The sequence below is a fragment of the Hydra viridissima genome, unplaced genomic scaffold (assembly GCF_058129835.1).
Source record: "Hydra viridissima isolate aposymbiotic clone 2 unplaced genomic scaffold, HvirCarnegie_v1 scaffold_5, whole genome shotgun sequence".
In the NCBI taxonomy this organism is placed as follows: domain Eukaryota; kingdom Metazoa; phylum Cnidaria; class Hydrozoa; order Anthoathecata; family Hydridae; genus Hydra; species Hydra viridissima.
In genome coordinates, this window is record NW_028324304.1 from 17,310,944 (window position 1) to 17,450,716 (window position 139,773).

At 29.8% G+C, this 139,773-nt stretch overlaps 9 protein-coding genes, 3 long non-coding RNA genes and 4 pseudogenes across 24 annotated transcripts; 9 read left to right on the forward strand and 7 right to left on the reverse strand.

The window, feature by feature from the left end:
* Positions 1–23: 23 nt before the first annotated feature.
* On the reverse strand, positions 24–5,183 carry LOC149889064 (uncharacterized; annotated as a pseudogene).
* A 2,159-nt stretch (positions 5,184–7,342) lies between these two features.
* Positions 7,343–13,616, reverse strand: LOC149889065 (uncharacterized; annotated as a pseudogene).
* Positions 13,617–25,518: 11,902 nt separating this feature from the next.
* LOC149889066 (uncharacterized) lies at positions 25,519–30,263 on the reverse strand (annotated as a pseudogene). Its single transcript, XR_016452980.1, has 4 exons — positions 28,015–30,263; positions 27,368–27,841; positions 25,819–25,884; positions 25,519–25,687 (listed from the first exon to the last, which is right to left on the reverse strand). The product of XR_016452980.1 is annotated as an uncharacterized LOC149889066 (transcript).
* Positions 30,264–31,780: 1,517 nt separating this feature from the next.
* LOC145189416 (uncharacterized) lies at positions 31,781–38,045 on the forward strand. 4 transcript variants are annotated; one of them, XM_090087498.1, is made up of 5 exons: positions 31,781–31,964; positions 32,613–32,723; positions 33,234–33,264; positions 34,341–36,514; positions 37,533–38,045. In XM_090087498.1, exons 1-4 carry the CDS (start codon positions 31,851–31,853, stop codon positions 36,485–36,487), a joined length of 2,403 nt encoding a protein of 800 aa, XP_089943624.1. In that variant the 5' UTR covers positions 31,781–31,850; the 3' UTR covers positions 36,488–36,514; positions 37,533–38,045. The 4 variants fall into 4 exon arrangements, with proteins under 4 accessions (XP_089943624.1, XP_089943623.1, XP_089943625.1 ...); XM_090087497.1 differs by lacking the exon at positions 37,533–38,045 and having other exon boundaries at positions 34,341–36,534; XM_090087499.1 differs by lacking the exon at positions 37,533–38,045 and having other exon boundaries at positions 33,237–33,264; positions 34,341–36,534.
* Positions 38,046–48,611: 10,566 nt separating this feature from the next.
* On the forward strand, positions 48,612–50,528 carry LOC149889067 (zinc finger BED domain-containing protein 4-like). Its single transcript, XM_090089177.1, has one exon. It carries the CDS (start codon positions 48,612–48,614, stop codon positions 50,526–50,528), a length of 1,917 nt encoding a protein of 638 aa, XP_089945303.1.
* A 5,531-nt stretch (positions 50,529–56,059) lies between these two features.
* Positions 56,060–72,303, reverse strand: LOC145189140 (D-glutamate cyclase, mitochondrial-like). 2 transcript variants are annotated; one of them, XM_090087504.1, is made up of 6 exons: positions 72,280–72,303; positions 59,007–59,285; positions 58,374–58,831; positions 57,594–58,262; positions 56,757–57,052; positions 56,060–56,578 (listed from the first exon to the last, which is right to left on the reverse strand). In XM_090087504.1, exons 2-6 carry the CDS (start codon positions 59,255–59,257, stop codon positions 56,432–56,434), a joined length of 1,821 nt encoding a protein of 606 aa, XP_089943630.1. In that variant the 5' UTR covers positions 59,258–59,285; positions 72,280–72,303; the 3' UTR covers positions 56,060–56,431. The 2 variants fall into 2 exon arrangements, with proteins under 2 accessions (XP_089943630.1, XP_089943629.1); XM_090087503.1 differs by lacking the exon at positions 72,280–72,303 and adding an exon at positions 59,646–59,769.
* On the forward strand, positions 61,710–64,550 carry LOC149889068 (uncharacterized). Its single transcript, XM_090087511.1, has 2 exons — positions 61,710–62,839; positions 63,165–64,550. Exons 1-2 carry the CDS (start codon positions 62,821–62,823, stop codon positions 64,121–64,123), a joined length of 978 nt encoding a protein of 325 aa, XP_089943637.1. The 5' UTR covers positions 61,710–62,820; the 3' UTR covers positions 64,124–64,550.
* A 2,413-nt stretch (positions 72,304–74,716) lies between the features above and the next one.
* Positions 74,717–77,706, reverse strand: LOC149889069 (uncharacterized). 3 transcript variants are annotated; one of them, XR_016452526.1, is made up of 4 exons: positions 77,473–77,706; positions 77,070–77,307; positions 76,424–76,778; positions 74,717–76,317 (listed from the first exon to the last, which is right to left on the reverse strand). It is a non-coding gene; the product is annotated as an uncharacterized LOC149889069 (long non-coding RNA). The 3 variants fall into 3 exon arrangements; XR_016452527.1 differs by having other exon boundaries at positions 76,673–76,778; positions 77,473–77,700; XR_016452525.1 differs by lacking the exon at positions 76,424–76,778 and having other exon boundaries at positions 77,473–77,689.
* A 449-nt stretch (positions 77,707–78,155) lies between these two features.
* Positions 78,156–85,113, forward strand: LOC149889070 (uncharacterized). 2 transcript variants are annotated; one of them, XR_016452523.1, is made up of 4 exons: positions 78,156–78,497; positions 78,651–78,696; positions 83,601–83,688; positions 83,844–85,113. It is a non-coding gene; the product is annotated as an uncharacterized LOC149889070 (long non-coding RNA). The 2 variants fall into 2 exon arrangements; XR_016452524.1 differs by lacking the exon at positions 83,601–83,688.
* Positions 85,114–85,686: 573 nt separating this feature from the next.
* On the forward strand, positions 85,687–88,111 carry LOC145189548 (uncharacterized). Its single transcript, XM_080066211.2, has 2 exons — positions 85,687–85,968; positions 86,623–88,111. The coding sequence occupies exon 2, from the start codon at positions 86,631–86,633 to the stop codon at positions 87,744–87,746; it is 1,116 nt and encodes a 371-aa protein (XP_079922337.2). The 5' UTR covers positions 85,687–85,968; positions 86,623–86,630; the 3' UTR covers positions 87,747–88,111.
* Positions 88,112–90,804: 2,693 nt separating this feature from the next.
* LOC145189418 (serine/threonine-protein kinase 4-like) lies at positions 90,805–102,228 on the forward strand. Its single transcript, XM_090087510.1, has 15 exons — positions 90,805–90,958; positions 91,464–91,541; positions 92,603–92,731; positions 96,612–96,663; positions 96,935–96,997; positions 97,600–97,682; positions 97,784–97,836; positions 99,427–99,455; positions 99,648–99,713; positions 99,855–99,956; positions 100,169–100,306; positions 100,620–100,748; positions 100,894–101,116; positions 101,204–101,385; positions 101,501–102,228. The coding sequence occupies exons 1-15, from the start codon at positions 90,948–90,950 to the stop codon at positions 101,657–101,659; spliced, it is 1,497 nt and encodes a 498-aa protein (XP_089943636.1). The 5' UTR covers positions 90,805–90,947; the 3' UTR covers positions 101,660–102,228.
* Positions 102,229–103,101: 873 nt separating this feature from the next.
* Positions 103,102–106,525, reverse strand: LOC149889071 (uncharacterized). The gene is made up of 2 exons (XR_016452528.1): positions 105,858–106,525; positions 103,102–104,856 (listed from the first exon to the last, which is right to left on the reverse strand). It is a non-coding gene; the product is annotated as an uncharacterized LOC149889071 (long non-coding RNA).
* Positions 106,526–106,901: 376 nt separating this feature from the next.
* LOC145189425 (transmembrane and coiled-coil domains protein 1-like) lies at positions 106,902–119,695 on the forward strand. 4 transcript variants are annotated; one of them, XM_090087505.1, is made up of 20 exons: positions 106,902–107,027; positions 107,163–107,270; positions 107,385–107,446; positions 110,273–110,325; positions 110,538–110,652; positions 110,965–111,036; positions 111,788–111,872; positions 112,047–112,113; positions 112,711–112,804; positions 115,509–115,552; positions 115,920–115,964; positions 116,116–116,198; positions 116,727–116,772; positions 116,950–116,985; positions 117,267–117,387; positions 117,872–117,925; positions 118,093–118,161; positions 118,286–118,402; positions 118,527–118,717; positions 119,060–119,695. In XM_090087505.1, the coding sequence occupies exons 1-20, from the start codon at positions 106,994–106,996 to the stop codon at positions 119,121–119,123; spliced, it is 1,560 nt and encodes a 519-aa protein (XP_089943631.1). In that variant the 5' UTR covers positions 106,902–106,993; the 3' UTR covers positions 119,124–119,695. The 4 variants fall into 4 exon arrangements, with proteins under 4 accessions (XP_089943631.1, XP_089943633.1, XP_089943632.1 ...); XM_090087507.1 differs by lacking the exons at positions 106,902–107,027; positions 107,163–107,270; positions 107,385–107,446 and adding an exon at positions 107,978–108,115; XM_090087506.1 differs by lacking the exons at positions 106,902–107,027; positions 107,163–107,270; positions 107,385–107,446 and adding an exon at positions 110,010–110,162.
* A 201-nt stretch (positions 119,696–119,896) lies between these two features.
* On the forward strand, positions 119,897–121,583 carry LOC149889072 (uncharacterized). Its single transcript, XM_090087512.1, has 3 exons — positions 119,897–120,379; positions 120,476–120,517; positions 120,661–121,583. The coding sequence occupies exons 1-3, from the start codon at positions 120,085–120,087 to the stop codon at positions 120,915–120,917; spliced, it is 594 nt and encodes a 197-aa protein (XP_089943638.1). The 5' UTR covers positions 119,897–120,084; the 3' UTR covers positions 120,918–121,583.
* A 3,572-nt stretch (positions 121,584–125,155) lies between these two features.
* Positions 125,156–135,814, forward strand: LOC145189421 (phospholipase ABHD3-like; annotated as a pseudogene). Its single transcript, XR_016452374.1, has 9 exons — positions 125,156–125,500; positions 131,413–131,534; positions 133,039–133,099; positions 133,288–133,333; positions 133,435–133,547; positions 133,735–134,096; positions 134,193–134,256; positions 134,399–134,567; positions 135,098–135,814. The product of XR_016452374.1 is annotated as a phospholipase ABHD3-like (transcript).
* Positions 135,644–138,348, reverse strand: LOC145189424 (uncharacterized). Its single transcript, XM_080066053.2, has one exon. It carries the CDS (start codon positions 137,519–137,521, stop codon positions 136,379–136,381), a length of 1,143 nt encoding a protein of 380 aa, XP_079922179.2. The 5' UTR covers positions 137,522–138,348; the 3' UTR covers positions 135,644–136,378.
* Positions 138,349–139,773: the final 1,425 nt, after the last annotated feature.

Consider the following 139,773-nt stretch of genomic DNA (forward strand, 5'->3'; position numbering starts at 1 on the left):
TTAACTACTTAAGTTTTAAAAAATTAATATGAACAAAAATCACAAAAAAAACCCCGGGATGTGCTTTCACCAATTGTGCACTGCTCGTATAACCATGCCTGAAATTTATGACACTTGAGGCAGTCTTCTGTTGGCGGATCTTGATCTTCGCAAATTAAAAAACAAATTTCTTTATCACCTCTGGCTCTCTTTTTTTCATTACATGATAGTACATGATCAGCCTCTAGATGATTAAAGTTCTTCTTTCCCTTCTAACTCTCACCAGCAGTATTTTTTACTTCTTGTTCCTTCCTACTTTTCTTTCGCTGCTTGTTCTCTAAAATATTTCTCATTGGAGAACTAGTAATAATGGTGGAATCTTTCTCTGGTTTTCTTTTTTGGCAAATTAAGTACAGAGATATTACTTGAAAATGATGGAAAATGATTTGATTGAATTGGTGCCAGTTCGTGGGCTACAGACCCATCAGGTGACAGAACAACACCAGAAGGATGCAACGACAGATAAACTAATGCTTCAGATGTTTTGGCTCTGTGCAAATCTTCATGTCAAATATCAATTTTATTTTGTGGCAAACAAGCTTGAGTAACAGTATCTGATTGATTGTTTGCATTTTTCTGGGTTTCTGACCTCACAATATTATCTAGTAATGACTTTTCAGGTGCAACTTGAATTGGAGGTGCAACTATTAATTGGAAATAAATCATTGAGTTTTTTGGGATCTAACGAATAAATACCAGCAACTCGAAATCCGTTGGCTTCTTTTTCAATATTGCTGAGATAATTAAATGCTTTTGTAAACAGTTCAACAGCTTCGTATTAAGTAATTCTTCTTCGTGTGTTTGCAGCTAAAAAAATGTCAAATTTCCTGTTGTATGCAGATTTAAGTGGACCAAAGTATGTTAAACCTAATGGTTGCATCCGAAGTGTGTGGTGGAAGGATAACAATAAAATTCCACTTCAACGACAGAGCTGATAGCAATCAATGCTGATATAGCTTTCATGGTTATCTAGGAGTAATACTATTGGTTGGTTTAGTAAATGAGATAAAGTGAATAAACTACTCTACAAATAAATTTTCCTTCCTCTAACCTGAATTACTGAGAGTGGCGCTCATATCAGCATTGCTTCACCGTAACCGTTGATCATGTAAAACAAATGTTTCAAACTTTTTTTACCTTATTTCAAACAAATCCTATTAAAGTTACGTACCTAACAATTTATCTGTTAAAATTAAATGTGAAAAAAGTAAGAAACATTAAATTTCTGGTCGCCTGACATCTGCATGTTCTCAATAACGCTTTTGACGTTCGAAATTACTCCTCTAAAAACGTTCGTTATTTCCCCGCGAATGCAAACAAATGAAATACGATTAATCTATTGAGGTTCTATTAACATACCCAAAATATAATACGTGTAAAAAACTTCTTGATTATGATACTATGCAACAACAACAATAAAAGGAGTGGCTTTATATCCATATTAGCTTCAACATGAATGTTTCTTAAGCAAAAAGTTACATGAACTAATCAAAAAAAGGTAGGATAAATTTATTGTGAACAAAGTGCGTAGCTTCACTACACAGCTGCACGTCTGGAACTTAGCAGGGGCTACTCCTCAGCAGGCAAAAAGAAATTGTCAACTATCGTTTTTTATCTTGCTGTTTTAGACATGTTTTAAACTTTTTCAAGATTTGAGTGATTATCCGTTTCGCCCACATATGGCGGCTAAATTGAATACGTGAATCTGGCAAAACGAATAATGATATTTAATCAAAGCAATTGTTGCAAAAACATTATCCTCGCCCGGAATATGAAGATTAAGTTTCATGGGTCCACTTTCTGCAAATATTACACTGAATCCAATCCTCGGAGGGTCTTTATGTTTTTCGTTACAGACAGTGCAAAAGAAATCTTGTTTTTCTTTTTCTTTGTTTGTAACTGGTCCTCATATGGCACTTGTTTTTCTAATTCTAACATTTGATGGACCCAGAAATTCAAACAACACTTTTTTTTTCTTGTTGCAGAGAGAATCCTTTCTTTCTGCGCCATTTTTATTGGAGTGCTTCATAAAGTTTCTGCTTTTTGTTGTGTGTTTTAGGACCGAATTTTTTTTGCTTTATATGAACCGGTATTGGCACGGTTTTTTATAAAGTTCTTGAATCTGGTTTTCAATCATCTTGATTTTCTTTATTGGCGATATTTGTATGACAATAGTTGGCGACAGAGCTCGATGGTAGGCCTTGAGGAGATAATGTGTCCGGTGGCAAACAGCAATTGGCTGATATCTATATATGTGGCTCAGCCACTGTTTGATTTTGCTTTACTTTTCTAGTGCCACTGACGTTAGTTTCTTGTACGTTGTTTGCAGTTCTTCCTTGATAAACCTCAAAATGTAAATTACTTGTCCCCAATTATGTGGCTATATGTCGCTTACACGGAATCCGCTGATTGGGTTAGCTCCTGTAGCTCCTTTCATATACGCTCCCGTAAACAGTTTTGTAATCTCATACTGATTGATGATTTTGCTTAGATGTTGTTTTCGGAAAGTATTAACTTCGATCTCAAAGAGCTTTTTATTGACCCGTAAACTGCAATATCTAACGGTTGCAATTTGCGTGACTTGTGGGACGTAGTGACGACAATATGACTTTGTTTTTCGTTTCAAAATTAAGTGCTTCTTAACTTTTGTGCGATTCTTGATTGTCTAGTATTTAAAGTGTTTTATGTTTTTTAGTGGAACGCACTTTTTTCATAAACATTTGCAGCCAGTCTAAAAACTTGGTAGAGTTAATCCAACCAATGACGGTGGTTCTAGCTTCTGCAACAGGGGGACCATAAATATTTGGTGGGATAAGTTTTCCCGAGGTACAACAACAGTAAATTATAGTCATCAGGACTTCTTTCTTATTACTTGAAACAATTTCAACTTTTTTTTCATAGGTCGACAATACTTTTGGTGGTTTGCTAATGAAATCCTTACTCCAGTTTCATCCATGTTAAAGATTATATCTGCTGAAATATTGTGTTTTCCTATAATTTCTCCAAACAAACTATAAAATCAAGTAACAGCTTCGCGATTGAATTCTTTGATACGAATTGTAGATGTTGATTCAAGAGATCTCAGTGCCAGTGTCGGGTGGCGGAGCTTGAAATTCTTAAACCACCCATTGCTAGGTATATTTCCTGAAAAAACACCATGTCATTTTTTCTTTTTCGCAAATTTTTGAACTATTTGCAGAAATTCAGTCCGCCTAATACCATAAAACAAAGAATCTAATATTGAACATACAACAAGAGCTCTTCTTCTTTCTCGAGAGTTAAAACAGATACAAAGCGACCTAATTTCCACTCTTAATCTGTCTATGCAAAGTTGCATGAGGAATGCCATACCTTTTACTTGCTTTTAACGTTGAAGTTTTCTTAGCTTCTTCTATTGCTTTAACTAAGTTTTCTTCAGACCAACTAGCTCGACTATTCTTACGCTTATAATTATACACAATCTGTAATAGATCATTTTTAATTATACAATATATGATAACACATCATGTAAATAAGAAAACGTTATAAACGGAGCTGGGTAAAATGGACTCCATCCTTTTTACCCGGTTCCGTTATGCTTGTCGGGCACGTTTTGAAACCTCAAAATTAAATAAGTACGGTTTTTAAAACACAAGATATGTTATACTTGTTGCACGTCTTATAACATTTAATTTTGATAACAATATTTAAAGACGAATAGCAATTAACATAATAAAACTAACACATGGTAGTTAAAACTAATGGTAATTACGGCTTTATGACTTATTTCAAAACAAATTCACTTGCGAGAACGTATACACTTGAATATCAATCGGCACTGTCGTTTATGCACTTTCCGGCCACCCATTGAGTGTGGCGCACCCATTAAAACTACATTTGTAATTTTAACCGTTTCTGTGGTGAACTGGACTAAGTGAATTATTCTTTATGCCCGACCTATCCTTTTTGCCCGTCCGTTCCCTAGGACTTTTCTTTATAATAGGCTTCTTCAATAAAAACCTGATGAATCTGATCTAGAAGTTTCTAGTTTTGATTTAAAGCTAACACGTTAGCTGCCGACTACTAGCTAACTCGTATGCCGAACTTTGTTGTTAGACGTTAATTACGAAGTAAGTCATAGAACGTTCTTTGGTGATCTACACAACTACAATTAAACACGTAGCAAATTAATGTTATTTTTCTGTATCTGGTGTTAGGGATTAGAAATAACATTAGCATTTTGGCGCAATTTTATAGATTTTTTATAATTTATCTGAATAATTAAAAAATCGGTAATAACAACTTATGTAAAAGGTAATAATGAAGCTGTTTTTTTATTATAACTGAATACATTAAATTATATCTTTTAAAAAGATTAAATGTTAAAACAATTTTCGGCGTACAAGTTTTCTCAGAATAGTATGGGCCATAATATCTTGTTTTTCTTCGTACTTTTTTCTCTTACGGTAGGTAAGTAACTGTTTTGATACAAAAAACCAGCTACGAAATATCTTGCATACGAAGATAATCGTAGTTGGCGCTTCTAGATTTTCTCTTTCTTGTTATCAAAGTCCAGTCAGTGTCCAAAGTGGATGGACGTTTTGAGGACCTTCAGTCAAAGTAGAATTTAAATTTGAAGTGGAGTTAATATAAGGTCTTGATTGATCAACGTTATCTGGATTAGGTGTTATTATCTCCGGAAGTTGAGACTCAGTTCAAGTGCTTGTCTTTGATTGCAACTGCAAAACCTGCTTCAACGAAGGTATCTACATATTGCATTGAGTTGGCTGCAAGCTTTTAAAGAGAATTCACAAAATATTTCACTAATCTGAAATACTGTAACTTCTCTACCTGAGATATTATTCGTCCTCTAAAGATTGGTTATAGTAGGTTTCAAGAGAAAACATCAGACTCACGGAGGTTGAATTTAAATGTAGATGTGTGGGGTATACATAATATTTTAAAAATATATAAAAATCTAGTCGGACGTTATTAATCACTTTTTTTTTATAGGCAATATTTTTGTTTAAAGCGACAGCTGGAATATGTATCGAATGTAGTGAACGTTTTTTTCCTGACCTAAGTACTGACTCTTCTGCATCAATAGATACATTATTTCTAAAAATTTTACTAGGTCTACTAATCTTCTTTAGTATGAGAGCCATTGTCGTGGTTTAATATAAGACTGAAGCTTGTTATATAAGCGCTGTTATTGACTATACGTTTAGTTACGTTTGTGGTGATCAAGATTTAGATACTTTGCAAGATTAAAATGATACAGAATAAGGTTCATTTAAAGCGTTGTAAATTAAACTTATTGTGAGGAGGGAAGATGAAGAAAATTGTAAACATCATCTTTAAGTTTTACCCGACTCAAACACGCTACATTCGAACGAGGAAAAGAGCGAATCAACCAAAAACACCAGATGGAAACACATGTCTAATGACATGAAAAATGAATGAGTCCCACCATTAATGAATAAAACTGTTTTCGCAAACACGGACTGAAACACAATGATATGATTTTAATTAGTAAAGTTCTAGAAAGTTCTGTAGCCATTCTGATGTAAAGACTAATAAAAAGAAAACTAGTAAAACTTGTTTTAAAGAATACCATGACTCAGCAGTTGAAATAAAAAGTACTGAACGAACTTGAAGAAAAAGAAATCTATTGTCTGGACGAGAATTCAAAATAACACCTGCGGACAGATAGAAAAGGAACGGTTGAGAAAATCTTTTGGGAGATTTTTTTTAGATTTTTTTTGAGAGAGATTTTAGTAGGTTTTCTTGAGCCCTTTCTTTAGAGAGATGTTTTCGGGAAAATTTTGATGAAGTGTTTTAAAGAGAGTTTTTGAAGATGTGTTAAGATAGAGTTATGAAAGATTTTAAAAAAGGATTTTAAAATAGAAAGAAAAAGTTTTAAGAGATTTTAAGAGATTATATGAAAAAAGAATTTAAGAGAATTTTAAGAGATTTTAAAAGAGGATTTTACGAGAAAAGGATTTTTGAAGATTTAAAGAGAATTTAATGAAAAGAATTTATGAACAATTTAAAGAGGAACTTATGAGAAGGATTTGGTAAGGAAATGTATTTGAGTAACTTTCAATTTGCGTTGTAAATATTAATGTATTGTTATTTGTATGAGTTAATATTAAGAAAATATATATATTGATGGGAAATAATTGAGAATATTTATTAAGAAAAATCAGTCGCAAACATTTATATTTTTGTTTGCATTTTGAGTAAGGCAATATTGTTAATATTATTAGTATTTTTGGGTAATTCCATGTAAAAGTGGGACAGTCATTTCGGTCACCTCTTGGATTTTCTTTAAATTTTAACCAGTGGTACCTATTACTGAAACATGAAAAAATGCAAAATTTGAACTCCCAAATCCAAACGGTTCAAAAGTTATGACATTTTGAAATTCAGCCTAAAACGTTCATTTTTTTACGAAGTCTGCCATTATGGATTTTGTAGTTGTACTTTTAATTGAATAATTTAAGATCTAGTGGAAGAATGTGGCTAAAAATTGGTACCTGACCATTTTTGAGGGTGCTGAATTCAAAAATATAGATAAAATAGACAAGCTTAAATTTTTTGATTTTTTATTTTACTTTAAAATGACCAGTCAAATTTTTTGTTTTGTTACCATGGGTTGCGCTTTCATTAATTCCCGGAGTTGCCCAAGTCTCATGGATTCGATTTTTTTTTCAAATGAATTAGTTGATCCTAGGCTATCTTTATAAAAAAGATGGTTTTGGTTTCTTAAAGTATAATAAAGATATGTCATTTTGAAATTTAGACAAAAAAATTCTTTATTTGGCCGCTATTCTCTATTATAGATTTTATAGCGATACTTTTTGTGTGAATAATTTAAGTTCTAGTACAGAAATATTACTGAAAATTGGTACCTGACCATTTTTAAAGACGTTGAATACAAAGATGAAGAGAAATTAATCCAATTCCTAATATTTTAGAACAATTTTTGAATTTTAAAATGTCAACAGTCCTTTTTTTTTTCTTGTGACCATAATTTGCATTTCGTTTATTTCTGGATTTGCCTTACTCTCATTGTGAAATAAGATGTTTTTGAAAAGTTTAGGTCTCTGACAGAAAATAAAAAATTCTATTGCTTGGCATAACTTGCATATTTATGATCAATATTTTCAAAAGTATACATGAAAATACTATGCAACAAATTGAAAAAAAATTTTTTTTTTTTTATTATTTTAATAATTAGGTATTATTTCAAAATATTTGTTGCATGCTAAAATTTTAGGTTACATGTTCAAATGTTGTGTTAAAAAATAAGAAACTAAAATGCAAACTTTTTTGAAAAATATTAAAAACCTGCTTTATTGAAAAAAGCTCAAAAATAAAAATGAAAAGGAATAACCAAATATTACTAAAATTGAAGTTTATATCATTTAAATAATGAAAGTAAAATATTAATCAACTTTCACTGAAAAGATAAAACTTGTTCAAATAGAGTTTCATCTTCTTTTGAGATATGGTACTGACGCCCAGAAGATGCTGAAGGTGTTTTAACAAGAGAAATTACATTCATTCTTGGCACCCAGCAATTATCATCCCGCTTTGGCCAGTAGTACGACCGACTTGGATAATGTGGATGCATAAACTTTACCATAAAATCATCATTCTCTTTATCAACTTCAGAAACCATAACAAACCAGTAAAAATCGTCGTATTTGCAAAATAGGTATTGTGACATCATAACATTGTCAATTTTAATAATTTCATATTTTTGTTTTTTGAGGAAGTCAAATGTAAGAGCAAAATCATCATCATCGGATACCCTTTTCATTTTTATTATTGAATGAGAAGATGGTATAAATTGATGGAAACTTCTTGTCCCAGGAATAGTGGTTGCTATTAAAAGTCTCTGAGTAAGTTTGTTTCTTACTAGCTCCATTTTTTCATCAGTGAAGTACACAAACGTAATCCCACTGATTGACTTTTGACAGTAGGGTAGGGTGGGGCAAGATGCCCCCCTTAACAAACTTTAGCGTATATAACAAATGCTTTTACATTTTCTAGTAGTTTTTCTTTTTAATATCAAAGTTTACTTATAAGAGAAGACATTGGTGAGATAAAATAACTACTTTATTACTGGTGATAAACTTTAAATTTAAAAAAAACTAATAATTGTGCAAGGAGACATCTTGCCCCAGCCGTGGGGCAAGATGCTCCGAGGAGTGCATATTGCCCCAAACCTTTAAAACAGTTGTTAAAAATAACTATCAGTTAGAATAAAAGCTATTAATAGTTCTTTATAAAAGCTCTTTACATTTTGTTAAAATAACTGAAATGTAAACACTGCAATTATTCTATGCAATTGTCTTGAAGATAAATAACTTCTTTTTAATTTATATCACTAACATAAATGTTCAAATAGCATATACATGATTATGATTCACAGTAGTAGCATAAGTCTGAATCTTCTGGACCACATGAAAAGTGGTACCAAGATGTACATTTAGTACATTGTGTCCAATCATCAAATGGTGGCATATTGTATGGACAAGAGCAAATGGTGCATAGAGTTGTATCAATGATAAAACTTTCAGAGGCAGAAACCATATCTGTCTTCCTTTTCATTTGTTTCTTTATTTCATTAGGTCTTTCTGCTTTCTGATTTTCAGGCTTCTTCACCTTTTTTGTCTTCAAATTTATTGATTTCATTTTTTGCTTGATCACCTTATTAAGTGCAGCTTTTTCTTTACGCAATATGACTGCTTGTTGCTTTTCTTTTACATTGTTTTCATGCTCTTCTAGTCGTTTCTTGAAAGGTGAAAAAGTAAGATTTTCAGCTGACTCTGTTTCTCTTTCGTTGTCTTAATACAGGAATTTTGGGACGTGGAGGAATCTTTTCCAAAATTTTTAAGGGAGACTTAAGGCCAAGACACTCATCAACAATTGGCAAAACTGCATTAACAGTTGTCATGAGCACAACATTTACTGCTGCAAGTTTTGCAGCAGTAAATGTTGTGCTCATGACATTTGGCAACTGTATAGGTGCAACAAGAGGCAAATTAGACAATTCACTTGATTGCTGACAGATTTCCAATGGCTCAGCTTCATTAGTGAGCAAAGCTGCGTCAAAGGCTTCATCGTTAAAAATAAGGTCATTTATTGGGTATAAACCAGAGCATCTAAACCCATTGATTGCTTTGTCAATGTTTGCAGTAAAGTTGTAGACAGTTGCAAAAATACCTGCCATGTCAAAAAATGAAATTCTACGCCCCTGATGTGATAACATCCAGTTGCTTGCTGCTGTATTGTAACCAACTTTCAATGGTTTAAAAAATGTACGATCTAAAGGTTGCATCTTGTGTGTACAATGAGGTGGAAGAGTTATGAGATGGATCCAATTGTCACGACAAAAGTTAATGGCCTCAAGTGTTTTGTGACTGTGATGACCATCAAGTACAATGAATTGCTCATTAGTTTTAGATGCATGAGTCACAGCAACAAAATGTGTTAACCATTCAATGAATAAAGATGAATCAGTCCATCCACTGGAGCTAACTCTAATAATTGAGCCTGAAGGTGCACCAACAGCCAGCCTATCAGTCATTCGCTTACGGGGAAATACAAATAATGGTGGGACATAAGCGCCACTTGCACTCATTGCACACACAACTGTCACAGTAGCACCTCTTTCTCCACTAGTCATTTTTGAAACTTGTTGTTTGCCTTTCGTTGCAATTATTTTTCCTGGCTTATGGACATTTGTGATTCCAGTTTCATCCATATTCCAGAGCTGATTGGCTGAAAACTTATGTTCCTCAAATAATGACTTGTATACTGAAAAAAACTGATTTACTTTTGGTTTATTAAAGCCAATGGCTCTGCTTATACTGGTGGCTTGTGGAGTTCGAATAGAAAGTTGTGGATTGCGAGACATGAATCCTCGCAGCCAATCCACTCCTACCATTTTTGACTCTTTATTAAAAGGATTATCAATTCCCATTTGTTTAGCAAAATCATATGCTAGGCGACGCACATCTATTGTTGTCAAGCCAAATAATGCTCTTTCCATAATCTGAACTTGTGTAACAATCTTTAATTCAAATTCTTTACTAAAAACAGGAGATTTTCCACCCAGAGATAAACCACCAACTACTTTTACTTTTCCATCTCAATGACGCTGTAATGTTTTTTTGTTAATACTAAATTCTGATGCAACATTCTTTAGACTGCAGCCCATCTTGATTGCATCTAATGCTGACTTTATTCTATTATTTGTTGCACCTCTCTGTGTTTTTCGCACATAATTTCTCACCATTATTTTTAATATTTAAATATGTATCTAAAGAAATATTAAAACCTTAAAATTTTAATTATATGAACATACAAACACATACACAGTATTATACAATTATTTAATACATTATTACTTTATACATTACATAAAATCCATAAATTAACTCTCTTTGAGTTAAATTTGGATTGAGTTAAAAACTTACTAAAGTTACATGTACATACAAAATTACTCAAGATTATTAATAATAACACGATGTTGCAATTATTAACAATATGTTGCAAGCTAAACACAGCTCTTTTTAGTAAAAATTGTATTACACGCATGTAATAATAAATGAAGTTGTACTACATTCAATTGCTGATAAGTAATTGAATGTAATACAACTTCATTCAGCTGAATGCAAATGCATATTTGTAAAAGTTTTACAAATATGCATTGAATTGCATGTGATACAGCTTCATTTTACTTAGTATACACATTATAACATTTAATTAATATATAAAGTTATTTTAAAAAGCTATTTATAAATATGTTTAATAGTTATCAACATATAAACCAACATATAAACATTGTCAATAGCTAAATTAGTAAACGCTTTAATGTTCTAAACACATTATAAAAATGGTAGAAATTCCGTAAAACCACGACGCAAGAAGCCCTTTGAGGGCATCTTACCCCACGTAACCAAGGACATCTTGCCTCATCTGTAGTGAGTGCAAGTTTAATACAAATAAAATTAATTTTATTGCTCAGTTATAAACTTTCTTTACTATATATTATTGTGGGATGAATTCTCTATAAAATAACACATTCCTTACCTTAATCGCATCAGTATTGCCAATCCAATAAACATTCGAAATTAGAAGCAACTTACTAACAAAATACTCCAAAAAGTTATAAACCGATTTAAACCTCAACTAACAGCAATATTAAAAACATTTTTTACTCCACAATACTGTCTTAACTTTATCAATAGTATAATAGAGGAATAAAAAATTGCTATTCTATGATACTCTCACAAAAGCAAAAAGACTTCTTGCCCCACGGGTCATCTTGCCCCACCCTACCCTATTCAAACATTGCTTGAGAAGACAGTATATGACCTGTGGTTGGACTCTGCAAGCTAGCTGTTCCAACAAGCCTTTTAACAGTGCCACCTATTCCATCGCATGGAGATTTGCCATGGCTTGTTGCAAAGAAATTCCAGATGCAACGAACAGAAAAATCTTGAGCGTGGTGACATAAATTGTAAAAATGTTTGGAGTTCTTATACTGCCCTGCACAGCCATCAGAAAAATAATGAATTTTTGTAATTGTGGGACAAATATCAGTTTTTATATGATTAATGGTTTTATGCATAACTTCAGTGATAAATCCAACATAATGGTTCAAATCATCTGAAATTACACAAAAAGAAGATATTTCCAAGTTCACTTTCTTGTAATAGATGACAACTGGATGAAGGGAACATTGACTCTTGCTCCAATGGTAACTCTGTATCTCGTCTTGTACTACAAAAGTGTAATTCTCTGCAAAATCTGCCAGTACATTAGCCTCATCAATACTAATTGTTTCTTTGAGATGCTTTAGATAGCTAGATTGTGATTTTGCTTTAAATGAATGAGAAGTAATATTATCAAGTTTTTCACACAGGAGCTCTATGAATTCATTTAATGAAAGTTTTATTGTTAATTGTTCAGTTCTATCTGTTGTTGTCCACTGTTTGAAATCCACTGACTGTTCATTTTCATCACTGTCTTATTGCTCTTTTGGATCATCATTTTGTGTGAGATACTGCTGGAAATAATTTTGGGCAACTTGTATGCCAGGACAACTATTGCATCGGTGAACCATGCAAACTTTAGATTTTCTGCTGCAGACAATCTTTTCAATGATTTCATGGTAAGATGTTTCAAGGCCTATAGCACTCAACATCAATTTAACATTTTGGTGTATTGTACACAAACAGAATGTGTACCTTTTGGACCAGCAAGGATGCACCATTAAGGCCGAAGACTGCAAAATTTAGAAAAACCAATTTTATGGCCTGCGTACTTTGTCATATATGCCACATAGAGCTCCTTAAGTTACACAAAATCAATTTTTTTGACATGTATTTTCTTTCCCCAACACTTACAGTCTTATTTACCTGGCATTTGCCTTGAATACTCATCGTCACAATAAAAAAGCTTTACAAGTTCTATAACATCTTTACTGTTCGATGCCGTTCAACCACATCAGGGTATGCTATGATGCCTTTTTGGTCGCGTAAAAACATTGCATTTTGAATTTTGTGTTTTGAAACTGAAAACTCTTTTGCTGCTTTTCTGATAGACCAAGATTTTGGGGTTAATGTCAAAATTTGAAGTTGCTGCCTTCTGTTAGAAACCTTAAGTTTTCTTTCATGCATTCTACAAGGAAGTCTAGATCGCCAGCTTTGGTTTGAATTTCCTTTAGAACTTCATTTTTTGGTGCAACAAGATCGGATTCGGTTACATCAAGAGCAGTTGCAAGCTTCTTAATAACTGCTTCTTCAAATTGCTTTATCTTTCTCTTTCCAATTGAAGGTTGTTAGAGGTTTTGGGAAAATGAACTTTTAGAGGAGACACTTCAAGTTCGCATAAAGTACTGTTGAGTAATGATCTTGTTGATTCCATTATAATTTCTTTTTCCATATTATTTTCAGTTAATTTTATCTCCAACTTGTTCTCTTCTGATTCTTCACTTGATGCTAACTTATGTCTGCATTGTGGACAAAGTTTTTCACCTGGAACTACGAATTTGCCTTTACTGCATAGGTACTTTGCTGTATCCAAGTTGATTTCACGAAGACTACCTAAAAAAAGGGAAGAGCTCTTTTAATATGTATAAAAATTTTAATAAAACCTTAAAAACTTTAAAGTTGCAAAGAATTTAATAGTGCACTTTCAGAAGTCAGCTAAAAGGTTAAATATAGCTAAAATAGAATTTGGCTGCCAATAATTTCATTATTGTAACTCACAACATTTTCAGAAAACTGAAAGTTATGATTACTGTAAATACCTTTTATAACTTTGTTATGCGTATTAAATGGATTGCACCATCGTGTTAATTTAGTTGTATAACGGTTCAAATAAATATGTTTATGATGGAGACAAGTTGTTGGTTTGACATTTATCATTGAGAGCCCAGTCCTCCACATTAATATTTCTCTTTCATATTTAGGAATATCTTCAAAAGGTTCAATACCCAGCAACGATGTATATGTTGTGAGATGACATTAACTTTCTAGGTTGATTCCAATGGAGCACTGTTGGCTGTTTGCCATGACTAAGAAACTGAATTACCAAACAAGATTTAATAATTATTCAAACTAAAATTAAAATAATTTTTTTTATTGAAATTTGTTATTGCTAACTGTTGTTTCAAAACTATATTTAGACGACATAACTGACGTCCCAAAACTATATTTAAATATCACAGAAGGCGTTGCAAAACTATATTTTTCATTATAATTCACATCACAAAACTTTATTTATATATCAAAACCAACCTTAATAAACTGTTTTTACACACCACAATTGAACAATTGAGTCAGGCAGTTTGTGACAATATTACCCCGTTTTATGGTTAAGTAATATTATACCATTTTAAAATTCAAAAGTTATTCTAAGATATTAAGAATTGAATTAATTTCTCTTCATCTTTGTATTCAACGTCTTTAAAAATGGTCAGGTACCAATTTTCAGTTATATTTCTGTACTAGAACTTAAATTATTCACACAAAAAGTATCGCTATAAAATCTATAATAGAGAATAGCGGCCAAATAAAGAATTTTTTTGTCTAAATTTCAAAATGACATATCTTTATTATACTTTAAGAAACCAAAACCATCTTTTTTATAAAGATAGCCTAGGATCAACTAATTCATTTGAAAAAAAAATCGAATCCATGAGACTTGGGCAACTCCGGGAATTAATGAAAGCGCAACCCATGGTAACAAAACAAAAAATTTGACTGGTCATTTTAAAGTAAAATAAAAAATCAAAAAATTTAAGCTTGTCTATTTTATCTATATTTTTGAATTCAGCACCCTCAAAAATGGTCAGGTACCAATTTTTAGCCACATTCTTCCACTAGATCTTAAATTATTCAATTAAAAGTACAACTACAAAATCCATAATGGCAGACTTCGTAAAAAAATGAACGTTTTAGGCTGAATTTCAAAATGTCATAACTTTTGAACCGTTTGGATTTGGGAGTTCAAATTTTGCATTTTTTCATGTTTCAGTAATAGGTAGGGTAAAGTGAGGTTAACTGGGTACAGTTTTTTTTTGGGTGATGTAATTGTAACAAATTACTGCTTTTCAATATTTTTTCTGTTCATAACTATGAGAATATTAATATTCCATCTAATAAATTCAAATGAATTAGTTAATATATGCTGTGGCCTTGTAAATATTGCATTTTTTAGACATGTGTCCCGTGGCCCAGTTAACCACAGTGACGGGTTTAACTGGGCCACCCTATGGGGTTGACTGGGTACATACTAGTGAAACTACAATAATATTAGTTTTTATTTTGATAATATATATTTAGTTAAGAAAGATAGAATTAATAAACAAAATAAACGTGATAACAATAAAATTATACAATAAAAAAAACACAAATTAGTGAAAAAATGCACCTTCGATGTGAAAAAATTGTATGAATATTTCAACTATTAAACATTAATAAAACACTATGTTTACATAACAATGGAATAATTGGAAAAATCGAATTGAAAGGAATATAAATTGGCGAATCGTCCCGTTTCTCCGTGAAATAGAGGAGTTGGCAATTTTCGAACAATATCGGATGCAGGAACGAAGGTCAGCTCCTCATCTGTAATATAAAATTTTGTTGTCCTATTTTGATTTTTCAGCCACTTAACGCTAAAACCATCTTGCGTTTTCGAAATTATTTTGGCAATATAGTGCCTGCTAGACTTTTTCTTAGCTCCGTGCACCATAGCAAGCACGAAATCATCGACGGTTATGGGCTGGTTAAAATCATCCGTATCTTCTCCAGAAGATAATTCTGAAATATCCGATGAAGAATCGGCATACTCTACTTCTGATGATCCTTCATCACTGGACTCTATTAATATTTTACGCTTTTCTTTTCTTGGGGCAATGGACTTAGGCTTAGATTTATTTGCACGCATTTGTGCAGCTTCTTCCAATTGCCGTTTGACTGGAGTATCCGTTAAAACAGCAGACTTTCCTTTCTGCTTTGGTTTTCTGTTATTTTTACGCATTCCGGCTTTAGGGAATGGTCGTATTTGTTCCGGAGAAATAATTTGACAGTCAGTTAGTGAGGTTGGTATTTCTATAGTGGTTGATACTAATGTTGAGGGTAATGTTGTCGATTCAATGGTTGTATCTGAAACAGTTGGATCTGGTCTATCTGTAACTGTTGCAGCTAAAAAATCTTCCTCTGTAAATATTTGGGAATCAAATGGATAGATTCCTGCTGCTTTGAACCCTTGGGAAATATTCCTTGGCGTAAATGCTAACGGAAAAGCAGTCCCCAGTAATTCTCCTATGTCATAAATTGTGATTGGAGTCGCAGGATGGTTTGTCATACAATCATTGCAGGCTCTGTTGTAGTGTTTTTTTAAGGGACCGAATACGCTCACATCCAGAGGCTGCAACTTATGGCTGCAGTGCGGAGGGAAGGTCAGCAACATTATGCCATTAGTCTTTGCATAATTCAACGCAGCAATACTTAAGTGGCTCTCGTGGTTGTCTAATAATATCAACTTTGGACTGTCTGTTGTAGGTCTTACGTGATCGACAAAATGTTTGAGGACATCAATAAAAATATCTGAAATCATCCATCCAGATTTTGTTGCTGCACCTTTTGTTCCAACAGGTGCGCCTTTAATCATGTGTTCCTTAAAAAACACTCTGGGAAACAGCAAATATGGAGGTATTGCAGTTCCTGTAGCTCCAACAATACAACATGCTGTAACCAAGACACCTCGTTCAGCTGATGTTGCCTGGCCAACTTGCTTTTGCCCCTTTAAAGCCAAAACTTTTACTGGTTTATGTACACTTGTGAGACCAGTCTCATCTAAGTTAAAAATGTCTTGTGCTTGTAGATTAAATCGGTTAATAACACCTTCTAAATTTGAAAAAAATGCTCCAACATTAGTTTTATTGAAACTAGTGCAACGGCTAAGACTAGTTTGTTCGGGGGTTCTTAGCGCCAAACTCTGTCGTCTTATAAATGAATGCAGCCATTCTATTCCAGCCATTTTTTCTTCTGTCCAATTACATTTCACGTTTTTGTTATTTGCTATGGCAAACTCAAAAGCTAAGCGACGAACTTGGGTAAATGAAAGTCCATGGTGCATGTTGACTGCATCTTGAATATATTTTTTCAATAGCAATTCTTCACTTGAGTTGAAAACGAGTAAATGTTCATTTGATGGTCGAAAATTAACCTTAACTCCATCAGGTGTATTTTTAACTTTGAGCACATACCTGGCTAATGTATTTTTTGGTATCTGATGACTGGCCGCTGCTTTTCTTATCGATAGTTCTCCTTTTATAATTTTTTCAGTTGCTGTTTTTAAAGCATCAATGGAATACGATCTGTGCGTTGTGGTACGTTGACGTTGACGGGGCATTTTAATTTAATTTATTTATAAACTGGAATAAAAAAAATATATAATTAGTTGATATAAATGTTAATTAAATGATTATATTAAATTTATTTTTCATTGGTGGGGTTAAGTGGGCCGTCCCATATAACCACATGAATAGCCGGCCCACTTAACCCCACTATATCAAAATTCATAGTTAATGACTGGGTAATTCCACATCAAATCACCCAGTCCATTGAACCATGTGTCTTCCTTTTGTGTTATATTTTGACACATTATTCCTTATTATAAAAAAATATTACATGCAAAATTTCAGCTAAAAATGTTGAGCGGTTGACAAGATACTGCAATTTTAATATTGACCTGGTTTCCCAAAATGACCCGGTTTTCATAACATTCTGAAAAAACATTTTTCTTAAAAAAATAAGAAATAAAAATGGCAAAAATACGAAAATAAACATATATAATGTTTTTTTGATGCTGAATTCAATAAAAGTACTTAAAATGCTCAAATATAAAAGGAACATGCTTAAAAGTTAATAAAACAACTAGTTTCTATAAACCAACTTTGGGGCCCAATATCTCAAAACACCCCTGTCAAATTTTTTTTTTTTTTGCTGTTAATATTTTCAACTGCTTATAATCTTACTAGGCACAAAAAATCTAACTGGAAAAACAACTGAAACATATGGAACTTTAATTTCAATGATCTATTACTTTTTCAAGAAATTCCCAAAAAATATTTGTAAATAAAATAAAAATAAGTTAATCGTAATTTAAACAGTCACTTAAATATACAAGATTTTTAAAGGTATTGAAGATGTCAGTTATTTTGACTGTGTTTGTAATAGTTTACAATATTGTTCCCATTTTACTTGTACTTCCTCTATTTCAGTATTTTCAAACACATAGTTTCTACCGGAACTGGAGCAAGCTTGTGGAACAGATAGTTTTTTCAATATGTTGGTGTTGGGAATAAAACAGTAGTCGTCTCTTTCAGGCCAGTTAAAACAGATTGATGGACCATTTGGGTGAAGAAATTTAACTTTAGCATCAACTTTTTCTAGGTTGGATTTAGTTACAATGCCGATCCATTACTACACAGACTACAGCTACATAACAACCTAAAGCAACAGTATCAAGTTGAAATATATCTTGTTTCTTTTTAAGATTGTGGATTATTGAATAATTAATGTCCGTACTACACCTCTTTGCCCCAACCCTGTTATCTCTAAGATCATAAATTGATGAAAGCTACCAGTACCAGGTAAAGTTGTTACACCAGTGTACCTTTCTTTTTGCTCTTCATGTTGCAATTGTAAGTCCAATCCCTTTATGTAAATGAAGTTAACAACCTTGATTTTCTCAATACAAAATTCATACATAGCTTCTGATGTGAGAATTTGGTTTCTGTATGGTCGTTTTAAACTTTTTTGTGCTGTTAACCTTTTTACAGTACCACCAATCCCATTGCATTGTGACTTTCCATGGGACGTGGCAAAAAAGTTCCATTCAACTTTAAGGTCAAATTCACTTTCTAGTTGGCATAGATTGTAAAAGATTTTACAACTTTTGTACTGTCCTGCGCAACCATCAATTAATATATGTAATTTAGACAGATTGAAAAATTTTTTGATAAAGAAATAATTCAAACCTTTTCAGAATCCCTCTGTTGTATATTTTTTTACACTGATAGATATTGGTTATTTTCTTTATAGATATATTTATATATATATACAATCTACATATATATATATGAAATATATATATATATGAAATTGTTAATTTGTTAAAATTTAAATAAAATTTACCAATAAATATTGTTTTATAACTGAACTTTTTATAAACTAGTTATTATAAACTTTTACCAAATGTAGTTACCAAAATTTTAAAAACAAATGCACATCAATATCACACTTATTCAGTTTTTATATAAAAACAAAACAGGATGTTTTTTTCAGTTGTTAAGATCAAATAACTAAGTTATCATATAATTAAGACTTCCTTAAATATAACAAAATTCTTTTTTTTTTTTTTTTAAGGAGTCTATAAACTAAATATAATATTTTACAGAATTCTATTTGCATGTTTTTTAAAATAATTTCTTTAAAAAGTAATAGATCATTGAAATTAAAGTTCCGTATGTTTCAGTTGTTTTTCCAGTTAGATTTTTTGTGCCTAGTAAGATTATAAGCAGTTGAAAATATTAACAGCAAAAAAAAAAAAAATTTGACAGGGGTGTTTTGAGATATTGGGCCCCAAAGTTGGTTTATAGAAACTAGTTGTTTTATTAACTTTTAAGCATGTTCCTTTTATATTTTAGCATTTTAAGTACTTTTATTGAATTCAGCATCAAAAAAACATTATATATGTTTATTTTCATATTTTTGCCATTTTTATTTCTTATTTTTTTAAGAAAAATGTTTTTTCAGAATGTTATGAAAACCGGGTCATTTTGGGAAACCAGGTCGATATTAAAATTGCAGTATCTTGTCAACCGCTCAACATTTTTAGCTGAAATTTTATGTGTTAACTTTTCTTTTTAAGATGCAACAGCCAAAGAAATTTTTAAAAAATTTGAGGACCCATGGTTCAAAATTTTCTAAATTTTGGGTGATTTGATGCGGAATTACCCGACTTCCTTAAATGCAATTTCACAATATTAAACTCATAATGGAACGAAAGTACCGATATCGTAATGTTTGAAATTTATTTGGAATAAGAGTAACTAAACCGAATTATGTTACGCAATATCTGTGGTGTTTTAAAACAAATCTCTTGTGGGATAAGTACAATAAGTAGTAAATTAATAAATTTTTGTAGATTTATTCCTTAGTGATTGTCAAATAAATTGTGTGAACCCCATTAAGAAAAAACAACAGTTTGTTAGTAAAAACTTTGCGCAACACTTGCGCAATCCATTAATTGAACTTCCAATGTCTTGTGGGGGATGTAAAATTCGTTCTAAATTCGAAGTTTTTGGTATTTAGCGTTTTTAGATAAAATGTCATCACTGGTAAAAACCCCGGTTAAAATTTAAAAAAAAAAGTTTAAAATGGACAACCCTAATGTACCACCTTAAGTACATTCTAATTACATTACTTTTTTTATAAGTTGTTGCTATTAATAACTGAAACTGACGTGGTCTCGAAGTTTTGTCGGAAAGTGCATATATAGTACAATACAGTTTATACACATTTGTGTCCTTAGATACTGACACATATGAACGTATAACACATAATGAATACACATCACACACATAAAAAAAGTTTCCAAATTCAGGCGCTTATCCAGGAGTTTACAACTGTGTTGCCAAATTTTATTTTCGCGGTTGAAATTTCGATAAAAGATTGGTATTTTAATATTTTTTCACAGCATTTATTGATTGAATAAAACTTTGGTAACGTATAATAAGAACCATTACGGACATGGCAGGAATCTCTATTGCCAAATCCGTAAATTACGGCAGACAAATTTAAATTTTTAGGGATATTCCTTATGCGAAAAAACCCAAAACTAACTTGACTGCCATTAAATTTAAACTATGTGGCCATTGCCACAATGGCAACCCCATAGATCCGCGCCTGAAATCACACCCAAACGCAGAGATATATATAAATTATATCCAATTTACACCCACATACACAGATATATATCTGTGCATAATATTAAAGCAATATTGAAAGTTATGAATATTTTATGTTTTAGCAAATCATAAACATCTATTTTCAAATCATAAACATCTATTGGAATTTCAGTTGAAAGATATATTACAATTTCACATATAGAAATTCACAAATAAATAGAATGAACATTATTCAAAAATTGCATTAATACATTTACAGTTTTAACAACATTATATTCTAATATTATTTTCAACCTGCTGAAATACTCAGTGCAATACGCCGGGTTTTCCAGCTATTAGATATAAAATTTTACTCTGTTAATCAGAAATGTAATTGTAGCTATGTTGTCATGTTTTTGGAAACTAAGCCACATTGTGGTAATGTAGCATCAAACATATTGATAAATCACAATAATTTTCACGGTGCATAGGAAAAATAGCTCTAAGACCTTGCAACACAACCCCCCAGAACTTTTTTTTTTTTGTTTTTTTTTTTGCTTATCATTAGAAAACATTTCCTCATTCCAAAAATGTAAACGACAACTTTTTCTAGTGAGGGGCCTAAGAAGAAGTCATATATTTTAGAGGAGTGCCCAGGAATTTTATTGTTCAAGATAGGTAACTAAGAGACATGGGGGCAAACTAGGGTAATTGGAGCTAAACCAACCCCGCCCCGACCCCTAACTGCCCCCTTCCTAGAACTACGTCTCCTTTAATGTAAAAAAAATTTTTTTTTTTATTCTATCATAAACTAGATCAAAATTCATCGACAGATTTCAAATTTCATCAAAAAAACTCTTATCGTTTAAGATTTATAACCATGCAAAGCTTAAAATTACCCCCCCCCCCCCTGAAATAACATTAAATGGTCTCAACTTTTAAACGAAAATTTTTTTTTTATGTAATTTGAAATGTGTGGATGAATTTTGATCTGATTTAATATAAAACAAGCAAAAAATTGAAAAGTGTTTTTAGGAACCATACCCTGGGGAGGGCTATTAGGGGTCGAGAAGGGTTTGTTACAATTATTTATTACGGTAAAAAAAAAAAAAAATTCTGGTCTTTATGGTTAGATTATGACTGATATTTTACATTTCAAAATCAATTTAAAAGTTTGTTCATAGGAGGTTTAATATTTTACTTTTTACAAGCTACATTCCTGCAAATAGAAAGCTACTTTATAAGTTCTTGTAGTTGTAAGCAACAACCGCGTTTTTTAGCGCCTCTATATAGTTTGGGCTGTGCTCTCCAACTTTTCTCATTCGCCAAAACTGATAAAAATCCTGATGAATGGATTCGAGACCTTGTTAGGTCCAGTAACCTAAGCCTATAGAATAGTAGAAGTTCAAAAGAAATGCAAGTTTATTTAATAAATATTCGTAAATTATGCAAATTTTATGATTCAACTGTAGAAGTATTTAGAACTATAGAGTATTTAGTTACTAAAATTATAAATTATTTTTTAATCAAATTTAAAAGTTATTATTCTTATTCTACCTTTCATGTTGATGTATTCGATAATATGTTGCTCAACTATGTGTACCTTCAAAGGAATTGTAGCCCTTAGATTTCTATAGCTCGTAGAGAACTCCTCTAAATTTTTAAGATATGTGGAGCTTAACTATTTTCCAAAACAAACATGGACTACTTTTTCAAAATCTCTTTGTGGATATATTTGTACCTTAATATATTTGGCAGCGGAAACTCCAAGACCAGACTCTTGAAAAAACAGTTCAAAGCTGTCTATGCTTTTAAGCAATTTATTACCAGCATTGCCTTCCAAACGATGCTGCCCTTGGTAGGACACTCTGCAGATGTGATTCTTAGACAGATATTGGTTAACAAACTGTAACCCACACTCCTTGTCTTCAAATAAATTTTTTTCCATCTCTTTTCAAATTTTGTCAACAATACCTAGCAGTATATCGCGAGGTTAGAATTATTTTGTTCTATCTCCAATTTTAAAAGTTGGGAGAAAATGAGTTACTAACTTTAGTTAGTAATAATAACTTTTAAAATACGCATTATTTTATAAATTCTTTACTAAATAATTTGCTTAAACATAAGTTATTTAAAGTATAAGTAACTATTTCTTAAAAAATAAAAGATAAAACTTTAAAGAATATTTACTTTTAGAAAAAATCAAAAATTTTCTCCCAACGTTTAAACTTAGAGATTTAACAAATTAATTCTAACCTCGCGATATGTAGACCAGGAATATTTACGAATTCTAGTTTTTTTTTGTTTTCGCCTGTTAATAAAGGGGGATTAACAACATTTGTGTACTTTTTTGCTTTTTTCAAATTTGCACCATTAGCCATCCGTTGGTCGTACAATCTACACAAAGACTCTAGAACTAGAAGAGTATAATGATCAGCTTTTTGAAAGTCAGGAGATGACGTCATGCAATACGGATAAGGGTGCTTTGATGTTGCAGTTTGTTTTCAAACCATTTGCAGCAAAACCTTTAGATCTTTAGATACTGTGTAATCTAAGGATGAAATGTTTAACTTATTCAAAATTAATCGCATGTTTTGGTACTTTTTGTTCAATGAAAGCAAAATGGCCAATATAATAGTTTTGTGGACGCTTGAATCTTTAAAATCTTTAAAATCTTTGCACGCATATCCGTCACACTTAATCAATTTCTCCGGAATTTTATTATTTTTTAACTCCAGTTTTAGGGTTATTGACAGTGAAACTTTAGGGAATCCCTGCCCTCCGTCTACACCTAACTTCAACAACTTTGTTAATAGTTTACTTACCTCTTCGCTTTCATTTAATTCTTAAAGCAATGGAAGTTTATCACAATTGAATAATTTTCCAACCGTTTCGTTGTCCTCAATCAGTTTAATATTGAAACCAGATTCCACACTTTTCCGTCCTGCCTCACTTCTCAGAAATCGTGCAACTTCAATCATGTTGCGATTACTTAGAAATCATAATAAAGTTATTACAAAAATCGGCTTTAAACTTATAACAAATTTATTTTTAAAAGTATTTTTAAGCAACAAAAACTTACCTGGGATGTATTTTTAATTGAAGTTTGTTTAATTTATCTAAAGAAAAGAAAGGTTTCTTAACCTCAGTTTTTCCGAAAGAGATAGTGATTTGTTAGGACCAAAAGTTTTCAAAGCTAAGATGTTCCGAGTCATTTGTGCTGAAATCTTTGATAGATCTGGACAGAACTTTTCCTTGCGTTGTTGGGGATGTTGATTTTACAATGGCAGTCAAATTCTTTTTTCTTTCTAATTTCGTACAGAGATGTGGAATTCCTAGTCCCACTTAAGCATAGCAATCTTGAAAAATTAGTCTTTCTGCAGGTTTATTTGAAACATCTTCAGCGCCTTGATAAACAAGTTTTCCCGACACACATTCAACCATAGGGGCCAATATTTTTTCCGCTTTTGATTTGCGCCCATTTTCACAAATAAAACATTCACATTTTCTCTCTCTAATAACTCTGGTATTCAGTTCTAAATTTTATAGCATATCTATAGCAACTGTAGTAACTGAAATAGCGAAACTAAATTTTAACTGAAGTAAATTAAAGATCAATATAGTTATAATTACCTTCATAACACGGCCGCATAGTAAGGATCAGTCCCTGCAAGCCTTTTTTTACATTTTGAGTAAAGCATGGTAGGAACGTCAGGATTATCCGCTGAATAACCTTTTCAGAATATAGTTTTGATAAGGTTTGAGTAGTCATTTTTCTTTTTATTTAGATTTAGATAGGTTGTTTCAGCATTATTTATATTTCTAAGATCCTTGCCTTTCCTGAAGTAGCAAATGCAAAAATTTTCAACAAAATCACTATGTTCTTTTGTATGTTTAGGCATTTTAAATGAATGCTTCAAATAAAAACTTCTGATTTGGATTGATAATATTGGCATGATATATCGGTCATATCAATCAAATGTCAATATACTGGCTATAAACATGCTTTCAGTTCGTATATCAACGCGTACAAGGAGTCATTATGTAACTGTTAACAATTAGCAACTGCTAGCTTATACTAATTGTTAATAATTAAAGGTTGCTTTGCTTTGTTTTTGTTTCAACAAAAATGCAAATATAAAGTAGTGAAAACTACTTAATAAATAAAAATTATTTATCCGTCTGTAAATTTCAATGTTAAACAAAGATTTTTAAAAACTTAAAAAAAAAAAAATTGATAAATCTATCACAAACATTTCTGAAAATCTAAATACAGGGGCATGGACATGATTTTGTGGTGTTCGAAACGATCCCCCGAATCCCTCCTAGGGTATGGTTCCTAAAAACACTTTTTAGTTTTTTGCTTGTTTTATATTAAACTAGATCAAAATTCTGGATTTAAAATTACATCAAAAAAATATTATTTTTTCGGACCGCAATCCAATTCGATACTTTCAGATCGGATTGCAATTCGAAAATTTTTTTTCGAAATGAAATCCGAACCGCTATTACTTTTACTCATTTATACGGATTCAGAACAAAAAATGCTTTTGAAATAAGTTTCATTTTTATTTATTTAAAATATTCATGTATACAATGAAACGAAATGATTTGCATGTTAAGAAATCAAAAAAGTCAAAATCAAACTTAAAGTTAATTATTTTCCAAATTCATTTTCTGCCCACACAGTATTTTGAGTTTTTCTGAGTTTCTTAGTGTTTTTTTTTCTTATATACCAACATCTCAACCTTTGAAATTGAAAGACTGGTTCTTCTAGAGCTGTGTATATTCCCTGCTGTTGAGATGTGGCAGGTATACAGAAGTTTTTTCTGGCCAGCCTTGACATCATTGGGTAAATATACTGGTTTTGTTTCAAGAATTTCAGTACATTTGTACTTGCTGGAACTGGTTTTTTCATTTAAATATCCCTCAATTTCAACCGAAATGGCTTTACTGGTGCTTGTTTCACCTCCAGGATTAATATAACCTGCATCAAACACTTTCTTCCTCAGTTATACAGTGAAATCAAAGTTGTCATCATCTTCATCATCCAACATTGAAGGGGAAGAAGTGCTTTGACTAGCTAAAATTTCATTTTTTGACCGTTCTTCCATAGCTTTCTTTATTGCAGTTTTGTTTATTTCAAATTTTTCCCCCTCATCCACAAAGCACATGCCCTTGCTGTTAGGATTTAAAAAATGAGCAGTAGAGAATTCAATATTTATCAGCTCCTCTTTGAATCTTTTGTTTAGATCTTCATAGAATTAGTGAGCAAGCTCTGATGACACCTCGGTTTTTGGCTTGACACATGCCTTACATTTTGCCTTGTTTTTCTCCACCTAGTTGAAGAATTCTCAAGTATTAGATAGCCAAGGCATCTGAAAAGAAAAAAAAAAAAAAAAGAAATAACATAAAAATGGAATAAACTGGATTATTTGAATTTTTCCTTAATTTTTGTCTTAACAAAAAATGATATTTTTGAGGCATCCATAAAGTTTTCAATAAAAGAACAAATTATTTGCCTTAGTTGTTGAAATGAACGTAAGAATTTTTCAAACTAGTTTTTATGTCTATTTCTATTTTTGTTTCTATTTCTATATAAGTAGAAGAAATATAACAATATAAATATCGGACCAATCCACTAATTGAAGCAAAACGTAAAGCGAATTAATTTGCAAAGGAATTCAATCCACAAAAAATAAAAATCCGCAAAAATTCAGTTCCAAAAATTCTTAACTTTTAAATCAAAGTAATATAATAATGGCTTACCGTAATAGATGTAAGTGAAGAATAATAGACTTGTTGATTTGTTGAACGAATTGTTGTAGGTTAAGATTTCCAAATCCACTGTTTATATGACGTGCACATAGTAAAAATGTAAATTTTTGGACCGCACTATTTATTGGTGTCTCGAACGGAAAGTGATTTGTATAATTCGCTAAGCGAATTAAAGTTAAATTGATTCGTAAAAACTTTTCAGATTAAAAATCCGAACAGCAAAGAGAACCCGCAAAAAAAAATTTCGCTAGTAGTTCGTAAATTAGTTTTCGGATTATGGTTTGTAAAATTTTTAACGATCGGACTGTTTTAATCCGCCAAATAAGTCGGATTGACTTTTTGCGGATTTTATGAACCGAATCTCCGGTGCCTAATAATTTTCATAATATATTTCTCAAAAATCGTCATAAATAATTGCTAATTCATATTTACAAATTTTTGGTTTTCACTGATAAAAACTATTAAAATTATTAGCACCGTAATCATTTTCTCGCGGGGGCAAGGAGTTGTTGAAGGGGTTTGACTTGGTTTCACCCATAAGCACCCTGAATATGGAGTCTGGGTGGTCCAAAATTGGCTTAAAACCTTCCCAAGTAAAAATTAGATCTCTGTGCAAAGTTTGGTGATGATCGAATCGAAACTGTGGATTTGTATGAAGAACACACCCACATACAAACTTTGGGCTTTACATATAAGATACAAGTACGGCGTACTTTTTAACAGGCCAATTCACCGTGCCGAGGACGTCATAAACTGGAGGTGAGTGTTTTTAAATAAAAAAAGTAAACACCTTGTTCCTTTTTTTTTTTATGAACTATGTACAATAAAACACAATATATATTTTTTATCAACAATTTGCAGTAAAATATATATATATATATATATATATATATATATATATATATATATATATATATATATATATATATATATATATATATATATATATATATATATATATATATATGTATATATATATATATATTTTACTTCACTGCATAATGTTAGTGCAATTATCAATTTATATATTTCAGGCATCAGAAAAAAAGATTTTTTTCTTTTTTAGCCTGTGTTATTAAATACTTGAGTTTCAAAATTTTTTGTTTTGGTTCTTTTTCAGATCTTGGAGAATATAAATTACAATAGTTTTTAAAGAATATATTTGAAAGTATAACCCCATGGTTTTTTTCATATTAGTTGGTATGATTCAGAAATACACGTATTATCAGCTACTTCACAAAACATTATATAGCAGTATATTACCCATTGACATACCAAATCACCAGGCACTGTTAATCTCCCACAATTGATTTCCTCAGTAAAATCTCTGAATTTCTTATAATAAAAATATGAGTCATCTGAATCTTTATCATTTCTGAGAATATATCCGGCTATGTAAATCAGAGTCATTTTGACATCTATAAATAATATTTTTTCTAATTCTGGTAAGTTATCAAATATCAAACATTTTTCTTCATTTAAGTAAAAACCATATCTTTCACAAGATGCCCTGATGTAGTAAAATCAAGACCAACACCATTATTGTCTAAAGGTGAGCTTCCACTCATCCGTTTTTCCTACAGGAAAGGGAAAGGGATGGGAAAATTAATCACTTGAGCATGCGCAGTGATCAATTTTCAAAATTAAATTACAAACTGCGCACGCTCACGTGATTAATTTTCCCTTCCCTTTCCCTTTCCCGGAGCAAAAACGGATGAGTGGAAACTCACCTTAACTGCAAAAGTAATTTAGTTTTTATAAAACCAACTTTCTCAAGTATTTGTTGAACAGTAATAAAATATGTACCACCTGATCCTTGTCTGAGTTTTCCAAACAGCTTCTCTAAAGTATCAGTTGTAAATGTTCCAAGCAAAACGTATTTATGACTTGTAGACAAGAGGAACTTTGACAACTCCACAAGACCATTACAATTATGATAAAGACAATCAGAAGTATCTTTTGAGAAACATTTAAAACAAACATTTTGAGAAGAGCACATTTGTTTAGCCATGTTTCCAAATTCTAACAGTTTTTGAAGATAAAAATCACCAGAAGAGAAAATAGCAGCTCAATTTCGATCATACATACACATATCTGCATAAGGGCTATGAACATTAACGATCCTCCAAAATTCAATAATCATTGAAAGAAAATAAATAGTATCATCAACATCTTTTAATTCTGTGTGACATTTTAAGGCACACAGTTTCTTCACAAAATACTTTCAGACAAGTTGAAACCATTTGCCTTTCAATTGGTATGGGAAACACAGCAATGTCAGTAAGTTTAGACATTTTACTCATTTGATTTGATTCTAATTTATGTAATGCTAAAATGTGAAACCATTTAGCAACTTTTTTTTCTTTGTTAACAATAAAACTAAAGTTTTTGAGTTTTTTCAGTAATCCAACTATTGCGAATATTTTTTAAAAGGTGTACATAATCATATAAAAGATATATATTATCTTTTGTTCGCCAAGGTACACCATCTGTCTCAAATTTCTTGAAAAATACCTGATTTTCCCTGTTACCATCACAAATTATAGATACAACATGACCACCTGCTGTTTTTATGGCATATAAAAGAAAGCTAGTTTGCTCAAAAAGAAAATTTGAATCGACTTCACACACGGAGAGCATCTCGCATAAAAATTTGGGTCCACCAAACAAACTTACTTTCATAAAACATAAAAGAGTATTAGCAGGAACACTTGGATTGTTAACTGCTTTTCCAAAAACTGTTCCCCCATGGTACTGCAACATAGTCTTAACATAAACTTCATCTAATAAAAGAATGCAATTTTTATCTCTAATATCTGTTAAATTTAAAAAAACCTTTTGTAGATAAATATCCTCATGAATAGATTTCACTTTTGATGTTAGTCTTGTTAATGTCTTAATGCTATGAAGTTCAAAGTCTTCTATGAGACAATTATATGTAGCACATGACATTGCAAAGTTCTCAAATGCTCTAACGATTGTTTCAACAGAATGCTTTTTATCGGTACCAAGTTTATCACCCATTGAAAAAAGTTGCTGTTGAATAATATATTTTTTTACTACTTGTCTCATAAGTATTTAAAAATCGAACAGCTTCTGTAATATGGGACCATCTACTTAACATGGTAATTCTGTTTTTTGAGAGAGTTTTTATTATACAATCAACTCCACAATGAAATAATTCATAATGAAAATTATTATCTACTTTCAGAACAAACAATGGCACATCTGCGTTATGGAAGAACTCTAATAATTGAATCAATACTATATTCTGTTTTAGTATTAAATAGTATATCAACTCCATTTAAGTTGTAGTTTTCTATGTTTGTTTTCAGACCATTAAACAATTTTATAACATCTTTAAAATTGAACTCAGACAACTTATCAGGTTGAAAATTTCTAGTTTCTGAATGAGTTCTTGAAGTAGTTCTGGGACAAGTTGATGGCTTCGAAATTTAACTTGGTTTTACACACGTAAACACAGATGAAGGATCACGAGGTCTTTCTTCGCCATAACCTTTTGTTGAAACATATCCAACAGGCCAGTGTCTTTCACAAACAACGGTGTCTTTCCTATCTGGTATATTGTCTTGGTATAACAGCCAACCACTTTTTTCTTTCTTCTGGTGTTGGAGGAAGGCGAAAAGTTTTTTTCTTTGGAGTTTTTATCATAATTTCGTTGCAATTTGTAACACAGCATTAACGACTCATGTTTATCATAAATATTATTGAAAACGTAAAAATTTTGACTAAATAATTTAGTAAGACCTTCAGAACTTCTCATTTATCAAAATTTGGAAATCCAAATTGTTCGCCTCCAGTTTTTGACGTCATCCGCACGGTTAACAGGCCTGTTATAAAGTACGCCATGGATACAAGCGATTTACAAACGCAGTGTTTGAAAGTCATTATGAAAACTTTGAAAATATCAAAAGATTAATCTACTATTTTCAGTATGTTCTCAAAACATTTGCAAATAGAAATTAAATTACATAAAATTCTGACGGATTCGTCGAAATTTTTTGGTCTCGTCTAACCAGTCACATCAACTTCCTTTTAGTTAATAAAGCTAACAGTAATAGAACCAAGTTTTAAGCTTAATTTTATATAGCTAGACATTCTTAATACTTTAAGAAATTACGCGGGCGATGAAAAGAAATTGAGATCATTTACTTGACTACTTTAGTTTATGTATAATTTGAGATATAGTAAATAATACAAAATATCAACTAGTTTTGTAGCTACTTAGAGCACTATGGTTTCATATCCAGTAAACTACTCCATCTTTTATATTGCTGTAGATATCCAGTTTATGAATATTATAGAATTTTCTATTTTCATGTTTAACAACAGAAACATATACAGTTTAGGATAAATAACTTATACTTAAAATGATTAAAAATACAATAGCGAAAAAAATAACTTGTCACAGTTTTAAAGAATTTAGCAAAGCCAATTTATGGCAAACCGCAAGAATAACTAAGTATTTATTATAATATTAACATAGTATTAGCATAGTATTTATTATATTAACATAGTATTTATTACAATATTAATATAATATTAACATAGTATGACTTACCAGCTATATATAAACTAATTTTTATTTGACAAAAACAAATGGGTTATAATGTGCTTTTTATGAAAAATGAAATAATATATGAAGAGCGAAAACATGAATTATCTGGCCGCATTTTGCATGTTAATTATAAATTTGATTAACTTTTTAAAAGGTTTTGCTTTATCAAATGAATTATAAAAAAGCCATTTAGGAAATACACCTACTTAAAGAATAATGCATAAAGGAATATATATATTATGGAGCTTATAGAGTGGTCGAGGCAAAAGATGACGACATGTCGCAAAAAATACAAAAAAAAAATACACAAAGTTAAGGCTGGTGAATGAAGGACCAAGGAGTTGAATGAAACCAGATCTTGACAAAAAATTTTATTTAAGTTTTTTTATATTTCGCTATACTTTTTTTAGTCATTTTCAAACTATCCTCCCAGGTCAATTTTATGATTGGCAGACTTTATTTACCCTAAAAAAGTTCCCAAATTTACAAACTTTCATCTTGAAAATTTGATGAAAATCTGTTCGTGCCGACAACTAATTTCCTTTACCTTGGTATAATTTGTTTAGTAATTTGTCAACGCGTGAAGTAGTTACTTATTCTTGAATAGTCTTATAAAACAAATGCTATAAAAGTTTAAACTAATACCACGTGATCAGAGTTTCTGTTTTAAAACTGTGGGTAGCCATTTTAATAGATTTTTTTCTTGACGGGTGAAAATTTAGAGTTTGTCGGAAAATCGCATGGCTGGCTGATTTCTACGGCCTCTTTGATGTAAAACAATCAGTTGTACGTCCATCTCCTATACGTCCATGGTCAGATAAAGGACAGTTTACCCTATAAGCGGAGATGAACTGAGTTATATTATGGATTAAAAATTTAAAAAGAGAAGCGTTATAAATTCGGACGTAAGGAGACAATTTTTTTTGATAAATGTAAAATAATGACGGAATTCGGCCAGGAGATTTTCCGAAAAACTTAAACATAAAAATGGCTGTAAATGACAGATTTGCGCTAGCAGTGAAGAACGAATTAAAATCTGATCTATTAAGACATAACTTTTCACTAAAAGCACGGCAGGTGCTAGATGAATGTAATAGTGAGGTATGAATCAATTTTTTTATTGGTAGCTTTAGGTCATTCACAATTATCCTAGAAATAAGCTGTACATGGCTTTGGTATATAAATCCCTTACAGCGAGCAACTTTTAGCTCGCTAAATGTCATAAGTTTATATTATTCTTTTTTAAACAATTTTTCTATTGTTTTAAAGTTATCTACTATCAATTATTTGTTGTGTTTCTTTTTTTTTTCTTTTTTTTTTCTTTTTTGATTTTGTTTTTGATTTTGTTTTTTGTTTTGTTTGTTTGTTTTTTTTTTTAAATTTCTTTTTTTATTCTTTATATTTTTAAAAATTAGAGCTATCTTAAACACGAGTATGTAAAACATTTACAAAGTCTATAAAAGTTCTTAAACCAACTCCTATAATTTCTATTAAAACTTAAGAGCTCAGTCCAGACATTATTCTTGAACTTTGGCAACAAAACCAGTATTGTGCGCTCATTTAACTCCTCCATGCCCACTCAAGAACCTTGGTAATAAATAAAAAAAAAGATAAATTTACTTGCTTACTTTTTAGAGAGTATACTATTGTTAGAGTAATTTAAAAAGATTATAATCATATTTAAAATTTTTGATATATTTATGCCATCTCATTATTATTTTGAACTAGGACTAGTTCCTTTCTTTATAGTTTTTTGGCAGTTATTATAAAATTGTATGGGAAGCCTCTTGGGTTCCTGCTGGAGTGTTATCTTTAATTCCTGACATAATTGAAAGTTATCATAAGACTAATGGAAACGAGGTATCAAATTGTTGTTCTTATTGTTTTTATAAAAACTTCCGTTATGCAAAATTTTACCCTTGTTAATTAGCATAAAAGTTTATTTTAAAATATTTTCCTATAGTGTTTTGCAGCATTAAAAAAATTAAGTTTTGACACATGCATTAATCTTCATGTTTTGAATACCTTTGCACTGTATCACTTGCTATTCTTATAAATAATTCGTTTTAAGGATATTAAGCCAATCAGTTGTTTAAATTTACTTGAAGATAAAATATCATTTTGTGATTATATCTTCAAGAAAATTGATATATAATCTGGCAGAATGTTATTATACTTTAAATAAATTCTTTTAGCACTTTGCATGTAATGTAATGCAGGAGTATTCAAAACATGGGTCAAACAGTTTATGCAAAACTTAACTTTTTAAGTATTAATGCCACATAATTCTGCAAGTCACTGTTGTAAGTATAACCTTTTGTTTATTAATGGAAAGGGCTAACAAATTTGAATATTATAACCTTTATTTAGCAGAGTGCAACTTTGGTTCCTCAGAATAATAGTAAGTTATAATTAGATTTTACATATATGACCTGCATTTTTTTATCCAGTGGTGTGAAATATTTAAGAAATTTAAATATGTTATTAAGTTGCCCATACTGAATAGGCTGTCTGTATGTTTTGGCATGAACAATTTTTAAAAACTTACAATTGTTTTCTGTGTTTTGTCAGCAAAATAAAACATTTTTAAATTTTTAAAAATTGGATATATATTTTTAAAAACTAAGTAAGCTTTATACAATTGAATCACATTCACATGCAATATACAATACACATTCTTGTATTTGGTTTAATAGTTGAAGTTTTAGAAAGTTAGTTATTATTCTTAGTAAGATTTCATTTTTAAATTGATTCCTTTTTTTTTGAAGTCTCTTTAGAAAGTTGCAGTGAGTTGATTGAAAAGAGGTAAAAGAAGGCAGATTGCAACAGGTTGATTTTTTTTACAGACTAATGTGTTACCTGAGACCAGAACATAAATGCATATATTTCTCAGTTGTTATTTTGATGCAAAATTCTTAGCGGTTATCAGTGGGTAGAAACCAGTTAAATAGTAGTGAACATTTCCTTTTGGAGGACTCCCTTTGGGTTTTTTATGGGAAACATGTGCATGTTAAATTATAAGTATTGAAACAATAAAGTGAGAAGGAAAAAGAGAGGCTGAGAGGAAAAAGAGAGGCTGAGAAGAAAAAGAGAGGCTGAGAAGAAAAAAGAGGACGAATAAAGTTTGTAATAAGTAGAGTGTAGAATAGTAATTTCTTTCATTTGAAACAAGAAAACAAAGTGTTATGAAAAAAACAAAACAATAAAGAGCTCTCAAGCTGTTATTAAGCTATATGATATTATTTTGATAAAATTGATTTTGGTTTCATTATAAAATTTGTTTCAAATTGGGTTGTTGAAGTAACAAGAAAACAAAAAAAATACTTTTTGTTATGCAAGTTCAAATATTTTTTACACTTTTCAATACTTTTTGTAGTTTTAGTTCTTTGTGCCTTTGCTTACTTAAGCTAATTTTTTGAATAATTATACTATGATATTTCTAAACTGTTATAAACCAAACATTTTTTTATATTTTAGACATTAAAGAAAATCAAAATGGCTGCACTGAAAGCAACAGTGGTAAATGCTCATTTTGTAAGGAGATGTTCCCTAATCATTTCTTGCCATTCCACGAAAAGGAGCATCTAACATTTAGTAAATATTCAAATGGTACCTTGAATAAAACTTCACATGTTCTATTAGTTACTGTTGCTGATCAGTTTAATGTAAAGAAAACCATTGATCCATGCAAAAATGTTTCATTAATAAATAACAATGTTTCTCAGGAGTGTGGCATCAATTTACCACAAGTAGGATGTGAAAGTCAATTTGATGTAGCAAAATTGTCTAATGCTCAATTTCAAGAACGTGTCCCTCAATATGATTGTGTAACTTGTCATAGGAAGTTCTTTTCTAAAGACTTGTTTAATAAGCATGTTGAACTCCATGCAGAGTCAATGAAGCTTCATAGAAGTTTACGGTCAAATCACAGTATGAAAAAGGATTTTCGAAATAAGTTACTCTTAGGTGAAGGACCTACGTTGTGTCCTGTTAATTCTCCACAAAAAGAAAGCACTACTGGTACTGTTGAGCCAGTTGAGAGAGAAAATTTATTGAAGAACAACCTTGAAGAAAATGGTAGTTCGATCTCACAAAAAAAACGTAAAGTTTGCGATGACATCCCACCAAGAGCTCTTCAGGCAGCTAAAAGATATATTAAGACTGTTATGTTGAGGAAGAAACAAGAGCAGTATTTATCTGGTGCAGACGATTCAATCAATTCAGATGAGCAGGCATCACCGATTATGTCTATGGTAAATGGGCGGCAATCATACGGTTGTAAGGTGTGCAAAAAGGTATTTTATAACAAGTTTCACCACAGAGAACATTATAATGTTCATAGTGGTGAAATGCCTTACCACTGTGAGTTTTGTTCAAAGCGTTTCAGGCAGCGATCTGGATGGAACCGACATATAAAGTTGCATCACAAATACGAAGTATTTTGTGGGCCAATACCTAATCCAACTTTGGGTGTAAATCAAGGTGGGTCTCCTGAACCTCAAATTATTCATGAAAGTATTAATATAGAAGCTGGTCTTAATTTGATTCAAGGTTTGAATGATGATTCTACTATTCTTCCCGAAAGTAATGTAAGAAGTAATGAAGAAAAAAACAGTGCAGCCTTATTACCTACAAACAATCCGCTAAGCCGTAACGTATTAAGCGATTTCAATAAAAATAATAAAAAGTCAAAAGCTGACGTCGATTATCGTATTGGTGAAACTTTAGATTTTAAACTAGACGAACAAACCTCAAAAAATCGTTTGCAAAATCCTCAATCTGTACCTGCTTTACCTGTAAGCCTAAAGAATTTAAAAAGTTCGGTATCCAAAATGTTAGCATCAGACTTTCCTTCCTATCCTAAAAGTGAAACAAAAAATACAAAACTAAAGAGTCCCCTTGATTGTGCTTCAGCCATCGAAGAGTCTTCTAAGTCGCTGCCTGTAACAAACGGCGACCATTTCTCACGTGACATTACTCCGGTGGAACTTCAAAAGAAAGGTCGTAAATTCCGTTCCGGACGTGAGAAAAGGTTTGAATGTGGAGTTTGCTTTCGAAAATTTCTTGCTAAGTCGCATCTTAATGATCATAAGATGATACATACGGGTGAACTTCCTTATAAATGCATGTTCTGCAGTCGACCATTCCGCCACAAATCCGGAATGAACAGTCATCATAGAAGGCACATTGAAAAGGGTATTTACAATCGACCTATCCGTTCAAGTGATAAAGACTTGCCACCAGGGGCTTCTTGTCTACCATTGAGATTAGACGATTTAGAAAACGAGCTGGAAACCATCAAAGAAATATCAAAACAGAAAAGAAAAGCACGAGTTCCTAAGCAAGTCAAACAACAAGTAGCCGAAGAGAATGCTCCGTTCTATTCTATCCCAAACGAATCAGTTTTACAAGCCAATGCAAATCAACGGTTCTCTTGTAACTTTTGCAGTCTTGTATTTCCAATACGTACGGCGTACTTGAAACACATGAACAATGTCCATAAAAGCGCCACAATTTATCCTCCACAAGCATATATTCCAGAAGCAACAGCCTGCGCTGCAATCGATACAGACTTCTTTAGTGATAAACTAGAGATAAAGCAGGAACTGGAAACTGATCTTTAGTTTGGAAGCCTTAATTTAGAAATGATAGTAAGTGTTACTCAGTTACAGTTACTTAGTTTTCATTACTTAAGAATCGATAACAAATTACACATAACACCACATAATAGTTAACATAAAGGAATTGCGTGGTATATGATCGAGGTTTTGTTTTTGGTTTTATTCTATTTTTACCTAATGTAAAAGGACCTAAATAAGTGTTGGGTAAAATGGAAAAATTGTTCCAATTGATGGAAAAACAGAGATTCTTTAGGCTTATAACATGAGCTGAGACCTATTTGTAAGTTTTCATTCTTTGCTTTTTCATGTTATTTTAAAGAACTCTCATGTTTCTTCTTTAGAAGTAATCAAATACTAGCTTTCAATAACATTTTCAAGTAGTTCAGATAACTAGAATATGATATTGAAAGGTTTATGAATAAGCAATCGGTAGAACCATGTGATTGCTATGGAGTTTGATGTTACAGCAAAAGTAGCTGTGTAAATTGATGTTACAGCAAAAGTAGCCAAGTGTAAAAAGGTCGTCTGCCCGTTGAATTAATCCGAACTTCTTTGTTTCTCTTAACTTATTAAATATTCACAGATTGTCAAAAAGCTATTCCCGGATTGCTGAGTCCTCAAAAGTTTCAGTTTTGCTTAAAATGTTTTAACGTCATTTTTCAGGATGTCCAAAAGCGATGTCTTGCAAAAAAATCTTGGTGAGAAAGCGTACTCTATTTGTTCACCTTAAGAAAAAACACTACCTATATGAACAATAGAGTCAAAAATAAAACTGATAACACTGGTCAGCATAACTTTTTGCTGATTTACGTTTAATTATGAACAAACTTTTTTAAAGAATTTTAAAAAATTTTTTTAATTTTCCTCTTCTAATAAGGCAAAATCCACTTTTTTATTGGATTATTTGTCAGGTTATTAGGCAATTTCGCAGCATTGTTAGTGAACAGGAATTAGAATTTAATGAGCAATCACCAGAATGAAAAGTTTTTTAAACCTGCATTAGGAAATTAAGCAGTATATCCAACCCATATTTGGTTGCTTTTTACAGGTGATTGACTAGTACTTACTTGATCAAAAAGGCGGAAAATACTCACAAAGCCGGCGCCGTTTTGGTAGAAGCACACAGCTACCTCACACACACATGCACGGTCAACTCAGAATGACCATTGACCACAACCACAAAACAGTGATAGGTCTCTGAAACATGTAGCAACACATTGGGCAAAGTTGGGTCAATGTTAAAATGCACAAATGAAAAACTTGATGATAGAAAAAATCTGTTTGACATATTTGAACTCAGAGACTCCTAATTCAACTGTTAAACTAAAATAAAAGAAAAAGTTCTCTTTTTGTTGACCAGTGTAATTTTGGATTTCTAAATTTAGTATAATGTCCAAAAAGATTTAGCATAATTTATTGAGATGCCGTAGTGGAAATATTTTGGATTCCGCACATTCATCTAAATTTTGAACGTAAATATGTGTGCAAAATTTCCACCGATCAAAACACCAATCTAAAGATATCTTTGTTAGAAGGTAGAAAATCCTTAAGTGGAGAAAAATATTAAAATAATTAAAATAAGCTTTAAAAAAACAGTAGTGAAAGTAAAGAACCAAACGCATAAAGTTTACTATCGTTTTTTCTTGCTTTATCAATTATAGCCTTTCTTATTACCTCCATTATGTGCACCATGTTACCCGACAGGTCCCAAAAGAGAGGATTGCAGCCGGTGCATCGCAATAGTTGAGTTTAGGGGATCGATCTTAAACTTCCCTTTTGTTTTTTTTTTGTTTTGTTTTTTGTTTCTATGACGGATGTAACTTAAAACAAACAGGATGCAAATTTGAATGAAAGGGAAAAGGAAGTAGTTGGTCACAAACAAGATATATGGAAATAAGTTTGAGACTGCTAAAGAAATAAAAATAACATATACTAGATGAACGGGTTCAAAGTGGGAAAAAATGTGCGCAGGATATACCATACCTTTTTAAAACCTTTCTGACCTCTAAAGTAAGAAAATTTTATCTAGAAAGTAAATTATTGAGATCCAAGAAGAAAAAGAATGAATTTTTTTAGAAAAGAAAAAGTTGGTTTTCTATAACCCCCTCGGGTACCACTTTTTAGTTCAATCATGAACTTCTCCTTGACTTAAGATTATTTTTTAACTATTCACAAACCTAACATGTATTCACACTGAAAAGATAATATGTATTTACTGAAAAGATAATATGTATTCACTGAAAAGATAACATGTATTCACTGAAAAGACATGTATTTTATTTAATGGGATTAATGTTCTCCAAGGTCTTATCAACGCAATAAAATTTTTTATCAAACGTAACAAAAAAGTTATAACTATTTTATCATAGATCTTATGCTGCAACTTGAAAAGACTTTTTGAAACATTTGCGACTTAAATAATCGCGCAGAGAGAGAAAGAGAGAGAGAAAATTTAATATGACTTTGAGCTAGAAGCAAAGCCTTCGCTTTGACGTGGACGGGTTCAACGAGGCTCTAAATTTTTGCTTGCAACGCATCTAACGGTGAACAAAGTGGAAAAGCCCGTTTCACTTAGGGTGCCTTAAGTTTATAACCTTGTTTGCCGAGCTGTTGCTCTCACAGCAGGTTTCATTTTTATCTTTCTTTTGTTTTTTTTTTCTTTTTTTTGCTTTTTTCTCCCATCTACCGAACAATCCGAAAAACGATCACTTTGAATCTTCGCAAAATGTGCAACATCGATTTAGTCGCGCAACACTAATAAACAAACGAACACTGCTCAAAACATTCTAACATCACTACATTTTTGAAAAGAAAAAAAAACTACAATCAGTATAGTTTCGGTGGGCATTCATCATATTTTCCGAGACATTGTCCAAGACCACGGTAACCAGCTTTAGCGCAAAAGACTAATCCGTACGGACATGGCATGCATATCGCTCTCTTGTTGACACATGCTACGTAGCCAGATCGAGGCTCGCTGTCAATAGCGTAGTTGCCGTCAGCACGATAGATGCAGTCCTTTGTAACGTCGACACCTAAAGTTCGAAGACAAGATTAAACGGTGAGCTTCTTCGCTCAAAAACAAATAGCAAGTTTACCGCGCTCTAGTTAAACACGCAACTGAGTTAGAAAACAAAAGCGCAACATTCTTAGGTAAGCTTAGCTGAAGCAAATTGTCAAGAAATCTCTTACCGACACAATAAACGCGCGTTGGTTTGTAGTCTGTATTCTTGGGTTCGTAGTCTGTATTCTTGGGCTCGTAGTCGGTTTTCTTTGGTTCGTAGTCGATTTTCTTGGGTTCGTAGTCGGTGTTCTTGGGTTCGTAGTCAGTTTTCTTGGGTTCGTAGTCGGTTTTCTTAAGTTCGTAGTCGGTGTTCTGGTGTTCGTAGTCGTCGAATTGCGCTGCACGCCATACGTTTGCTGTGACAGCCAGAACATAAGCCGCGATGAAAACTATTTTGGTTGTCATCATTGTCAAGCCGTTTGAAGGTTTTTTGAATTCGCTTATGCTTTGCGTTTGAACTTGCTTGCATTTGCTAAGCGAGTTTTTAAAGGCGTTCTCAATAGACAGTTGTGGAAATAACAACTGCACTAATTTGCGAGTAATGTGCTACATGAGCGCTAAAAAAGTAATAACGAACTAACAAGTGCTTCGTTGGAGGAAACGCGTTTCGTTTCTGCGAAAAGTTCACGTCACCAAAGTGTTTTGGCACAAAGTTATACTCAGACGGCGCAATTAGAAAAAAACATCCACAAAAAAAATCAAAGCAAAACAAATCAAACGAAAGCACACCTAAATCGACTCAACTAAAAACGAACGAGCGCAGTTTCAGAAAGCAGTTCAGCTTGGTTTCTTTGATGCCCACTGTAGAGCTGAGAAGGCGTTGCTTTTTCAAATGCACTTTAATGCACGCAAGAAGACATGGTCTCTGTATCATTCACTTTTTCATATCCTTCCAACAAAGCAAATTTCATATCCTTCAAAAATGCAAATACAAATCGTGAAAATGTTGGAATTAAATAAAATTCTTATTCAAAGCGTACTCATATTAAACTAATTAACGCAATCGGCTTAAACATTTTTTGTAACATCTTTTCGAACTGTAGCTCACTTCAGCTTAGCTAGCGCTCTAATTCGTATTTCTGATTCTTTTGTTCCAGAAATTTTCAGTGTTAGTAATAAGTAAAAAAAAAAAACAAAAAACGAAGAACTGCTGCATGTGAAAGGTAAATCAGCAATATTCCGTTGTTTTTTACTTTAGTAATAAGTATTTTAAAAAGAATTTAAAGCATCATGCAGAAGAAAGCTTAACCAACAAAAAAAGAATTGCTTTTTTTCTTTTTAAATAGAACGTTAACGTTACAACATGTGTAAACTTACACCAAGCTTTGATCGGGAAGCAACACGTTTATGTACGGTACAAGTGGTAGAAGGGCAATTGCTTTTGATCGCTGCAAGTTTTGCGCTCCTTTGTATCACGCATTTCATTCGCAAGGAGTGAAATCTCTCCCGTAGGCTTAAAATTGAAAAGAATTAGAAACTGTTATACCCCGTTGCATTTATATTTTACCTCCTTTCTTTTATTTCTTTAGTCATATACTTATTAGCAGATTCGCTTCTTTAGTTAGATGCTTGATAGCAGATTTACAACATACTACGACAAGCCTTAACAGCTTGTTGTTCTTGTAGTTTATCATAGTGCAACGTAACTCTGTTATTTTATCATCAAAGTGTGTTAGGGTTTAGTTTACTGTCACCAACAAAACTACACGCATCTTCAGAAGCAGTGGAGTCTGTTAGCTTGTACACTTTGATATCGCGTTAGAAGAATGTAAATTTAAAAAATGAAATAAAGCCGCAGCCGAGTTTAACTCTTGTTAATACACATGTGTAATAAAGCGTTGTAAATATTAAAAAACCTAAGCATTAAGCTGTTGGAATTTTGTTTAGCACCTCTTCAGTCGCTTAAAGATCACCTTCGAACATTACGATGAACTTCATGTTTAGGAGAAATACTATGGTGACTACTGGCAGCGTGACTTATGCAGCTTCGTTTTATGGAGACTTAAAGGATTTTATTTTCAGTGCCGTAGCGACTCTTGCTTTTTTACCGAGCCGCGTGAAATGGACGAGGAACTGTTTCTTGCGGGTTGGCTCACGGGGAAGTGAGACCTCTCTGTCTTGTTCTCCAGAAACATGCTGAGCTTGTTTAGTATGTAATGACGCGTTATTCATGCATCAACTCATTTATGCGGCACGTTTTGTTGACGAAAACGTCTCAATTCATAGTTTTAGCGCAGAGTACGGAACGGTCAAAAACGTCAATCTTAAAGAAAACAAAATTTCACTGATGTTTCCGACGCAGCAACGAGTCAGCCGCAACGCTAAGAAAAAAAACGTCTCACTGGAGTTTCGATCGGGCCAATCCGTTAGCGAATGTCTTTGTTTGTGACTTTGCGACTAAGTTGTTAGGCTCAGAAGTGATGTTGAAAGTAGCCGATTTGTATCAATGCCCGAGTGGCAAGCCGCGACGCTTGCATTTGACAAACGCTGAACAGAGTTAAGCTGAAGCAAAGACGATCTCTCTCCCCTTTGATTTGCACGATCGGTTAATCGTCAACAACCTGGCCATTCTTTAACAGGATGACCCGGCTATGCAGACGAGTAGCATTAACGTTCGGCCGTGAAAGTGCGACCAATGCGCCGCCAACTATCTGTCGACGCGAAACAGCTAGCTGAATATACGCGGTGTAAAATTCAGGTTTTTACCGAGCGAACGGCAAAGGTAATTTCCGGCTGACCGATTTTGCCGAGAGAACAGTCCTTTGCTGAGCATACAACTCGAAAAAACCTTTTGAAACATTTTCTACTTAAAAAATTGCGCAGAGAGAGAGAGAGAGAGAAAGAGAGAGAAAGTTAAATCTGAAATTGAGTTTAAAGCAAAGTCTTTGCACTGACGCGGACGGGTTCTACCGGGCTTAAAGTTTTGGACTGCAACGTATCTAACGGTCATTAAAGTGGGAAAGGCCGTTTCACTTAGGGTATTTTAGTTTGTAACATTGCTTGCCAAGCTGTTGCTACCGCCGCCTGTCTCTTTATTATCTTTTTTTTTTTCCCGAATGATCCAGGAATAGATCAATTAGGATCTTTGCAAAATGTGCAACATCGATTTTGTCGCGCAACACTAATAAACAAACGAACACTGCTCAAAACATTCTAACATCACTACATTTTTGAAAAGAAAAAAAAACTACAATCAGTATAGTTTCGGTGGGCATTCATCATATTTTCCGAGACATTGTCCAAGACCACGGTAACCAGCTTTAGCGCAAAAGACTAATCCGTACGGACATGGCATGCATATCGCTCTCTTGTTGACACATGCTACGTAGCCAGATCGAGGCTCGCTGTCAATAGCGTAGTTGCCGTCAGCACGATAGATGCAGTCCTTTGTAACGTCGACACCTAAAGTTCGAAGACAAGATTAAACGGTGAGCTTCTTCGCTCAAAAACAAATAGCAAGTTTACCGCGCTCTAGTTAAACACGCAACTGAGTTAGAAAACAAAAGCGCAACATTCTTAGGTAAGCTTAGCTGAAGCAAATTGTCAAGAAATCTCTTACCGACACAATAAACGCGCGTTGGTTTGTAGTCGGTTTTCTTGGGTTCGTAGTCTGTATTCTTGGGCTGGTAGTCGGTTTTCTTTGGTTCGTAGTCTGTATTCTTGGGCTCGTAGTCGGTGTTTTTGGGCTCGTAGTCGGTGTTCTTGGGCTTGTAGTCGGTGTTCTTGGGTTCGTAGTCTGTATTCTTGGGCTCGTAGTCGGTTTTCTTGGGCTCGTAGTCATCGAATTGCGCTGCACGCCATACGTTTGCTGTGACAGCCAAAACACAGGCCGCGATGATAAATATCTTGGTTGTCATTATTGTCAAGCCGTTTGAAGGTTTTTTGAATTCGCTTATGCTTTGCGTTTGAACTTGCCTGTATTTGCGAAGCGCGTTTTTATAGGCGTTCTCAATAGACAGTTGTGGAAATAACAACTGCACTAATTTGCGAGTAATGTGCTACATGAGCGCTAAAAAAGTAATAACGAACTAACAAGTGCTTTGTTGGAGGAAACGCGTTTCGTTTCTGCGAAAAGTTCACGTCACCAAAGTGTTTTGGCACAAAGGTATACTCAGACGGCGCAATTAGAAAAAAACATCCACAAAAAAAATCAAAGCAAAACAAATCAAACGAAAGCACACCTAAATCGACTCAACTAAAAACGAACGAGCGCAGTTTCAGAAAGCAGTTCAGCTTGGTTTCTTTGATGCCCACTGTAGAGCTGAGAAGGCGTTGCTTTTTCAAATGCATTTTAACGCACGCAAGAAGACATGGTCTCTGTATCATTCACTTTTTTATATCCTTCAAACAAAGCAGCTCAAAAATGCAAATACAAATCGTGAAAACGTTACAATTTTATAACGTTTTTACTCAAACCGTTCTCATATTAAACTAATCAACGTTAATCGGCTTAAACATTTTTCAAACATTTTTTCGAACTGCTGCTCATTTTAGCTTAGAAAGCGCTCTAATTCGCATTTCTGATTCTTTTGTTCCAGAAATGGCTATTTTCAGTGTCCGCAATAAGTAGAAATCGCACGAAGAACTGCTGCAGGTATTGTATTTGTTCTTCCATATTAATTCTTTAAAACATAAGTAACCGATTAGACTTATTGGACTCTCATATAATAAGCTTATTGAGACCTAACAGAACCTTTTCTATACTACGAGTTATGATTGAAATTCTGCGTGAAGCGTTATCTCTTGATAATGATATTGTTTTGAAATCCTTTCTAAAAGGTTGAGTGATTTTCCGATTGATTTGTCAATTTTTTCCCAATTAAATATGAAACTTTTATGGATAACATTTATGGAATTGCTGCACATGTTTAGAAAAAAGCTGTTAATTTTTAAAGCTTCAAGTTTATTTGCAAATTCTTTTTTAATTTTGCAGGATATAAAATCTTTTTAATGAACTGGTTTAATACTTTCACTTGATAATAGGCCGGGTGAATAAAAATGAGCAATTACTTTTACTCAGTAATTGGTCAGCTTTACGTGAAAAAAAACTTCAGCAGTTTTCCTCATATTTTTATTTACGTTAAGGTAAGCATTTTACTCAGTAATAGCTCAATTTTACTTTAAAAAAAACTTAAGAAAAGTTGTTGGAGTTCACGTAAAGCTGACCAATTACTGAGTAAAAGCAATTGCTAATTGTTATTCACCCGGCCTAATTTATCAGAGGAGTTAACACGCAACTGACATTTTTCCCCATTAACAAACAAAACGTGCTTAACAGCATTTTCTTGATATTTTCAATTTATTTTTTATTTTATTTCACATTTCATTCAGTAGTGCATTTCATCAAGTAGTGGTTTTACTTCTAACTATTTTTCTTACACTTCACACCCTAACCAGTGTGTACATACATACATACATACATACATACATACATACATACATACATACATACATACATACATACATACATACATACATACATACATACATACATACATACATACATACATACATACATACATACATACATACATACATACATACATACATACATACATACATACATACATACATACATACATACATACATACATACATACATACATACATACATACATACATACATACATACATACATACATACATACATACATACATACATACATACATACATACATACATACATACATACATACATACATACATACATACATACATACATACATACATACATACATACATACATACATACATACATACATACATACATACATACATACATACATACATACATACATACATACATACATACATACATACATACATACATACATACATACATACATACATACATACATACATACATACATACATACATACATACATACATACATACATACATACATACATACATACATACATACATACATACATACATACATACATACATACATACATACATACATACATACATACATACATACATACATACATCTTTTATCTAGTAGATTTAGCAAAGGTCAATATTTTTTCTAATTTGCCCATTTCATAATAAAATTGTTTTAGCAGAATGATCTTTCATATAAAGTATGAAAACTTGTATTTTGTGTTAAAGATTTTTTCATATTAATAAAAATAAACTGGTTTAACTCAATAAAAGGTACAAATTTGAATTTAAAACTGCATTTTGCAAGTAGATTTGTTAATTATAAATAAACCTTCATCCAATTCAGTTTTTTAATTTTGCTTTCAAAGCTACGACGAACATTTTTTATTTTATTATTTTTTATTTTGTTTGTTACTAAGTTTACAACTTTTCTTTACTAACTTTAGCGTTAATTTAACACGTGCTAGGAATTTTATAAACTTTTAAAGGCATTTAACACGCGCAAGAAATTTAGACCTTACGGTTCGGTACTTCAAAACACAATACGAATCGTTAGTATTATCGTGTCGGGATCTGCAGGCGTTTGTTAAAAGAGGATTAGACGTTTTTTATTGTAGGATGTTGCAAAGTTCTTTTTATAAATACTATCCGAAACATTCGACTTCACGTTTTTTGTTATGCTCTTTTAGGAAAATTGGTTTTAAAGAGCATTCATCATATAATTGTAATGAATCATCTTCAGTTGATATTAAGGTCGCACAGCTGTTGTATGGATTCAACTTTAGCATCCCTTATCATGTCATATTGGTCAATTTTTACATAATCAAGGGTCAAGGAAAAAACCCATTTCATAATCTAAAACATATGCTCCAAAATGTGGAAACCTGTCCACAAACCTGTTAGTATTCGGTCTGCTACATCAATAATCACTGGAAATTTCTAAAACAGTTAAAAGTCTTTATTGCAACTTGCCCCGCAGATTATAGAGTTTTAGTACAATAAAATGTATGGTTATTCCTTAGTCTGAACTAACCCAAGGTGAAAACATTGAAATAGGCTGTAAAATTTCCACCAGGCTTTTAATATAAATTTTATGAGCTTTAATATAACTGTTATTTGGAGTTTACTTTAGAAACTTTTATTAAAAGATGCTATCTATATAATTAGAACACTGCTACTAGAATAGGAAAACTTAGCACATTGCTACTAGAATAGAAATAGGTAGAATTATCAATGCAGAACGACTACATTCTAAAAATCTAGAACATTTGATAACTATTAAAGTTTTGAATGAATTTAATAAAGTATTATTTACAGCTCAGCAGAGGGATGCTGCAGCCCCTTACTTTTATCCCCATGGGTAATGGGTATTATTTACACACTTTTATACTGCAATATTTTACTTAAAAAAAAACAACTAAATATAATATTCTAAAATGAGAAAGTTCTACTTTGATTGAAATTTAATTAGAGTTAAAATGTTTAAAGTTAAAAATATTTTTTGTGTGGTCTTTATGTATGTATCTATATATTTAACTACATTTACAATTAATAAACTAATTTGAAAAATGATTGAATTAAATACGTTTATTTTAAATTCTTTTATGTTTGTCCCATTCAATGAGACATACTTAATGAATGGGACAAATGTCATGCTCCAATAAAACTCTCTTTTTACCAATAGCCAAATGCAAATCCAATTTTTTTGTTTTACTATATCATTGAGCAAGAGTCGGTGGTTATCAAACATATTTAAATATATATATTAAACAATTTTATCTACGTTTAAAAAACATTTTGCAAAAACTGTCCCATTAATTGAGGTTTTCCCCTACCTTTAAAAAAAGCAACTAAATTTCACTAGATCTAATACTCAATATGCTAACGCAGGTTTAAAAAACTGATTGACAATATTGAAGCCTTTGCTAATGAATTTTCTAGTGTAAAATCTTGTGTTAGCGCTGATTTGAAATATTTTGATTGGACTTCAGAGTCATGCTTCAAAATATCCATGTACTTGGTGTGAAGGAACTGGTTCATGGGAAACTATTGAGAACTTTGGGAAGAATAAATCCTTTATGGTACAGTTTCCAAAGGTCTGGTCTCTCTTTAATCAAGCCATTTGATTATATTAACTGCATTAACAAGCCAATATTAGATGCTAATGATCAAACTGAAATAGTTCATTTGATTCCTCCACCAATTACATTTATTTTATGGAGTAACAAGTAAAAGATTTGATAAATAAAGAATAAAGAGGATCTATGGAAGGATTTCAGTGTGAGCAATCACTGATGAAAGTTTGATAGTAAGAATTTCTTTTCCAAGCCCCTTAAAAAAGGTTGCCACTGCTATTAGGCTGTTTAACAATGTTTGCATGTCATGCTTTGGACAAAATTTATTTCCATCAGTCAGATAGTGCCTTTGAAAAAGCTTATAGGGCACAATCGACTTCTTATTTCGTGATAGTAATCAACGCTGTGTTCATCCTCTAAACCTTGTCATGTCGTAAGATCTCATTTTAATTTCACCATAAAAGTATAATAATTTAGATAAATTAGCATAAAAAAAATAATTTAGATAAATTTAATATTTCTGTTGCTCCAAAAGTACATTCTGTTTTCATTACGTCACTCACTGCAAATTGAAGCGAAAAGGACTTCGAGGACTTTTTAGTAGAGATGTGCCGGGTACCCAGTTCGGACTCGGGGACCCGGCAAATCGGCTGTTTTACCGGGTACCCGGTATCGGCCATTTGTTGCAGTACCCGGCACCGGGTATCTTCTTTTTTATCTTAAATTGATTTTTCTTTTAGTTTCTACCAATAAACTTCAACCAATAAACTTCTTGATATAATTCTAAGAACGTTATGTAGTCGATAACCACAAAATTCTATTAACTTAAAACAATCTCACTTAAAATATTTTTACGGATACAAAAACTGTAACGCTAAATAAAATAATTTGAGAATACGAATAAAATGAATGGGGGTAAAAAATATTTAGTAGTTTCTTTTTATTCTGTTAAAACACAAGATAATTTTTCTTCTTTCGAATGCTGGTAGCGCTTTTCATTTGTAGCGCATTTCGAGCATATTATTAAAAAAACTATCGTTTTACATAAATTAATCGAAAACGTATGATATCTTTATAGAAATTTTATTTGAAAGAAAAATTATGAATAAAAAAAGTATAGCGTGGAAGTTTTTTGATATAAGCACGACTCCTCATATGAGCAAGTGCAAACTATGTGATAGTTTAGTTATGAGAGGAGGAAAATCTTTAAAGTCTTATGGAACTACAGCAATGGTAAAACATTTGCGTTTAAAGCACTCCAAAGAGTTTGAACTTGCGGGAAAAAAAAAGGTTCAATCATTTTCGTCTATTTCTGAAACCTCAGTTGCTTCTACCACAAATACAGTACAAAGTAACATTATTCATGCTTTAAACAAAAAAAAACTATGGAATATTGATGACCACAGATCTATTCGAATCCATAAAATAATAGGCAAACTTATCACATTGGATATTCAGCCATTTTCTATTGTTGAAGATACGGGATTTAATGAACTGATTAAAGATGCTTACCTCAATTACAAATTATCATGTAGAACATATTTCAGCCAAAACGTAATCCCTAGAATGCATGATGAACTGTTTGAAGATATAAAAATAAAAATTTCCGCGGCAAACTATTTGTCTCTGACAACAGATATTTGGACAGCGGATACTGCGAAAATTGCATTCTTAAGCATTACTGGACATTGGATAGATCCAACTAAATTTTCCCAAGAAACTGCTGTTCTTCGAGTAATTCATTTTCCGGAAAATCACACAGGTGTTCATATAAAAGAGTGTTTACAAAAAGGTTTAGAATCTTTTGAAATCCCGTTAAGCAAAATTCATCTTATTGTTACCGATAATGCAAGCAAGATGAAGGCTGCAGTAAAAAACAGTGGAATGACATCAATTCCATGCTTTATCCATACAATGCAGCTATGTATTCATGACTCTATATTTAGCCAAAAAACCATCAAGGAAATTTTAACTTTATGCAGAGGAATAACGACCCATTTTAATCATTCACCAATAGCATGTGCAAAATTAAAATCAATTCAGCAGCAATTAAGTACTGAACCTCACAAAATGAAACAAGATGTTCCAACTCGCTGGAACAGTTCATTTGAAATGCTACAAAGAACGTTTGAACAAAAAGTTCCTTTGGCCACTTATGCAGCAGAGTTTGATGAAATTAAACTTCCTACTAATTATCAATGGGGAATAGTCGAAAAACCTGTTTACATTCTTGCTCCATTTGAAAACTTAACAAAAAAATGTGGTAGGAGGGACGAAACTTGCGCAATAATTATACCATCTGTTCTTGCATTAAAAGTTTTATTACAAAAAGCTTCATCAAGTGATAAATACGCTGGGATTATGACGATGATTGATGAATTAATAGAATCTGTTACTAAAAGACTTGATAAAATTTTGCTTAATAAAATGTTATGTGTATCAACATTTTTGGATCCACGATATAAATTACTTTATCAACATGCAGATGAAAATGTTATTAAAGAGTGGGTTGAAGAAGCATGGAAAGAAATGCAAGGAGCACAAGATGTTGTTGACTCTGACTCCGACGATGTTCCAATAGTAAAAGCTCCAGCCTCTACTGGATTCATTAGCATTGATGATTGTTTTAAAGATGTAGCTTTTATGAGAACTGGAAGAAAGCAGAGTGAAAAACGTTCCGAGGCAGAAAGAGAACTAATAGATATTGAAGTTGCTGACATAATTAAGAAGCAAAAAATATTAAGGTCTGCAATTACTCAAGAAATAGACAACTATTTATCTCTGCCTCTTTCAGAAAATACAGGTTGTCCGTTTTTGTGGTGGAGTAAATGTGGAATGCAATTTGAAAAACTAAAAAAGATGGCATTAAAATATCTTACAGCACCTCCGTCATCAATAGAAAGTGAAAGGTTATTTAGTGCTGGTGGGGACATATACAAAGCAACAAGGAGCAGACTAAAAGCAGATAACGGAGAATACCTAATGTTTGTTCATTACAATCTAAAGTTAATAAAATAATTAAAATAAGATACAGCAAATAAGTGTTGTTTAAGTTCTTTTTATTTGTTTAAGTTTGTTTTATTTTAATCACACTACAGTCGAGAAAGTCTACCCTTTTTTTCCAATTCTTTTTCTCTCTTAATCTTTTACTTTCCCTAATAAAACTTTCAGTGGCGGAACTTCAAATTTTGCCCCCTTCCACACAAAATATTATTTAGGCCCGAACCACCAGGAGAGAAAAATAATTTTAAACTAAGTTATAGTTATTAAAAAACTGTTGCACAACTTTTAAAAAAATTTAGGCCCCTACAACTCAAGCCCCTTACCCTGCATTGCGGGGTTATGCTAAATGGTAGTTCCGCCACATAACTTTTGGTTACTTAGCGTAAAAAGCATATTTTGTGTGAATAGTCACACATAAGTGAAACATCGCTAGAGATTTCACAAGTTTGTATTCCAACTTTTAAAAAAATGGACTCGGTGCCGGGTACCCGGAATCGGACCCGGTTTTTCAGCCGGGTACCCGGAATCGGAGACTCGGCATAAACTGGTTCCGGTATAGCAGTCTAAAGTTAATCCCGTCAATAAATACTCCCGGAGTATTTATTTCCTAGGAAATATGTACTCCGGGAGTATTTTTATCCTAGGAAATAATTACTCACGGGAGTAATTATTTCCTGGGATAAAAATACTCCCCCAGGATATAAGTACTCCCCTAAAGTTGAATTTTGAAATATATAAATATAACACTGAACTTGAGGTGGCGCGTCGCATCTCTCTGATGCGTACTGATTAAATAATTTTAAGCGTAACAACATTGGTTAAAATACAGATGGCTTTTACAGTATTTTTACATTGAAAAGAGGTTGCATCTTTTATTATTTTACTTCCTTTAAAGTTTTCAAAAATATTATAAAAATACCGTGGCACCTCCAAATTTTATCAAGAGGATATTTTTTCTTTCTACTTGTACCGTTTTTTTTGGTAATCGGCTTTAATCGGCATTTTATTGGGTTTCCCATGGTTAATTTTTTATTTTTATTTTAAACAGTTATATCTTGTAGTATTTAGAATCCTTATGATTCCTTGGGATTATCATGAGAAAATCCCTTATTAAAAATTTCTTCCTAATTTTTCTTTTCTAAAAAAATGCTAATACTGGAACCCAGCACTATTTTTGGCCTGCGGTTTTGGTACAAAAAAATAATTAATAGATAAAAGTAATTATTTACAGTTTATAAAGTTTTACAGTTGTAATTATTGTGTTTGAATACAATATTTATAAACAAAAAAAATTCTTTTGAGGAAAAGGTAAAAGATGCTGAGACTTTAAACATGATAACAAGTGTCCCCGCATTTTCAATACATCAAAGTTCGTTTCCATAGGTGATTTACCTGCTAATAATTCGGCTGCAAAGGCAACAGCAAACAATCCACAATTAAAATCATCTGTTTGTTTTTGTACAGGCAGAAAAGTTATAAGTAAGTCTTCATTACTATTAACATTGTTTTTATATAAAGACTGAACACATTTCAAAGAAACAGGATTCAGTGAATCATAAAGACTATCACAAATATTGACTCTTCCATTAGAACAAAATGTAAGAAACCAATGGCATGAACCATTATGCATAAGTTGAATATGTTCAGTATTGACTGGCTGGTATGGATTATTTGAACATTTTTGAGAATTTAGTACAGATTGGAATTCTGCATTTGGTCCTAGCTGTTTACAAATAAGCATTTGGGCAGCATCCATGATGTTGTCATTTAGCCACGAATTATGAGACAACAAAATCTGTTTATCTTCATTTTTAAGATGATAAAGATTTGGAAAATTTAACCATAGTTTTTGAGGTTTTAAAGCCTTTTTTGAGTCAACTGAATTGATTATTTGATGTGATTTCCAAAATGTTTGTTCAACTGTAAACCATGAATGTTTTTCTGCACAAATGATAATCCATGCAGATTTCCATTTTTTATTATTGACAATATTGTTCAAGCAAGCTGCAACTCCACTAAAAGATCCAAATATTTTTAATAACTTTTGAATACTTACTTTTATTCTATTGTTCCGTTGCATTAAACTTGAGAGTTCGTGATCTTGAAATTTAAGGAAAATACGCGGAAGAAGAAACTTTTTTTTTTGTTGCAAAATGTTTTTAAATCTCTTACAGGTATGATACAACGATTGATATGTTTCCGTAACAATAATGGATGTTTTCACTGCACTAATCAATATCATTTCAACAACTTCGTCAGGTAACATGCACCATAAACTTGTAACTTTTTCTTCAGTTTCAACACAAGAACTCAACATGTCGTTATATAATGACTTTTTATTTTTATCAATGTATGGCTTAAGTAAAGTAACGTTGTATTTTTTCTTTAGAGTAGTATTTTTTTGGTTAACCAAAGTGCACAAGTTGTTTTTAGAAATTGAATGTACTGTATATGGACCAAGCCATTTAAATGAAAATTTTCCTCCTTTTCTATCTATCCTTTTTTGATTTTTTAAAAGAACTTTATCATTAATTCCAATCAAATGAGGTGCTTGATGGCGTTTATTATAATCTTTCTGCTGTTTATTTTGAGCAGTTTGAATGTTTTTGAATGCGGTATGGTAAACTTTTTCTCGTAAAGAAATAAAAGAAGTAAGAACTGCATCAAAAGTTTCTCTGTCAAAACTTTCAATGTCATGCTTTTTAATATCAACCATTCCGTATTTAACATCTACAGGTAAAGTGGGTTCTCGATTATATAATAGAAAAAATGGTGAATATTTTGTTGAAGTGTGCTTGCTAACACGATGTGCAAATAAAATTCCTTCAATAATGTAGGGCCATTCTACAGCTTTTTCATCAAGAACTTTAACTAATGCTTCTTTTATAGTTCTATTCTGACGCTCACATAAGCCATTAGATTGGGGATGGTAAGCAGAAGTTACCCTTTGCTCAGTTCCTGTCATTGCATGCAATTTTTCGCTGACTTCATTTACAAACTCTCTTCCTTGATCATTAATTTGTATTTTAATGCACCCGTGTCGACAGGTTACTTCATATAAAAAGAGTGCAATTGAATCAGCAGTTTTGTTTTTAAGAGGTTTAGCTTCTGACCATTTTGTGAAATAGTCTATACAGACAACTAAATGTTTAAAACCATCAACCTCTGGCAAATTACGAACATCAATTCCAACTTGTTCCATTGCTTTACTTACAATTGGAATGGAATGCAGTTCTGTTGAAGAACTTATTATTCTACCATGTTTTTGACATTGATCACACTTTTGAATAAACTTTTCTACGTCGAATTTAATATTGTGCCATTAAAACCTGCTAAAATTTTGTGATGAGTTGCATCTCTTCCACGGTGCGAGGCCATTGCTTTTGCTTTGGAATTTTCACTAAGACCAAAATGAATGTCAGATATTATCTTTTGCTGTTGATCTTTACAAGCAACGACTAACTTTTTGCTACGGTATAGTAATTGTCCAGATAAAATGCTAAAATTTTTGCAAGCTTTTCGAAAATTAGATTTCTTTCCTTTATCAGCTTTAATTTCTAGAGGATAAACTTTTTCTTTAAGGTACTTTTCAATTGCAACAAAATCAACATGTCTCGCCATTTTTTATTTTAAGTGTGTGTAAAATTTACTTTCGATATTGAAGGAACAATTTTACGACAAGCGATGCATCGCAATGTCTTCAAATCCTTTTTCAGCCTTGATATACTACTAAGTTCACTTGGTTTTTAATAAGTTTAAGAACTTAACTATAACATAATACTGCTCAATTTACCACAAAACAGAATTTACAAATGTAAAATCAATTGTCATTAAAAGATTGCTTTTCGAATTTAATTTAAATGGTAATAAGTACTCTCATTGGGAGTACTTATTTACTAAAGGGAGTATTTATTTACTAGCTTAAAATGACTGGGGGAGTACTTTTTGACTAGGAAATAAGTACTCCGGGAGTATTATTTTACAGGGAGTTATTTTAAGCTGCTACACCGGCACATCACTACTTTTTAGAACAAGCTAGCGAGTCTGTCCACCAAGAGTTTATCCAAGTATGGACTCGTTATGCCGTGCCACTGAATCATGAGCATTACGGTACTAGGTTACTAAATTCTGTGGTAAAGTTTAATAGTCTTCATTTGTAAATATTTGCTATTTTATTAGAATAGAAAAAAAATTAAACAAGTCATAAAATTTAAAAAAAAAACTAAAAAATTAAAAAATAATAAAAGTCCCCAATAAAATAAATAAAAGTTAAAAAACAAAAAAAACAAAAAAAAAAAACAACTTTTAATCATGGCTATTCCAGGTCACAACCCGATGAGGTAGAAATGGCAGTGACAATCTCCTCAGTGGATGTTGAAACTCATTAGCATAAGAACGGATGTTATATTTTTAAATGGAATTTTCCAAATTAATTGTTTTTCTTAAACAACGATGGACGATTTTTTTGAATAATTAAAAACTAAAATGTGTAAAAATTTTATATGAAAACATGTAATATATATGAAAACATATAATATATGCAAAAACATATCATATATGCAAAAACATATAGTATATACAAAAACAATATAGACGATAAATAATTATATAAAGTGGATATTTACAAAATACTTAAAAACATAAAGCATAAGTTGTTTTATTGTCTACCAAAAATTATTTTTTTGAGTATTATATTATGCTCAGGTTCATATTTAATATAACAATCAAAGATCATCGTGAACAATTTTTTCTTTTCTTTTTGACCTTTTCTTCCTCAAGTAGCAGTGAGTTAGATGTTGTAGTTTATGTAATTACTCATTTTTTAGTAATTCTTGTAATCTGAATTGTCACTGCGTGATAGTTGAAATTACAACCTTAAGCCAACTTTTTTTTAGTTTTTCTAATTTATTATTTTTTAATTTATTATTTAGTAATTATATATATAAAAAAATTATTATATATATATATATGTAAATATATCTAATTTATTCTTTAGTAATTTCTAATTTATCATTTACTGGTAAATTTACAAGTAAATTTAAAGTCTGTTAAGAGCTCAACACTCGTTTTACGTAATATAAAGCGAGTGTTTGCGCCCTAATTGATTCAAAGAATTCAATTTTAGATTTTCATTAGAAAAAGCCAACATCTATCTAGTTTTTCTCTGCTCTAGTATCTGGTAAGTTATCTAACCTTGTTATAGTAGCTAAAACTCATCGGATATTGTAGTTTAAAGATTATAAACTTTTTAAATACGGAGAGTAGTAATATTTTTGCATATATTTGCATAAAATTAACATATTTCGCTTCAATTTGTTCATCTAACAAATTTAAATGGTTTAATCGCAAAACCTTACGGTTCGGTGACCGTAAATTTTTCAAAACAAAACAGCAATTGTTGGTAGCAATAGGTTGCACTTAACTTTGATAGTCTCCTTATCAGTTTTGTAAAATAACAGAGCCATTGAAAGTATGAGTGGCACTAATCGATCATGAGTTTTAAAATCTTTAATTTCCATATAAGGTATATAAAAAACGTAAAGATGTAAGATTTAAATATACTTTTTTTAAAAATATTTCTGTACATCGTAAATGTTAAATGTAAATGCGCGTATATTAAGTAAATGCGCGTATATTAAGTAAACGTACGTTGTTTATTCTGAACACTGCTGCTGAAAATATTATTTCTCTTTCTTTGAAAACAAAAATGAGAAAATGTTATCTATTTCATAAATAGTGGAAAGCCTCTTCAAAGGAGAAAATTAGGATTTAATATTGAAGTGTAATTTGAAAGATGTGAGATGAAGTGCGATTCACAGATCAACCGCTGGTCTTGGACACAAAGTGCCGACATAAAGAATTCATTTTTTTATACGCGAATCAGATTAAGTGTATGCAATGACGAAAATACAAAATTATCAAATTTCACTTAAAACTTGTTGGTATCTTTTTAATATTTCTAAATGCACTTGAAAATAATCGAGTCCATCAACTGTTAAAACAGAATTTCCTGTTATTCCATCACGAAAACCCCACTTCGCAATTGAACGATGAAGAGTTTCGTCCTATTTTTTAAAAATATTTTTTGAATAAGTTTAATTCAAAATTTATTCAATTCTGATAAAATAAGATTTTTAAAGTGAAAGTAAAGAATTACTGGTCAACTGAATCTATGTTGTTGTTGTAGCAGTGACATTTACAAGGATTTACATGAAAATTAAACTTCTTTAAGGAAAAATTTACCTTTTCTTCATTAGGTATAAAAGCTTCTTTAGAAACACAATCATTTTGTTGTGCAATCCCATTTTGGCAAAACCTTTTGTGAACAGGGCATTGTCGGAGTGCATATAAACCTACTGCTAGAGCCAGACCACCCCAATTGGAAACACCACACGTTACTAAATAGTCACATGAAACTCCTGTTGCTATCTCATTTCCATGAGGAACAGTTGAAATAACTTTCTCGCAAACTTTTCCCATTCCTACTTCATTTCCTCCATCCCCTATACCAATGGTGATGACATCAGGGTGCTTATTTCCTAAAAGTAATTTTTGGCACTTAGAGTTTAGTAGTTTAGATAACCCTAGAAAACAATTATGAAATTTTATTGGAAAATTTCGTAATTGTTTTCTAGGGTTATCTAAAGGAAAATTAGAAATGTGCAGTTATATTTATCTGATTTTGCTGGAGCAAACAAAATGGTTTTAAATAGAGTTAAGACAATTTAAATGGCCAATATAAATGATTTTGTGAACTTGAATTGTTACAAGTAATCTTTTTTTTTTTAAAAAATAATAATAATAATAATAATAACTTGTGTAAATCATTTACTTATTATCATGCTAATGCAGAAAAAGGAGAATATTTAAGCAAAGGGACTCATCACATTTTACTGCTAAAATTGTATTTTTTTCAGTGAAATGTTGTAATGTCACTACCTTTTTTTTTTTTTTAATTAAACCAAAGTTCTTTAATTTGTTATTTCTTATTACCATATCAACATAATCCAGAATAGAAATTGTAAAATGTTTCAATCTGTGTGACAAATAAAAACTAAAGATATTAGTAAAAATTATTACCTTGCTGGAAAAATATATCCAGTGGTTCACAGGATATAGAGCGTCCACTCATTGTTCGGTATCCTCCAATAATTGAAGTTGAAGGTCGTTCAATAGCAACTATATGAGTATAAAAAGGTTTTCCTGTTTCTTTGTCAACTAAAAAACTTAGATCATTTTCAGTGAAGTCCTTTCCAACGCTTAAAACTGTCACATTTTTTGTTAGAAAAGTTGATGAGATTAAAAAATCCTTAAGAATATCACTAAAAGAGTCAATAAAAAATGTGACTAGCGATCCTGTGTTTAACAATGCATTTGCAAGATAAATAGCACCAGCAATACCATCATTTTCTTCTGAAGGGGATTTAGATTCAAAAAGGGGAAATCCTAAGATAATAGCTACTGAGTGGCAATTCTTTGAAAGACTTAAACATGCCTTATGGAAATCCTCTGCAATGAGCAGCTGAGATATTCCTCTATTGCCTAGATCTTCACTTGTTATTTTTTCTATTGTCCCAAGTGAAGTATATACTTTTTCTGACACTATAGAATACCGCTGTAACTTTTCATCAAGGCAAACAACCTTTGCCTTTGGATAAGTTTTAACAGGGACATGATTGGGCACATCATCACTTTTCATATCAGCTATAAACATTTTTCCAGGGGAATGTGAAAAAGATAGTGGTAATTCTAAAATATGAAATAATTTCTTTTCAAAGTAAGTCTAAAACATGAAATATTTTTAATTTTTAAATATTAACTAAAAAAAAAAAAAAACTTCATAACTAAAAAGTTACTGACTTGCTTGTTGGACAGCAATCTGTGATGTCACACCACAAGGCCAAAAAACTGGCACTTCATCTTCACTTAATTCAATTGGTGAACCTAATCCATCATTATAATCATAGACACCAATATTAACTGGACATCCAATATGAATTGGGGCACCATGACAATAGTCCTGGTTTATTGTTGCATTTACAGCTAAGTGTAACTGTGACTTCAGAATGGGTCTCATTGACACTACCATCTTTGCTGAGAATGGTGGGACAGAAACACAGTCAATGTTTGATACATACATAGAAACAATTTTACCAAAATTTTTTAGTTTAATCCCACATTCTGTAAGTTTTTGATCAAAGCTAAAACTACACCCCAGGTAAAATGTTACTAAATCATCCCAACAATAATCAGCCAATGTGTCAACTGTGTCAATTAAAACACCATCTTTAAAAACCTTATACTCTGGCAGATCTGTCCTAAAAGAAATTATCATTGATGTTGATAAACGAAAATTATCATTGATATTGTAAAAACCTAAATTCAATAATAACTGTTGATTAGAATAAATAATGTAATAGTGATACAAATTGTTAGATTTAAAACAAGTTGCGTGTGTTTAATATATGTGTGTGTGTGTGTATATGTAATAACCTGATATCTGAGTCTTTGGCAAACAAAGGGATTTCAACTTCACCAACTTGGCTTTTGTAGAGTAGAGGACAAGGACCTGCATTTAAATGACAAAACTCCAGGAACTTGTCAGCCATATGACTAGGGATTATTACAATATTGGCTTGTAAATATCCAGGGCATAATCCAAAAGTGGGTACATTTTTGAAACTTCTAAATTCTCTTCGAGCAACTAATGCTGCATTTTCTTGTTGAACAATTTCTCCCTTCATTTCAGTTACACATTAGATAACTGATAAGCTGGAAAGATAATTATAATATATACTGTTATTAGATATAAAGCTACTTTTATGAAACACTGATAAGTGTTTTACAAAACATACTCATAGACTTGATAATGCTAGCACAGAGGTAAAGTAGTTACAACCACTTATCTTAAAATAATTGAGGAAATTCTTGAAGTCAGTTTAGCCTACCAAGATGATAACTGAATTCTGGCTTGTGAGTGTGAAAAAACAATATCAAAAAATGATGTTTTTTCACACTCACAAAACAATTTATGCTTAATGTTTTTATATATTTTGTGTATATCCACTTTATATAATTTACTGTCTATATTTTTTTTGTATATATTATATGTTTAATATAAAATTTTTACACCTATTTATTTTAAATATTCAATGTTGTGTGCTAGAAGGTCATTAATACAACTGCATGGTAAGAAGCCACAATATATATACCAACAACTATTTTCATACTACTAGTTTTTAAAGAAAGATATTGTTGATTTTGTGGGTACTTAGCTCAGCTAAATAAACAATTGTGGGTACTTAGCTCAGCTAAATAAACAATTAGCTGAGCTAAGTACCCACAATTCAGGAGACCCTTCTAGAATTTCGTATTACTTGTATTTCATTTTTTGTTTGATTTTATATAATTACTAAGAATGATTTATAAGTAAACTTTTTTTAAATTTATTAAAATAGTTTAAAAAACTATAAATATGCATGAAATAGATATGTAATAGATAAATATGCATACATTTGATGCAAAAAAGTCAACATGAGAAAAATCAACTTCAACTGTGAATGATGCATGAGAGTGTAACAGAAAGCAGGCATACTAATTACTCATAAGTGTAATATAGTGGAGAAATCAAAATACTGGTTCTTGGGACAAGTAGAGAAACATAACTGGTTCTTAGGACAAGTAGAGAAACAGCAGATCTGGTTATCAAGCTGTTACTGAGTGGTAGTTAACAGATAAAGTAAAGAAAAAGTGTTTTGATACAACTGCATTATACACTTGAGATAGTAATGTGGCCTGTGTTTTAATTTTTAAAAAATTAGAAAAAGATTTGTTATGATGTCCCTGTAGACATCACATGGCTGAAATCATGTTCAAATCAATATACATTTGACCAAACATGGTTACCCTCAACAAGAAAAGTATGCAATTATACCTTTGCTACAAAATAGAAAAACAAGGAAATTATAATAGAGCATGTAAAGTCTTTATATGCTCGTGTGTTTATTGGAAACTTACAATAACTTTAGAAAGCATGACCAACCCCTAAATATTAAACAATAAACTTTGGCATTCTTTTTTTACCAAAAATATTAATTTGGAAATGAATCTTTTTCAAGAATATAACTTTTGACTTTCTAACGTATGTGTGTGTGTGTGTGTGTGTGTGTGTGTGTGTGTGTGTGTGTGTGTGTGTGTGTGTGTGTGTGTGTGTGTGTGTGTGTGTGTGTGTGTGTGTGTGTGTGTGTGCATATGTTAGAACAGATTTTATAAGCTTAAGACTTATTAAATGTTTTGGAAATATAAAGATAGTTAAAACTGCATCATTAGAAACAAAAGTTGCATAAATGGCATGTAAAAAAGAAACGAAAGTTGCACTTAACAAGTGTTTACTTCCGTAAATATATAATTACGTCATTCCTTAAGCCGATTATAAAATCGATCATAATTGCTGGGAATTAATTGTGCTATATATATCACCAATATTTGTCATCTCCATAATGGGTTGCAGTGAACCATTATTCTAATAGACTAACTTTTAAGCACCAAAATAATGAGCATAATATAAACGAATTGAAAACCTTGTTGTTTTTTTTCATTATCAGAATGTCAACAGAATTTTCCTATTGCCAGATTCTTTCTCAAACCAAAGCAATTTAGTGCAAGAGCACAAACTTCTTAGGTCAGTTATTTACAAGATATGTTGTTTTCAGATACGTATTTTTGAGAAACTTGTTCTGCAGAAACCATTTTATGACCACAATTTATATATATATATATATATATATATATATATATATATATATATATATATATATATATATATATATATATATATATATATATATATATATATATATATATATATATATATATATATATATATATATATATATATATATATATATATATATATATATATATATATATATATATATACATATATTAGGGCCCTGCGAATCGCTTCGATTCGATTCGCGAATCAAATGTCGCTTCGATTCGAGATTCGATTCGAAAAAAATGATTCGAGTTTTTCGAATCATTTTTTTATTTAAGTTACTTTATGTTTTCATACAAACGGCGTTAAAAAGTTTTCAAAATATCAATATTTATGTTATCAGAAAATTCGGCGGTAGAGTAATTTTGGAACGTAAACATACTTTTCATTAAAATTAATTGTCAATTAGGGACTTAAACAGAGCGGAACGCAACTTAGTAACGCAAAAGTTAGGTTTTATTTTTTGCGTCGTTAATGTTTGACTTCGCTTTCACTAAAGTAATTTTAAATTCGATATTTTTTGTTTGTGCTACATCAAGCTATTTTCGCATCAAGCTATAAAATGACTTCTAAAAAATCGGCAGTTAAAGAATTCTTTGAAAAAAAAGGAGTATTCTGGCAATGCAAACAAGAAAATTGCAACAAAAAGTATTCTGTTCAGAAAACTGGAACTTTATCTCATCTATGGAACCATTTAAAACGTGACCATAAAAAACTTCACGTAGAAGCAACAAAAAAGCGCACATCTGCTACTAAAAGATAAAAGAATTCCGATAACACAATCGAGCAATCATTAAGTTCCTTGTTAAATTCGTATTTTATTCGACCTCCAATAGATACAGTTATTAAAAAAAACTACGACCGTGCAGTGCTTAGATTTGTAATTAAAGATGGAAAATCATTTGAGACAACTTCTGGATCTGGCTTTATTAATCTGTGCTCGGTGCTTACTCAAGGGTAATATCATCCACCACATCCGATCACTTTATCTCGAAATTTAGGTGACATGGTCGATGATTTATATATTAACCTCCAACAAAGTATAAAAAGCCAGTTAATCTCCAAACCTAGTGTGAGGAGGGAAAACTAAAATAAAAAACGACGATCGATAGAAAAACATACACAAGATGATTCACTAACTCTTCACATAAATAAGTGATAAAGCGTTAGAAGAAAAGTTAAATACAACTGTGGAAAAACGTAAACACGAAGACGCGTAAATGATAAAGCGATAATAAGAAAAGCTAAAAACAACGCACAGTGGAGTATTTATACGAAAAAGTTGATCAAAAGTCAATTTTCAAAATTTTGTCAAAATCTGTTTTTATTGGTGCATTGTTAAAGCTTAATAAAGGTTACATCCCTAAATGGTCATTTCGGTTACCCATCTCCCTCCCACCTTATTGGGGCAGCTTTAAAAATCGAGTAATTGTGGTAATGAATTCAATTGTTTTTCAACGTTCCTGTTGACGAGCATTATTACAAATCGTTTTTTGAGTTTGTGGTTAGTGACAAATTTTAAAAACCATAATGGATATTGAAAAAGAAGGTAAGCTCAATTTTTTGGTATATTTATTTTCTCTATTTTATATGTTGTACTGTCACATTTCTCATCAATTATATTTGATGTAAAAAATTTAACGTTTTTTTTTATATACACGATATTAAAAAGTGTTTTTGAATATCAATTAAGCCTTATTAAGCTACGAGCTTGTGCTTCACGTAAACCTTAGATATTCTTTTTACCATTTAAAAAAAAAAAAGTTGCGCATGTACGCGCCCTAAGATTTTTTTAACTTTTTTAGTCAATAAGGCAAATACATTTTTTTTGTGATTAAAACTTTTACTTAATTTAATTCATATTTTTATTGTAGAATCTCAAGCTATCACAATAAAGATGACTAGACAATCACTTTATGAAGTCTTGGAGCAAAGTTCCGAGGAAAAAATTGACGACAAATTCGTGTTTTTATTAGAACACCTTAAAAACATAACTAAATGCCCTGCAAATGAAGAAAGTGCACTAAAAACCATTTTTTCACCTTTTAAGTTCCAATTTAAACAAAAATGGGAAAACGCTAGCCGTATAAGAGAGCGTTTTTTAAAAAATAACAAACAATGGCTCAATACCACCATAGCTCTACCAACTTGGACGGTAGCAAAACCCGGCCGACCGTCAAAAAAATTTTATGAATCTAGTTTACCAACGAGAAGGCGAAAAACAAGGGTTTTAAGGGAACATATACCTTGTGAGCAGTTGATGTATGCTGCTCAAATGAGTCAACGTGCTGCAGGGAACAGTGACGCGTCTAACGTTATAAAGGAAATTTTATTTACACCAACAAAAGCCAAACAATATAGAAAAAGTGACACATCTACTGAAGATATCATTAAAAAGCACACACCATCAGAAGCGTTTTCAATTTTTGTGGAAGCTGATATGACTAAAAAACAATATGAAATTATTCATGCAGCCAACAAGAATATCTATCCATGTTATTCACTTATAAAAAAAGCCAAAGAGGAATGTTATCCACCAGAAGAATCGATAACAGTTACAGAAACTTGTTCAGAAATTAAATTACAAGATCTTCTGGATCACACGTCTAGGCGATTATGTTGTTATATGAATGAAATTATTGAAAATTTAAATGAAAAAGAAAGAAATAATTTAGAATTGATTTCGAAATGGGGTTCTGATGGCTCGCAACAACAAACGTTTAAACAAAAATTTCAAAACAGCGATGATAGCGACGCTAACATATTTCAAAGTTCTTTTGTGCCCCTACGGCTCATATGCCATATTGGTAACCAAAAGAAGGTGCTTTGGTAAAACCCAGCACCATCATCTACAAGGTATTGCCGACCAATAAGAATCCGTTTTATTCGGGAGAGCAAAGACGTAACGAATGATGAAATCGAATACATAGAGAACCAAATAAAAGGCTTGAGAAAAAGTGAAATAATAAACGCTTTTGGTGGTAATTTGCAAATAAAGCACGTATTTCTTTTTACTATGATTGATGGAAAAGTTTGCAATGCTGCTACAAATACGACATCAACAATGAGATGCTATATATGTGGGCAAACTTCAAAAGATTTTAATGACTTGAATAAAAAAACGACAGAAAGCCGTGAAACACTGAACTTTGGGCTATCAATACTGCACGCAAGAATCAGATTTTTTGAATCCTTGCTGCATATGTCGTATAAAATACCAATAAAAAAATGGCAAGCAAGAACAGAAGAAGATAAAAAAATAGTAGCGGAAACAAAACAAAAAATTCAAAATGCCTTTAAAGATGAATTAGGGCTGTTGGTTGATATTCCTAAGGCTGGATTTGGGAACAGTAATGATGGGAATACATCAAGAAGATTTTTCGCCGATCCCTTAACCACTTCCCGCATCACAGGGGTTGATATAAATCTTATAAAAAAATGTAATCTCATTTTGGAAGCAATTTCGAGTGGGCATCAAATTAATGTAAAAAAATTTGAAAATTTTGCAAATGAGACGGCTAAACTTTATGTTGATTTATATGCATGGCACCCAATGATGCCGACTATGCATAAAGTTTTAAGACATGGCACCACAATAATTGAACAGGCTATACTGCTTATTGGCCAGCTATCAGAAAAAGCAGCCGAAGCCAGAAACAAACATTTCCACCTTTATCGACAGAATTATGCGAGGAAGTCTTCGCGAGAAAACTGTAATAGAGATATTTTAAACAGACTTCTGCTAACTTCGGATCCTTTGCTAAGCAGTATGAGAAAAAGGCCCCAGACAAAAAGAAAACCGTTCTCCAGTGAGACAATAGGACTCTTGATGCCGGAAACATTAGAAGACTCACAAGCGATGACGATTGACGACATATCAGATATTGATTCTGATTGAAAATGATTGCATTGACATGTACAAAAATATTTTATTTTATTTTGGATTAAATATAGGGCTATAATAATAAATTTAGATTGTTAATTTCAAACTGTTTAGTTGTCAAATCATTAGCCCCTTGTAGCGGATTAACCATAGGATTTAATCCTTTAACGAAAAATAATTCATAACAACAGGTATAACCTAAGGATAAAGTTCAATGATTGAGAAACCCAGTATAGTTTTAGATGCATCTTTCAAGTGTGATTATCCTTTTTAGTATTATAAATTTAGTTATTTATCATTATGTTAAATAGTTGTAAAGTTATAGATATTTGTAAAGTATGTAAGATGTATAAAAATATGTATTTTTTGTTTTAATATATAAATTTTTTACATTTCATGTGTGACCAATTGTTTTTAATACAATATAATGACCCTAAACTTCTTTTTACTACATATCACATCGATAATAAACATAAAATAATTTTGTTCAACTTTTCAAGTGAAATACTCCACTGTGCAACGATCGGAAAAGACACATACAAGATGACTCGTCCACTATTCACATAAATAAATGATAAAGCAAAAAGAATTAAGTTAAAAACAACAACTGAGAAATGACGTAAACGTGGAGATTTGTAAACGATAAAGCGACAATTAGAAAAGTTAAAAATAACGATCAGAAAAGACTAATACACGATGATTCACCGATCTATCACGTAAGTAGACGATAAAACGGAAAGAAGAAAAGTTAAAAACAACGGAGAAAAGGCGTAAACACGAAGACTCATCAACCTGCCATATAAATAAATGAAAAGATATCGCAACAGGAAAACAAGCAAAAACTATAAAAGCTCAAAAAAGAAAGAATCTGACAGTTAAGTGGAGAGAGAGTTTTTGTTAGGAGAAGAATTGGAGAAGAATTAGAGTTTTTTGGAGAAGAGAAAAGAGTTTTTGAAGAAGAGATTCAAAAGAGAATTTTAAGAGAGAAGAGTTTTAAAGAGATTTAAAAGAAGATTTTTAAGAGAATTAAAGAGGATTTTAAAGAAGAGAAAGAATTTTGTGATAAGAAGAGTATTTTGAGGAATAAGCAGTTTAATAAGCAGTTGAATAAAAGAAGAAAAGAAGATTTTAATATTGATTGTTGGAGAATAACCAGAAGATTTAATTAAAGAAGAGATATTTGTAATAAAAGAAAATATAAAAGAAAGAGGAGTAATTGAAATAAACAGTATTGAACACTGCAAGAAGCGTAAGAGAATATTATTTGTATTATATAAAAGTTATAAGAGTAAGAGTGCTACCATTACACATTAATAGAACATTTGTTGAGTTTTATTACATTATAGAATATACTGAGGACGGCGATTATAAGTTTAGCCCTTTTAGATTAAACCTTGCCCATTCCTAACCAAACTATCCCTAAACCTCGCCCTTACCTAACCAAGTACTTCCCAGACCACTAACCTCGTTCCCAACCTCCATCTACCTAATCCAAGCATAACACTAAACCCAAACCTTCCCCTTCCCCTTTACTGCAAAAAAAAATAGAATAATAATAACATATAAGAAAAACGCCACCCTCACACTAGCATCACTTTTGATCACTTTAAAGCCGACAATGGCGATAACTTTCTTGTTTCTACTTGCCACTTTATTTCATTCTCTTGGGTTTTAGAATTATGCTGTTTACCAGTTGTAAATCTGGAAGTAATAAATGCTTGTCACAAAGCTACTTCCACTGAAGAAATTTTAAGAAACGTGCTGTCAAAATTTGACTTGACTTCAGATAATATTTTCCGAGCTACAACCGATACTACTCCCAGTATGCCATGCACACTTAAACTTCTTGGGCTTGATTGGCTAGGCTGTTGTGCTCATAAACTCCAACTTTGTGTGAAATCAGCTATACACAACCAACCAATTCTTGTTACATTAATTAGCAAGGCTCATAAAATAGTAGGATTTTTTCACTCATCATCAGTTGGACAGACAACTCTCAAAAAGTATCAGATTTCTCAAGGAAAACCTGAGTCAAAGCCTCCAATGGATGTGGAAACGCGCTTTAACAGCACTTCTAGCTTATTGGAATGGGTTTTAAAAAATAATGATTCTATAGAGATTGCTCTAGTTGAGTGTTCACAAAAAAAAAACTGTATGAAAGTGCCACCGACTTGTCCAACTGAAACATAAGTGCAATTATTAACAACAGTCGCTCCTATAAAAAATGCAGTATCTGAAGCCACTACTATACTAAGTGCGGAAAAAAGCGTAAGCATTAGTTTAGTTTATCCGTGCATTACAACTTTGAAAAATTATCTTCGCTTGATGGATAAAAGAGGGATGGGTAAATTTGTTGACGATCTTATTACGCAGTTGGAAATGAGGTTTGATTTAAGTGAAGACGTTTTTCTTACCACTACTTTCTTAGACCCTCGATTTAAATCAGAAATGTTTACTTTGGCAGAGAACGATTAATTTGGGCTAGAAGTAACAAAAAGAGTTTGTTCAAATAACATTCAAATTTTGTAATATTTTGTATAGTATACATAAAAATAAATATAAAAAACTTAAATTTCTTTCAACTAGTGATTCGATTCGTGATTCGATTCGATTCGCGAATCAAGACCTGCTCCGATTCGAGATTCGATTCGAAACTAAAAACGCCGATTCGCAGGGCCCTAATATATATATATATATATATATATATATATATATATATATATATATATATATATATATATATATATATATATATATATATATATATATATATATATATATATATATATATATATATATATATATATATATATATATATAACAGGGTTGTGGAGTCGTGGAGTTGGAGTAGGAGTCGGAGCTCATTTTGGCTGGAGTCGGAGTCGGAAAAATTGTACTGACTCCGACTCAGGTTTAAAAAATATCTTTCAAAGTTTTATAATTTTCATAAGGATTTTATAGATGTTATTCAATAAAATATTTTGTGTTCTGTCAGTCTAAAGCACAAGTATCAAACTCTAGCCCTCCAGTTGTTACAAAACTACAAGTCCTAGGATGCTCTGAAAGCTGTAGGATATCCAGACACAATGGGAATTGTAGTTTGCAACAATTGGAGAACAAGGAGTTTGACAGGTTATTTTAAAGCCTTTAAAACAGTAATAAGCAATAGGATATTTTGCTGCTTATCACTGAGAATCATAAATCACCTTCAATTAGTGGTTAAAGAAGCTGTTAAGCAAAAAGAAGAACTTAATGAATCTCTTAAGGGACGCTTTGTATTTCTTAACAGAGTGAATTATTTTGAAATAGCCAATGTTAACATTTTACTACAGTATATTTGTTGTTACAAATTGGTTACTTATGAAGGAGTCGGAGTCGGGAATCGGAGTCGGTCGATGATAAAATCAAGGAGTCAGAGTCGGAGTCAGAACAGCAGCTAACCGACTCCACAGCCCTGTATATAACACAGTAAGAATCGACAAATAGTAGACATTTGTAAGGACACGGTCAACCTTCATTACGCTGCCGGGGAAACAGGTTCTGGGTCCTATCTTTATTCAGATGAATCTGAATAAATTCCAGAAAATTTACCTTAATCTAGAAAATTTACATCAAACAAAAAGAAGTAAAGAAGATGAAGATGGAAAACAACGCTGATATTAGATCATTTTTTAGTGTAAAAACAACAGTTCGCAGCTCAAAAGGGCAAAGAACTGTTGATAGTTCCAAGGTTCTTTGTATAATAGTTGATGAATAAAAAAGATCAAAGATTCAATATGATTTTGAGCTTGTTTTCCTTGTTTTGACTATAAGACAAACCACTAAAAAAAAAATTGAAATTTGGTGGAGTTAATTTTTGCGGATTTAGTCAAAACCCGCAAAAATAAAATCAGCAAAAATTTCTTTTGTAAACAATTTTCTCCCTTAAGGAATCATCTATTAATATTACTCCATTTACTGATAAGTTTTACCGAATAAGTCAGTTTTTGACAGTTGATGTAAATTTTTTTTGTGCACACGGAATAAATGAATTTACGAGGAAAAATTTGTTTATTTCTTACAATAGCTTCAACAACTAGTTCTTATTTGCAAAGACACATGGACGGTGAATGCTTAGCATGTCAAACCCATTTAACTTATTTTCTTTGATGGTGAATCTTAACCATGTTTTAACTCGGCGATTGAAAGAGGATAATGATGCCAGGCTTTTTGTCTATTTTTATCTTACCTCTCAACTCCCTTGTGACAATAAGATCGAATTAAGTTCTATTTTTTCAAATATCTTTTTAGGAAACAAGCATGTTGATCCATATCACAACAACAACAACAACAACAACAACAACAACAACAACAACAACAACAATAATAACAACAATGACGACAACAACGACAACAACAAAAGTTTTGGGCCACAGCATATTTATCTCCAAATAAAGTAAAGCTTTTAGAAAGTCTCTTCGAACTGATCACAATATCTTCTCAATTTAGTGCGAACACCTTGCATGAAATTTTTGACGAGAACTTTCGTAAAAGTGCATGCCACACCCCAAATTTGGTGGAAATAGATAGATGTCTGCTGCAAATTCGCTCTTTTTAAGCAGCTAACGTTTCATGCTTGCCCAAAATTTTAAATTAGACAAAGTTGTGGCAAACTTTTTTTGGGGGGAAAAAATCAACGCCATTTGATTTTGTTGATAGCATTTGATTACACTTTTTAAGTAATTGAAAAATTCAACATCAACCCAGAATACGGCTGAATCATCATGGTTTTGTATCATAGGGATAAGCCGCTTTTCTAAAGTTTCTTTCACGTAAACTTCGGATTTCATGTTTTCGTTTGTGAAAAATGGCTGAGTTTAGAAACTGCATGAACAGATGGCTCTCTTTCTCTATAATCTAATTTTTATTTCAGTTTCCACCCACTACTGATAATATTTCTATGGAAGGCAATATTCTCATGAATTCCTAATATTTCTAATGTATCCACTTACTTCATTCATTGGGGGGGGGGGGGTAGTTTTTACTTTGATTTATTGCCAAATAGTGTGCAGCAAAAATAAAAAATAGAGTCTTCACAATCAGTGAAACCAAATCATCTCCTCCGAAAGCTTTCTTCATTTACAAATTTTCTATAGTATGAAAAGTTAGAAAAATGTTGACCATTGCAATCTTTAAGGTAATTATCTTTCGTAATTTGAATGGAATTAACTTTAATTAAATCATACACGAAGTTGTATGATCAAATATTAGTTACAACAATAATTTCATTGTTTCTTGATCATTTTTACAAATAAAATGTACTAATCTAAATTAGTAACCAGACTAGTCTATGGATAGACTTACAACACAGACATAGACAATTCTGTATGTTGTAATGGACACAACAAATGTTTAATTTTTTGTCCTTGTTGTGTCTATCAAATTTTTGATGGTGTCCTAAGATTGCTCAGTTAAAAAATAATTTTCACTTCATAAGTCTACAAAGCATAACTTTTTGTCTATTTGGTGTCTATGATTTTGTCTAAATTTACTTGATTTCATAAAACCAGAAATATTGATTTTTGCCAATAAAATCTAAATTACCCAAAAAATCCCTTAGAAACAAAAAAGAAAATATACGATACATTATATTTGAATTTTATTTCATGGTAAAAATGACTTTTATGGTGACAAATTTAAAGTGGTGACAAATTTTAGGACGGAATTTTTAAAATAATTTTATTGAAGGTGATAAAGATTTTAGTGACTAAGGAAAATTTTTTAAATGATAAACTTACCTTCAACTTTTTTGAAGTAATCCCAAACTGGAGAGGGTATTTTAAAAATAAATTTTCACGCACATTCACTGAGAATTGAAAAACAACTGAACTGAGTAATTAATGAACTTCAATTGAGCACAAAATAGTCCATTTTGAGGTTTTTAAATAGACATTAACTTTTTAATCAACAGCACACGCTGGACAAAAAATTAAAAAATGAACTTCTGTTAGAAAAATTGTATTTTTAATTTTGTGCTCGTTTTCAGTTTTTGAAACGATGCTGCAGTGAAAATTTAATTACTCGTTATAAGTCCAAATTATATATGAAATAGATCTTCTATACCTCGTTAAAAAATCGAGATTGTTCATTTAGTGTCCGTTTTTAAAATGATTGTCTAGAAAGACAAACATTTTTTATAGACAATTCATTTTTGATAGTTGTAATTAAAATTGTTGCAATTAGTGCTTTGTCGAAGTCTATTTTTGTCCTTTTATAATAAGGCCATTAGAGATTGTCTGGTTGCTAATCTAAATACGGTTTAAAGTATTGTAAAAATTACTATAAAATAAATTCATCAGTAAAATTAGAATTTTACAAAACTTATACAGCAACACCCATAAAACAGACTTTTAAAAGAGATAAGATAACGGTAAAATAAATAATACAATACACTGACATATTTATATTTACATGTACACAAATAAAAAATTATAAGATTTACATAAATATAAACAAACAAGCTTTAGTGACATCCTGTACGTTAAAAAGAATTTTGGATGTACAGAATGTCACAAAGATATTTTATGGGAAGAAATGAAATTATTCGTATTTCTCTATTTTGAAGTGAAATGGATTTTAGAAGGACTGACAGTTAGAGATAGTGTTGCTCTGGGTTCCTTTTTTATTTTCTTAAGCTAAAAAGTAGAACGGACTCTAGAACAACTAGCTCCACTAGTTTATCAGATCTTAATGATTCAGTTGTTTAATTTTTTGGTTTTTGTTTGGATTTGCAGTATTTTTCGTTTTATTCAAGGAGTAGAAATGTTCTCATTTGTTAAATTGTGGTCATCAGGATAATATTCTTTGTCTATGTCATCAGTATTAATATTCAATGTAATAATAATGATAATAATAATAACAATAATAATAATAATAATAATAATAATAATAATAATAATAATAATAATAATAATAATAATAATAATAATAATAATAATAATAATAATAATAATAATAATAATAATAATAATAATAATGATGATAATAGTAATAATAGTAATAATGTCATCAGGATAATATTCTTTCAAGGAGTGTCCTTCATTGTGTTGGTTTAACTTTTAATTTACCTTTTTTCAAGAAAGATAAACTTTGGATTAGACGTCAGCTCATCCTTGAGATTAACGAAGAGTGCATCTGTCATCGGGAGGAATGCTTTCTGTCGCATTTGAAAAGTTTTGATCTGAATTAAACTTAAAAAGTAAATTTATAAAAATAAAATTTCAAAAATAAATCGAATTATTTTTCATAAAATGTACTACTTATATTATAAATTATTTAAATACATAAAGAGTCTAAAGAACTGTTTTTATACTATTTTATCATTTATATTTTAATGTTAGTTAAATAAATAGAAAATAAGAAAAATTGTAAGTAATATTTGCAGGTTTAATGTCAGATAAACTTATTTTTTGTAAAACGGAATGTGATTAGCGGAATTGTAAAATGTTAGAGAAAGATCTCTGGAAATGCAACAGTATTTTGGTGAAACGAGTCCTTGTATCCTGTGTTTTTCTTTCATATATTGTTAATTTTTGTTTTAAAAAATTCAAATGGAACAAAAATTTGTAGTAGGTTTTTTAACTGCTTTGATCAATTTTAAGTAATTAATCTTATAAATTTTTTATTTACATGACAGTTGATTTATTAAAATTAGTACAAGAATGAAAAACTTTTCACTTGTAAGGAAGGAAAAAAAGAAATATGGCAATAAGGAAAAAGCGTCACACAGACGTACACAAGCAAATGTATACATATCTGTCAAGTGAATAGAAGATTAGTCGATGTAGAAATGATAGACAAATATTGTCTAACGAACTTTAAAAAAACTATAAAAAGCTCAAAAAATAAATAGATAAAAGGAAAACAATAAGATTAAGAAAACTCAATTGAAGTTCCGCCGGTTACAAAAGTAAAAAAAATAAATGGATAAATGGGAAATAATTTGATAAAGAATAGTCAGCTGAAGCTCCGCCGATTGTAATAAAACTTATTAAACAAAAGCCAGCGGAATCTTTATCAGTTTTTTATGAAGATTTAGAAAAGAAGAAATAAAAGTTTGTCGAAGTTAAAATTTTTTGAAAGAGGATGTTTACTGAATCTCGGAGTTTACGTTATTTGTCGACAAAGATTTATTTTATTGCTGTTTAGAACTATGATTAAAGAACCATTGCAATTAAATTGAAGAAAAACTTTAAAAACTAACCGCTAACCTCTACTCTTTCCTAAACAGACAGTCCCCAATCCCTTAACTTCATCCTAGCCACTTCACCTCTTCACTTCTCATATTTATTTATTGAAGCATCTTCACACTTTCATTTACACATTCCAACTCACTATTTCACACTCAAACAGCCCCTCACACATAAACAGCTTCTACGTCATCTTTAGTTTAATTACAATAATTTATATTATCTAATATATCTAATATCAATAATATGATAAGTAATATTAATAATATGTAATAAATAATATGTAAAGTAAGTTAACATTTCTAATAAAAATTAGTTGGTGTTGAAAAAATTAGACAAATGACTAAATATGAAAGTATTATTATGTATCTTTCATACCTAACTAGCAAAAAAGCAACCCGTAATACGGGTTATGGTCGGTCTGTTAATTTATAGTGGCTGTTTTCCACAATTTAAAGTTGCAAAACCTTAACTATTACCCTTTTAGAAAAACGCCTTCAAATTAAAAAATATGCGGAGGTAAAGTAATTTACTAATTATTTAACATTGAGTAATTTACAACTGAAATAGGTCATATCAGTGTAAGGCAGAACCAGTTTCCTCGACATTACTAAGCTCAAAACAATACGTTCTTAGTTATTGACACAAAATAATATTACTTCCTCATGCTTTAAATTGACGAAAAAGTAAAGCTAAATTCGTGTTATATTTTTAAAACGTGAACTTTAATTGATAAGATTAATATAAAGCGAACGTAAATTTTACATGAATTAATAATTCTTTGGCATCCCCTTGATACATGTTTCTTTAACACAGGAAATTGTTGTTAAATGCACACAACTTAATAAATTTATTCAAAATATCTGACCATTTGACTATTGCTATTTATGGCACTAATCTGACCATTTTTATATATGGCCTCTTTGTTTCAATAATTTTTAGTAAACGGTTATTTGCTACCATTTATTAAAAATTCCTTTTGTTACTCGAAATTTAACTCTCTTTAATAATTTGACACTAATAAAGGACCCCCCTTTCCCCGTTTTTGCCTTAATGGTGGTAAGGAGAATACATTTATCTTTATTAAAAGTTATCAAGTTTTTGATGAAGACCTTCTACCAGAATAATAAAATGTAAAACAATTATTTACATGTATAACAATTTTTTTCTTTTTAATATATATAAGAATTTTTTCTTTCCTCAAAAGTATTGCAAATGCAAACTAAGATAATTAATTAGTTTAAAACCTTACAAAATTTAAGTAACTCGATATTTGACAAATGCGCTAAACTACAACTATAACCCCCCCCCCCCCGTTTAAAAAGATCCCCAAAGTTACGTAAAACAAATAATTAGAAATAAAATAGAGAAGATTTTTAAAAATTGAACTAATTGCATATATTTATATCATTTTAACTGACAAAAATTTACAATAAAAGGTAATCAGGTTTTTTTTATAGATCGTATAAATGCGTCAATCGTAAATCTTAAAGAAAAAAAAAAGGCATTATAATACCATAACAAAAAAAAACAACCAAAAAACCAAAAAAAACCAAAAAAAAAAAAAAAAACAAACACCACATAAAAACTGAAAATCGATTTACCTATTTATAGTAACCTATTTTGACATGGCAGTTAATATAAATATTTATCAAAAATTTAACTATAAAATCTATTTCGAAGTACAAAAGGATTAACAATACTAATATATATATATATGTATATATAATAAAAAAAAATCAAATTAAGATATAAATTGCATTTTTAGCATGTTGTCTTGGCTTTAAGTAAATAAATAAAAGCAGTAAGTTTCAATAATGAAACTACCTATCATTCATTTTTAACAATAGACACCAACATGAAGGTGTTTATTGTTAAAAATGAATTTGAACACAAAACATCACAACAATAACACATAACAATAGAATATTTACACTCTTGATCCTAAAATCCAGCGAAAATAACAAACCAAATTAAAATATGAAAGGCAAAATTAGAAAACCAAATTAAAGTTAACTATATTTATTTTTTTACTAAACATATAAATACATAAAGTATATTTGTTTTTATATTCAATATTTGTTACTCAATTACTTCAAACTTAGGACATTAAAACACCCTAGATTTAAAGATCAAGGTTGCATACTCTCTCGTACACATTATGCTAAACATTAACAGACAATGTGTTTCCAGAATATTTAAAAAGGCCACACAACACAACCTAGCTCTAAAGCAGTAACACTGCCTGGCACTAAATGCTGCCAAGTCACACCTCTGCTATAAATACATCGCTTGACTGGCAAGGTTATCAATCATGCTCAACATAATGCCAAGTCACACCACTTTGAAAACATGGAAACAATATAATTTAAACATATATACAACTATAAACAAATATGGTTTTATATAACACAAATAAACATATTTTATAACAATAATAAATGACAGATATATTTATCAAAAACTGTGAAAAAAATATATATATTAAAATAATAAATAAATTTATACAAACAAAATGTGCTCACAACTTACAAACAGTAAATTTTCAAAATAAAAATCTTAAGACTATAAATTAAGAACATTAGAAAATGAAACATTATTTGTGTAACACTTTTCACCTACCACACCTTGAATGAGATGTTTATTAATTTTGAAAAACAAACTACTAAATGCTCTCATTCTTGAACATGCAACATATTGTTGACCATGAGAGAAACTTGGTTTTTTTGAGATATACCCCAACTCTGTTAAATGTTTGACTTTTATCAATTGTCATTGAATAAGCCAATCTGACAGGAAACTCACGACATTTCAGAACAAAAGGTATGTGAAGGGAGACTGATAGCGATTATAGCAATTTATGCTGGAACATCATGATTCCAAAATATTTATAGCAAAATCATGTAGTAAACAGCGCTAATAACAAAAAACCAAATTGATATAAAACAAACAGTATATATAGCAAAATAATTTGTATAGGCTTTTAGTAAATGATTAAAAGCAGTGATTTTAACAAAATTACCTATTTAACAATTTTAATAACAGACACAAACATGAAGTTAAGCCAAATGTCTATTAACTCAAAAGATAACAAAAAAACATCAGAGCAACAACACACACCATAAGTTAATATATGTATATAATATAACTTAAGTAAGATAACATTCATATTTAACAAAACATAAGTAACAACATTACGCAAAATGTTATTAAAATACATTATGTATTTTTAGAATAATCTTTAAAAACAAAGGCTTGAAAATAGCAAGACCTAAAGCAGTAACAGTTTGACACTAAAAACTATCGTGTAACCCTCTGTTAAAAGTACATCACTTGGCTGTCAAAGTTGACAAATCTTGCTCTACACGTTAACAGCACTTTGAAAACATGGAAACAACATAATATAAACATATGTACCAACTATAAACACAATGCGTTTAAATATGTATATAAGGTTAAATAAATATACCTCATATACATATTTAAACACATTTTTAAAACAATTATATAACACATATCAACACATACACAAACAATAAAAAAACACTTTACATTATTTTAAAAACACATTGATAAAACAGCTATAAGTGTGCAAATAAAAATTTTAAAAATGATGCCAGAAAATTCAAAAAGATACAAAATATATATTTACAAACAATACTCTTTACCTTCTTTTTTTTTTTTTCATAAGAACTGTAATCCTCACAACAAAATTTAACCTTTACATACAATAACATGTGAAATGCCATGTCAGTGTTGGCACAAAATTTTAATTTATTTTTCTAAATTTTCTAAAAAAGAACAAAAATAATTAAAAGCATCACAGAAATTTCAAAGTAGTAATAACCATTTTATGGAAGTAGCATTAGTGTAACTTTAAATAATATCCATACCCCTATTTTCTTTCTAAAAATTAAAATAACAAAAATAAAAATGCTGAAAGAAAAGCTAAAACAAACAAAATACAAACGATTTAAAAGATTAAAATCCTTTCTACTTTTTCTGATAAAAATTTAAATCCTTTCTACTTTAGCTAATAAAAATGTATATATAACTATTTTATATACTTACTTCAATTATAATATGATCTTAACGATTATCATTTCTCTTAACATGATTCTTTATGTAATATATCTAAACTAATGATTAGATTTCAAAAGGAAAAAAGTTTCAACTCGCTGAAGAGATCTTTCTCCAATGGCCGCGTGCATTTAGAGAACGCGCTTTTTCAAAGCCTAGTAACTAATGACGAAACGACGTTAAACATTAAACGTTAAACGTTAAACGTTTCTGTGCTAATTATATTAAGATAATCGAACCATACGAGGGGGATCACTACGAGCAAGATTAAGAAATAATCTATGCCTTTTTCAATAGATATGATCTGCATTTATTGCCATCTTAAATTTTAATCTTAAAATGAATTTTAATCTTAAAATGAATAGAATAGTAGAATAAATAGTAGTTTATGAATTTAAAAAAAAAACACACATATGTGGTAAGGTGAAAATTGTTTTATATGCGGTGAGGTAAAAAATGTGGGGTTAAGAACAAATGTGAAACCTATTATAACTTTTGTGATTCCTATAAAATTTAAGAATAAGTTATGTTAAAAAGACGCTGTTTAAAAAAAAAAAAAAAAAGAAATGAATAAAGAGAAATATATGAACAAAAAAAAGAAAACGAAAAAGAAAAAAAAAAGAAAAAAAGAAATGAAAGTCATTAAATGTATCGAGCGATCAATTCATTGGCAGTTGATGGTTTATTTAATTTATATTGCACAAGGATCATCCCACTTGGTGTAATTTTATTTTAGAATCATTTTTTGTTTTATCAAGAAAGATTAACAAAGTTATTAGAAAAGCCGAAAACAAAACAAACTCTTATTTGTAAAAATTTATCTTTATAAAAACACAGGTATTAAATTATTAATGATAAGAAGAGTTTGATAAAATGCTAAATACCAGTTGCTAAATAAACAATAAACTTAGAAGTTTGGAAAACTAAATTTTTCATTGGCCAATTAAAGCTTCGATCTTCTACACAATAAACAATGGAATCTTTTAGATAATAAACAATGGGATCTTTTACGCAAGGTAAGCGGGATATTTTACCGTGCTATTGGGATCAATTATTTACGCACATTTTTTTGTTGCTATTAATTGTCTAATTCTCATTTTTAAAAACTCATTTTTTTTTATTTTTTTTTTATTTTTTATTTTTTTTTTTTATTTTTTATTTTTTTTTAGTGTTCAATTTAAGAATTCATTTTCCACACCGAAGTCTTCATCAAAGGTAATTATTTACGACAAAGTTATTTGCTATTGTTATTTTGACTTATATGAAAATTTAAAAAAAAAAAATTGAATAAAATGATAAAGTTTAACTATCCTTTTGGTTGATTTTTATACATTTTTAAATTTATATATTTATAAACCTTTTTTTTTTAGTTTAAAAAAAATATTTAGCAGTAAAACATTTTCATAAGAAAAAGGAAAAAAATCCGAGAAAATCACTACCTAAAATTTTTAATACTTTGGCTTTCGGTTTTCAACGAATAGTAACAAATAACGTACGCAGTTCTATATCAGGGATTTGGAAAAAATTAAATGAAATATAATTTATATGCTTAAACATAAAAAGCTGTAATATTTCAGAAAAAACATTGCAATACCTCGCATACCTTATGTTATTTTGTTACAACCCTTGAAGACATAGTTCAGAATTACTATTCCATTTTATATTGACAAACTTGTTGTTAAAATAAGTTTTAAATGCTTTAAAAGCATAAAGAGTTCTATTTTAACAAGCTTCCGAAAATTCGATTTATCTTTTTAAAAGACTGATATAGAAGTGGGTTGATATTTGGTATTGTTCGTTAAAAACGAAAAATCCTTGCGTAGATGCTTACTAAGTACTACGTACAAATTTTAAGATAATGGTGGAGGGGTGAAAGGTTTTAATGCACACTTTAAAAAAAAAAATTTATTTAGTTATATAAACAAGTGTCAAAAAAAAAGGTTGATAATATTGCCTCGAAGTGGTTATCTGAATTTTTATGCAAATTGAAAAGTAACCCAAATCTCTGAAAGTCCTTTTAAAAACCGTTGCAGAGACCTTCTGCTTTGAGTTTATTTTACAACTATTTCTTTAGTTAAAACAGCTTTGATGTAGTTAGTGATGTTATTCCTTCAAAACTGCCTGGATAATGATACATTTTTTAGAAATGAATACAAGTATTTAATGCCATACCTTTGCCATAACTCTATTAGATAACTGTTAATGATATGACGCAGTATTCTAATATAGTCCGGGTGAATAAAAATGAGCAATTGCTTTTACTCAGTAATTGGTCAGCTTTACTTGAATAAAAACTTTAGGAATTTTTCTCATATTTTTATTCACGTAAACTTAAGCAATTTACTCAGTAACTGATCAACTTTACGTGAATAAAAACTAAAGCAAAGTTGTTGAAGTTTTTATTCATGTAAAGCTGACCAATTACTGTGTAAAAGCAATTGCTCATTTTTATTCACCCGGCCTTATGTTTTTGAACTTGCAGAAGTTGTCCATAAAATACACTTTTGTTTGTTGTGGCACCCTGATAAGGTTTTGCTTACAAATCAGGCATCTCTTAATTTAACAATTACATTAATTAATTATTACATTATTTACTATAATTACATTAATTAACTATAGCATTAGTTAACAAAAACAATTAGTTAATAAAAGTTGTAAATGGGAAGAGTTAAGTAAATGATTGAAATAGATGAGAAATCAGTATAAATTGTTGATTTAAATTGATCTTGGGAGCGGAGTTTTTTTTTTATTTGCTTAAAAATGCGTGCAGTTCAGTTTATCAAACCGGAAATAATTTCCAGGTTAAGGTGGTAACCCTAGAAATAATTTATTTTTTGAGTTTAAGCTATTTATTGATATTTTTTAGTAAAACTTGATTCTATTTCAAAAAATTAAAAAAAAAAAAACATTCAAAAATTTTTTTGCCTTGATTATCCAAAAATAAATTAGTTAAACTTCAAACAATGGGGTGTATTTGAAAACATAACATCTTACTAAATAATAACTCTACAGCTTTGAAATTTTGCAGAAATGTTTATTATATATAATATTTTCATTTGTCATAGGATTTTTTGATTTGCCTCGATAACTCCAAAGTTATTCAAAATATTTCAGAGTTTATTTATTTTCTCACTCAAATTAGTACGAAATTTCATATAAATCTGAAATTTGCCCTTTATATTACAAAGTCCTATGAGAAATGATTTATCAATGTCTTATAAAAATGTCCTAAAATTTTCAGTTCATAAATCCATACCATTTTTAAAAAACCATGTTTTGAAATGTGGAATGTCTCAAAAATTATTAAATCTGGGAAATGAGACTTTAAAAAAAGTATTTCAAAAATAGTGCTTAAAAACCACCAGGTATATATGAAGTTTGTTTTTCATTTGAAACCTCAACATCCACTGTACCTTTTTTAATTTTTCTTAGTTTTTTACGCTGTTTTAACACCATATTAGAAGATTTGTGCTTCATGTGTTTAACACGTTTATTATCAGCCTCCATTAGTTTCTTGGAAGTTATTTGTCCTTTAATTCCAAAACTTTCCAAAACAGATTTTACTCCTTCCCCACCATCATTGAAATGAAGAACTGCAGAATTAATTGCCAATTCAAACGTTCTTCTGGATAAGAATACATTTTTAGGACAGCGAGTCCATATAATTGCGTTAAATGCTTCATTTGCATTTTGCGTTTGTCCATGGAGGCATTTGGTTAGCAATTTATCATCAGATAAGTCTTGAAAAATTGGTTTCAGCTTTAAATAGATCCATATTGGTAAATTAATTTTATCTTTATGAAACTTAGTACCATTTAGTTGATCAAGTTGCCACTTACACCAAGAATTTTTATCTCTGGGACACATAGCATGGCGACATGCAGGATCTTTAAGTGCGGTGCAATGGTAGAGAATAGCTCCAATAGCTTTCTTCATCGCGTATACATTATCAGAGTTTCTCCGAATAGCAAGACCATAGTAGTTTTGCATGGAATCAATAATAGTATCAGTAAGTTTCCCTTTACCATGTATTGGAGTTTTTGTCCCTTTAAAGTTTTTCACTAAATTTCGAATTCTAGTACCAAGTCGCTTTTGTACATGGCCAATACACTCTAATTTCTCAATGTTAATTCCATTCTCTTTGTAAGGATTAGATTCAACAACTTCTTTAAAAGAAGAAGTATCTCCATCTCCTAAATATTGAGAATAAATTATATTGTTTTTCTGAATGGAACGTGCAAACATTTGAATAGCACCGGCAGCTTCCATGGCACCAGAGGATTTAGTATGGTTTATATGACAATCATGATTTACTTTCCATCTATCATGTTCAGGTGTACCTTCCTTGGATCTCCACATTGTACAACCTTTACAGTGTTTTGAGAAAGCCTGATAATCTAAAACTTTATCACCAACAACAGCTGTAACTAAGCAATTAGCAATTAGATAAGCAATTCATGTCACCAGACACACTTCATGCCTATCCTTTTAACTTCAAAAAGTGTTTTAGGTTTAAAAGTATAGCTAATAGTCACTATATAGCTTTAAAGTATAGCCATAAAAATGTTTAAAAAATAGTTTTCTGCTGCATTTTTAAGGGCATTTACATGTTGCTAGGGCGTTGCTAGGGAAAGTAACAACAACCAATTCCCAATTATATCAATTTGTTGACAATCATATTAATAAAACTTATTCATGGTATACATTTTTGAAAAGGTAATAAATTTCTTAATTAAATATAATAGAAATAATTTTTTTGAAAATTTTATCAAAAATCAACATTTATTTCTAGGGTTACCACCTTAAATAAAACTTTATCTTTGGTCTTCTTGTTGTAAATGACAGTGTGCTACTTGCCCTTGTTGAATCTCTCAGGAAACAAAATAGCAAATTTACTTCTCACGGCTGAAAATTGTTTAGAATACAAAAAAATAGGTGGTAAAAGGTGCTTGAAAAGTTTAAAATAACTTAGCTGTTTAAAAGTTGAATTTCCATCTCTCACCTTAACCGCCCAAATATATATAGCCTAATATAATGCGGCCGACAATTGTGGTCATTATCAGGTTTTACATTTCCTGAGAAAAAGACGTTTAAAAGTGAATTGCGCTCAGTAATGATTTCTCTGTGATCTAATCTTTACTGTCAAATGACGTAAACATCTACTTGTTCAAGTCTCTGCATTTGCTCACCAATTTCCATTTATTATTTGATAAATTAATGCTCTTATAGTCGGCAATTTCCATTTTTTCATGTGAGAATATGGTGTTTAGGTGATATGGCTACTTTAGCATCATAAAAGATATGAAGAACTTGTGTTTCTTGTTCGATTTCATAAATATTTTTCCAATATTTTTATTTTTACGTTTTCTTTTTTGTAGGTGCATTTTGATATGCATAATATTTTAGATATATGGATTTCTATTCATAGTTTATTTTTGGATTTCTATTCATAGTTTGTTTTGAGAAAAAACAAAAATTGTTTTTGTTTTTTTGGAGTTAAAAATATTTTCTTTCTTTTTCTTTCTTTTTTTCACATCCCTTCACGTCTCAAACCCTCCCCTACCCCCACATTTTGAGCAATCTTCTATTTCTGTTTTAATGTGTTAAGTATTTTGCATTTTGTAACAATTATACAAAACTTTTACGCAGAGTATTCAATCTATTCGAACCATTTTTTTTTTTTTCATTGAATCCAATTTAATCTTACAAAAATACTTTTCTAAAGTGAGCGATTTTTTTTTCTGAATTGAAATTTCAACTTCTTTTCTATTACATTTTACATTCTTTCGGTTTTGCATTACTTCCTTCAAACTTCTTAAAGTACTTTGACATTTAAATAAAAACTTATGTATGCTTCCAACGTCTCGCTTAAACTCACTCAATCCAATCAGGAAATGAGTTTTGAAAGTCAATCAACGCACAATTTTTTTTCCCATCCGGAGCAAATCATTTATCGTATTTTTAGGCGAAAAAGTTTTAAGACAGAGTACTTTGTAATGCATTAAGGTTTACAAATAGTCGAATGGTTACTGATACTGATTTCGAGTTAGAAGCTTGTGAATGAATGATCTTATTGCATCGCAGAGGTAACCAACAGTAGTACTAATTTTTTTGAATAGGGGACAAGGGGAGGGGGGAGATGATGGGGATTTCACTCTGGGCCTTATTCTAGGCGATGGCTCACCAGCGATGAAAGTGATGAAAAAAGTAATACCTTTGTGTTGTTGTTTTATTTTTTTTCATAGAAATTTTGCTGATTTATTATAGGGTAATATGTTTTTTGTAAATAGATAAATCTGTAAATCTAAAACTGTTTCTTTAAATTTGATAAAAAGTGTTATAAATAATGTTTTTTCATTTAGAAACTTTTTCTCAGTAACTCGCAAAAACCAAAAAAAAAAAAAAAAATCTGCAAGAGGTGGGATAACCTAAAGCCATCCCACTTTCTTGTACAGATTCTGAGTTCATGAGGGGCTCATAGTGAGTTGGTTCTGGCCACATTCAGGTTTTCGACGGGCCTGGTAGTATTAGATATGTCGTTAAAAATATCGGTTGACTCGTACTTTCTCCTAAGTGTTAGCTCCATACATTACACAGTGATCCCGATTTTCGCTATTGTGCACATACTATCCTACACAGAATAATGTAGAAAGAACTAAATAATCTGGTTCGTGATTCAGATTTATCCAAGAACAAGGCATAATACCTCCAACAATTGAACTTCCCAGTAGAATAGGTCGCAATTACTTTATATCCAAAGCGTCACCATTGGTTAAAGCCTTTCTTTAAAAAGAAAAGTGTTCTGCTATTCTGTTCAGATATCAAAAGCTTCATAAATATCTTAAAAATCTCTCGTCACCCAAAAGAATGGAGATTATTTACAGATTCTTTGAAACTTACCCTGAACAGTGCTGTTTTTTTGCATAATGAAAACCGTCTTCAAACATCTCAGTAACTCATGCTATCCATATGAAAGAGCTACTTTCTTACATTGAGTACAACAAATACAGTCGATACCTCTGTGGCGATTTGAAGGTAGTTGCCTTTTTAATAGGACTTAAGTAGGAATGAACAAAACAGTTGAGAAAGGGAATTGCACTTCTAGCGGAACGAATGGACTTGAAAACAGATAGAGAGAAAAAAAAATCCCTTTGATTCAGTGATGCAAAAAAGGATTTTTTTGAGGTCCTCAGATTTAACCAGTGGATCTCTTAAAAGACAATCGACTCAACGAATTGTTCTAGGGTGATGAAAAACAAGCAGGTGTCTTCACTTTTTGAGAAAAATACAAGGAACTTTTAGGAAACATTCTGATGATATATTAGAAACTTGGCTGCAATATGTCTTCACAGATACGATTCCTTAGTGATAAAAGTAGCAAACGTTTTCATTAATGTCAAGTGAACAATTTTACCAAGGAAAATGTGTCACTAAAATGTTGCTTGACTACCACTGGAAATTCTAAAAAAAAGCTGCTAAACAGCTGTACAAAAGACAATCAAACAAACCTAAGAAATAATCTATGACTTGATTTTTTTTTTGCAGTTATTTACAGTAGGCCTATTGCAATTAGTATACGTTTCTTGATGTAAGCATTAATTACAAATTCCGCAAAAATTAGAGCCCAATATGCAATTTAACTGTTGTATTTGTGTTAAGTACGTAAAAAAGAATAAGAAATAATTTATTTTATTTGAATAACACGACATATTTAAAAATTTTCTTGCTAGTGTTATTCAAAGCAAAACTGAATCTCTTTAAAGTCAAACATTAAAATTTTTAAAAGTGGACCAAAATTTTTTGTAAACACTATTTTCTTTCTTACTCTCTATTTTTATTATTATTATTTTTTTAACTTCATTTGTTTTTTTTGTTGTTGTTGTTGTTGTTTATTTTTCGCTTTGTATTCCGTTAATTTTTCTCCTCCCGGTTTCTCTATACTCACTAATTATTCTTCTCCCGGTTTCTCTATACTCACTAACTTTTCTTCTCCCGGTTTATTTGTACTTGTTTATTTTATTTCTCTCTGTTTGCACTTAATTTAATTATTTCAGAAGCTGAAAGGAAACTTTCATAGCGATGTTAAATGAAAATAATATTATTAACATCATTTGTTTGTATGATAATAGCAGCTGCGACAATTTCGAATGTTCGTTTGCAATAGACAATGTTTACACTTTCGCCTCAAAGACTTGCTTTTCACTTTTTGTCATAAAAAAATATTGTGAACAGATAAAAAAATTCGCGATACAGCAAATTTTTTAAATGATTTTCGGCGCTTTTTAAAAACGAACATAGCAAACAAGTGAAATATAGATTCAAACCTTCCATTTTCTTTTTATACTTCAAATTTTTAATTTTACGGTAAATTATCGCATAAAATTATCGTGTAAAATTTCACTGAAATTTTATTTATCAAATCATAACATAAAACAGATATTTTGTCACCTTCCAAGCTGACGATGAATCATGTACTTTATGAATAGTGTACGTTTGTTTTATTGGTCTTCATTTTAATGTTTGTTTTTTTAAAATATACTTCTCCATAAAAGTTTAAATTTAAAATGATATAGGTTTTAAGATATCAAATAAACTTATGCATGTATATATATATATATGTAAATGCATAAGTTTATTTGCTCACTTCTTTCATTTATATATATATATATATATATATATATATATATATATATATATATATATATATATATATATATATATATATATATATATATATATATATATATATATATATATGTAAATGAAAGAAGTGAGCTTTCTTTGAGAGAGAGAGAGAGAGAGAGAGAGAGAGAAAGAGAGAGAGAGATTTATACTATATATTGAGAGAGATTTATTATAAGAAAGCTCATTTTTCTCATTTTTCTTTTCTTAGATGTTTAAGTTTTCAAGTATGTAACCTTATAACAAGTATCTTAGACCCATATAACCTTAGTATATAACCTTATAACCTTAGACATTGTAGCACTTTATTAATTGCATATACTTTAAATAAGTTAACCATTTGACGCACAACTTTTTTACTTTTATTTTATAAATTTTTTTTCACAGAGTTTTTCTATATTTTTCTGATAATATAAATTATGAAACTTTTTAATTATGTTACATAATTTACTTTTTTAGAACAAAAAATGACTTCGGCTTCATCGTGCAACGATACGCACGAAATAACGTCTTTGTCAGCGTTCTCGTTTTCTTTTTCCGTATTTCTATGCATAGGCACAGTACCTCTTAACTTATTATTAATAGTGGCCATATTGGGAGATAAGAAGAAAGTGTTCAAAAAATCGATTTTCTATAAGTTTATACTCAACATTACAATTGCTGATTTACTTACAGGCGCAGTAAACGATGTGAGTTCTATCGCTTTTCATATCAAAGAAGCGAATCGACAAAGTATAAGTAATTACGAAGTTCTTTTAGTGCATCTTGGACTTTTTATGTTCAGTAATGTTTCCATCCTGTCAATGGCGCTGCTGTGCGTTGATCGGATAATAGCTCTGATGAAACCAATAGCATACAGAAAAGGATTGTCCAACTTGACTTGCGTTACAATCCTTGTTTCTACATGGTTTCTTTCATTCTTACTCATGTTGCCTTATTTTCCCATGCGATACGTGAAGTATCTGACAGTGTTTTCATTTACTTCGGTGTCCGTTACTTTTATCTCATTGATCTTAGTAGTTTATCTTTATAAAACGAGATTTGTATTATCGTTTAATATAGACAAATTGTCGTCCTGCACTGACGACTGTAATAAAAAAAACGCTACATACGAAGTAGCTAAAGTGGAAAGATTCGGAACAATTACTGATCAAGACAATGAATACAATAAAAAAAACAATCAAGTTTTGTCGAAAGTTGGTCAACTAAACCCAGATGTCGGACATAACCAACAAAATTTATTTACAAACCAAAAAATTCATCAAAATAATTTTCAAAATAATAATAATCGCGTTAAAATTAAATCGTTCTCTGCTGAACAGCGAGTGAATCAATCTTTTATCATTATGTTGATTGTTTTTCTGCTTACTTATTTGCCAGCTTGCTGTGTAACTGTGTACCTAAATCTATGCGAAATATGCAATTGTACGTTAATACATGTTTTGAGAGATTTCACCTACCTATCACTTTTATCCAGCGCTTTATGGAGATCAATCAATTTTGCATGCCGAATTGTAACACTTAATAAGAGGATAAAAGAAATCATCGCTCAAATAATTCAAAAATTACCGACAAACACGTGATATAAATTGCAAGATGAAGTTGGACTTAATAAATGACAGTGTGCTTTTATATTCAACTCAACCCTATTTTTACTTTGAATCTACTATATTTGCAGGGATTCAACGGTGGAAACACAAGGCTTCCTTCCCGATATGTATATTAATTGTCCATTTTTTCATAACCTCTCCCTGCCATTAAATGTCCTGGTATTGCTTGCAAGTTACTTGCGAAGAACATTTGTTCCCTTCTTTCTCAAAGATTAAAATCCATTTTTCTGAATAAACTGCGGAAACAATATCAAGAAAAACTTTTTAATGTTTTTCGATAACAAAACCATGAATATTACTTTTTTTAAAAAAAAAAAAAAATTAATTCTGAACCCAAACTTTTATTTTTTAAATTCTATGGTAAGAAATTATCAAAAATAAAAAAATAGAAAAGATTTTTAACCTACAAATACAAAAATGGAGCTTATGTAAATTCATTACGGACAATGATCTACCAAGCAAGCACACAACGCTGAAACAACGTTGAAACAACGTTGAAACAACGTTGAAACAACGTTGAAACAACGTTGAAACAACGCTGAAACAACGTTGAAACAACGCTGAAATAGCGTTGATTGACGTTGATCAACGTTATTTCAGCGTTGTTTCAACGTTGTGTGCTTGCTGGGCTACTTCTGTATATGACTAACAAGGATGAAACTTGTTAGTCATTTACAGAAGTAGCCCATTAAGAATATTGCCAACTTTAAATAGTTCTTTTTCTTTTTTTTTTTTTTTGAAAAGTTAAATACCTTTTCTGTTTAAAGAAATCGTTTTTGCTCTAAAAATAATTAAAACTTTTTTTAAAAAATAATTTTATTTTAAATGAAAATTTTCACCACTATGAACCCATAATTCTCACCTTGAATTAAAGTGATGCAAACCGCCCTAAAGCGCCGCGCAAAACCTTAATTGTGCATTTGGCCCTACTGCTATTACGCAGTAGACAGTACGATATTGGGTCGTCAATTATCGTACAGGTAAAATTTAACCTCACAAATGAGCAATGCGGTTCCCCGGAATTAAAGGTCAGAACAAACGAATTGGAGTTAGGACTTCTTCATCATCCGCTATACTTACCAGACCTAGCCTCCAACGACTTCCGTAGTTTATACAAAATTCTAATAGGAAAATAGTTTCTGAAAATTCTATACAATTGTCCATCCAGGAATTGATTGACTCTCGTCCACTAAGGTTTTATACTACCGGCCAGAACAATCTGCCGGTTAAATGACAACAGTGTATAAATAATAAGGGTGTAAACTTGCATGAATGAAATAGTTTCTTATATTTTTAAGTTATCAACCAACTCTGCCTTTTTTTCTGTAAATTTTATCCTTGACAATCTGATAGGTTTTACTGCAAAACTCCATGCACAAATCTTGCTTTAATGCTAACCTATCTTACAAACTTCATATCAAAAGTATCATATATATTTCATATATACTAAAATATCATATATATATATATATATATATATATATATATATATATATATATATATATATATATATATATATATATATAAATGTTTATACATACATATATCATATATACTTCATATCATAATGCTAACCTATCTTCCAAACGCCATATTGTGCATAAATGATATGAAGTTCTAAGGAATATATTTTTAAAATCTGAAACCTAAAGTTCTGAAACCGTTTTTTTACAGAAAGATTTTGGATGTGTAAAGTTGATTAGTGGTTAAAGTGCAAATCTTTATGCTTCAATTTAATTTGTATTATACGTACTCACCCAAGCGGGTGTATTTATTATTACAAATACAGTGAAAATAGAATTTAATTGTGCAGAGTCATATTTGAGTAAACTTACTACTTTAGATGCAAATATCTTGGACTAAATTATAAATAACATTTTTTTTGTGAGAACTTTTATTGGAGACTTAAAATAGTACTTTCCTTTAACTACTTGTACCAGACTTTTTGGCATTGATTCCACTAGACATTTGGTTATTGTCAATATTATACCATGATTTAACAACAGCCTTTACTAAACCTTCTTTTTTTAAATTAACACCTATTTCTTTTATCTAATAAAGTCCATAAATGTTCTATTTGATTTAAACTAGTTCACCTTCAGTCATGGAAAAATTTTGTACCGCAGGACCTCATTATAAACTTCAGCTTCCAGTTTTTCAAAAGGTTTAAAAAAATGTATAGACATTTTTTTTTCCGTCAGACGCCACAACTCCCAGAACCATGACTTGAGCTAGGGGCTTGGTTCTTAGATATCCAGGTGTTAAAGATATCTTTAACACCTGAAGGTAATTTAGCAATGTACTGATCGTTGTGACGGTTTAAAACCGCATCAATAATAAACATTTTTTTATCAGAAAAAATTTTTATGATTGGTCCATGCAACTTCAGGTGACGCAATACTTTTTGGCTCTTTAATTTCTCCTGAATTTCAATTTTTTAGCCAAAAGGTATTTTGAGGTCCTTGCATATGATCGTAGCTGTAAATCAGTATGAACAGCTCTCCTTATATGTCCGTGGGCTAACGTTAATGTCCCAGGATAACTTTATCATGGATTCCGCAGGATCTTTCAATATTTGGTTATAATCCCGGTTTTATTCATGCCTCAACTTCCCAACTTTCTCTTACTGCCTTCTCCAAATGAAACTTGGGTCTTAGTATTGTAGACGGTATTTGCCAAACAAGTTTTAAGCCCATTGAACTTTTTTTTGAATTTATATTCTAAAGGAAGTTCAAAGACAACTATTTCTCTAATTTTTGTATTCAAAAAATTAATAATAATAATAGTAAAAAAAACATTTATGCTGGTAACACTTTTAGGGAACTTTGTTATAAATATTAAAATTGTGATATTAATTTCTTAATAACATAGTTTTACACTATTCTAATGATAAAAATATGGTTGTAAGTCATAATTTCTCCGAACTTAAGTCCAATTTAAAATTCTATTTATTTTAATTCAAAAAGATGTTTTAGTTCTGATCTGTAACTCCGATCTAAAAACTCGGAAAATAGGCAGATTATTCCGTACCGTGGAGGACCAAAGAATTTTTACGTCATTATCGCAAAAATATTCTAATTTACATGGCCTCTAAAACTTGTTACAGCTTGTTAAATCATACTTATCTCTTATAGTACCTTAATGTTATTCTTCCAAGAAGAAGCGATAAAAAAATGTCACGCAGGTCTGTTTTTTTCAGAGAATAATTTATATGTACAGGAGTTAAACAGTACTTTTGGTTTTGTCAATAAAAACTGTATACAAAAAATTATTTACGTAGAATAGTCGCCTCAATGTATAAAAAAAAAGACAAATTATGTCCTAGTAAAACTTAACTGGATTAACTCCTTTAATCCTTAGTCTTCTAACATAAGTTTAAAAAATGTACATTAAAAATTAATGTTCATTAAAAGTTACTGTTCATTTGAAGTTTCTTATCAGATTGTAAACATAAACAACATATATTTATAAAATTTATATGACAATATATAATTGTGACTTTTGGGCATAAAATCGGAATACACTTTTAAACATTAATTTAACTATGAAATTGTTTTACATTTTTAAATATTATTTTGGGCATAACATTTAATACATTTTCAAACTTATAACTGCATTGCTTTTCTTCTTTTCTTATATTTTCAAAAATTTCTTGGATGATCTTAACATAGAGATTTAAATATATTTAGTTTGAAGAAACTGAGTGAAGAAAGTTTAAACCGGCCAGCAGAAGAAGTGTTTGATCTCCTTGCTAAACTTGGGGAAGGGTAAGAGCTAAAAATTACTATAAAAACTTTAAGAAAAAAAGTTCCTTCTTCATAGAAAACACTGTTTCAAGCATAAATAGTTTTTAGTGATTTCTTTTTTATACCAACATATCTCTATATTTTTATATTTCTAATTAAAAATGAATAACTGGTTATCTACGTAATTGAGGTTGATGAAAACCCTTAATATGTGTGATGTGTGGAACATGTGAAATATGAGATTCTGGCATTGTCTTCATACGTAAAGTATTGGCTATAATTTTGAGACAATTATGAAGGGATATAAAAAAAAGCTTTAAAACCCTTTCTAAATTCGAATGACTTTTATTTACAAGACTTGGCATCCAAAGATTGTTAAAACCTCCACCACAGAAATTTCTGTCCAGCTGTCCTTTAAAAGTTTAATAGGGTTGAGATCATGATATTGTGTCGGCCAATTCAAGTTCTTCAAAACATTTTCACTTACTTTTAGGTTCCAGGACTTGGAAGGCCTCAAGAATTTTTAGGCATTTGGTATCTGGAAACTTAGGCCTCTAAATGTCCAGCATTCATAACAGAATTATGTTTTATTTTAAGTTCAATCAAATGAAACAAGCTCTTGGAAATCTTTTAAAACTGAAAATTTGGTTTCAAGTACCAGTTTTGAGAAGAAAATATCAAATTTTGGGTACTTGTTTATATTGTTTGCTGGTTTCAACAATAAACTGAGGTTCACTTTTTGTTGTAAATGTTGGACTTCCTGATAAAACAATAGATCATTCAGATTTTCTTTTGTTTTGTAATGACAAAAGCAGATTTCAGTTACTCACTACTTTTAAATTACTTTCATAAACATTTCGCATCCCAACATTACATTACTTTTGCAAACATTTGAATGTTTTAGAACTTTTTCTTTTAAACTAAAGAAATTATCATTAATTATATTGAAATATCTAGGTACCAGGCTCTTTACTTTTTGTGCAGGTATATAACCTATAAACACAACAAGCTTTACATTTAGTTAAATAGCAATTTATAACAAAATATAATGATAGTGTTATGATAGTGTTAATACTTTTTAGTGCTTATGGATCAGTGTATAAAGCTATGCACAAGGAAAGTGGAGAGGTTCTTGCTATTAAGCAAGTTCCAGTTGATACAGATTTACAGGAAATTATTAAAGAAATAAGTATAATGCAGCAGTGTGACAGGTATTTATATTTTGATAAAATGCCTTTGAAATATTATTATCTTGTGTGTAATTTGACTATTTTATTAGTTATAAACATTATTAGTTTTAGAAATTATTATGATTTTCTTTTTTTATTTCTTTTCCCATTTGTTTTTTTTTTTAATTATTTTGTTTTTTTTTTACTGCGTTGAAAGACTTTTTCATCATTAAATCAAATAATCCATAATCAGTAGATTCTCAGTTTGAATTTTCTTGTATAGTTATATGTGTGTAATGATTATTACATAATCAATTGTATGTTTCTTATTTCTTTTATAAGAAGAATTTTGTAATGTAATGATGATGTAATGTAATCCATGACATCATTTACAATATGCTTATTACAACGACATTATATAACATAATTGTTGCATTGCATCATTACATCATTCTTCTTTTTATATAAGAAAAAAGAAGCAGGATTTTGCAATCATCATTACACATATCATCATATAAAGTTATAAACTACCGTTCAAAAGTTTAGGTTCACTTGCTTTTTTTTGTTGCATGCATGTTTTATTACAATGCTATGTAATTTAGTCAACTAATCAGTAGATTTTATCGATCGTGTACATTCTACAAACAATAAAACAAAACACCTTTTTATTAAAAATGAAGGAGACTGTTTGACATTTCTTCATTAGTTTTAATAAGATGCTTTATTTCATATTACTTAGTGCACATTATGTGTCATATTTGTGCTGCAAGAATTCACTCAAAACATTGCATTTTAAACCCTTTTTTTTTTGTGTGTGTTTTTCTTCTTTATACAAAGGTGAACAGAACATTTTTCATAATAAATATTGCAATTGTTACAGAATAATTTTCGAATTGACAACTCTCATCTAAATTTACAATTGTCATCTACAGTTCTAAAATATGAAAAAATGTTTTTTATATTTTGATAGTAAAAAATGGATTGAAGAGCAGAACTGAGTGTAGAAACACAAGCAGGCATTGTGGCGTTAGGCAAAAAAGGTTATTCAATACAAAAAATTGCTTCAAAAACTAATTTTTCTCAAAGTACAGTCATGGGAGTGTTGAAAGAAAGTGTAAAAGTGGGTGTGATAAGAACTCCACACCAGAAATACCAGTATCTGCTTCAATGGTACAATGGCAACTGTGTAATTACAGTTTAAAAGGTTGCATTGTGGCTAAAAAAAAACATTTCTACGCAAGCAAAATGAAGAAAAAGGATTGAATTGGGCAAAAATAGATAAACATTAGACAACTGAACAGATAAATCATAGTTTGAATTTTTGGAGGATGACATCAACAATATGTTCAACATTTGTTCTGCGAATGCATGACTTATCAATGTGTTATTCCAACAGTCAAGCATGGTGGAGGGTTGGTCATAGTCTGGGGATGCTTTACAGGTTGGTATCTTGTGCAAATTGAAAGCAATATGGACAAAAAAAGATACCACAAAATTCTCTTACAACATGTTTTTCTGTGTGCAAATGGGTTGTGATTTATGGATTTGTTTTTCAACAGGATCCTGGTGGAAATATTGTTGGAATTACATTTAAGCTAAAGAATACCAAAGGGAGCTAAAATATATTGAACAGCCTCCTCAGTCTCCTGATTGCAACCGGATTAAACTGTTTTGGTGTGAGTTGGAGAAATGTAAGGAAAATGCAACCAACCATTACAAAATAGTTTAGGTCATTTCAAAAAGCCTTTTAGAATAAAATTTCAACAAGCTCATTGGATAAACTAATTGCAATAATGCCCAGAGTATGTGCTGCTGTAATTCTGGCAAAAGGCAGATAATTTGAAGAATCAAAAATATAAAAAAAAAATCTTCAAAAGATTTGTAAGAGACAACATATTTTGTTTCAATAATGATTACTTGTTTATAAATAATCTAAAAAGCAATAATTAAGGAAAATCTTGGGTTTTATAACATTTAGTTAAAATTGTGAAGTGAAAAAATGATACTGGGAAATTTTGTACACAATTTGTTGATGTTTAGAAGTTGCTCAATCCAATATTTTTAATTTTGAAAGGCTGCTCAAACCCACATTTTTCATATTTTATCATTTATCTTTTCTATTTTACTAATTAAGTTGAGAATGCTATCAATATTTTATCATCTGTTAATCTAATGAGTCGTGTATAATTCAAATTGTTTTTTTTTTTAGAAAATTAAAAAGTTAAAAACATAAATAAGTTGGCTGGCATTTAAAACACCCACTATAATATTTCATCATCCAGTTAAGTTACTGCATCAGTATTGCACTACTGCTAGAATTATTGCATCATCCTGTAAATACAAAATACATTTTTAAAACACATTATTAGAGAGATATTTTCAAAATTTATTTATTGTAAATGGAGACAAGAAGTCAAAATGAACTATGGTGTATTGGTCAAGCTACATCTGTGATCACAAAGCACAAGTTGCCATCTAAAAGACAAGTCCTTAAATCTTATTTTTTCTTTAAAAATCATAACAATGTAAAAAAAAGTGCAGGCCTTGTGATAGATTAGGTTCTAGACTTTTGGTAAAGAGCTAGAATTCCAACAAAGCAACGTTATCATGTTATAACACATGTTGAAAAACTTGTTGAGAAATACAGAAACCTGAAAAAGAAAAAATGGAGAAAAACAGAAACTCAGCAAAGAAATGTGAAAACTTTTTCTTGAAGAACTATTTGATATTGCTCATAAAGATGCTTTAAATTTAATGTCAATAGAAGAAGACAAGACCTTTCTTACACTACAAAGAGAAGGAAGAAAAGGCTATATGAGTTTAGTTGATTGTGAATTATTCAAATGAGAACAGCGTATTTTAGACAGAAAAAAAGCAAATGAAGAAAGAGAAACAAAAGAGTTAAAAAGAAAAGAAGAAGGAATGTGTTTGACAGTCACAGACCTAGTTTTGACAGAATCAGACTCTTCTCAGGGTACAGATAATGAAGTAGATGACTTTATTCCATCATCAGCAAAGAAACTGAAAAAGAGTGAAAAAACAAAAAAAAAGAAAGTTATTACTCCAGCATTTTGTTCAGCTCTTGATCGTTTGAAAATTCCCAATCGTTCTGGTTCCTTGGTTTTGCTACAATTACCGAACACCAGGATGCACATAAATTTGTTAATTCTATGAAAGTTGTGAATGACACAGCTGAACAAGCAGTGAAACTCTTTTCAGATTACAAAAAAATTTTGATAAAAGATGAAAATCAGTTACAATATATTTTACAAATTGTGAAAGAACATTGACATCAAATTCCAGATATGCAAAATTTCACAATTGTAAATGCATTAACAAAAAGAAGTGAACAGCCTGAATCAAACATTGATTAAAATCATGTAAATAACATTAAATTTGAATAAAATAATTAAAACTTCATAATAATTAAAAAAAAAAAAAGTATATTAGTTTTTATTTTACATTGACCCTTAAAACTGATAATATAAAGCTCATTGAGCAACCCCTAGATATGAAAATATCCTATTACTATTTTGCACAGTTTTTTTTTAGTTAAAAAAAAAACACAATAAAGGGTTGAGAGTTCAATTTCGAGCACTTAGATTTTTTTTGTCGCCCTAATATATATATATATATATATCATTCATTTCAGAGATGATATTGTGTGTAGAGGAATGTTTAAATTTGAAGCTTTAACATTAAGAAACTTGAAAAAAAACTCTGAAGTCAATCACTTGCTTTATTCAAATGGCTCACCATGGCCTGTGTAGACTTCTAATCACAAAAAAGTTTTAGTGACCATTAATCTTTGTTAGACTGGTATTAGACATTAGACTGGTATTTTGCATAGATATTTGAAATTTATTTTTGTTTTAAAGAATTATAGATTTGCATTTAGTATCTAGTTTTTCTTAAATTTTAGCCCTTATGTTGTGAAATATTTTGGGAGTTATTTTAAAAACACAGATTTATGGGTAAGATATTTTAAATTATTTTTATGCATGCCATTTATACATTTTTATCTATATTAAATAAAGTATGTGTATAAGCACAATGTTTAATTTATTTTTTAAAAAAACTGCCTATTCTTACTAACTTCCATCAAGTTATTTTCCTCTCTTTAAAATTATGTGTTGCACAGGTTTTTTTTCCAAGTTTATATATATATATATATATATATATATATATATATATATATATATATATATATATATATATATATATATATATATATATGATGTTTAGATTGTAATGGAATATTGTGGAGCTGGTTCTGTATCAGACTGCATGCGTCTTCGAAATAAAACAGTATTTTTCATCTTTTTATATGAATTTTTTTAACAAGAATTTTAAAATAATTTTTTCTCTCTGTTGCATGCATACTATTTAGATTTAGCTACTGTTAACTTTCTCTAATTATTCAAATTACTCAAAGATAATATTTGAGCATAATAATTAGGGAATAATTAAATGTACATAAAGGCTTTTTAAAATGTGAACTAAAAGTATTTATATTTGAGTACGTTTATTATTGTTTAAATTGCATAAACACTTTTGTTTGTTTTTATTTTATATATATTAACTTTTTAAGACGAAGAGTTGTAAACCAAGTTCTTGCAAAAAGGCTTTAATCAATAAATTTTAGATGGCAAACTTTAAAAAAAAGTTTAAATTTGTTTTTCTTCCAGAAAAGATTTTTTACAATTAAATGATAATGAATTTTTATGATTAAATGGTAATAATCTATAGTTATCAGCATTTAAACAAACTGAGTTAAATTGAATAGGCTAAAATAACTTAAGTAGCCTGTCAGATTATTATTAATGTTATTAAAAGCAAGCAAAGTTTTTTTGATAAAGTTTAATGTGTCAATAGAAGGAAAAAGCAATCAAATCTCATTAAACTTGTAGTTAACAGAAGATGAAATCGCTTGCATCTGCAGAGATACTTTGAAGGGATTAGAATACTTACATCTGAGGCGAAAAATTCACAGGTTGTTTTTCAATTTTTCAGATTTTTATTTTTATATTTAAACTGTTTTGTTGTTAAAGAATATTCTCTAGAGAAAACAAATTCTTGCTTTTTTTTATTTAGGGATATTAAAGCTGGAAACATTCTTCTTAACACAGAGGGACATTCAAAATTGGGTAATACTTCACTTTTAATATATGTTCAGTCTTTTTCTTGAGGAACCTCAGTTCTATAGCATTTTAAGTGGAAAAATCATAGTCTTTCTACAAAAATGTGTAATTATGTTGATCAACCATTATTGTGAAAATTGGATATATTTTAGCATATACCATATACTTGATGTATACTAGTATATTTTAGCATGTATAACATATATACTGGTGTATTACTTGAGACTTTAAACCATTTAGAACGGGTAAAAAACAATTAACTTTGATTTTCATAAATTTATGGCACACTTTCTTTTAGTTTCAAAACTAGAATACAAATGTAGAAATAATTTTACACTACCTATCACAGGAAAACTAAACATAGCGGTTTAATTTACCAATCAATCACTAATGCTATTTTTACACAAGTGCTTCATCACCAACATACAACAACAGTGCATAATAATAACAAACCAGTATTAACTTCAAACGTTTGTTCATAACAAAACCAATCAGTCATGTGCACATCCCTAAATAGTTAAAATATTATTTTTAAAGTTAAATGTTTTAAGGTTCCAAAAAATAATAATTTTGAAAAAGTTCATCCATTCATTAGTTGAAAATTCATTTGGCTTTGAAGTGGAAAAGTCACCAGCATCATAATACTAGGTTTTTGAATAAAACTTACTTCAGATTTTCTGTTTGTTTTACAGTTCCTTTTGCAATTTCCTAAGTTTTAGTTGCTATTTATTCTGCTGCAGAATAAAAAAAAGCAACTAAATCTTCTTGCATTTTCCTTTTTTTTTTTTTTTTTTTTTTTTTTTAATGTTCTGTATGTTTCTTATAAGGGTGATGAGATCAGATGTTGATTTTTGGCACTTAGTAGAGCTTCTGTTTAAATAAATGAAAATAAAATGCTGTTAAATATACAATTGGTATTTTATTGCATTATCAGATTAAGTAACAAAAAGAGTTACAGCTCTACAAATTGAGCTTCAAATTTTTTGTTTCATGTTCAAGTTTGAATTTTATTTGGTTTAGAATTTTTATTTTATGGTCTTTAAAATTTTTTAAAGACCCTAAAAGTTTTAAAGTACTGGCATTGCTCAGCAGTTTTTTTTATTGAACTAATTTACTTTAATTGCAAGTTTTCAAAATTTTTTTTGAGGTAAATTACTTTCGAAATTGAAGTAATTTTATTGACATGCAAGTAGAACCAGTTATCAAAACATTTTTCTATATGGAACTATGTGTCTATTTAAAAAAAAAAAATGCCCATCTTAATGCTTACGCTAATGAGTCGTTTCTCATTTTTGACCAACATTAATTTTCATTAGATATTAACACCAAATGCAAATCATTTTGTAAAATGCAAAAAGTTCTGAATTAATTAACCACTTGTTTAACATTAGTTTAAATTTTAATTTTGATGAAAAGAAAATTTATTTTCCTAGATTTGAAACAAATGAAATCATCGATGTTATTCAAAACAGTTTTGTTTTTTTTTATTAAAAACTCAGTTTCTTAATATTTATTATTATCCATATATCAGTTGCATTGGAAAACTGTGCAGTTAAATATAAATTTAAAGTTTCAATATTTTGTATTTTTCTTCAGCTGATTTTGGTGTGGCTGGTCAATTGACTGTAAGTTCCTCTTCAATTTACTTTATTTTCAAATATATTTTCATTTTATTGATTTTCATATATTTTAGTCATATTTTTGCGTTTCTATTTTGATGCAAAAAGAGGTTTTCATGTTTAAATTTGATTTAATTTCATTTGATAAAAAGTTTAATGGTTTCTCAATTTTATCTCTATAATCAGTTGTTATATTAGGACACAATGGCAAAGCGCAACACAGTCATTGGAACTCCATTTTGGATGGCTCCTGAAGTTATTCAAGTGACTTTATTTTTTAAAAATTTATTTGATTAGCTTACCGTAAATTTATTTTTTAATCCAATTTCAAATTTTAATGGGTCTAAAAAAAAAAAAACTTTTCCAACTTTTTATTAAAAATGTTTTTGTTACTGTCCTTTGTAGGAAATAGGATATGATTGTAAAGCAGACATTTGGTCATTGGGTATTACATTGTTAGAAATGGCAGAAGGCAAGCCACCGCATGCAGATATTCATCCAATGAGAGTAAGGCTTTTGCTTCTTTGTTTCAGTTCAGTTTTTTGTTTATGATTTAATCCTCTCTATATTTTCTTAACTTTAATGACGCAATCCTCTCTATATTACTGAGGTTACTCATGAAAAATCAGATTTTAATGGCAAATCAAATGTTTGATGGGTTTTTTAAAAATGTTTTTGCAAATTTGTTTTTTGAAGTAATGTTTTTAATTGTGTCATAGGCAATCTTTATGATTCCTACAAAACCTCCTCCCACTTTCAAGAACCCTGATAAGTGGTCTAAAGAAATGGTAGATTTTGTTTCAAAATGTTTAGTGAAGAACCCTGATGAGAGATTGTCTGCTACAGCTCTTCTCCAGGTAACTTTAAAGTGAATTTGTTAAATTCTTTATAACAAATATATATAACTATATGATATATATAGTTATATGCTATATATAGTTATATGCTATATACAGTTATATGCTATATATGCATAAATTTTACTTGGGATATTATGCATGATGTTGTCTATACAATATTGTAATTGAGTTTTTTAAGTTTCCTTTTGGTCACATTTAATTTTCCTTTAGTTTACTTTTCTCATAAAGTTGTCATTTAATAATAGCATCAATTGTTTTGTGTATTGTAATGGTGTATTAAATATTTGGTATATTTTAAAACAATTTTTAGCACCCATTCATTAAAAACTCAAAGCCAGTAGAAGTACTTGCACAGATGTTGAATGATGCAATGCGAATTCGTGAACAAGAAGTTGAAAAGAACAATGATGAAGAAGATGGACTTGAGGACAGTGATCAGGTAAACGTTTTTAAATGTTATTCGAGACTTGTCTATTCGAAGCATCGTCTTGAAATATTGCATAAATAATATAAAGTAATGTTAAAAAATACTTTGTTATTATTGATTTTGTCATTCGTTCACACGTTCGTTCTTCACTCTGTAGGATATTTTTGTAACAGCTCACTCAGACACCATTATGGCGAATCAAGATATGGGTACTATGATCCTTAACTCTGATCTTGAATCTAACGATGGTACAATGATTATTAATAGTGGTACGATGATTGGTCACGGAATGGATACTATGATAACAATTAACTCTGGTACAATGATTGAAAACATGGGTACCATGGTTATTAATGATGGGGATGATTCTACGATGAAAAGCAAGTGTTTTAACATTCAAATTTAAATTTTTTATTTTTAAGATAACTTATAAAATTTTTTTTTTAAACTAAGAATGATTAAATTAGGTTTAGAGGCAAGTACAGGAAAGTCTCATCAATACAAACCAGCGTATCTGGAGCATTTTGAAAAGTTAGAACTTCAAAATCAACGGAACATTGTGGGAAACAGAAGAGTCAATGAAAATATGCTAAAAGGGGGAGACCAACATGTTCCGGGAAAATTTTTGGGTCCTATTGACTTTGAATTTGTAAGCTTTGCTTTTATACGACGCTTTTCATTAGAGATGCCGCGTGTTTTTTTTTAAGCACATTTTATTTATGCAAACAAAAAATGTTTTCATGGTGACTTATTTCATTTTTTAGTTAAAATCTCTCTCATATGAAGAGCTTCAGCAACGAATGAGTTCGCTCGATACTGATATGGAAAGGGAAATTGAAGATTTACGTAGGCGCTATCAAGTGAAACGTCATCCTATCATCGAGGCAATGGAAGTAAAAAAACGCAGGCAAGCAAATTTCTAACACATACCACAACAGTCCTATACGAACGGTTTGACCACAACATCACTATAAGTATGGTGAAACGTGGCAATCCTAAATAAGAAATATCGTCGTATAAGAAATATGCTAACGCATGGCTGTTACAGATTCTGCTGAATAAAAGAATTATCGAAGCCATAACAATTGCTAGTAAATCATTTTTATTGTACCCTCAGCGAAATTTTTAAATTATAAAGTTGCGGTATATCAATCGAGTTTTGACATTTTATATAAAGGTTATATCACCTGTGAGAAAATTTTTTTTATATTACAGATTTGTCGTGTGATCCATTAAAATTTTATTAACATTTTAACTTTTGATATTTTTAAATTGAGATCTATTAATGACGTCACGCATTGTTGCGCTCCTTATCGCAAGGCTTTTGTATCTCCGATTTTGAACGGCTGGTCATTTTCGCCGCGTCAGCTTCTATAACAAAAAAAAATTCCCGTTTAAGAATTTACGTTTTTTATTTATTACGAACGATTAAAGATTTTTTAAAGCGGATTTTTGAAAAATGAAATATAAATAGGAAAGAAGTTTTCTTAAAGAGATTTTTTCATTGAAATTGTTATTATCTGCATTTTAAAAAGCTGAGTTCCTAAATCACCATTAAAAAGCTTCTGCCCTCTGACCAGAAGGTAAGATTTGCTTATTTCTGCTTTTCTCGATTAAACGAGTCTCAGCTTATATCATATGAAAACTGCAAAATAGTTTTCACGTCAGTTTTTACTTTGCTAATAAAGGGTTATTTGAATTTCTTTGAATAAATTTTAAATGTGGATTTAAAGTATAATTTTTAAACTTCAATAACAAGTGTGTATTTTACATAATTAGACTCCTATATTTCGAGGATGGCTTCATCTAACTACTTGTTTTGTTTTTTTTTAAGCTAGAACCCATCTTTTATTTCGTAATCTGAACGTGTTTTTTATGGGTCAGCTCTGCAGATTATTCTGTTCAAGTTGGTTCAAGACTAATTTATCCCACTGAGGCTAAACGTTTCTTTCTTTCTTTCTTAAGGTGATAATTATATTTTTTGAACTTACTGTATTTACCATTTTATAAGTCGACTTTCTATTTTAACCAGTAAGTTTAATGTTTTGTTAAAAAACGTTTAAGTCGAGCTGTGCTTTCCTCGTTAACATTTTCTTCTATAGGAACATTTTTTATTCTAAACTGCTTAAAGTCTCGACTTATTCACCAGTATATACACTAGTCATTTTGTTTTTCACAAAAAGAAATCAGAGTAAAAGTAGAACAGTCATTCCATCGAACCTTTCAGATTTTCATTAAATTTAACCAGTGGTAACTATCAATGACACATGAAAAAATTAATTTAACTATGATAGTTAAAAGTATCGCGTTATAATCATCGATTGCCGCAAAACAATACGTGAAAATTAACAACATTAATCAAATAAGAGATTATTGTGTAATTCTATGTAAAAGTGGAACATAATTTAACATTCCCCCACCCCCTCCCCCTCAGACTTCCAATAAATTTTAACCAGTGGTATCGATCAATGAAACATGAAAAAATGCAAAGTTTGAGCTCCCATCTCCAAATAGTTCAAAGGTTATTATGCTTTGAAATTTAGCCTAAAATGCCATATTTTTTGTTTACGTTTGCCATGATGGATTTTATAGCATCATCTTTTTTTGAGTAGTTCAAATTCTAGTGGAAGAAAGCAGCTGAAGATAAGTACCTTCCCATTTTTGAGGGTGCTGAATCCAAGTATGTAAAGAAAATAATACAAATTTTTTGATAGTCATTTTTTGATTTTAAAATGGCGAAGACAAATTTTCAATTTTTTTAGACTTTCACTAATTCCTTAATTGCCCAACTCCCATGGGCTTGAATTTTTTTCTGATAAAAGAAGAGATGTTAAACTAAGTCGTAAGGGACAAAGACTAGTTTTGATATAATCAATTGTTTGATGTACATCTTCATGAATAAATTCAGCATCATGGTTTAAATCAAAAGTGTAACTCTCTGCAAAATCTCCCCGAACAATTGTCTCATCTGGACCAAATATCTCTTTAAGATACTCTAGATAACTTGGTTGTTACTTTGCGAATGAGAAGAAATATTATCAAGCTTTTAAGACAAAAAAACTCAATGAGTTCCCTTAATGGAAGCTTCATTGTTAACAGGTCAGTTCTATCTGTTGTTAAAAACTGTTTGAAATCTACTATTGACTGCTCGTTTTCATCACTTTCATTACTTTTATATTGCTTTTTTGGATTACTGCCTTGTGTCAAATGCTGTTGTAAGAAATGTTGGACAGCTTATATGCTGGGACAACTGTTGCATTGGTGAATCATGCAAACTTTCAGTTCTCTACTGCAGAAAATCATTTCAATGATTTCATGGTAGGACATTTCAAGGCCTACAGCACTCAACATCAACTTCACATTTTGGTTGCCTTTTGGAGCAGCAAGGATGCACCATTTAGGCCAAAGGCTGCAAAATTTGGAAAATCTGATTTTGTGGTCTGGGAACTTTATCTTATATGCTGCATAAAGTTCCTTCAGGTTACTCAAAATCAATTTTTTAAACATGTTTATTTCATCAATACTAATATTGTCTTTTTTGGCCAGGCATTTGCCTTGAATACTCATCATCACAGTAAAAAAGTTTTACAATTTCCAAGTTCTAAAATATCCTGGCTGGCTCGATGGCATTTAACCACATCAGGGTATGATATGATGCCTTTTTGCTTATCTAAAAACTTTGCCTTCTAAATTTTGCTTTTGGAAACTGAAAACTATTTTGCTGCTTTTCTGACAGACCAAGATTTAGGGATTACTGTCAAAATTTGAAGTTGCTGCTATTTGTTAAAAACTTTAAGTTTTTCTTTTATGCGGTCAACAAGGTAGTCTAAATAGTCTAAATCGTCAGCTTTTGTTTGAATCTCTTTGGTTTAATCCCTCCCAAGTGAAGGTTTGTTATAGGATTTAGTTGAATAAACTTTAAAAGGCACTTCAAGTTTTGTTGACTCTAGCGTAATTTCTTTCTCTATATCATCTTCAATCTTCATCTTGGCCATTTTTGGTTCTTCACCTGATGCTTATTTATATCTGCATTGTGGACAGAGCTTTTCACCTGGTACTATGAATTTGCCTTTAATATATAGTGACTTTGCTGAATCCAAGTTGATTTCACGAAGACTGCCTGTAAAAAAAATGAACCCGTAAGATCTATTTAAAAAATGTTTAAAAAAGACATCTAAAATTGAGACATTGTTTGATGCTTAATTGTTAAACTTTAAAAGGTTAGCTAAAATAAGCTGTATATGCAAATTTCAGAGAAAAAAAAAACTGCTGTAAAAACCTTTCCTAGCTTTTTTATGAGCATTAAATGAACTACGTATTGTTTTTCGGCTATCGATAGTTATTGCGCGATAGTTTTAACTATGCAGTGTTAAGTTTAAGGAAGTTAAAAAAATTTATGATTATTAATAAGGCGTTTGAAAAACTGAGAAAAAGAGAAATTTTATTTCGATTCCAGATTCCATTAGTAAGACATTAATCCTTTCATGCACCAATTATTTTTCCATAACTAACGTAGCACTTAAAAAATCACCAACAAAATGACAGTGGTACTATGAAATGTTAAAGTAGAATTTTATACAGACTTTTTCAACTCTCCTTTATAAATTAATATTGTTTTCAATCGGTTAGAATGCACTATTTGCATTGGGAAAGCTTAGTTTAATTTTTTGTTATAAAACAACCCAGTGTATGAAAGGGTTAAAAGAAAATAGAAAATCTTCTCCGTAGTTGAAAAATGGCGTTACTTTTCACGAATATCAACAATACGAACAATCAACCAAAAGTTGTGTAATTCCACGTACAGTTGTCAACGTACATAAAAACCTCTGTTCACAATTAATATACTTAATATAAAATCGAATTTCACCTATAAAGATCTTAATCAGTATAAAGACACTTGTCTGGTACGGGACAAGTGAGTAGCATTATATATATATGTTGTGTAATAAGATTTTGATCCTAATCATAAAAGTAAACAGATGAGACGGACAAACATTATCCGCTCTAACCTCTTTTGCATCCTTTTAAAAATCGAATAACAAACCCTAAATAAGTATGTGTTTCATATCGTAAGAAACAAATGCGAATAAATTAACAGTTTTCTACATAATATACACTTACCTACCATCTCCAGTTATATTACTGACCATTTTACAACAGGAAAACATTGAAATACACTAAAAGGAGTAAACCTCAAATCAAGTGCATAGCAAAACTAAATATATACCTAAAATTAAACTATAAAATTTATTGTATGGGTGTAGGTTAAATGTATACTGTGTGTGCCATTGATATCACCATGCTATGTATATGAATAAATTTGTTATGTGTAGATGCATTTACACTTACATGCAGACGTTATATATATGTATGTACATACACAAATTTGTAAAGATGTTTAAAATTTTTTCCAGAACGGTTATTGCTAAAGAATTTATTATTTATGAAATAATTAACAAAACACATGTTATTTTGTAATAGCTGTTGAAAAAATATGAATGAAACTTTTGAACTCTATTGAAATAAACTATTTGATTTAATGAAACCAGATTGTCTGAGAAAATTGAAAGGATTCAAGTTATTATGTTATGACATTATGATTAATTGAAGTGATTTGTCTGAGTAATAAAATAGGTTTTATTTGTTATTTGAGTCTTGAATCCTTCCATTAAAAAGATGTCTACAGTAAATAACCAAGTGAAATGTCTAGGTGTTCTAAACTCATTGTTATACTGTAAAATAATATATTTCATTCAAAACCCAACACAAGTATATTTTGGTTTTGATAGGGTATGTAACTAGAAGTTAAAAGTCTTATTGAGCTTTTTCAAGTTACTAACTGAACAGTTGAATTTGATTAGCATAATTTCATTAGTATTGTTTTTTGTTTTTTGTTTTAAAAAAGATATGGATGAAATTTCTTTATATTTTCTAAAAATGTTGTATAAATGTATTATATAAAGATATGGAAATAATTTTTGATAACATGCAATAGCATGTTTATTCATGTTGAAAAAAAAACATATCAGTTTTCGTTTCTCATAAAATGTTTATAAAGTAATTTGTTATTTAATTGGGTTGAACTTATGTGTGTGTGTGTGTGTGTGTGTGTGTGTGTGTGTGTGTGTGTGTGTGTGTGTGTGTGTGTGTGTGTGTGTGTGTGTGTGTGTGTATTTAAATGCTTTAAAAAATATCTGTTTAGATAAATACTATATAAATAATGTTCAAGTATTGCTTAATATATTGCTCTATAGCAGATGGCTGCTGAACAAGTTAGGAAAACTAAGAAAGGTAAATTATTTTTTAAGTATAAAAATTCCTATGTAGCTAACAATAGTTTTATAGACACCAAACTGATGTTTTTTTCAATAAATAAGTTTAAACTTTGTCTTACTGATACAAACTTTTGGCTTTTTATTGTTTTAGATACACAGTTTCTGAAGTCAGCATCTCTAGATGACTTAGTTATTGAAAACCATTTATTAAAACAGCCTAGACATCCTGTTTTATCGCCACAAAGTTCAAAGTTTAAAGGTATTTTGCGGAAAGAAAGTTTTTTTTATTTAAGTATAGTTTTAAGATTTAAGTTTTTAATGGATTTTTCGTTAAAGTAATTGTTTTTATTTACATCAACAAGAAATTTTTTAGTCATCAAGAAAAAGTTCCATGCTCTTAAACTGAGTCATAGCAACACAGACCTGCCAGCAGAGGTAAGACCTTTTTTCTTTCAGCCAAATATCTAAATAGTATTTATTGATATTTTCTATGCATTATATAGTTTTTTATATACATGATATTTTAGCTTTTTGATTTTGTATATTGATATTATCTCCTTCAAAATTTTAGTTAATTTTATTAAATTTTTAATTATTTTGTTTATAAAACGATTGAGGGTTATGCAGATAAAACAGCTCATTCATTCATAAAAAATATATATAAGTATTAATTATGCATATAAGTATTGGATTTTTTCTAATAAATTATAGATAGCTTTATGGTGTTCAAATAGAAAGTTTTCTAAAGAAGGGAAAACTGGAATATATTTAAAACCATTTAAAAATCATTAAAATTTTTCATTAAGTCTAAGTTCATTTACTTTTGGACTTAAATCATTAACAAAAATCATTTTTAACTTTTATTTATAAAACTATTTATATTTCCATATAATTTTCTAAAGAACTTCAGGTTATTTTAAGAAGAAAAAGTAATTCTCTATTTAAATATTTTATATTTTATAAATACTTAATTGAACTTAGCTCTAAATTTTGGAAGTATTTTGTATGAGGGAACAAATGGTTTTATAAATGATAGATTGAAGGAAAGATGATTTTTGGAGAAGATACTTTACTATGATTATTTGAAATAAAAACATGCTGAAAGTAAGTAAAGAAATATACTAATATATAATAGTATATTTAACAAATATCTTGTCATTTGAATAAAAAAGTTTTACATATGAAAAAGAGAAGTTTATGAACAGTTTAAAAATGGTGGTTTAAAAAGTGGTAAATAATGGCACAAATAGTAAAAGTATTTAATGAAATTAAAAAGATATACAATGTATAGTGAATATAAACCTTGCTGTAACTTAGTATAACATAAAAAACCTCAGATAAATGTGCATGCATCTGAGTTTTTTTTTAAGTTGCATTTTCCATCTAAATGGAAAACCAAAATGTTCAATCAGCTTGTCATTGGCAATCTGAAATTTAAGGCAAACATAAATTTTTAAGGTCAATTTTCGTATTTACTTTTAAATAAATTTACTCGAAAGGTTTTTCTAAAGAAGTAAAGTATTACAATTATAAAATTATTTATAAAAAAATTTGTGCCATCAGCAGTTCTGCTAGCGATTTTTTTGCCTCTTTTTCTTCAATATTTTTGAGAATATAGGTTTTTAAAAATTTTAACCTAAAAATGGCATCTAAAGATTTTTCAAAAAATTACATATGTAAATGTGTGTCAACAAAAAAAAAGTTTTTTTTACAATTTATAATAATTTTTATATATTTTTATTCACATATATTATATGTATATTTTATGTAGTTATTTTTTATGTCATTATGCAAATGTAAATGTACTTAAATCCATTTACTCCTGTTCAGTTCACAATTCACGTGTGTGTACACTGCTTTGTTTAAATAAAACATCTTTTATATCAACCAAAAAAAAGATTTTTTCTAACAACAAATAATAACCAAAAGATTTTTCAAATTAACCAACACTTTTATATTAACTAAAAGGATGTTCTATGTGCCTTTAAAGATTTGTACTTTATGTTTGAATAGATTTTAAAATTTTTAAATGAAAGTGTATACCACCAGCTGTAGCTAAAATAAGTTTTAAAGTGTTTTTTAAATCATATCTCAATCTGTTCATCTCACTATTTTTATGCAATTGCAACACCAAGTTAAACCCCTTTTTTGATGAAGGTTTTTCAAGTTTGTTGTTTGTTGATCAGTTGTGTTTACATTTTTTAAGTTTGTTTTATTTTAACAAAGACATCAAATAGTAAATGTGGTGGTTTTAAAATAAGCACTCTGAATGATAATGGCAGCATTATTTTAAATTCAGCACAAACTTTTGTTTTTCTGTTTTAAATATGGCTTCACCAGCAAAAGAAACCTAACTGTAATATATTTTGAAAAAATGTTGTAACAGATAAAAGTTTTAACAGAGAACATCTGGTAAACTTCCAGAAACATTTTTGTTTGCTTTCAATGTTTATTTTTGTGCTGGGATTATAAGTGGCTTAAGTCTGATACATTGTTACCTAAAGTTGTGGAATCTGTTTCAATAATATTAACTATATAATATTATATGAAGTTTGTTTATGCAGACAAATTAATAATGCATGTAACTGTAAAATTACACTTTTTAGTTTTTATTCTTGGTTTCAATATTTTAATTTTTAATTTCATATATTGAAAAAATAAATTTTTTAAAATCTTTCAAGACAATGAAAGAAGTTGTAGAAACAAAATAGGTTTAGATAGAGTTGCAAACTTTAATGATAGGAAGCAAGCTTTTCTTATATACATTTCATTTTCTTTTTTTGGTGTAACACCCTGGTTGTTCTGCTGAATTTTTTGTTTGAATTAATTTTAGTTGTTTAAGAAAACTTAACTTGGTAAATAAAAAAAATAAAAGAAATTAAAAAAATCATTTATTTTTTTATTTATATTGAAATATTAAGCATTAATAATTCAAGCAACCTGCTAAGTTTCAGATATGGTAAAGCAGAAAAATAATATTTTGCAAAAGCCAAGAAAATTCATTTTTATAGTAATAGACATGCTTATTTTTAGTTACACTATTGAACTTTGAATTGCAAAGTAATCTTTTACTGCACAGATAGGGCTTTATAAAGTTTTATAATGAAATGAAATGAAAAAGACAAGAGCTCATACATTTTCATATTCAAAGGTGTGTGTTGCTCTGTTTGAAAGATTTGTTTGCCTTCCTTGAAAACAAGAATCATCTTCATTCTCTAAAAATTTATTGCCTAATTTTCTGTTAAGAGATTTTTTTTTTAGACCAATTGCACTGATAGCAGCGGAAAGTTTTCTGAGTTGTTTGGTTCAGAGAAGTAAGTTGGCGTGCTTAATTAACTGAAGTAGCTACTTTTGTTCTGTTTTTTTTTGTTGTTTTTTTTTTCTTTGATTCCAATATTAGTATGATTATTAATTAAATAATATTTAACTGGAAATTTTTTTTATTTGAAATCTAAGCACTAGAAAAATGTGTTTAAAAAAAAAGCTTTGTGCAAATATAACAAACTTATAAGCCTTTATTTTACAGAAACCGGAAACACAGTTATAATATTTCATCAACTGAAAAGGAGGAAAACAGACATAGTGTTTCTATAAATCCTACTGATCTCATCATTTCAGACTCACTTTTATTTAATGACCAGGTTATTTTTAGTGTTTTAAAGTTGCTCAAATTTTCAATTTTTTTTCTTTTTAATTTTATTTGGTTTGTTCTCATTTTACATATTTTTGTTTTTTATGAAAAGATTTTTTTTTTAGTTATATATATATTTTTATTATTATTGCTTGTTATAAATATTTATTTTAACTATTTTTTATTATTGTTGCTTGTTATAAGTATTTATTTTAACTATTTTTTATTATTGTTGCTTGTTATAAGTATTTGTTTTAACTATTTTTTATAATTATTTTTTGTAATTGTTTTCAGAAATAAAAATTGAGTTTAAAATCTTCAGGTTGATGATTCTATCCATGTTTATGAAGCTGAAGATATTGATAATGTAGATGGGTCTCATTCAACTGCAGAGGTTTTTATGTTTATTTTTTTATTTTTTTGTTTATTTACAAGTTGTTACCAAAATTGATGCTCAAAGTAGGTAATCTGATATAAGTATAGAAGATTAAATCAGGTAATCTGATATAAATAGAAAGCTTGAAGTAGGTAATCTGATATAAATAGAAAGCTTGAAGTAGGTAATCTGATATAAGTATGCAAGCTAGAATGAGGTAATCTGATATAAGTATAGAAGGTTGCAACTTTTATTTTCATAATTTTTTTCTCTCTTCTTTTGCTAATCACTTATATTATATGTAGTGAATGTAATGAACCAGTTTTTAAATATACGTGAGCTGGTTAATGAAAAAGGAGTGAAATTTTTTAACAGTGTTTGATCATTCTTCAATTTCAGGCTTTTCTAGTTCTAAGTAAGTCGCAAGATCAATTGATAAATTAGGTGTATAAAAAGAAACCAGTGTTAAATCCCATGTTTTAAATCTACAAAATGCCAGAAACCAGTGTTAAATCCCATGTTTTAAATCTACAAAATGCCAGAAACCCAGTGTTAAATCCCATGTTGTAAATCTATAAGATAACAATTCAATGAGATTTAGCATGTTTGAAAAGCGGTATTAGTCAAAATTTATTTTTGTTCATGTTAATTGCAGTTTTTTAAACATTTCTGAAACAGGTTTTTATGGCTGATCATATATTTTTTCTATGCTTGATATTTTAAATATGAATTTAAATATAAACTGTAAATTTTATAAATGGTATTTTAGTTAACAACTCATGAGATAGAGCGTCTTCAAAAAAAGATTGAAAAATTAAAAGATGAACTTATACAGTTGCAGGCTACTAAAGATGGTTAGTTCTTTTTTTTTTTTTTTTTTAATATACATATATGATGCTATGTCTATATCTGTTACCTCCCAGTCTTCTGTTTATATACACATAATTTTTACATGGTTTTTTTTTATTTCTTTTGAAAAATGTTTTTACTAATTTAGTGAGTTTAAATATCTGTTGTTCTATTTATAGAAAATGTAAAGGAGTATCTTGCAACATGCGGCAATCCAATTTTGACAGAAGTAACATCAACACAAAAGTAAAGTTTATTATAAAGCTTTTACAGAAGTATAGTATATATAGTATATATATGTATATAAGAATTTTTAGCTTGTTTCAAACAATGATGTAAAAAATGTTTTCTATAGAAAAACAAAATACACTTCAAGAACTAGATCCTTGGAATAAAAAATGTATTTTTTTAAAAACATTTTATTAAGAACTGACAAAAAGAAGTTATTTTGTTTGCTATTGTTTTGTAATTTATTATTTATTTATGCACATACATTATTTAATGTATATGGTTTATGTTCTAAACTTTATTAAACTTGAACTTTGATGTGTGGAATCCATAGAGCAAGATGTAAATGTTGTTTTTCCAATTTGAGCCTCAATTGACCAATTTCTACTTCTCATCATTTACTTGCAAGTAGATTAACTTGAATGATTAAGTCTGGTTAGAAAAAAAAAAATTAATATTTTCTAGCTGTTATGGTGTAAGGATTTTATCCACCATTCCTTTTTTAGGCATCAAATTGTTTTGCAGGAAATTTTCTTAAGGCATCAAATTGTTTTTGCAATTGTTTATTTTTTTATGAGTTGTTAAGATTTTTTTATTTATTTTTGTTGTATTTAGAATGAGGATGGTATTTGAAAAAAACAACCAAAAGACAAACAGCAGCATTCATATTCTTCAAAAAAAGCTTGAAAAACTTCAAAACCAGTTAAAGGTAATGAGTGTTTTTAATAAAATTATTTTGGTGCTGCATCCAGAAAAATAAGCTTTTTGGCACCCTTTACAAAAGCTAATCAGTTAATGATTTTTTATAATTATCAACTGATTAATTAATTACATTTACTTATTAATTTTTAATGAAACAAGTTATTATAATGTTTTCGGATAAAATTGGCCTAAATTTCCACATCAATATCATTATCTAGTATCATCATCTAGTATTATCATCTAATATCATCATCTAGTATCATATCTAGTATCATCATCTAGTATCATCATCTAGTATCATCATCTAGTATCATCATCTAGTATCATCATCTAGTATCATCAACTAGTATCATCATCTAGTATCATCATCTAGTATCATCATCTAGTATCATCATCTAATATCATCATCTAATTAACAAGGTGAATAAAAAACTTGGAAAAGTCTCCAGAAGGCAGCTGTCTATGGGGACTTATCCAAGTTTTTTGTTATTAGTCTTACCTATATATGAATTTTATACACCAAAGTATTTTTTTTTTTTAAAGGTTATAAATATATGTATATGTAATATGTGGGGTAATATAAACATAATAATTTTGTAATTATTATGCTTTTTTATAATTTATTCATATATTAGTTTAGACAATTTTTATGATCTTTTAGTCTGAAAATTATTTCTATAAGGTTTTTCCATAAAATTTGGATCTACCAGAATTACATAATGATGTTTTAGCATGAAATGTTGAAACATTTTAAGATTTTTGTTGTTAGAGATCATATTACTTTTTAATTGTAATAAATATAACTTTTTATTAGTTTATTAACTTGATAGAACTCTATATTATCCTATATACAGTAGCGTGATAAAGTAACCAGACAAGCGCATAACTTGAGGTAACTTTTGAATGAAAATTCCAATATCTTTCAAATTTTCACTGGAATATCAAAATTTATTACAATTCTAAAAACAAATGATTTTTTACTAAATCTAATCAATCTAATCTTAAAAGTTCATTTTATTTAAATATGTACATGCAAAAGTATCCGGACAGAAAAAAATACTTGAAGTAGATTTTTTTTTTAAATATTTTTTTAATTAAAATTGTTGTAATTTAAAATAAATTTCTTTAATACTTCGTCGGGAAACCCTTGGCATTAATTACTGCTTGACAGCAACAAGGCATTGAATCCAACAGCTTAATAATCACATTATTGTTGATTTTTTCCCATTCAGAATTTTAAATAAATCATGTTTACTTGTTGGTTTTCTATCTAAAATTTGTCATGCAAGGTGTTCCCATAGGTGTTCATTAGGATTATGGTCAGGACTTTGCGAAGGCCATTTCATTAATTGAATTTTTTTGGTCTTGAAAAAGTCTTTCACAAGGGTTGAAGTGTGCTTTGGGTCATTGTCCTGCTGAAATATCCATCACCTACGCATTTTGCCTTTAGCATGTGGTAGCATAAATCCTTAATGATATCTTTGCGTATGTTTTTGTTTATTATGTCATCAATCAAATGGATAGGACCAACACAATCTCTATTGAACTAACCCCAGAACATAAGGTTTCCACCTCCATGCTTTACTGTTGGTAGCTGGTATTTAGGATCGTTTCTATGGGTTTTGGTCGACGAACATATCTAATGCCATCAGATCCAAATAACATAAACTTAGATTCATCACTAAAAAGTACTTTTGACCATTGTTCTCTTGACCAATTCAAATGTTCATTTGTAAATCTCAAGTGTGCTTTTTGATTCTTTATGGAAATAAAAGGTTTCTTTGCATGAAATCTTCCAAATAAACTTGCAGACCTCAAACAGCGCTTGGTTGTGTCAACACTACATTTTACATTATAAAATTCTTTCATTTGAGCATTTATCAAGACAGCATTTCTGCATGGATCATTTTTTACTGCATGTTTTAAAATTTTACTTTGTCTTTCAGATATAATTCGAGGCCTTCCTGACAGAGAGATTCTATTGTTACTTCTTTCCTTATATCTTTTATATATATCTGCTACGGTAGATTTTCCTATATCAAACTGATCTGCTATGTCTCTTGTAGTTCTGCCTTGTTCAATTGCACACAATACTGTTTCTTTGACAGCTAAGCTTGTATATATTTGCTTTGCCATTTTTAAAATTTATTCAAAGCAGTCTTCTTTTTAATTAAAATTACTTTATGTTTTATTTACCGTTTTTAAACATTAAATAAAAGCCAACAAAAGTATTGGAATTTTATTATTTTAGTTCTGCCCAGATACTTTTAATCTTAAAATGAACTTTTAAGATTAAATTGCTTAGATTTAGTAAAAACTCATTTGTTTTTAAAGATGTAATCAATTTTTTGAAATTCTAGTGAAAATTTGAAAGAAATTGGACTTTCATTCAAAGGTTACTCAAGTTATGTGCTTGTCCGGTTACTTTTGCATGCTGCTGTATTCTATATTACCCTACTGTTTTCATAACAACTAGAATTGTACTTCTTAGTTTTCTTAATTGACTTTTTATAAATATTTGGGGTTTTTTTTTTTTTTTTTATTTATTTTTTTTTTTTTTGGGGGGGAGGGTTACAATTTAAATTTAAACAAAAAAAAAAAAGAAAATAAACTATTAAGCTGATGAGAGTCGATGTGTAAATGTGAAACTTTTGTAGCAGGTTTAAAGTGTGTAAGTTAAACAAATTTAACAATCAAAAACATATTTTCAGGAGCTAGAAGAAAGAGGAGTGCAAGGCCCCAGGAGAATCATCAAGTATTTTTTTTTATTTTTTTAGTGTAGCCTTTTTATATCTATTAGATTGTTTTAAAACCTTTTAGTAATTAAGTTTTGAAACCTGCTTTTTTTATATATATATATTTATAAATATTTAAGAGGAATATTTTTTTTTTGTGAAAGTCTAAATTCTTTAACAAGAAAAAAGTAGAATAAAAAAAAAAAAATTTATGTTTAAGTTGTAAATCAATTCAAACGTTTGGTTAAATATTTTTTTTCCCTCACCAAAACATAACAATTATTGAAATGATCAATCTTTCTTAAGACATTTAATGCTTTAAAAATTTTCAAATTACTTTGTAATCTAAGACCAATTCCAAAGTTTTAATAATTAAGTTTTATCTAGAGCAGTGCAGGACTCAGTAAGATCTGGTGCTTCTAGCATACACGAGTATGTTTTTTTGTTTGTTTGTTTTGTTTGCAATATTTATTATCTAAAGCAATAATATAAAGGAATGTTTGTATTTTATGAGCTGCATCTGACCTTTTTTTTTTTTTTTTTCTGCTGTTTGAACATCTTAAAATTATATATCTTTTTTTAGAGCTGTTTCAAAACCATTAGAGTCAATTAATCAGTTCATTAAGAAAGAAAAAAGAAATGATTGTACTGAAGCAAAAATTACAGGTAGCAAGTTTTTTTAGTTCATGCAGGAAGGGTTTTTTCTTTTTTTTTTTTTTTTTTCTTTTTAAAGGAAGGATTTTTTTTATGTTGTTCAGTTTTTATTCTTCTTGTATAAAAAGTATTTTCATCGATTGATTAAATATAACTAAAGTAACTAATAATTAAAAATAACTAAAATAATAAAATGAGGAAGTAATTTTTAAAATTACTTTCTCATTTTACCAAATATGATCAATGTTTTTTTTTTTTTCCTTTACAATGATTTAGTTTTTTGTTGTTGTTGTTCTTGTACTTTTTATTTGCTGTTTGTATGAATTCATTTTTTCATTTTTTGTTTCAGTTTTTTCATTATTTTTAATTGTTAATTATTTTAATTTGTCAAATTCCTTTATATTCTTTCAAATAATTGTTTAGTTTTTTTTTTATCTCATAAAACATTCATGCGTCAAATGTTTGAATTTTGCTGTTTTTTTGATTCTATTATTTATTTAAATGATTACCTTTATAATAACAGTGTCTACAAAACTTTAGATGAGGAAGAATCAGAAAGAAGTTTCTTAAGCAGTAAGCATATCAGGTATTTATATAATCAGCTTGTCATTAACAATCAACTTATTATTTTTAGATAATTGATTTTTATTTGAGCAGCCAATTGAATGAATTCATTTATTTTCCTTTTCAATTGATTTTTTTTAAAGAATAAATTTGTACATTTTTTTTTTTATATGTATATAAAGTTTGAATGTTTTTTAAGTGATGATGACAGTTCCAGTTTGGGTTCAAATCAATTGTAAGTTCTAGCCTAACCTGTATAAAGGTTTTTAATCAATTTTTGTTGAATTAAAATTGATTAAAAACCTTTGTATGATTCTTAAATTTGTTTTCTCAAGTAAAAATTTTTTATTCATTAAAACATTTTCAAAAAACGTTGTAAGAAGTTAGGATCTTTATTTGTCTGATGCCTAAAACCTGCTGGTATAACATTTATTGTAAATTTTTACTCTAGTTAAGTTTTTCTTTTAAAAATTAGAGCAAAAATTCACATTAAATGTTATACTGCTTTTGTTATAGATTGTCCTCGCAAGCTTCTTTATTACAATACAGTAAACTAATATCTGTACAAAATGATGAACAAATAAGTGAGCTTGTTGTTGCCAATGAAAAGATGAACGAAACTATTACAGAAATGAAGGTTTGCTATCCTTTTCATTTCAGATACTTTATAAATACTCTAAAAAATCTCTCTGACATGTGTATACATGCAACCATGCATGCACCAATAGATACATTGATTTGTGTGTGATTGGATTGCATATCAGTGAAATACTGGCCTATTTTTTCATCAATATCATTTAAACTTGTTTGGCAAGTAAAATTTGTCCAGTCAATGGATACTTGTTTAACCAAAATGTGATGGACTTTCTCAAAATTTTCTTATAAATGGAATTAAAAGAAAAAACAAATAATAGAAAATTTAATTCCCTTAACCTAATTTTTAATACAAATAACAGTGTTTTTTTCATTTAAACTAGAAATTTATTTATTTGTTTTTTTTATGAGTTTAAAGGAAATAAGTTGTTGTGAACAAAAGTTTGCATGAACAAAGTGTGATATATGATACTAAATATAAAAATACTTGTAGCTTCTATTTTAGGATATTTTAGCTTCTATTTTAGGATACTCTTCATTTTCTGGTGCAGTTGGTCCATGAACAAAAGTTTAAGAATGAAGTATGCCTTTAAATCCATTAAAATATTTTAATTATTTACCTTTGTGTTTTGCAAGTTGCCTTATTTAAATTAATATCAGAACTATGCACCTTGTACTTTCATGATATTTGTCTCTATTTTGTGTGTGTTTTACAAAATGTTTTTATTGTGAGAGCAATATTTTATAGCAACTTCAAGGACAAGTCACAAATATGCTAAGTCAATGGCATGATATATCTGAACTTCATCAAAACGAGGTATTTGTGCTTCTAGTATAAAAATTAAAACAATTATATACATATGTGTGTATGTGTGTGTGTCTTTCTCAAAGTTATTAGAATTTTTTGCGTTAAAATTATATGGAATTTGTTGTTTTCTTAGATGGCGGCTTTAAAACAAGAGATGGATAACTCCGCAGAAAGGATTGAGTGTTTAGAATATCGATTTACGGAAAGAGTCAACGAATTAGAGGAGGCTATTGATTCCTGCGCCACAAGAGTAATTTTTTTAAATATTAGTTGGAAATTAGGGGCTTGCACGGTCATAGTTTAATCTCATATAAACGCTTTATATCTTTATTTGCATTAAACGATGGAATGTTTTTTGTTTTTGTTTTTTTCAGATAACTAAAATGGAACACTTGCAACAGCAGCACCAGCAGCTATTATTTTCCTCGCCAAGCTATGTTGATGGTGGATTCAACGCACAACTCGTACTAACAAAGTTTTTGAGCGTCATCATTTCTTTATTCGCTGTTCTACTTGTTATAGCTTCGACGTTGTCAAAGTTTATATCGCCGTTCACCTCCACCAGGTTTGAGTTTTTTTGTTTGTTTGTTGTCATGGCGTAAACAAAATACGGTAGTGTATGTACGCAGTTCAGACGCCCGTCCACCAAATCCACTTATGGGTCTAAACTCTTGGAATGTTATGTGTTTTGCTATTTGATTTTTTTCTTTCTACTTTTTTTTTTAGATTAGAGGTGGTTGTAATTATTTTACCTATTAAATGTTTTACATGTTAAATAAATTATATATTAAGTAATTTACATATAAATTAGTGTTTTTTTTTGTTTTTTTTTGTTATTTTTATTAAAGCGGTTTTTTTTTTTTTTTCATTTTTCTTGAAAGTTTTCAACGAATTTTTTTTTTTTTAGGACTCGGTTATTTTGTTCACTATTAACTTTGGCGGCCATTTTATTTGTCTGGAAAAAGTTCTAGTATAGCAACGTTGAATCAGATCTATGATTACTTCTGCCCGTAACAACTTCATTTGGATATGAACTTATGATATGGCCTTTTTTTTTTATGATGACAAATGCTTGTTATTTATAGCTGCGGTTGAAGTATATATTTTTTGCGTTAAAGCATATTTTTAGGTTGCAGGCCAATCCTTCTTAGTTTATTTTTGATACCGTTTACTTTGTTATTAATATTTCTTGTGAGTCTGTTAATTGTTTCTTAAAAGTAGTTTGATAATTATTTAGGGTAAGTGTACAGCTCAAAATTTGAATGTCGATCTGTGTATTTGCCAGGCGCTTTTTTTGATCATCAACTGTGTTTTTTTGGAGTAGTTAAAATGACACGTGACGTTAAATGTCACGTGACGTTAAATATTCATTTAACGAATAATTTGCGATACTAAATTTATTTAAAGTGACAGTGCTTTTGTTCAAATGTTATTTATTCTCTTCTTATTTGTGTCATAACTTCTGTCCTGTTTTATTTATGCGTGAGCTTGTAAATAAATATATAGTAAAATTATATTTTTCCACTACAATTTCAAATTACGACCCAATGTGTTCTGATATTGTGTTACAGCGTGCAAAGGATAGTGACACGCTATATAGATTTTTTTACAGCGATAATAACTACACTTTTAAAAAAAAAGTTTTTTAATTATTTTTTATACCGCTGTATGGATATTACAAGTCCAGTTACCAAGTCACTCTTGTGTGCAACTCTTTTTCCGTTACCGGCTTATTGCGGTTATGGTATTTTTTTACTGCAGCTAAATAATTTCAGGTTTAGTTACAGAAAGTGATTTAAATCGTATGCTGCGTTCGTAGTTACGATATAAACCATCTCTGGTTGTTTTTCAACTTATTATTGTGTTATTACATAAGTAATAATAATTCTATTGCGTTTGCTATTAATTTATTATTTTACTGTTTCAAAATGAATGTTATTTAATTATTGTTCAAAGCTGGCAGATTTTGATATGTCTGACGTCGAGATTGATCATGATTCTTCAAGAAATCTAGAAGATAAAACGAAATCTCCTTCACAAAATCGACTTTTGCAGCTTCCGTTGGCTCGTGTAAAAACTATCATGAAAACGAGTCCGGACCTAATAAATGTTAGTCAAGAAGCATATTACTTGGTGACTCGCGCTACTGAACTCTTTGTTGAGTACATTGCAAAAGAACTTTACAAAGTATCTGCTGACAAAAAGAAACTGGATTATAAGTTGTTATGCAAGTTGTTTTCTGTTTTTTACTTGTTTCATTGTAGTGCTGTTTGACGTTAGTGAAGGATTTCTCTCAAATATATAATATTTATTTCTATTATAGCCGAAATTGTTGCTGATACTGAATGCTTGGAATTTTTAGAAGGTAAATTATTTGCTTTTTGTTGCATTTTTGTTACATTTTTTTTCAGTTTTATGTTTTTACATGATTTTCCCAACCTTTCGTGAATTAATGCTCTTTATTTGCCTTATCGTTTATCTCTTATAGAGATTGTTTATCTTTTATAGAGATTGTTCCCCAAAAGATTAAAATGTCAGAGTATTGGAAGAAAATTGGACATATACCTGAAAAAGAAGAAACCAAGGTTAAAGTGCGTAACACTCCTCATAAAGAAGTTAGTAAAGTGCGTAGCACTCCTCATAAAGAAGATAGTAAAGTTCGTGATACTCCGTGTAAAGAAGAAATCAAATCTCCTAAAATCCGAAAATCTCCGAAAGTTTCGAGTGAAGTGAAGCCAATAAAGGAATCCATTGTTATAGACTAGACACGAACTCTCTTTAAGTCAAACCTTCCAGACTGGATGATTTATTTATTTCATAAAAGTAATTTAAATGGTAACTAAAACTTATTTAAAGTAAATTTTAGCTATTATCATTCGCTTTGATTTCTTGTAGATCATTTGTAAGTAATAGGTTTTATTGTTCAATTTAACGACTCTCATGAGATATGTGATAACAGCGTTTACACATTCTGACAGGTCAGCTAAACTTCAGAAGGCATATATATTAAACCGTAGTAAATGCCACAAATTTACATCAGTTATCTTTTTTTTAAGAATAGTGTCATGGTTATTTGTTTCGACATCTTTTTCTATTCAAATGACTATCACTTGGACAATAGAAAATCACGAAAGCCGCCTTTTTTTTTGTTAGTTATCGTGTTTAACGTGTTTTTTTGAAATTATCGTGTTTTTTTTTTGCAATTTTGTTGGTTGTTTTAAATTTAAGGTTTAAACTACAAACTGCTTAAAGACCAACAAAATTGCAAATAAAAAACGCGGAAAATTCGAAAACTTACGAAAAACATGATTTTCCATTGTCAGCAAAAAATTATTATCACGTTTGCTCACTCGGCTGTCACACTGTAATTTTCAAAGCTAGAGATTGATTTTACTGTATAAAATGAAGTTTTGGAAAGAAATTTTTCTCTATATTTGAGTCTTAAATGCATTTTACTGAGAATCCCTTTATTTGAAAGAAATGTTACCGATCCGAAAAAATGTTCTTTTGTTTTTTTTTTTTCGTTTTTTTTTTTTTCTTTTTTTCTTTTTTAAGATTTCGTTCAAAAAAAATTCTTCAAAATCCTTGAAAAAATTAATTATTCAAAAAAACTTAAGTTGACAAAAAAAAAAACAAACAAAAAAAAACTTGAACTTTAAGCAGTAAATAATAAAGGACTTTCACGTTTGAAAAAGCACGTGTGTTGGAGTTTTTTTTAAGGCTTTAGAAATGCAATAACATCTTGCATTTTGTGCATTTTTTTTGTTCTGAGTATTTTTGTATTTTTCTTGTTTTGAGTAAGACCCCTCTCTCTTAAACACATGAATCACCATTTAATGAAAGTAAACTTTCTTGATATGTATGTGACCATTGCTAAACACTCGAATATGTAGGAGGCTTTTTTTAATATTCATCGTGCAACATTAATTTCATATTTATTTATATATTAGCTCATGCATAAATAAAACAACAGAATTTATGACAAAAAAAGAAGGTAAATAAAATTCAACCAAAAGCATTCTTCATGGTAAATTTATAACCATCAAAAACTATATAATAAAGAATGTTTAACATCACGTCACATTAACTACTTCAAAAAGTACACTTGATAATTAAAACAAAAAAGTCGCAGTGGTCTGGCAAATAAATAATAACGGCTTATCATAGCTTTATTATTTCTACTTACATTCCAACATTCTTTTTTAAGATCTACAAAAAAAAAATTTTCAAAAATCTATTAAATATCAAAAACTTGCTTTCCCAGAATTTAATACCAAAAAACTTGCTTTCCCAAAATTTGATATTGTTATTGGCAATGCTATTGTTTTCTGGCTGTTTTTGGTGAAGTGAAATTCACAGTATGACAAGCAAAAGTTATCAAAGCAGGTGTTGTTTAATCCTAAAATTAGTTACAGAGTTAAGATGAGTTTCCACTCATCCGTTTTTGCTACGGGAAAGGGAAAGGGATGGGAAAATTAATCACTTGAGCATGCGCAGTGATTAATTTTCAAAATTAAATTACAAACTGCGCACGCTTACGCGATTAATTTTCCCTTCCCTTTCCCTTTCCCGAGAAAAAAAACGGATGAGTGGAAACTTATTTTAATATTTTCTAACTTTATTAAAATCAAAACATTGAGATTGGCGCCATAAATTTGTCTAAAAACTGTTATCAATACTTTTAACAGTTTCTAAAGTTTGACTTAAATCGTATTTTTTAGTTACATATATTTTGTTACATATATTTTGCGTTTACTTTAACTACTTTTTTGGAAACGGCCCAAACCTGTTTTTTTTTAAGAGATGTTTTCATAACAATGATTTTGAAATAAGCTTCCAAAATCATTTTGTGAACCAGTTATTTTGATTTGAATCGCTCTCCATGGTCCACTTCTTAAAGTACATTTACGAAATGAAAATGAATGAAATCACTCGACGCCACACGTCAACACTCTTCAAGACCTTTGTGACAATAAGCTATTAAAACAAAAGTTTTAGTGAAATAGGAAGTTATTTCGATTTAGATCGCTCTCCGTGGTCCACCTTCTTAAAGTGCTTACAAGAAATGTCGTGAATGAATTAAACCAGTTTGCACTACTCGTTACCACTCTTTAAGACCTTTGTAGCAATAATCTATTAAAATAAAAATTTTAAAGAATTAGGAACTTATTTTGATTTGGATCACTCTCCATGGTTCACCTCATCACAGTGCATTCGCGAAATGTCCTGAATGAATTAAATCACTTTTTGTGACACACCGTTAGTCGCGAGACTTTAAAGTGTCCTGATCGAGAACCCTATGCATTAATGATTCTATTAAGAGTGCTAACATAGGTAAGGATGCCAACCGCCTGATAGTTGCAGGCTGTGTTCAGATATCGGAATATTGTCCAGAAAAATGGAAAAGTCAAAAATGAACATAAAGTTTGGTGTTTTTTTTTTTTTTGCATTTAGTTATGCGCGCCAACTTCTCCCATTTTAACGCCTTTTTATGTTTTCTGACGAGATTCTTCATCAGCATTAGAAACGTTTTAAAGTTTAATTTACTTTAGTTGTAAATAATATATTGCTTTTGATGTCTTGCATAACTCGGGCGCATAATATATACAGCTCTGCTGTGTAGGTAGATATCTTCCGCGCATTTTCTCTATTCATAACTTTATAGATAAACAGTTTTCGTATTATGAATAATTGAAAAATTCAAATTAATTAAAAAAAAAAAAAAAAAAAAAAAGGGAACTCTATTTAAGTTGTCGAAGAAAAAATAGGATGTTACTTTGGAAAAGTCAATATTAGGAAGTTTTTTTTGAGCATTTGATAAGAGTTCTTAAAAGTGAACAAAAGTCTCAAAAAGACCAATTGCCTCAACTTAATTTCCAGAAAATTCCAAGGCAGCAAGACTAAAACGAGTCAAAATGATCTTAAAAGTTTAAAATTAAATATCTTAGCAAACTTTTTGAGCTATATAAAGATGTAAGTATTGTAATGTTAAATTTATATAATTGCTTTTATCATAATTACTGAGTTAATGTTTTTAGTTGATAAAATGAACTAATTAGGGTCCATTATTCATATGCAGGAAATGAAAAAACTTTTTTGCAAATGCATCGGCAATTGGAACCGGACAGCTAAGGGAGCTCTCTAGACCCCAAAAACTAACAAGTGTCGTAACCACTAAGCTCACACGCTGTCTTATCCGAAGTTGGTAACCTAATATCATTGGAAATGTGCTGCTATGAGCGAATACTTAATTATTTAAGAAAAGCTTGAAGTGCAGTAAAATTGATGAAATGGACTCACGCAATTTCGATTTAGAATGCGGTTTTAAAATTTAAACTGAACTAAATTTTTAAAACGTCTGCCAGAATTTCGCTCTTAAATAGAAACATAGAAAAACAACAAAATCGACTGTCAAAAAGCCACACCTTAAGATGTTTGTAAGAAAAAAAAATTTAATGTGAATATGGTTTTAAACATTCTGATTGATGTCTTTCAGAAACCTGGATTAAAGACCGAAATATTATACACGCTATACTAGTGAATAAGCTAAAATGTGTTGTTAGCATGATATACAGGTTATAAATATACCTGTACTTATATGACCAGCATGAACAAACTAAGTAAAAAAATATTTATATTTTAATATTTTAATACTTTTTACATATATTAGTATGTATATTTACTATACATAGTAATATTTACATAGTTAAATAAACAATTTAATAAACATAGTTATGTAATATAATAGCTATTTGTTACAATACTGTAAGTGGTTTAATGTTAATTCTTCTTCTGATTAAAGAGCAATTTACTACATCCTTGAATCTTTTGCAATAAAGTTTAAGATTTATGATGCAGATTATAAGTGTGTCAACATAAAAATGCGTATATATATATATATATATATATATATATATATATATATATATATATATATATATATATATATATATATATATAGTTTGATTTAGATTTAAAAATATTCTTTGGTTTTTAGATATTTACATTTATAGATATATTTGTTTTTCTTCAGGTAGTAAAATACATTTTTCTGTCATGTCTTTAAAAAACAATTTATAATGCTGCAAAATTTTTTCAACATCTTCTATGGTTTGGATCTATCTAGAGTTATAGCATCATTAGTTTGTGGATATTTCTTATATTATTTCTACAAAGTTGTTCACCGACCTGTTCTGATTGTGGGAGATGGCGTATTTAAAAACAAGTTAATTTATCATCTCGATGTTCTCCAAGAGCATTTCTGGCCAACTTTTTGGGCATTCAGTACTCATTTTCAAACTATTGGCAGAGTTTTATTTAAATCAAAACCATTTATTCCTTACAGGAGGTAAATTTTATAAAGTATGCAGTAAATCAATATCTCTTTTTGTCTTTTTCAAAAGAATGGCTTTCATTAAGGTTCTTCTAGTATAGGACTGCCAATTCGAACTTTTTTTTAGAAGTTTGAACTTGAACATGTTTGAACTATTTGGGAAAAAAGTTTGAACATTTTCAAACTTTTTTTAATGTACTAAAACACGCAAAATAAAAGAGTACAAGTTAAAAACAAAACCGTTTATTTATCTATTAATAAAACTGTTTATTTATAAAAATAAAACTGATTATTATTGAGACGCGCTTATCATTTTCACTACATTTAACTTGAAAAAATTGTCTATTTTAGAATAAACAACATCACTCAGTATCTTTAAGTGTTTGTTTTAAAAAAGTTAATGCATCTAATGCATTATCCCGTAATGAGCTCCTTATTTTTGTTGCAAATAATCCTAGGCTAGAGAAAGCCCTTTCAGCCTCCACAGATGTCGGAGGAATAGTTTTAAGAGCATTAAAAAGCATTTCTAAATTTTTGGGTCTTGATTTGCTGGCTTCAAAAAGAGCCATTTCCTTTTTAATGAGGTTAGATCCAAGTTCACCTTTGTCTACTGTCATTTGAAAATCAGATGTTTTAATGAAACATTTAAGTTCTTGAGCTAAAGTCAATTTAATGTTTGTATTTTTTTTATCATCAGTTATATCGCTGTTATTGACTTCTCCATTAGCATCAGATTCTTCCTCGCGAGACTGGAATAAGCTTTGAATAAGATTGGTTGCAAAATTTGCTATAGAGTTTCTTTTTATTTTATTCCCAAACTGATCATCTTGATTCAAAACATCTGGGTTTGATAAATATTTCATTGGATGTATTAACTTTATGTTTCTCCTTTCAGCAATTCTTTTTTCAAATTGCTGTTTTACAAGTTGAATAATTGGCGTGTTGGCTTCATCCAGTTTTTTCCGGAAAAATTGAATTATAACTTCAGAAGACACTTAATCAGCATCATGTTTGGAAAGTGCTTCAATAGCTAGTTTGAACGGCTTTAGGGCAACACAATGGTTATTAACTTTATCAAGTTCATTCTTAGAAAAAGGAAAATCAGTGTTTTTGCTAATTAAAGCTATTTTTATTTTTTTTTTTGGATTTCCAAAAACCGTTCTAACATAGCAATTGTGCTGCTCCACCTTGTCCTGAAGTCACAAATCAAAGCTTTCTCTTTTCCAAATGCTTTAATATTTGGCTGAAGATTATCATTTTTTACAGGTGATCTACGAAGCATTTGTACTAATTTTCAAATTTTGGCCACCGGCTCTTGAAATTCAGTTTTCAATGAGGGTACCAAATTTTCAGTAGATATTTGAATTGTTTCAACATAATCAATCGAGTTTTCATCTTCTCCCTCACTATCACCATTATAATCTTCATTAAGATCTTCAATCATTAACTTTAATAGTATCACCAACTTCAATGGTTTCATTAACTTCATTGTTATTACCAACTTTAATGGTATCAACAGGTTCATTGTGAAAATGATCGTTTGGTAGTGCAGCACTTTTTTTTAAAAAAAGCACATCAATTAGGCATAAATGGATAGCATTTTTTATTAATTAGTTCATTGGCTTTTGATGCTGGCATTGTGCCATGTGCCCTTAACATTCCAAAAGATTGAAATCCTCCGTTACAATGATTATTCAAATTCATGAATCTCCTGTTTTTAACTGATGTCTAGTCAAATATTAGTCTAAGTTTGCCATTTTTATCTTGTTGTATTTTAATTTCAAAAAAAAAATAAAACTTTTGATAAATTTGCCAATCCTTTAGAGATAATCAAGAAAAGCCTTTTGAGAAAAGTGATTAAACATTACTTTCCAAGTATAAAATCTTCAACATCAGCTTTAACATTGAATTTATTAAACTCATACATTCTAGTGATTGCTGGTTTAGAAATTTTTTAAAATTTCAAATTATACAAAGAAATCAAGAAAATGCAAATAAAAGATTTTTTCTAGGCTGGTTCTATATATTTGTATCTGGCTGTATGATCTAGGCTGGTTCTATATATTTGTATCTGGCTGTATGATCTAGGCTGGTTCTATATAAAACAATACCTTTTCCTTCATTGATTTGGAAGCAATCTGAGTTTTTACCTGATTGTAAAAATCGAAACAAATACGTAAAAGTCACATTAAAACAATGAAAAAATAATGAAAACAAAATATTAGAAACGAAAAGAAATTTTTTGATTCTCATCGAATTCTTTTTTCCTATATCTCAACTTTAATCACCAATAAATCAAGAAAGTAATTGAAAAAAAAAAAAAAAAGTGAGAAAAAAGCAAAAACAAAAAGACTCCAGAAAACTAAATAAAGGATAAAATATTGCTTAAAACTAATGTATAATATAAAATAAAATAGTAAAGATAATCAAGAAACACAAGTTCATTAGTTTTTTATATGTAAAATATTTATGATAATCTCTGAGTAAATTAAGTTTTTAAAAAAACAACCAACCTTTAGGATCAATTTGTACACAAGAACCAGCCTTTGATAAATAAGAAAAAAAAACATGAAATAATTGTCTTTTATCGACACCTATATTAAATGAAGTGTCCAGAGAAACTTTAAAAGTTAGCGGAACACATTTTCTTTTTTAAATAACTTTTGACTTAAGTTGGAAAAAATCAAGCCTTGTAAAATAATGAAGCTAATGAAGCACAATGGCAAACTTAGACTAATATTTGACTAGACATCAGTTAAAAACAGGAGATTCATGAATTTGAATAATCATTGTAACGCTGTTACAATGATTATTCAAATTTATAAGTTTATAGCTTTATTTAATACGCAACTTTTAAAAAACGGTTATTTTCATAGCCACATATTGCTACCAACTTATTTCAGGATCAGAACCCTTATGCATTCAGAGGGGAAAGTATGTGTCACAATTAATACAGTAATAAAAGGGTTACTTATCATTAAATGCGTTACAATGATTATTCTCTAACTTTTAAAGTTTACAATAAGTAAATAATATCTCGAAACTGAAATTCTTCTTTTAGACTCTGATCTTAAATTCTAAAAAAATGGTAAATAACTCTATAATTGATGTAAAGTCTTTTGATAATTTCGAGTGCAGCATTAATGATAATTATTGTAACGCATTAATGCAATGATTATTCTCTAACTTTTAAAGTTTACAATGATTATTCGCTAACTTTTAAAGTTTCTCGGGACAGGCTGGAAAACTGAATTCGCCTTGATTATCTTTACTATTTTATTCTAGTCCATAATGAAGGGAATCAAGGCAAAATTAAAAAAAAAACGCAAAAAAACAGATTGCTTTTTGTTTTCTTAGCTTTTGAAATATTTAAAATTTTAAATTTTTTCTCAACTTTTTTGCCACAAATTACAGGAAAGAAGGATTTTTTTTAACGACATGTCTTTTCGTACAACTAACTATTTATGCCCTGCGTTGAAGTGTTCACTTTTTGGAAAAAAAAAAATCTTGTTTCGCTTTGGAATGCGTATTTAAGTAAATTTGTGATGAAAAGATTTTCTCTTTTTATCGCCACTGAATGATTTTAGTACTTTTATTGCACTTATTGTAATAAACTACTCGAAACTATTCCAAGTTTATTTTAATAAACTTGGAAAGTAATGTTTTTATTAGTTAAAATGACTTTTTGTAATGAAGCAGTTAGTTGTTTCTTGATTGTTTCAAAGTATTTCATCACAAAAATCACAAAAAGTTTTATCGAAATGACCATTAAGGCATTTCTTCTGAAAGTTCGAACTTTTAAGCGAAAAAAGTTTGAACCTGAGTGTTGAAATTTTGGCGTAAAGTTTGAATGTTCGAACTTGAACGTGTTCGAGCTAGCAGCCCTATTCTAGCATTGGAGTTAAATTAACTAGTTTCAACATCAAATTCCATAATTGCTTTTTCAACTGAATTTGTAACCATATACTCATACTTTTTTATCTGCTACCAAAATTATTAATGTGTTTTCTCAATTATTATATTATTTTATATATAATATTTTAGAAAACACATTAATAATTGATTAAATAAGAGGCAAAAAATTAAAGATAAATATTTTGAATAAATTTTAACCAATGATATTATAGTTATAAATTTATTTCTACAATTTGATTGCTAAGCCTCAAACTCTCAATTGGTAGTGTATAAACTAATAACAAACTATTTTTGTTTGTCAAAAGTAATCATACAGTTTTATATTATTATGTTAAACATTTGAATAAAGTAAATGGAAGAAATTATTCACACATCATTAATATTTTGTTGGGCCTACCTTAGCACCAATTACTGTCAAACTCAAGTTTACTAAATTCTGGGTGTCTTCAGCACTCTTGTTGTCCTAAGCTTCTATGGTTTTTTCAGATGGCTGGGTTAATAAAATCCTAAAGATGTTTAAAGGAATTTAAATCAGGAGAATGAGATGGCTAATCAAGTCTGTTGATCTTATTTCTCATATAATAGTTTGTAATGATACCTGTCATATAATTTGGATCATTAATCTCTGTAAAAGTGTATATTTGTCTTAATCTAAATTATCTTCCTGAATCTTGGAGTTTTCTTTACAAGATCCCAAGATATACTTTCTTTGTCATGATTCCATTGATAATATCAAAGTTACCAACTTTAAACTGTGTTTTTACTATAGGATTTAATATTTTTTAATTCCAGGGCTTTTTCTTTCTCCTTGTTGACAGTTGGTTCTGAAGATATCTGTCTATAGGACACTTCTCCAAAAGGATTCTGGTTTGTCAGCATGGCTCTGTGAATACTTACTCATTTTTTATGATTATTCTTGTTAATATGTGGCTTTTTTAAAGCATGAAATCTTTTTAAGTTGTGCTTTTTTAGTACTTTTGCAGTTGTAGACCTACTTGCTACTATTCAAGTTTCTTTTGAATTTTTTGGTGCACCATTGAGGGATCTATTTTTATTCTCTTTAATATTTGCTTTTCTTTATAATATTTGTATATCCTTTTGTGACTTTGACCTTAAAGGTGTTCCAATTTTCCAGTTTTCTTATACTTTTCTGTAATGCTCTGTACTTTAGGAAGTTTGTATTTTGTTGCTATTTTTGCCAGAAAGAACTTTCCATTTTTATTGCCTTTTCAGTTTTAGGCAATCAAATCATGAATCAGTAAAAGCATCTTATTCTTTATTTTTTCCATCTGTTATCTAAAAAAATGTTGACAATTAGAATGATGCAGAATACTTAAAAATTAAATGTACATTAATTTTAAATAGCAAATTTTTTTGAACAGGTTTTTTCAAACAAATTTTATTGTGATTAGTTTTGAATGATGAGTTATAGTTTTATTTACAACTCCCATTCTAAAGTTATGGAGCAACTTTTTTAATTGTTAGTTAAAAAAATTCTGCACTCCACACAGTTGCACAGTTAGTGCTTGAGTGACATAAATAGTTATATAGTTAAATCAGTCAATTATTTGCAATGTTATTGAAACTAGTGAATGCATGTTTACCATATAATTAGTTTTGAAGGGTTTTGTGTTTGTACATGCGTGTGAGTGAGTGAGTGAGTGAGTGAGTGAGTGAGTGAGTGTGGATCATTAATTCTGAAGTAGTAGCTTAGCTAAAGAATTGCAATTTGAGTTGAAGTTATCAATATGATTTATATTGAAATGAGTTTACTCATTTTATATCAGCTTATAAACTAAATATTTTCTTCTAAAAGCCCAGTTTGTTTATTTCTCCATTTGTAATATGAGCCTTTTGGTTTTTGCCATTAAATATAAACAGTTGTGTTTTTAGTGTATTAAATGTGACATTTTTTAAACTGCCAATCCATTGATTTGTAAAAAATTTACAACTTTCATTTTGTTTTTAGTTTAGTTTTCTTTTTTAAGGAAAATTAACTTCACAATTTTTAGAGAAACATTGGTAACAGCTGACAATGGTCACATAAGCCTTGATTGGATTGATAATGACAACAATGAATTTTACCCAGACCAAAGAACACGACCTACTGTTGTTATAATGCCTGGAATAACAGGTACATAGTAAAACATAAATAAAATCTTTTTAAATGTGCCATAACTGAAAACTATTATATTGTATTTTGTTTGATAAAAGATTTTTTGAAAGGAGAGAAATTGATATTTATTCAACTTAGTGGAGTGCTTTATAACTGTTAGCTAATAAAATTAAACTTTTATAATTTATGATGAAAAATTTGTGAACATTGTAATAAAAAAAAATTTATCATAGAATATGATAAATTTTTTTTTATTATGGTAAAAGAATTTTTATTGAAAATGTTCAATACAATTGCAACTGTTATAAATTTTAAAATTATTTTACGTTTTGTGTAGATTATTTTATGCTTTATGTAAGTTATTTTATGTTTTTATCCATTTTAAATATTTTTTCAAAACAATGGTAAAATATTCTTCTTTTAAGAGTCTCAGTGATACATGAAAAACCCATTAAACATGCATTTGTTAAGCAAAACCAAGCAACAATTTTCAGTCAACTTGGATTCTCACATTTTATATATCGTGGTAATCCAAGTTGACTGATCTAAAATTGCTAAGAATTTCAATCAAAATGAGCCTCAAGTGGTTCTTTTTTTTTTACTCTTATTAATATTATTTTTTTAATATAATTTTTTATTTTAATATTATTTTAGTCCAAACCAAATTTCTATAATTAGCCATACAGTTGAGTTTAAAACATTCACCATAGTTTTTAATTCAACTGATCATACAAAGTCTTCAGTTATACCATTCATCAACAAAATCGTTCAATTTATTTTTTTTTAAAAAATTTGAGTCTGAGAAGTGCACATGTTCAACAACAATACCACTTCTCAATTTAAAAACAAGGACAATATGGCTGCAATTATTGTGTTTGAGAAACATTTCTACTGGCATTTCTTTGCACTGGTAAGGAGGTTGGCAGAATAAGAACAGTGAAGAAAAATCTAATCATTTTACAAAAAAAGTCAATTTATACAGTATCAATGGGTTTTTAATTGTAATAAATGGTATTTACATTTAGTATTGAATAAACATTTATAACTTAAACTAAATATAAGTTAGGTAGAGGTTTAAAGTAGAGTTTTATACAAGTTGAAATGTCTATTTTATATAAGTATTAAAGTCTAGAACAACAACTCATCGAATGATTTAAAAAATTAACTACAGATCATAACTAGTACAATGATCACAACTGAAAATCTGAAACGATATTTTGTTTACAAAATTGTGTTTTGTTTGTAACATTGTGTGCTGTCTTATTGATTAAACTCTTAACAGAACCCTAAGGCCAGCGAATTTCAAGTTTTTGTATCGTTTAGTTAATGTTCATTTTTAAATGGTTTTTCAACTCAACAGTTTTTTGTTACTTATCACTGGATTTTTAATGTTTGGTACTTACAATATATATAAGCCTGAAGTTCTGAGAAATTAAAAAAGTTCATTTTTTAAGTTTTGTCAATAAAAAGTAAGAAAAATTGCTTTTTAGGATTAAGTATGCATAGATATCTTTTTTTAAAGGATGCAGTGATGCTAGCTATGTCCGACATATAGTAAAAGAAGCTGAAAGTCTTGGATGCAGGTTTCTTCATCTTTCTTTTTTTTTTTTAACATATTGGTATGGAATAAAAACTGGCAAATAACGTCTGATATACTTTGTGATATTTATGTTTTATTTTTGATGATTGGTTTTAAAAACTTCAACTTATGAGTCAATAAAAAGAAAAAATTCAATAAATTATTTAGTGAAAATAATAATTTTTATTTTAGAGTTTTAGTATTTAACAACAGAGGTTTAGGGAAAACAGTTTTAAAGGTATATCGTTGAAATAATAATCTGAGAATAAATTTTTATCTTATCACACTCTGTCATAATATGGTTTATTATTTACTGATTCAAGACTCTTTTTTTTTTAGACACCAAGAACGTTCTCTGCTTGTAATGCAGAAGACTTAGAATTTGTTCTAGCTCATGTCTCTAAAGAATTTCCTGATAGTCCTTTAATCATGTTTGCTGTCTCGCTTGGTGGGTAAGTGAGATCAAAGTAATTTTTGTGAAAACTAGTTTTAAAAAGGGATAAATTTGTAGTTGAAAACTATTTTAAAAGGGATAAATTTGTAGTTGAAAAAGATTGAATGAGGCAACTGTTTATAATTTATTCAAAGCTATAATTAGATTACCAGTTACATTAGATATAAGTATTTTGTATTCTTCAGTGCGCTTTTGACAAACTACTTGTCTCGAACAACGCCAAACAATGTTTTAGGTGCACTTGTTTTGTCTTCGCCTTGGGATAGCTCTAAAACAACACACTCTTTGGAAAGACCAGTCAACTGGTTCCTTTATAATCGTTACCTCGTTACAAAGTTGAAGAGTATCGTTAAAATGTAAGTCATTTTTTTAGACTGATTTTTACAAATTATGCTGCTATTGGTGATCACAAAGCTAACATTGCTGGAGCGTTTGTTGTATCTGTACCTTGGGATCCTGTTAAATCTTCAAATTCTCTTGAGAAGCCAGTTAACAAATTTCTGTATAACAACTTTCTGACATATAAGCTAAAAGAACTTGTTAAAGTGTAAGTGTGAACAAATGTATAACTGCGTTGAAACTATATTTTTTAAAGAAAAACATATGTTTATAAAAAAAAAAGTGTTTACTGTATTTTGTTTAGGAACTGGCATGTTTTTCAGGAGAACATTTGTAAGTTGCCATACAAGCTTGAAGATGTAATGAAGGTGAATTTGTTTTTTTCCTTTTAAATAGTTCTCATAGTATAATAAAACATTTGAAACTTGCTAACATTTTTATTTTCTTTCTAACTATAAAACTATCAAATGATATTTTGTAAGCATGAGTTTAAAATGGTTTATAATTTAGGCCACCACAATTCGAGAGTTTGATGAGGTGTTTACTGCAAAGACATTTGGCTACCCCTCTCACGAGGAATACTACACTGAATCCTCACTTATTCTAAAGCCTCTTGAAAATATTAAAATACCAATGTTATTCTTGAATGCAAAAGACGATCCGTTTTCCCCTGCAGAATGTAAGGTCTTTTTTTATTTTATCATAAATGAATTAAGTTTAAAGGTTAATTTGAATAGTTTGTCTTCATAGGCATTATCTGTTAAAATCAACCTTTGGTCTTAGGACCAAAAAGTTTTTTTTTTTTGTTGATATTGATGCAACATTAAATATGAAAGTAAACATGAAATTTCTGATGCTTGCAAAAATGATGAAACAATATTTACCATATTTAAATTTCGGTCATTTTTAAAGACAATTGCTTGCATCCACCCATACTTTAGGAGTTTATTTTTATTCCTGAAGTCTAAAAGTTTCAATATGTTTTTTTTAAATCTCTTTTTCTAAATCTTTTACAAAAGTAAAAATTGCTCCACGTTTTCCAGAATTAAATTAAAACGTGTTGGCTTAGTGTATATGTCATGAGGTAACTCAAAATATACTAAAATAAAGAAGTGAAGGCATCAACATCAATGTTTTCGTCTATTCTTACTGATAATGACTTTTCAGTTTTCGCCAGGAAATATTTTTTTGTTTTATTTCTTTTTGTAGCAATACCTCTTGATGCTATCAAGAAGAATCCAAACATGGCCATTATTCTAACGGACTACGGCGGCCATATTGGTTTTGTTGAAGGGATAACAGTGCGTGATCGGTCTTTCGTTGAGCGTCTTTTTAACCAGTATTTAAAGTGTTTATTAGATGTTAAATGATATGTTAAGAGTTCTTCAATTTAAGTTACGAAAATATGATGAAACGAGTCAATTTTATTTGAATTGTCGACAAAGAATCTTCTAATACTTCTAACGCTCTGTTAAAACAATTATTCTGAAGAAAATCTTTCATCCAGTTTTTGGCTAAGGTTAATATTTAAGTAAATGTCCCAGTGAATAGCTGTAGATAAAGTTGTACTTAGATTATTATTCGCAGTTTTTGTGGTTTTTTTTAGTAATGTTTGATTTTAGTTGTGGGTTGAAGGAGCTTGGTCTCCAAATGATTTTAGATAGTTGTGGGTTGAAGGAGCTTGGGCTTGAAATGATTTTAGATAATTGTGGGGTAAAGGAGCTTGGGCTCAAAATGGTTAGAGAATTTTATCAATTTTTATTTCATTTTAAAATGTTTTTATTCGGAATATTTTGTTAGCTTTTTATTTATATAGATTTTTTGTAATTATTTACCAGACTCATTATTTGTTAAACTATCAAATCGATAAAGTCCTTGTAAAAAATCTACTTTGCGATTTATTAGAAGAAAAATCATCCCTTAAAATGTTTTTTCAAATTACTTTATACGAGTTTATATCATGCTGTTGAATGGCATTGGAGGTAGAGAAAAATCATAAATGCCAAATTCTATTTTGCTTTATAAAAGTTCTTTTATCTAAATACATATTTGAGTTTTTTGCTGGCTGTTTGAAAACGAAGATTCATTATTTATTAGTTGCTTAAAATCTAAATTCATGAATATAAATATGTTACACCATTTTTTTGGTTGAGAAAATTCAATTTTTCTATTGTGCGTTTTTATTTTGAGCGTTAGTGTTCTGAAATGCATTTTTTTAGTTTTTTGGAATTTAATTAAAAAAAAAAAAAAAAAGATAAATAGTAATAACTTATTCCACAACAAATGTAAGGTCATAACTACAAACAACTTTAAAAAAAAAAAAGAGAAAAATTTACGCTACATACACTTTGTGTGTATTTAAATGAGTCGTTATTATAAATATACTGCGTTTACAACAATCACTAGCGTGGTTTGCGTCAAATAAACTTCACCAGTCGATTTTAACTCTTTTATGGCTTTTTTTCATTTTCAATGTCTAAAATTTTATTATCAACTACGTTTTATCTCGGCCTCATTTCGTTTGCCGGAAAGTATCTGTCTTAGCTTTTTTTTTAATGTTGTAATTCTATATGCAAAGTTTAAACATCTCCATAAGGAACCGGACAGAAGTGATAGATAAGCGTAATCTCTTAAAACTTGTATTAATGTACAATTGCATGCCGTGCACAAGTTCATATAAACGATCGTGCAGCATGCCGGCATGTAAGTGAGTAAAAAAACTATCAACATTATAATAAATGATTGATTGACTCGCTGCTCTGCGGAATTAGGTTTGAAATCGGGTTTTTTTACGGAGTTGATTCTTTCCAATTTGCAATTTTCTTTGTTTGGCTTTGATAGTTTAGATGCATCTAATTTATTCGTACTATTCATCTGAGCGTTTTTTTCAAATGTTTCATTGCCGAGGGTACACGATTTATTGAAATTGTTATAGACGGAGAACTTGGTCTTATATAGGTAGACAACCAATACTAGAGAAATGCATGTTATGGTAACTGAAGTAAACGCAAAAATACCAAGGTAAGTTATAAATCCAACTGAAAAGTAAGGCCAAACAAGAAGAGCTGAAATGATCCAAGTTGAAATAAGAACTATTAAGCACATTTTGTTAGTTAAAGCGTTTCTATAATAAGCGATTGGTTTCATTAGAGCAAAGATCCGATCAATGCATAACAAAGCCATTGATAAAATTGAAACATTGCTTAAAACAAACAGCCCAAAATGAACTAAGACGACATCATGATTGTACATCTTAAACCTCATAGCTTCTTTAAAGTGAAATGAGATTGAAGTGATATCAGCAAATGATCCAATCAGCAGGTCCGCGATAGCAATGTTAAGAATCAACTTATAGAAAATAGATTTCTTCAGAATTTTCTTGTTGTCTCCTAATATTGCCATAATTAAAACAAAGTTGAACGGTGCTGTGGTAAAACACAGAAGGACGGAAATAGAACAAGTGAAAGCCGACAGTACCGTAATATTATGAGTACTGTTGCATAATGCAGCGTGTGCTACTATTGCGTGTGCTTCTCCTGCATTCATCATCAAACTGAACGCAAAATTAACTTTTTCAAAAACTCTCTTCTCTTTCACTTCACTCCTCAGATTCAAACTTTCAGTTAAAAACATGTAAACAAATGTTAAAAAAAAAAAGTAATTCAATAAGGAAAGAATGTTTAACTAATTCTGGTTTTGTTGTGTCGGAAATAGAAAATTTAACGATCGAAATTTAATTTGAAATCTAAATTGTAAACTGTTGGTGGGAAGTGGGTGCAGCTGCTAATATGTTGGGAAGTTAAAAGAAAGAAATGATAAAACTGATTACCATTTTTTCAGTACAATAAGTTGCGAACGATGAATTATTCGGACCGTCATATATTTTACAAATTTCTTAAAAAAAAACAACTAGTAACTCGTATTTAAATAACTAGATATAAAATGAGTTAAGTTTCAGTTATCGGTACGTAAAAGATATTTCGATAGAGTGAATAAAGGAAGTTCAAATTTTGCGCAATCATCATCTATTTGCGAACGAAGTAGCGAACAAAAAAACCCGGCGCATTAACGTTATAAAAGGAATTAACATTTCAACTGTTTTTGAACCAAAAATAGAATAAAAAAAACAACGTAAGAAATCCAAAACTAATGTGAGGCGGAAACACAGGATTTGGTTAAAAATCAGCAATTAAACATATGTTCCGTTCAATGAATCATTGACTTTTTGCAGCATCAGATTATAAATTCCTGGCAGATTTTTGAGAGGCCAAAAACCTATGATATAAAATTTCGGTTTAATCTGTAAATATGGAAGTGATGATTATAAAGAAATGTAATGCAAATGAAAAAACCTTGTTAAAATTAAAAAAATGAAATAAAAATCAACTCCATGTGACTATCAGATTAAATTTTAGATTTTTTACTGTTGAACCAACCCCCAAGCATTAATATCCCAAACTCTCTATTCAATTTCCAGTTTTGAATAAATCAAAAATTTTGAATAAATCAAAAAGTTTTTTTTTTTAATGAGAAGATAGCAAATAGTAGAAATATATCGTAATACGATTATAAAACAAATTTAAATTAATTTAAATGCTGTATAAACATTATACAATAATTTTATTTTTATTTAAAGCTGTGAGAACTTAAGTTAAATAAAGAAGTAGAGCGTCTTAATTTGTCAGCTACGCAACTGTGTCTTCTCCAAAATTTATCGCTCATTTTATTTAGGCAACGGTCGACTGTTATGTTACCAGACGCCCTTCGAGTTTCCAATTTTTCTCGCAAGCGCAAATTTTGTGGTTCGGGGAAAGAATACATGAGTTTTTTTGTCACTACAGTAAGAAAGCTTGCCAGCCAAGTGTTCCTGGAGCTCTCATCGCAAACGCGTAAGTGTATATGTTGTTGAGCGTTTGCAATTCTTATAAAATAATGTATTATATCGTCCTTTTCCTCTTCCTCTGAATATATTGCAGTGTCTATTTCTATATCCAAGAGTTTCTTTTTACTACTAAAAGCGTCTTTTGCGTAAAACAAAGAATCGTTCTCTAAAGTAAAGAAACGCTGCGCCCAAATGTGACCATTCATCTTCCAAGAGCCTTTCTTTTGCATTTCCAAATAACCTTCGCAACTATGATGCTCAATCGATATATCTGACATTTTTAAGAATTAGAAAATTTTAGACAAAAAAAACAACAACTCCTCATTCAACACTTTTTAAGTTAATGCATTCTAAAGAGCGACAACGTTTCTTATGATGTTTACCACGGAAAGATCAACGTTAATAAGAGTCGTTGGTTCAGAGTCCATAAGTAAGAAATAATCTTATAACAAATATTTATTTATAGACTCATGTTTTTATTGGCAATTCTTGAAATCTTATCAAAATAGTTTCAAAGCTCTTACATCTGATCGGCTTAGTTCAAAATATAATAAATATACCATTACAAAATTTTTAATAATTTCAAATATAATAAATAAGTCAGGTATAAGGTTAAGTGCTTTAAATGAAATTATTTGAATGAAAATGAAGCAACACTATTAATCGATTTTATTGTAAGGTCACAGGATGTAATAAAAATGTAATAAAAATGTAATAAAGTTGCTTATTCAACAGGTCAGAGTTAATGATCGTTTTTATAATGCATTTTTTATTTAATTTTCCGCCATTTTTTAATTGATGTTATCGAATTTTGTATTATACACATCGATTAACAGATTCCTCTTAATTCACGTTGACCAAATTTTACTGGAGAACATCAAGACAAATCGAGTTCAAAATAGCTCTTGAAAGTTTTGTACATCGTTATCTGTAAAAGTTAACTTTTCAATTTCTTAAAAATGATTTTTAATTATTTTGTCTGTCAACTAGCGATATGAGAAGG

Excerpts from the sequence above, each read along its gene's own strand:
- LOC145189416 (XM_090087498.1), top strand. The coding sequence starts at position 31,851 with ATGGCTGTAAATGACAGATTTGCGCTAGCAGTGAAGAACGAATTAAAA. Across the intron at positions 32,724-33,233 it reads ATAAGACTAATGGAAACGAG|CAGAGTGCAACTTTGGTTCC; the intron begins GTATCAAATTGT and ends ACCTTTATTTAG. Across the intron at positions 33,265-34,340 it reads TTTGGTTCCTCAGAATAATA|ACATTAAAGAAAATCAAAAT; the intron begins GTAAGTTATAAT and ends TTTATATTTTAG.
- LOC149889067 (XM_090089177.1), top strand. The coding sequence starts at position 48,612 with ATGAATAAAAAAAGTATAGCGTGGAAGTTTTTTGATATAAGCACGACT.
- LOC145189140 (XM_090087504.1), bottom strand. The coding sequence starts at position 59,257 with ATGAAGGGAGAAATTGTTCAACAAGAAAATGCAGCATTAGTTGCTCGA. Across the intron at positions 58,832-59,006 it reads GCCAAAGACTCAGATATCAG|GACAGATCTGCCAGAGTATA; the intron begins GTTATTACATAT and ends AATTTCTTTTAG. Across the intron at positions 56,579-56,756 it reads TTATACCTAATGAAGAAAAG|GACGAAACTCTTCATCGTTC; the intron begins GTAAATTTTTCC and ends TTTAAAAAATAG.
- LOC145189548 (XM_080066211.2), top strand. The coding sequence starts at position 86,631 with ATGACTTCGGCTTCATCGTGCAACGATACGCACGAAATAACGTCTTTG.
- LOC145189418 (XM_090087510.1), top strand. Across the intron at positions 100,307-100,619 it reads CTGCTACAGCTCTTCTCCAG|CACCCATTCATTAAAAACTC; the intron begins GTAACTTTAAAG and ends AACAATTTTTAG. Across the intron at positions 101,386-101,500 it reads GTCCTATTGACTTTGAATTT|TTAAAATCTCTCTCATATGA; the intron begins GTAAGCTTTGCT and ends TTCATTTTTTAG.
- LOC145189425 (XM_090087505.1), top strand. The coding sequence starts at position 106,994 with ATGGCTGCTGAACAAGTTAGGAAAACTAAGAAAG. Across the intron at positions 116,773-116,949 it reads TTAAGCAGTAAGCATATCAG|TGATGATGACAGTTCCAGTT; the intron begins GTATTTATATAA and ends ATGTTTTTTAAG. Across the intron at positions 118,718-119,059 it reads TCGCCGTTCACCTCCACCAG|GACTCGGTTATTTTGTTCAC; the intron begins GTTTGAGTTTTT and ends TTTTTTTTTTAG.
- LOC149889072 (XM_090087512.1), top strand. The coding sequence starts at position 120,085 with ATGTTATTTAATTATTGTTCAAAGCTGGCAGATTTTGATATGTCTGAC. Across the intron at positions 120,380-120,475 it reads ACTGGATTATAAGTTGTTAT|CCGAAATTGTTGCTGATACT; the intron begins GCAAGTTGTTTT and ends TTTCTATTATAG. Across the intron at positions 120,518-120,660 it reads ATGCTTGGAATTTTTAGAAG|AGATTGTTCCCCAAAAGATT; the intron begins GTAAATTATTTG and ends TATCTTTTATAG.
- LOC145189424 (XM_080066053.2), bottom strand. The coding sequence starts at position 137,521 with ATGTTTTTAACTGAAAGTTTGAATCTGAGGAGTGAAGTGAAAGAGAAG.